Source organism: Molossus molossus, unplaced genomic scaffold, assembly GCF_014108415.1.
Source record: "Molossus molossus isolate mMolMol1 unplaced genomic scaffold, mMolMol1.p scaffold_m16_p_4, whole genome shotgun sequence".
Classification (NCBI taxonomy): Eukaryota; Metazoa; Chordata; class Mammalia; order Chiroptera; family Molossidae; genus Molossus; species Molossus molossus.
The window spans coordinates 67,744,689-67,881,657 of NW_023425377.1; the positions used below are offsets into that span (position 1 = coordinate 67,744,689).

The 136,969-nt window shown below is 50.6% G+C and overlaps 3 protein-coding genes across 3 annotated transcripts; 1 reads left to right on the top strand and 2 right to left on the bottom strand.

The window, feature by feature from the left end:
- Positions 1 to 7,636: 7,636 nt before the first annotated feature.
- On the top strand, positions 7,637 to 74,702 carry CPAMD8 (C3 and PZP like alpha-2-macroglobulin domain containing 8). The gene is made up of 42 exons (XM_036240652.1): positions 7,637 to 7,877; positions 12,269 to 12,420; positions 14,097 to 14,119; positions 16,468 to 16,633; positions 16,709 to 16,761; positions 20,143 to 20,160; positions 20,583 to 20,637; positions 21,659 to 21,772; positions 23,716 to 23,800; positions 24,919 to 25,027; positions 27,218 to 27,445; positions 30,101 to 30,271; positions 32,774 to 32,902; positions 37,205 to 37,388; positions 38,724 to 38,896; positions 39,450 to 39,599; positions 41,240 to 41,401; positions 42,919 to 43,061; positions 46,390 to 46,452; positions 49,847 to 50,078; positions 52,812 to 52,965; positions 53,348 to 53,478; positions 54,335 to 54,386; positions 55,954 to 56,252; positions 56,811 to 57,036; positions 57,935 to 58,111; positions 59,165 to 59,246; positions 63,062 to 63,218; positions 63,341 to 63,415; positions 64,255 to 64,420; positions 65,500 to 65,586; positions 65,677 to 65,813; positions 66,199 to 66,354; positions 66,443 to 66,505; positions 67,155 to 67,339; positions 68,855 to 68,942; positions 69,808 to 69,882; positions 70,623 to 70,728; positions 70,814 to 70,924; positions 71,489 to 71,698; positions 72,438 to 72,552; positions 74,681 to 74,702. Exons 1-42 carry the CDS (start codon positions 7,645 to 7,647, stop codon positions 74,700 to 74,702), a joined length of 5,517 nt encoding a protein of 1,838 aa, XP_036096545.1. The 5' UTR covers positions 7,637 to 7,644.
- A 2,019-nt stretch (positions 74,703 to 76,721) lies between these two features.
- F2RL3 (F2R like thrombin or trypsin receptor 3) lies at positions 76,722 to 79,664 on the bottom strand. The gene is made up of 4 exons (XM_036240654.1): positions 79,522 to 79,664; positions 79,104 to 79,167; positions 78,478 to 78,670; positions 76,722 to 78,212 (listed from the first exon to the last, which is right to left on the bottom strand). The coding sequence occupies exons 3-4, from the start codon at positions 78,584 to 78,586 to the stop codon at positions 77,140 to 77,142; spliced, it is 1,182 nt and encodes a 393-aa protein (XP_036096547.1). The 5' UTR covers positions 78,587 to 78,670; positions 79,104 to 79,167; positions 79,522 to 79,664; the 3' UTR covers positions 76,722 to 77,139.
- Positions 79,665 to 83,237: 3,573 nt separating this feature from the next.
- On the bottom strand, positions 83,238 to 126,866 carry SIN3B (SIN3 transcription regulator family member B). Its single transcript, XM_036240017.1, has 19 exons — positions 126,760 to 126,866; positions 126,399 to 126,505; positions 125,143 to 125,296; positions 118,215 to 118,415; positions 112,427 to 112,570; positions 103,078 to 103,200; positions 101,084 to 101,173; positions 100,494 to 100,612; positions 98,677 to 98,884; positions 97,724 to 97,840; positions 95,887 to 96,125; positions 94,759 to 94,942; positions 91,805 to 92,444; positions 91,121 to 91,290; positions 88,456 to 88,629; positions 88,013 to 88,105; positions 86,070 to 86,164; positions 85,219 to 85,423; positions 83,238 to 85,030 (listed from the first exon to the last, which is right to left on the bottom strand). Exons 1-19 carry the CDS (start codon positions 126,859 to 126,861, stop codon positions 84,800 to 84,802), a joined length of 3,396 nt encoding a protein of 1,131 aa, XP_036095910.1. The 5' UTR covers positions 126,862 to 126,866; the 3' UTR covers positions 83,238 to 84,799.
- Between the last annotated feature and the right edge of the window lie 10,103 nt (positions 126,867 to 136,969).

Consider the following 136,969-nt stretch of genomic DNA (forward strand, 5'->3'; position numbering starts at 1 on the left):
TACAAGGGACCCAGGCTGATCTTCATCGTTCCTCCCCCTTTGTGGTTCTTTCCCCCTCCCAGTGCTCAATTGCACGGTTATGGTGGGAAACTTCTGGGAAAGAGTCATTTAGTTTTCCTTTCACTTTTTTTTTTTCCTCACCCAAGGACATTTTTCCATTTTTGTTCAGGTTGAGTGGGAGGAAGAGAGAGAGAGAGAAACATCGACGTGAAAGGGACACATCCAGTGGCTACCTCCCGCATGACCCCAACCAGGGCCAGGGATGAATCTCAACAGAGGTACATGCTCTTGACCGGAATCAAACCTGTGCCTCATTGGTCCGCAGGCCGACGTTCTAACCGCTGAGCCAAACTGGCCAGGGCTCCTCTCACTTTTAACATTCCGGCAAAATAAGACTCTTCAAGAATGCTGCCTTCTCCCTGCAGGTAGTGTCTCCCTGTACAGCAGTGCTCCCCGCCTCCACCGTTCTGCTTTCCAAGGTTTCAATTTTCCCTGGCCAACCATGATCTGAAAACATTAAATGGAAAATTAGAAAATAAACAGTAAGTTTTCAATTGTATACCATTCTGAGTAGCGTGATGAAATCCTGTGTTATCCTGCTGCATCCGCCTAGGGTGTGAATCGCCCTGTTGTCTAGCGTCTCCAAGCTATATACGCTCCCTGACCATTAGTCATTTAACTGCCTCAGTTATCAGAAGGACCTTTAAATATTGTATTTGATGGGTCCTAAATGTAATGCCAAGTGTCCTTATCAGAGGGCAGCAGAGGGCAATTTCACAGAGAAGTCGTAGATGTGACAATGGAAACAGGAGTTTGGAGTGGTGCAGGAAGGAAGGGTTCATGAGCCAGGCGACTTAGGCAGCTTCAGACATTGGAAAAGGCAAGAACACAGATTCTCCCCTGGAGCCTCCAGAAAGAACTAGCTTTGCTGACACCTTGACTTTAGCCTGGTAACACTGATGTCAGATTTATGGCTTCCAGAAATGTAAGATAATAAATCTGTGTTGTTTTGAGCCCCCAGGTTTGTGGTGATTTGTTACAGTAGCCACAGGAAACACATACTAACTATTTTTGCAGCAGTTTCTTTCATATAAAACCTATTATATATCTTGCCATGTCAGCACATATGGCTCCTTTGCTTTTATTGTCAGCTGCCTGATATCTCATTTTGCAAAGGTTACCTTATTTACTTGGCCATTCTGATGAACGTTTCAGGCGTCTCCAAGGCTTCACAGTGGCCCAGCCTGATTTCTAAAAGTGCTCTGTCACAGCATGCTGTTAGAGCATTCATTAACTGCATTTGGTCTCTCTTCCTCTTTTTGATTGATTGAAAATGACTCATGTATGTTTCTGATGCAAAGGGCCTTATCCACCCCCACTCCACACCCCGCTCCCTCCATGACCTTGGCCCAGGCCCCTTTCCTAAACAGCTCATTCAGCAGATGCTTGATGATTTCAGAAGGCAAAAAGGTTGCAGGTCATGTCCATCAGCTTTCTGCTGAGCCCCCTAGGACTGCACCCGCCCTGTTGTTCAGCAAAGCCAATTGGGAGTGTTGCCAACATCATGACCACACGGGTTTCCATTTTACTGTCTCTTCAATGATTTCCACAGTGGGTTAGCTTAACTTACAAACCAAACACATATTTTCCTGTCAGCACCACACTTTCCCTCCCGAAGAGTTAGAAGCCTGTGGCCTCTGGGTCCAGAGCTGACCTGGCCGCGGGCCAGCGATTCATGCAGTCACATGGCAGCCCTCGCAGCAGCCTCCCAGAGCTGCCTCAAGGGACATCGGGAAAGGAGGCTGTTGGGAACACTGTCGGTAGGTTGGCGTCAGGGTGGAGGACGGATATGTGGAGTTCCAAAGGGGACCGGGAGGGGCCGAGCAAAAGCACTCTGCAAATATTCTGCAATTATGAACCAGAATATTTCTTAAAGCTTTCTAAAGACATTTTATGCAAAATAACTTGTGAAAAAACATGGTGTCCTCGAATAGAGAGATAAAAAGTGTTACATGCTGGAGGGAAGACACACTGGAGAGAAGCTATTTGGCATGCTTCATTCTGAGCTTTTTCCTGTAATTCTTCACCACCACCCCCAATGTCTTTTCATTCCACATCTCCCCACGTCTCATTTGACAGTGAGGCATCCAGGTGAGCCGTGAGCCCTGGGGCTGAAGACCCTATTTCCAACAAAGGTCACACTCACAGGTTCCAGGGCAGGGATTAAGGCTCAGACATAAATCTGGGGTTGGGGGAGGGACACACTTCAGCTCACGACAGAAGCCAACCTCCTTCCCCCCAATTTTAACAGCACTTGATTTTTTTTACTGACAAAATCTTTATAATAGCAAATTAACCGCAGTATTATAAAACAGATCATTTGTGGCTTATTAATGGTAAAGAAGAGTTTTTTTTTTTTAGAGATTTGATTCTTAATAGAAGGATTGTAGATTTAAATTGGGAACTTAGTTATACTACTCTGGCCTAACAGTCAGTGGATAACTTAAATTGCAACATGAAATGCAAAGTTTAGTTTGTACACTAATACTAATAGAAGATTTTTTTTTTTTTGGCATGTGCCCCTAGCTGGAACCAAACCCGGGACTCTCTGGTCCACAGGCTGACGCTCCAACCGCTAAGTCAAACCGGCCAGGGCTCAATAGAGGATTTTTGAAAAAGTTTAAAAATTAGTACATCAACCCTGGCCTGTTTGGCTCAGCAGTTAGAGCATAAGCCTGCGGACCAGAGTACTGAGTTCGGTTCCTGTTAAGGGCACGTACCTCAGCTACAGTTTGTCCCCGGCCCCGGTTGGGGTTTTGTGGGTAGCAACCACTCGAGATGTCCCTCTCACACCGATGTTTCTCTCTCTCTCTTCCCCCCTCCCTCCCGCTCTATCTGAAGATAAACGCAAAAATGTCCTTGGGTGAGGATAAAAAAAAATTAGTACATCAGACTGAAAAACAGTGCCTTGTTTATCTTTTTTATTTTTGGAAGTGGTGAGAACATTTAAGTTGGGGCCAAATTCTTTGCCTGGTGCCCAAACCCAAGGCTGCCATTTCGGGTAACAACCCCCTTCTCCACAGGCGCAGGGAGGCTGCCAGCCATTCCCCCCCCCCCTCGGAAGGAATGGGCAAAGCCAGGGGCAGAAGGGAGGCTGGTTGCTGGGTCTGTGGGCAAGGGAGGGTGGGGGGCAGTGAGATCACAGCTCTGTCTCTGGGTACCCAGTGAGTGTCCTGAGGACTGGGGACCACGGTCCTCACGCAAGGTAGTTATGAGAACAAAACAAAACAAAACACAGTTCATACCCAGTGCATGGTGTTCACCCCATAAAGGCCAACTGTTACTATTATTGACACTGTTGTTGGTCTTTTTCATGTCAGAGACTTTGAGGCCCTTCCCTGTCCTCAGCAGAAACATGGTTGGTTTTCTCCACTTAGTTTCACAGGCTGGGAAGAGCCTCGGGAACGGACCTCGGAAACATCACGTTGAGTGAGAGAAGCGAGTCCCCAAGCCCACATGATACATGAGTCCATCTATATGAAGTGTCCAGAAGAGACAGATGCATAGAGACTACAAGTGAATTAGTGGCTGCCAGGCGCTGGGGGAGGGGAATGGACAGTGACTACTCATGTGGACGGGATCTCCATTGGGGATTATAGAAATGTCCTAGAATTAGGTTATGGTGATGGTTGCAAAACTCTGTAAATATACTAAAAACTGTTGAATTGTACATTTTAAGTGGGTGAACTTTATGGGAAGTAAATTTTATCTCTATAAATCTTTTATTTTAATTTCTTTTATCCTCATCTGAGGACATTTTCCCATTTTTGTTCAGATAGAGTGGGAGCGAGAGAGAGAAAGAAACATAGACATGAAAGAGACACATTGAGTGGCTGCCTTCCGCACGACCCCAACCAGGGCCAGGGACGAATCGCAACTGAGGTACATGCCCTTGACTGGACTCAAACCCGCAACTCATTGGTCTGCCGACCGATGCTCTAACCGCTGAGCAAAACTGGTCAGGGCTATAAAGCTTTTAACAAAGAAGGAAAGAGTACCATGGTAGAGGAGGAAGGTGGCGAGGCCTGAGGTCTGCTCCCTGGAGCTAAAGCCCACGAGATGCCCCAAGTGACCAGGGATGGGCTGGAGGAGGTGGGAGTGGGCCCACCTGGCTCAAAGGGCAGTGGGAGACCCAGTGCCCAGGGTTGGGTGGGAAGTGGCCTAGGGAGTCAGGAGGGCGAGGGAGCCTTGAAAGGTTTGCACGAAGGAGCAGTGGAATGTCTTCTACAAAGCAGTGCGTGGGAACTGTCCCTCCCGCTTCCGGATGCCTGGCCCCAGAGCCACACCTGGGAAGTTCCCATGTTCACTACAGGAGGAGGTGCTCTATGTGACTATCAGCTACTCCCTGGGCTCAGGGCTGGTTTTACATCAGGTTCCGGTCCCCACTGGGGCCCTCTGATGTAAGTTCTATCATCAGAAGTTCCAGAACCCACCTGTTAGAACTGATTTTCCTAAACATTGTGAGCGGCTCGGGGCTAGGCACTCTGGTCCATCTTCAAACACCTGGTTCACCCGGTGGACGGTCCACAGACACGGATGAGAGAAGGAAACAAGGGGAGAACGTAGTCACCTCACCTCTGCGCTCTCTACACCAGTACACCTTACCTGGGGGCTGCCTACACCTGCCCACCCTACCTGGCATTCTGTATACATCTGCTCAGTTCATCTGGGGGCTGTCCATACCTGCACACCTTACCCAGGGGCTGTCTACACCTTTCCCCCTCATCTGGGGGCTGTCTACACCTGTCTACCTCACTTGGGGGCTGTCCACCTCATCTGGGTTGGACATGCAGTTGGCCAGACAGCCATCCCAGGCTCTGCCCCCTGCGAACCCACTCCCTGCAGGACCAGGTGAGTCCACCACGAAGAGCAGAGAGTGGGAGCCCCTCTCAGGCTCCCGTTGTATGTTTGAGCTGCTAGCAGCCTGGTGCCTCGTTAGTCCTTCCTGACCTAGGGCATGTCCAAAACATTTCTGGCACTGAGTTGGCATCTTCCCCCAGTATAGAATTGGCTGGTGGAGCTGAGGCAGGCCAGGGCATTCACTGTGGTGCTTTAATTTCTAGCCTGTTTGCCCAGAAGACATAAGTGGCCCGGGCTCCCATTTAGTGCTGAATTATCTGGGCTTCAGTTTTCTCATCAAACATCAGCAGTGGCCTAAGTGCTGTGAGAGGCTGGTCCCTGTTCTCATCTCATGGGAACCTCCAGTGAATAAATGGTGGGGCCCAGGTGGCAGCCTAAGAGACTAAGGAAGGTGCCTGGAGGTGTCTGACTCCAAGCTATGCTTGGGAGCTCTGGTGCTGGTAAGAAGGGCTGCAGATGGCACCTCCACCCTCTCCCTAGGACAGACACACATGCACTCATCCGGTGGTTCATGGCCCCCACGTGAAGCGAGCAGGTGCACACAGCCTCTAGGTAAAGTGGGCAGGTGCAGACAGCCTCCAGGTGAGGTGGACAGGTGTAGACAGTCCCCAGCTGTGATGGTTGGGTGCATGGCCCTTCAGGTGAGGTGGGTATGTATAGACCACACATTACAGGGACTCATTTGAGGCATAGTCATCCAGCTGAGGGAGCCCTCTGGGAGAGGCTTCACAATGACAAAGCCCTCAGGTGGGACCTAAAAGATGAGAACGGGCCATATGGGAGCACAGGGCAGATTAGTGAGTGACCGCTCCAATATTACATGGGACATATTTATGCTAAAATTTTTGTCATTTATCTGAGATTCAAATATAACTCTATTTTTATATGCTAACTCTTGCATCCCTACACTTAATGCATGCCCTTTCTCTGTTGAAAACATTGCTACTTAGCCCAATGCTTACTTACAGTCTGTCTTTTGGGTATATGCCCAAAAGTGGAATAACTAGATCATATAGTGATTCTATGCTCCACTTTCTGAGGAACTGCCAGACTATTTCCACAGAGGCTACACCATTTTACATCTCCACAAGCAGTGCACACAAATTCCAATTTCTTCACATCCTCAGCAACACTTGTTATTGTCTATCTAAAAAAAAATACCATTATGTAGGTATGAAGTGGTATCTTATGGTGATTTTGATTTGCATTTCCCTGCTGATTAGTAATGTTTCACGTGTTTGTTGGCCATTTGTGTGTCTTCTTGGGAGAAATGTCGGTTCAGAGCACTTGCCAATTGTTGAATTGGGTTACATGCTTTTTTGTTGTTGAATTGTGGGCACTCTTTATATATTCTGGATAGTAATCCCTCACCAGATATATTACTTGTAAATATTTTGTCCCATCCTGTGGGTTGTCTAAAGTCCTATTGTTTATACCAACAAATTTATGGTAATTTGTTACCGCAGGCGCAGGAAATTCATTCTGTGCTCTTCCTCCCATGCCTCTACCAGACAGGGAATGCGAGTATGGTGTGTACCATACTCTGCACCACCACTGCCCCTGCCTCATCTACTCCAGTTCCTGCACTGCCCCCTCCATCATCTGATTTGGCAGATCCTGTGCGTCCTGAAGTCCCCACTGCCTTCCCAGGGTTTGGTCCAAAGCCTGTGGGGAAAGCTGGTGGAAGTGGCTGCCCGGAGAGCCCACTGTGCCTGGCAGCAGAGAGGGTTCCGGAAGGAGTAGGAGTTGGGCAGGCACAGGAGGGTAGAGGGGCACAGTTTGAACAAGGACAGGCAGTGGGGTCAGCACAGGGTGCAGGAGGAACTAGGTTAAGGCTGGGCCATCAGGAGAGCCTCAGGGCAGCCCCAAGTTTGGACTTGATCTCAACAGACACTAAAGAGGCCTCAGGCCAGTTGTCAGGGGCGATACTGGAGGGAGTGGGGAGAGGACTTGAATATGACATGGAAAGGAGGTGCCCCCACCAGAGGAACCTACAACAGAGGGACCATCTTTGAGCTGGAGACACTGGGAGAGGCAGGAGGGAACACCTTGCCCTCAAGAGAGGAAGAAGGGGTAGCCCACCCCTGCTGTTTGCCAGAGGGGAAAAGAGGTTCAGAGAGGGAGGGGCCTGGCCAGGGGATTTGCAGATCCCTGGGGTGGGGAGAAGGCAGAGGTGAGGACAGGCAATCGGGGGCTTGGAGGCAGCTGCAGGCCTGGAAGGTTGGCACCCTAGCCAGCCTTAGCCTCTCCAAAGGACTTGCCTTGCACAACTCTCCAGGTTGTGGGGAGAGGGTGGAGTTGGGGAGGACACAGCGAGCCCTGCATGGTGGGAGGTGAAGAGGGCGCAGAGACGCAGCACTCCGGCGCAGGGGCAGGGACCCGCCCGTGTCCACGGAGGGGCCGTGGGTGGGCGGCTTGGGAGGCGGACCCGCAGGATGGATAGGGGGACAGTCCGGGGAGGAAGCGAGTTTGGGGAGGATATTGGGCCAGGTTGTGGGGGGCAAAGGAGACAGACCAGGTCGATGAAGGGAAGGGGATGGGCTGGGTCTCGGGGTGCATCCGGGCAGGGAGCGGGTCTCGCGAGGGAGTGGGGAGAGTTGGTGGAGGGGATGCGTTCAGGGGCGGGGCGGAGGCGGGGCCCGTGGGGCGGGTCCGGGGCCAAGGCGGTCCGGGTAGGGGGCTGGTCCCCGCTGCCCCAGCCTGGCCGGGCGCGGAGCAGGGCGCATGGCGCCGGGCGCAAGGCAAGGGGGCTGCGAACAAAGGACCCCCGACGGCGCAGCGGGGACAGAGGTACTCGGACCCCAGACCCGGCCCAACACGGCCCCAGCCCCCTCCCTGGGTGCGGCGTCTCCGTGGAGCGGGAAAATGTGGGGCGCCCTGCTTGGGCCGCTGCTCCGGCTCCTGCTGCTGCTGCTGTCGCCGAGGGACGGCGTGCACGCCGCGCAGCCCCAGGCCCCGTGAGTAGCCTCGGGCGACAGAGTTGGCTGGCCTCCTGGGGTGGGAGTCTCTGAGATTGGCTCAGAGAGGTGCAGCGACCCGTCCAAGGCCACACAGCCTCAGCACTGGGTGGAACCTAGATTCTTGTCCCCCAATCTTTACCGGTCGGACTGGGAAAAGGGGGCACACTGAGGCTTCAGAAGCGGCCCGCTGGAGGTACAGGGGCTCCCCAGAGCTCAGGCTGCGAGCCCACCTACCCCACCTCTCCCCCTTGGATGAGCAGGGCTGTCGTCTGAGGTGGTGATTTCAAGTTGTCCGTGGCATGAAGGTAAGAGGTTCGCGTTTTGGCTGAGAAATGGGAGAGTTCGTTTTCCTAGGAAGGGTGCGCTGTTGGTGGAGGGGAGGAAGTGTTTGTTTGGCTTCCACATTTTTCTTGGAGTTTGCTTACAGAGCTTCTGGTGGATTGACACAGTGAGGAGGTGAATTAACTAGCTGCTAAGGAGAATTTCCCATTAGCTGGCTTCACAGGGAATTTTTCCAGACCTGCCAAGTTCGGGTGAGCCCTGTAAGTCTGTGGGTTCAGGGGGCTGCCTGCAGCTGCCTAAGCTCAGCCGTTTTGTCCGGCTTGGCCTTTTTGAGGTGGCTGGTTCTTGTTTAGGAGTTACCAGAAAACAAATCACCAGTGAGACTGGGTGGGTGGTGGTGGCACCTCCAGCCCCACTACTCCTTTGGCATCACAATTTGAAAAGTAAGCCCTGGCCGGTACTGCTCAGTGGTTACAGCTTCGGCCCGTGGGCCGGAGTCGTGGGTTTGAATTTGTTCAAGGACATGAACCTTGGTAGTGGTTTGGTCCCTGGCCCTGGCTGGGGGTCCTGCTAAAGGCAACCAATCCATGTATTTCTCTCATGTTGATGTTTCTCTCTCTTCCTCTCCCACTCCACCTGAAAATCAGTGGAAAAATATCCTTGGGGGAGGATTAAAAAAAGAAAATTCAATAAGAAAAGTAAGGTACCACACTGAACTTGAGCAATGGGATTTTCCTCCCCTGGGCCTTGTGAAGTTGGAACCCAGCAAACTTTTGTGCTGATGGGACACCTTTTAGAATATCAGTTCTCAGCCAGGGAGCAATTTTTGTCCCTTTGGGGTCATTCAGTAATGTCCAGAGGCATTCTGGGGTTGTCACATCCAGGGGAGGCAATGCTGGTGGAATCTACTGGGTAGAGGCCAGGAATGCTGCTAAACATTCTGCCACGTACCGGTCAGCCCCCAACACACAACAGGACACAGCCCTAAATGAGAGACCCTGCCTTATAAGGACCAAGTCCAGAGTCCCTTTGTTGAAGAGTTTTATTTATTTATTTATTTACTTATTTACTTATTAAAAATCTTCACCCGAGGATATTTTTCCATTTCGGGGGACGGGAAAGAAAGAGAGAGACAGACATTGATTGGTTGCCTCCCATACCACCCCCACCAGGGCTAGGGACTGAACTGCAACCAAGGTACATGCCCTTGACTGGAATTGAACCCAAGACTCCTTGGTCCATGGGCAACACTCCAACTGCTGAGCCAAACCAGCTAGGATTGTTGAAGAGTTTTAAACAGTGTCCAACTAAATTAGCCCTGGGATCTTACCACTGTTGAGTGAAATGGAGCCCCCAGGCTGGGAGACACAATGATTGACTTGGAGTTTGAGATTAGCTGGCCTCAGCCTCAGTCCACCAGCCTGAAGGATCTCATTTTAGGAAAAGTTCTGGATTGTGCCCCATGTGGTTTTTTCATGAGAAATCCATGCTAGAAAACAGCATGGATTTGCACACTGTTGTTGAGACCAACGCTGTCTATTCTTTAATAAACACCACCTTTTCTGGGTCCAAAGGATAAGAAGCCAGTGTCAGCCCAAATGCCAGGGTTGACAGTGACTGGCTGGTGAGCATACTACTAGCTGCAGCTTCTGACCCACAGGGAAGTCATTTGGTTCCAGTGTTCCTCTGGACCTTTGGGTGAAGATGCTAACTTAGATCAGGATAAGGGCTCTAAAGATGACCAAGGAAAACAAACATGTGGATTCTGTATTCCCCAGGTGCTCTTCCACACTCAGCACATGGGAGCTGGATGGAAAGACTGTGTCCTAAATGAGGCCACATTCCAGTGCAATGGCAAGACAGGACACAGGAGCTCAGAGTCACTGTTTGCCTGGGTCAATGGTAACAGCACGTCCCTAGGGTGACTGTGTTCTCTGGACAGCACAGTACTCAGGATCAGTGCACACTCTGTGCACTGCTGAGGCCAGCACTGCACAAGGGAGCTCAGGGTCTTTGCACCCTCTTGTCGATGCTGGAGCTGGACACTACACATCACATATAAAGCAAGGGTCTTTCTATGCTCGAGATGGTACACATCCATTCCCAGCGTCACTACACACTCTGTTGGGTGCTGGAGTTGGACAGGACACATAAAATCCAGGGTCAGTACACATTCTGGTCAGTACTGGATCTGAACACCCATGAAACCCAGGGTCACTGCATGCTCCAGAAGGTATAGTTATATACCCAGGGTCAATGCATGCTCTGTGCATGGCTGGAACCAAACCCTGCACTCGGGAACCCAGTTGGCAGGCACTTGTGCTGGAGTTGGACAGAACATGGGATTCCATGGTCACTACTCATTCCAGTCATTGCTGGGTCTCGCCAGTTCACCTACAAAATAAGGGTCTTTGCCCACTCTCGTTAGTGCTGGAGTCATACAGTAGATGGTAGTCCCCGGATCTTTGCAGGCTCTGATTAGTCCTGCAGTAGGACCGCACACGTAGGAACCCAGAGTGCGTGAATTCCGGTCATTGCTCGAGCCAGACAGAGCACAGTGGGCTCCCAGTGTCAGTGCTGCAGCCAGCTACTCATGGGGACCATTGTGTCTTTTAAAATGCCAAACTTTTAATGAAGTCTAGTTTATCAGCGATTTCTTCAATTGATTGGAATCGTGTTTTTAGTGTCTTATTCATGAAATCTTTGCCTAACATAAGTTCACAAAACCTTTCTCCTATGTTTTCTTCTAGTGCTTTTATAGTTTTACATTTAGATCTCTGACCCACACTGAATTCATCTTAGTGTTCGATGTGCGGTAAGGACCTAAATTCATCTTTTTGCGTGTGGATGTCGGGCTGTTTCAGAAGGATTTTGAGAAATGAAAATCTCTGCTAATCTCAGTGCCTGGCGCAGAGTTTTCCCTTTTGCCTGTTTCCTTCTGGTGCCCGTAGTTCTGCACAGTTGGAATCGTGCTGCCTTTGCTGCTGGTACTTGTTGCATTGTGAGCAGGTCCTGTGGTTATGGATGAGCCTTTGTGATTTTCAGTGGAAAGCTGCAGAATATAAGAGGCAGGAACCCAAGTGAGAGGCCTGGGACTCAGACCAGGTGCCCTAAGGGCACCCACGGCCCTCTCTTGCCTGGCTGTGTGACCTGGTGCACATCCTTCTCCTTCTGCAAGGTCAGCTCTCCTGTCTGGAAAGCAGATATTGATACCTTTTTCCCAGAAGTGTCTTCATAGTCAAGCTGAAGATTTTTAGAAGGAGAGAGATGTTTTTACTCCATTGTTGACGGAGCTTTCCCCGTGTAGGTCATTTAGTTGTTTTCAGGATTTTAGTCTTAGAATTAATGCTGTGGGAAACTCCTTGATTCTTTCCACTGGTTTCCAGAGTCTGGCTGCCTGGGTTCAAATCCTGGTGTCCCATTGACTCAGGAACATACTTGGCTTCTCCAGGACTTTATTTCTGATTCTGTAAACGGAAGGTGTTCGCACTTCTCACAGAGTGGCTGTGAGGATGAAGTCGAGTCCTGCCTACAGGAAAGAGTATTTCAGACTGTGCATGCGGCACGTGCAAATGTCCAATGGCAGAGAAAAGGCCATAGGCCAGAATGCAGAGATCGAAGCGGGTGTGGTGCTGGGTAGATTCAGAGAGGCCAGATTCTTACCTAATGGCTTCAGAGTGAATAAGCCAGTCCGTGGTCTTCAGAGCTCACAGTTTGATGAAGAACACATATGCATAAAGTGACCATGCTTTCGTCTGGCCGGTGTGGCTCAGTGGTTGAGCGTGGACCCATGCAGCAAGAGGTAGCCGGTTTGATTCCCGGTCAGGACACATGCCCAGGTAGTGGGCCCAGTCCCTCGTGGGGAGCATGCAGGAGGCGGCCAATCGATGATCTCCCTCATCTATGTTTCTTTCTCTCTCTCCCTCTCACTTCCTCTCTTTCTAAAATCAATAAAGGTAAAAAAAAAAAGTGACCATGCTTTCAGGGTGTGGTCAGGCATAGGTTGGAGTCAGCCTGGGGTGCACCCTGGCCCTGCTAGCGTGGCAGTGAGGCCAGGGGTGGGTCAGATAACCCTCGGCCTTCACCTTGGTTCTCCTCTCCTGTAGGGGCTATTTGATCACTGCACCCTCCGTCTTCCGCTCGGGAGTGGAGGAAGTCATCAGTGTGACCATCTTTAACTCCCCAAGGGAAGTCATGGTTCAGGCGCAGTTGGTGGCCCAGGGCGAAGCAGTGGCATGGATCCAGGGAGCCATCCTGGGTAGGTCCCTGGGTGTGTGATGGGGGCTTCCTCTCCCTTTTCACAGTGGAGAAATTTTCTGGCTTTCAGGGCTTGGGCAGGGTGGGAACTGCTTTACTTCCTCCCATCCCATCTCCCCAGAACCCCAACAGGAGAGGGAGGGCAGGTTGGGTTCTTCCCATTTCACAGACGAAGAGAGTAAGGCTCAGGAGGGGTAGCTACTTCCCCAGAATGGGAAATCAGATTACTTTGTTCCTTGGCAGCCCAGGTCCTATGGATGCAGATATGGGTGGAGTCAGGACCCTTTCATGTCAGCTTTGGCTAGAGGTGGGATGAGGCCACATCAGACCTTTCATTGAGCTTTGATCCCTTTCTCCCCACCCCCTGTGTGGTGTAAGACCCAGACCCAGGCTCACAGCTGAGCTTAGGCCCCCAGCCAGCCTCTCCCACCATTTGCTTGGTAAACTGCAGATAACAATAGCGCTGGCCTCCTGGACAAAGGTGGTGAGAGCAGGACCCTGCCTCGGGGGCTCCCAGCCTGATAGGGCTGGTAACTCATTCTTCACATGGAGCGTGAGCATGATGCAGCCACAGTGACACAGAGATGATGTCAGGGCTCTAGTGGGGCAGCACCTGTCCTCTGGGTGGACATGGGGATGCTGGCCTGGAGTGGAAACTAGAAGAAGGGATTGGGGGGGGCAGGAAGAGTGGCCAGTCCTGAAACCCAACTCAGGTTAGTTTCAGCAACAGAGAGCTTTAGGGGCTCTCATAACTAGAAAAGTCCATGGACATTACTGGCCATCTCCTGCTCCCCCATCCCCAATCTGGATGGGCCTGTGTCTGCTCAAAGCTCCGAGATTCCCAAGATTTCGTCTGAGTGACCCATCTTGAGTCATATGCTCGACTCTGATCCAATCCCTGTGGCCAGGGGAAGGCCTATACTGATTGGTTTATGTTGGGTCATGTGTTCAACCCTGAACCAATCCCTGTGACCAGGGCAAGGCCTGTGCTGTTGGCCTTTCTTGGGTCATCATGTGCTCAACCCTGAGCCAATCACTGTGATCAGGGCAAAGGCCTATGTAGATGTGCACAGAGCCCCACCAAATGACATGGACTGGGACCTGGGCAGGTGGTTCCCACAAGGAAATCAGGGTTTGGCTAGTAAGAAATGGGGGAATTGATTCTGAGAGGCAGAAACAGTAGATGTCTAGATAAGGCCCAAAGCCAGAAAGCCCCAAGAGGTATCAGAATGGCAAATGACTCCATTTGGGTAGAAGAGAGAGACAATAAGAGACTATTCAGATCCACTTGAGCAAGATCCACTGGGGACTTCAGTCTCCTCTTCTTTCTCCTGTTCCTCTTCCCTGGAGTTTTCTCTTTGCTCCCCTCACAGCTTACCTTGGGCAGAGGCCAGGGGTGATGTGAATCAGCATGCAGGCCCGCCAGTTTCTCCTGAATAATTTGGCCTTGTCCATCCCCTCTGGCCTTTAGCTCTCACCAGTTTGGAGGAAACCTCTCACTTCTGCCCATCCCGCCCATCCCAGGCCAGACCAGTGTGACCCAGGGTATATGTTTGTCTACGGGAAATCCCTCTGGGTTGAAATTCCTGTTTGTAAGGCTGTAGCCCAGTCGGAGTGGAGGGGCAGGAAAACATAGCTTCTGATTTAACCGTTTTCATTTCTATTTTCATTTTTTAGATAAAGGGACAATCAAACTCAAGGTAAGCTATGAATTTTTTAAAATCATTAACCCTACCTTGGAAATAAAGAATTGAATTAAAATGAAACAAGAGATGTTTTATGTGTTTAGAGAAAAATCATTAACAGTAATGTAAACATGATTGATGAGGAAAAAAATTTAGAAAAGAAAAGTCACCCATATCCCCTTTGCCACACTTTTTATTTTTTCATGTTTCCTGGAAATCCTTGTCTACATGAGGACATTTTCTTTCATAGCTACAATCGAAGGGTACACACCATGGTGTTTCCTGCTGTTTTCTCTAAATACATAGTATAAACATACTTCCATGTTTCCAAGTCTCTATCATTGTATTTTCCATCCTATTGCACCCCTTTTGTAATACAGTTGCTCATTGAACAACGAGGGAGTTAACAGCACCAGTCACCCCATGCAGTCGAAAATCTATGACTTTTGACTACCCCAAAACTCAACTATAGTTGTTCCCTCGGTATTCAAAGAGAATTGGTTCCAAGACTCCCCGCAGGTACCAAAATCCATGGATGCTCAAGTTTTTGATATAAAATGACATAGAATAGCGCATACAGTCAGTCTTCTGAATCCATGCATTTCCAACCAGAGATCAAAAATTCTGTTTCCACTCAGCAGTTGGTTGAATCCTCAGATGCAAAACCCATGGATATGGAAGGCCAACAGTATTTATTGAAAAAAATCTGCAATTCAAGTTGTTCAAAGGTCAACTGTACTAATTTACTAAGCTCTCACCTTGTATGTGTTTAGATTTTTAAAAATTGTTTTCAGGGTTTTGATAATGTAAACCAAAAGCTGCAGGCGTCTTTGTGTGCAAAGCTATATCAACATTCTGGATGCTTGCCTTTGGCTAAACACTCTGAAAAAGAATGACCAGGTCAGGATCTAGGCCTCTACTTTGTTTTCTTCTATTTTATTTAAACAACTTATTTACTGATTGATTTTAGAGAGAGAGAAGAAGGGAGAGAGGGAAACATTGATTTGTTGTTCTACCCATTTATGCACTCATTGGTTGTTTCTTGTATGTGCCCTGACTGGGGATCCAACCTGCAACCTTTGTGCATCGGGATGATGCTCTAACCAGCTGGGCCACTGGCCAGGGTGGTCCTGCTTTGTTTTAGAAGACACAGCATTACCCGCCCACCGCACTGCCTGCCATACATTACAGACCAAATTTCCCGCGACCTTGTTGGCATTGAAAATTGTTATTTAAAAATTATTTTACATACCAAACTACACTGTAGGTAATTCTCTGACATGGATTTTTAAACTGGAGTCCTTGGATTTCTAGGGGTTTGTAAGTACTAAAATTGTAGGCATTTACTGAGTTAGCTAGTCCTTAACTTTTACCAGATGCTCAAAGGAGTCCCTGAATGAATGGGCTTAGTTGAGAATCATCCTTAATTATAATGTGCCCTCTGTCAGTGATCAGAATGAAGCCCGCGGTGCTTCCTCTTCTAGCGGTTGTGTCATTAGTGCCTAAGAGCTGTGGCACGGAGGTCAATTACAGATCCCTTTTCTGAAGGCAGTATTTCCCACCGGGAGGGTTGTTTATACCCTTCCCTCTGTGATATTCGACAATGTCTGGAGACATTTATGGGTGTCACAACAATAGTGGTGGGGTTGCTATTGGCATCTAGTGGGTAGAGACCAGGGCTGCTGCCCTGCAGTGCCCAGGACCTCCCCACCCCCGAGAACAAACCAGCTCTAGATGTCAGCAGTTGGGAAACCAAGAAATACCCCACAGCTGCCCTTGCCCGCGTCCTCTGAGCAGGTCTGCTTCCTTGTCCATCAGAAAGCAGGGCTGCCCTTTCTTGACCATCAGAAAGATTGTGTGCTGTCCCCGCCACCACACACAAGAAGGCACGCTCCCCAGGATAGATGCTGTGGGTTTGTACAGGAGACCAGTGAAGGTCTGTATAATTCTGGGAGAGGGGCCAGCGGGTCTTAACCCACTGGATGCCAGTAGCAGCCTCATCGTCAATTATGACTATTAGAAATGTCTGCAAACATTGCCAGGGTTCCCCAGGGGTGGGCGGAATCCTTCCCCACCCCTAACCCAAGTTGAGAACTGCTCATCCAGAGCCATTCTAAGAGCTAAGGATTTAAGCCCCTTTGGGAGTCTCTAGTCTGTTGAGCAGCATTCCTGGCCTCCACCCACTAGATGCCCTTCTTCTAGCTGTGACACCCAAAAACGTCTCTAGAAACTGCCAAGTGTTACCTGGGGGGCACAGACACCTCAGGTGAGCACACCACCGTAGGCCTCTACACTGCTTTCCCAACACGTAGGTCTCTTCCAGGGTGACACCCCATTTCCAATGCTCCATGCTCTGCCTGCAGGTGCCCATGGGTCTCAGGGGCCAGGCCCTCCTGAAGGTGTGGGGCCAAAGTCGGCGGGCAGGAGAGGGTCCCCTCTTCCACAACCAGACCTCAGTGACCGTGGATGGCCGGGGAGCCTCCGTGTTTATCCAGACCGACAAGCCAGTGTACAGGCCCCAGCACCGAGGTGGGCAGCGGAGCGGGCTGAGGGGAGGGCCGGCCAGGGCCTGGAGCTGCTACATGTCTCTCTCCTTTCTCCCAGTGCTCATAAACGTCTTCACCGTCACCCCAGACTTGAGGCCCATCAGTGAGAAGGTGAGATTTCCTTCTAAACCGTATGCCCGGAACACACCCTGGCCAGGGCCACCAATTTTTACCTCCAATTTTGGTTCCTTCCTGGGGCTCCATTTCTCCTGGGAGGCCCAGGGGCGGTCTGTGCAACAGAAGGAGGCAAGGACGCTGGGGGGTGCCCTGTTCCTCAATAAAGGACACCAGTGGCCGAGGAAGTGGCCAGTGTCCCTCGGTGCAGGCTTAGGAAGGATTTAAGTAGCTATGGATTATAATTTGAAATCCAAATAGCCCTGCATTAATTTAACATTTATTAGAAAGAAAACATAACTGTACATCAAACTCATCATTCCTCCTTTGAAATAAGCATATTCACATAAAGAAAGCATTCCTTTTCTTTTAACCTTCTATTTGGAAATAACTTCAAGCTTACAGAAAAGTTGGAAGAACTGCACAGAGAGATCCTGTGTGCCCTCCTTTCAGCCCAGGGATTGGCAGACTTTCTTTTTTTTTTTTTTATCCTCACCCGAGGACATTTTTTTTTGTTTTTTGTTTGTCAGATAGAGTGGGAGGGAGAGAGAGGAAGAGAGAGAGAGAGAGAAACACTGATGTGAAAGGGACACATTGAGTGGTTGCCACCCACACAATCCCACCAATCAGCAGTTAGAGCGCTGGCCTGCGGTCCAGAGAGACCCGGGTTCAGTTCCTGTTAAGGGCACGTACCTCGGTTGCAGTTTGTCCCCGGCCCTGGATGGGTTGTGCGGGTGGCAGCCACTCGATGTGTCCCTTTCATGTCGATGTTTCTCTCTCTTTCTCTTCCTCTCCCTCCCACTCTATCTGAACAAAAAATGGAAAAATGTCCTTGAGTGAGGATTAAAAAAAAAAAAAAATAGATGCTTACCTCTGGTTCTAGCTTTCATAGATGATTTCAAAATTTCGTGAAACAAGATTGGCTGTGATGACTGCAAGGCGGTGATTTTCCCAGCTCCATTATTTCCTCTGCACCTCCTAGCTGGCATTCTGCTGCAAGGAGGAGCTTTCAGGAAGGCACTGACTGTGAAGAACGAGATGGAAGTGGACTGCACACGTACATAGCAAAGATGCGAACATGGTCTGTGGGCGACTTCAGTTCAGGGAGCCCTGAGAGGATGTGGAAGGTGCATCTGTGCTCCCGACCTTGAGAGCTGAGTGCTTGGGGCACATCACTGAGCAGAGCAGAGCAGACCCCGTCCCCGTGCGGCTCATATTCTGGAAAATAATGCTGCAAAGTTCCTAGTGGGTGGTGAGCAGCCTAGAAGAGCAGTTCTGTGGGTACACACAGCTTTTCCTTAACTTCCATCACCTCCAGTTTCTGTGCTTTTTCATTGAATTATTTATTTTTTTAAAATGTTTTTATTGATTTTATTAGAGAGAGAGGGGAAAGGAGAGAGAGAGAGAAACATCGATGTGAGAAAGAAACATCAATCAGCTGCCTCCTGCATGACCCCCACTGGGGATCGAGCCTGAAACCTGGGCATGTGCCCTGACTGGGCACTGAACTGGGTCCTCTCAGTCCATGGATGACGCTCAGTCCCTGAGCCACACCGGCCGGGCTCCTGGAATATTTTAATGCACTTGCCTGGGTTTTGGAGCAGCCTTGTAAATTCACCTCAGTGCTTGAGTTCCTTTTGCCAAGGAAGGCTTCATACCTGACCACCCTTCCTGGAGGTCATTTGCTTGTTCCCAGGTTTCAGCCGTCGTCAGAAATGCTGCCAGAGTTGTCTTTATATGTGAACCTTCTTTTGCACTGGTGCGTCCTTCCTCAGGCTCAGCTGAACCCAGGACCAGGGTTCCCAGGTCCATGGTCAGGGCAGGGTTGAAGGCCCTGGGTGTGTATGTTTTTTGCTTTCTGAGTGGACAGTGATAAGTTCCTTATCCAGATGCCCGAGCGGGCGTGTGCCCACAGCTTTTCCTGAGGAGGGGCTGGGGCTCAGTCGCTTGAGATCAGCTCCTGCCCAGTGTGCAGTTATTGCCAGGAACAGCTGGACACACACAGTAGAAGGGAGAACCCTGGATGTGTGTGGCTGCCCGTTTCCCTCTGGAGGCTGTCAGTTAAGAGCTCTTGCTGGGTGAGGCCCAAGGATAAAAATCACTAGAAGTGAATCTGAAGTGCAAGGCATCCAACAGCCTCTGGGATCAACTGGGACACCCTTGGATCACAGGCAGCCCTGAGCTAATGGGAATACATCCATGTGCACGGGGTCAGCCACACGTGGAGATCAGGCAGGGCACACAGCCAGCGTGAGGAAGCACAGCAGGGCAAGCCGTGACCTCCACTGGAGAGTTCTGCATCTCGGTCAGAGTCAGCGTCAACTGTTCAGTTTTACGTGGCTGGCTCCAGGCTCCAGGCTCCAGGCTCCAGGCTCCAGGCAGGTGCTTCGGGGTTCAGACTTGAAAGCACGTGTTCTGGGTCTTCGAGGAACCTGGCAGGGGCTGTCTGAGAAAATACCTCATTGGTAGTCTGTGAGGGTACCTGGAAGAGCCATCCCTGGTTGGGGGCAGAAAAAAATCTGGAAAGGAGGTCAGGACCATGATGGGAAGCCCCTAAGACAGGGCTTGGCCATACCACCCTCATTGCTAATGGCAACTATATGAGTTTGCTAGGGCTGCTGTGACAAAGTACTGTGAAGTGGGTGACTTCATCACCAGAAGTTTGTTCTCTCCCAGTTCTGGAGGCTGGAAGTCCAAGATCAAGGTGTCGGCAGGGTTGGTTCCTTCTGAGGGCGGTGAGGGGAGCATCTGTTCCAGGCCTCTTGGCGTGGCTTGTAGTTGGCTGGCTTCTCCCTGTGTCTTCACATTGTCTTCCCTCGATGCCAGCAGTTTTCAACCCTTTCATCTCATGGCACACATAAACTAATTACTAAAATTCCGTGGCACATCAAAAAATATATTTTTTACCAATCTGACAATAAATAGGTAAAATTTTGATTAATTAACATGGAACGGCTATTGTTGTGTTGTCTATTGTCATTTTTAAATTTGACATTCTAAGGGAAAAGAGGTCATTGTCCCTGACTAAGCAGTCAGGTATTGCATGTTTAAAACATTTTTGTGGCACATCCGTTGAAAATTGCTGCTCTGTGCATATCTGTGTCCAAATTGCCCCTTCTTCTAAGGACACCAGTCCTATTTGATCAGGACTTATTCTAATGACTTTGTTTTAAGTTGATTATCTCTATAAAGAACCATCTCCAAATACAGGCACATTCTGCGGTACTAGGGGTTAGGATGTGAACATACCAAGTTGGTGGGGTGGGAGGAACACTTCAACCCATAACAGCGACTGTGGGTGTCCCAAGGAAACCAGGCCACACAGGGGTGGGGGGATTTCTGGGGCAGGGTTGCTCACTGCCTCTGTCTTTGTTGCAGCTGAAAGCCTACATCCTGGTGAGTGGCCTGCTGCCTCAGCTTTGTCTCAGCCTGGTCAGCCTGCTCTCAGCGAGACCTGGCCTGTCTCCGCCCACTGCCACTCACGCTCCCTGCCTGCTCAGTGCCTGAAAGGATGGAACTGGCTCATCCCGGTCCCTGGGTCTACTGTGGGCCAGGCCAACCATGTGTGTCTGTCTCTATGTAGTTTCCACACAGATTCCTAAATGGTGGTCCCTAAATGGTGAGACAGACCCAGCCCGGCTCCTTTCACCCTCTTGTCCTCAGACAAGTACCTTCTGTATCATGAGCCCTTGTTTGCTCCCATGTAAATGGCTAATACGGGGCCTGCCCTCCAACTTGTCCAGCCCTGGAGAGAAGGTCCGCACAAACGTGGGGCATATACCAGCTGCACTGAGTTCGCTGTGTGTGTTCCCCTGCAGGACCCCCGGGGCTCAAGGATGATGGAATGGAGACACTTGGAGCCCGTGTGCTGCGGTAATTTTCTTCCCAGCCTCTCCCCTTCTTCCTTCTGTGCTTGGGGGGCTGCACCTTAGGGTGGCAGATGCAATAAACCTTCAGGAAAATAGAATGTGCTCTCTCAGCGGACCCTCCACCTGTTTCCCTATGCCTGGGATCCGCTGGGTGACCTTCCCTTAACTGAGGACCTTTCTGGAACATTGGGGCTTCATTTTTCAGCACCCCAACCTTCCTCCCACTGGAGGTCTTCCACTACATCATCCCCTGCCCAGCACGAGATGTGTCTTTCCCAGCGAGGAGTCAGAAGCTCTGCTTTGGCTGAGAAGTTGGCATTTTTTTCTTCCTGTGTGACAATGAGGGCTGAGCTTTCCCCTTTAGCTTTGACCCTAAGGGGAGTGGAGCCCTGAGAAAGGGGACGTCATAGGTGGGATTTGGGGAAACTGAGGAAAGCTGTTTAGTCTCAGCTGGGAACATGTGACAGACCCAGAGTCCTTCTCAGGGGTTTCCGGGCTCCACGTGCCTCTGTGAGCCAGATGTGGAGGGCGGGGCCTCTGGCAGGTGTGCGGACCATGTGGTTTGTGCAGTGTTATGTCTTTGGGTCCCCTGGGCTGGCCTTGGCCCTTCCCCATTTCCACTCTTCTCTTCCGGATTCTGAGGGCTGCTGAGTGGGACAGGGCATGTGCAATCTCCCCAACCAAAGGAAAGACTCCGGCGGGGGCCAGAGTGGATGAGCTGGATGGCCTGTCTCCCTGGCTTATCCAGTTTATGGCCTGCACCCCACTTGGTGGCAGGGCTCTCCCAGGATCCCAAGAGGCAGTGTCTCCCTGCTCCCCCCTCCAGCCTGCAGGGGTGATTGTTCTGTACAGATCCCTCAGCCTTGGTGTGGTCTCCGGTTTCTCTGAGGGGCTGCTTGGTGGAGGGGTAGGCACAGGGTCCCCAGAGTGCCCCTCCCTGGACCTCACCGTTGCCGGACGCAGGGCCCAGTTAGCTCTCTGCACACGCACTTCCCCAGCTTGAGGGGGTGTCTCTGTTGACACAGGCATCATCAACATGACCTTCCCATTGTCTGACCAGCCGGTGCTGGGAGAATGGTTCATTTTTGTTGAAATGCAAGGCCACGTGTACAACAAGTCCTTTGAAGTTCAGAAGTATGGTAAGTTGGAGAATCTGGGGTCTTAGGATTGCAGATCTGGGAGAAACCACCCATCCAGGGATGACACAGATAATGAGGGGAAGGATGGCTGGAGCCGTACATAGAGGGCTCAGGACAGCCAAGCATGGTGTGGAGGGCTGGCCTTCGTTATGTCTTTTCTGAAAAAATGGTGGTAAGCCCAGCTGGTGTGGTTCAGTCGACCAAGAGGTCGCCGGCTCAATTCCCAGTCAGGGCACATGCCCAGGTTGTGGGCCCGATCCCCAGTGAGGGGCGTGCAGGAGGCGGCCAGTCGATGTTCTCTCTCTTCAGTGTTTCTATCTCTCCCTCTCCTTTCCTTTCTCTCTAAAATCAATAAAAATAAATAAAATGGTGGTAAAATATAAGTAACAGAAAATTACCACCTTAACCATTTCTTTTATTTAAAAAATTTTTTTATTCCTCACCTGAGTATATCTTTACATTAATCTTCAGATAGAGTTGGAGGAAGAGAGAGAGACAGAGACAGAGACAGAGAGAGAAACATCAGTGTGAGAGACCACACAACCCCAACTGGGGTCAGGGATGAACTGCAACCGAGGTACGTGCCCTTGGCCAGTATCCGGGACTCTCTGGTCTGTAGATGACACTTTTACTGCTGAGCCAACCCAGCCAGAGCACCACCTTAACCATTTCTAAGTGTCCAGTTCAGTGGCATTAAGAGCATTCACAGTGTTGTGCTACCACCACCACCGCTACCTCCAGAACTTTCATCTTCCCAAACTGAAACTCTGTCCCCATTAAACACTAACTCCTCATACCCCTTCCCCAGCCCTTAGTCCCACCATCTACTTTCTGTCTGTGAATCTGACTCCTCCAGGGACCTTATGTAAGTGGAATCACAGTATTTTTTCTGTTGTGACTGGCTTATTTTACTCAGCATAATGTCCTCAGGGTCCGTCTATGTTGTAGCAGGTGTCAGATGTCCTTCCCTTTTAAGTCCATCATTTCCATTTGTTCTCTCATCCTTGTTCTGTTCCTGTGAGGCATCTACATTTTACAGATGGGGAAACTGAGGCTGAGAGAGCCATGAAGGAAAGCGCTCAAGTAATGAGCTAGGGAGTGAAGCTGGCAGATTCAGTTACTCTGTTTCTGTGCTGAAGTCTCCTTATGTGGTCAAGGGCATCTCCTTTTAAGAGGAAGATCCTGGAGAGAAAAGCCGTAGAGGTCAGGGCATGGGTTGCAAACAACAGAAGCCCAGTGAAAATTCAGTGAGCAAAAGAAAAGGAGTTTATTGGCTTGTGTAACAGGCTGTCAGGATCAGGTTTCCTCCATGCTCCTCCCGGGTGTCAATCCCTCCTCCCCAAGTTGTGAGCTGCACAGGGTGACCAGATGGTCGGTCGGATGCTCCAGGACAGACCTGCAGCAACAAGAGACCCCTTTCGTCACAACACCCTCAGGAGGCCCCTAGTTGGTCCCAGAGCCACTGGCGCACCCCTGGGATAGATGAAATTTGCTACACTCAAAGTGAAATGGGGTGCTGGCCCCCCAAAATAGGAAATCAATGTGGCTGGCAAATCCCCAGAAAGCTGCCAGTGCTCAACAAAGGGTGGTATGGATTCTCACAGATGCCTCCAGTACTCTTCTGCCGCCAGCCCCATGGTGGAACCCACCTGCTGCCCTCCCCTCTGCCCTCCCACCCACCACCCTCCCCTCTGCCCTCCCCTCTGCCCTCCCACCTGCCACCCTCCCCCTCTGCCCTCCCCTCTGCCCTCCCACCCGCTGCCCTCCCCTCTGCCCTCCCCTCTGCCCTCCCACCCGCTGTCCTCCCCTCTGCCCTCCCCTCTGCCCTCCCCCCCGCTGCCCCCCCCGCTGCCCTCCCCTCTGCCCTCCCCTCTGCCCTCCCACCCGCTGCCCTCCCCTCTGCCCTCCCACCTGCCTCCCTCCCCTCTGCTCTCTCCCTTCAGTACTGCCGAAGTTCGAGCTCCTCATTGACCCACCCCGCTATATCCGGGACATGGATACCTGCGAAACTGGCACCGTGCAGGCCAGGTGACAAGGGGGGTCCCCTCCAAACCCCACCCCACAGGCATGTCCCTTCCACCATGGGCGTGCCCTCCCCCTATGGGTATGTTCCTCCCCTGATGCGATCCCCTCCCCCACAGGCATGCTCCTCCCTTTTAGGACAGGACCCCTTGAGGTGGCTCCTTCTCCAATTTGGGACCCTCCCCCTCGGGCGTTGCCCTCCCCCAGGCATGTCTCTTCCCCAAGGCTTCTGCTCCCTGCTTCCCCATAGGCAGCACCCGCACTTGTGGGATAGCCTAAGAGGGACTTGTAGAGGGCATTGCCCCCTTGATGGCCAGGCCTTCGACCAAGGCTGAAGTGTGGGGTCAACCAGAGTTCAAGAGACATTGTTCCTTTGTGGGGCTCCAGGAAGAGCCCTTCGAGGCCCCTGTCCCCACCTCACCTCTGCTGCCTGCTGGAGGCTGTAGCCTGGTTGAGGCTGCTTTCTGGCCCCCGTCTCCTCCAGCTGTGTGTGTGAAAATACAAGGATGTGCTGGATACGCACACGTTTTCTAGTTTAGAAAATACGGTTGAAGTGCCCAGTGTTATTTGTTATTCACTACAATCTCCGTGTCGCTCTGTGCCTCGTGAGCAGCTGTCCCCTCTGCCTCAGGCATGACACACATGCATGTAAATTTCACCAACATCCCTGAGATGATAATTTCATTCCCATTCTCTGGGTGGGATCACAGAAGCACAGAGAAGTCGAGTCCTATTCAAAGCTGAACTCATTAGGGCCCTTAGGACCAGGCCGCCCTCGTGCTTCAGTGGTGTCACCAGCCCCAGGGGTTGTCTCACCATCCTGGTTCAGAGATCCTCTCGGACCCTAGGTCTCTTTTTCTGTCAAACATGCGGTTTGGTACAGAGGATTGCAGGGCCCCAATGTCATCTGTCCTGACGCAGGGCTGCAGGGAGGGCTGTGAGGTTGGAATCCAGAATGGGGAAGGACATGATCTGTGTGAAGGACATGATCTTGGCACAGTTCCCTGAGCACTCCCTGGTAATAGTCACTAGGTAGCCTTGGAGGACACCACCCTCGACCAGCTGCTGTACCAGTGACCACACTTCTGCTTGTGAAATTAACTACCCTTGTCCTTTTGTTCCAGATATACCTTTGGGAAACCCGTCTCTGGAACCTTAATGATCAACATGACCGTGAATGGTGTGGGGTACTACAGCCAGGAGGTGGGGTGCCCCATCCTCCGAACCATGAAGGTAAGAAGCAGGAACCTCATGCTGTTCACCCAGTGCATCCCTTCCCACAGGGTCTGCCCTCAGCTTCAGCTCTGTTGTCATCCATTTTATTTTAATTTCTAAAACAGTATACATTAGGGATCTTCCTGATGATAAAATTCTTGTGTGCTGAACAGAGACTTTAGAAAATTTTTATAAAGGAAAATAAAGATGATTTGTTCTCTGACAGCCTGACATAACAACCACTATTGATATTTTGATGCATTTTCTTTCAGGATTTTGTATATAAAGTTAAAAATTTTTTTTTTAATGAGCCCTGGCTGGTGTGGCTCAATTGGTTGAGCATCATCCCACGCACCAAAGGGTTGCTGGTTTGATTCCTGGTCAGGGCACATACCCAGGTTGTGAGTTCGATCCCCCGTTGTGGTGTGTAAGGGAGGCAACCGATCAATATTTCTCTCACATCGATGTTTCTCTCTCTCCCTCCTTTCCTCTCTCTTTCTGTCTCTCTCAAATCAATTTTAAAAAAGAAAAATAATTTGATTGAGATATGATTCATGCGCCACACAATTCAAACACCTAAATAGTGTGTTTGATTCAGTGGTTTTTAGTGTAGTCACAGAGTTGTGCACACGTCACCACTATCTAGTTTTAGAATAGTTCCACCATCCCTCCCAATTCTATCATGTCCTTTTGCAGTTAATCCCTACTTCCATCTCCAGCCCCTGGCAACCACTACTCTACTCTCTCTGTCTATGGATTTGCCTGTTTGGGACATTTCATATAAATGCGATGATAGAGTGTGCGGCCTTTTGTGTCTGGCTTCTCTCATTCCACATCATTTTTTCAGGATTGATCCATGTTGCAGCACATCAGTGCTTCATTCCCTTTTAATGGCTGAATAATATTCCACTGTATGAATGGATCACATTGTGTTTATCCATTCATTGGCTGATGGACTCCACTTTTTGGTGATTGTAACTAGTGCTGCTCTGAACATTCATTTACAAGTTTTTGTGTGACCAGATGTTTTCATTTCTTCTGGGTGTGGCATTCCTGGGTCGAGTGGTGTGGAATTAAATGAAAACCACCTCCATAAGGACAAAGTTTGCTGTAGCAAGGGAATCAGCCATCGCTCGATGGCAGGCAGAGATGAGGGAAAGCTTTATAGTGAAAAAGAAGAGAAAGTGGCTTCAGGCGTGCCCCCCGGGGGCTGGTGCGTAAACGCTGTGGTCAGCAAAGCAGGCGTCTACTGGGTTAGGGACACACATTTGGCTTTCTCCAGTTGGTCCTAAGTTGGAAGTGAGGGCAAAAATCAGGCAAATTGTCCGTTTTTAACCAAGTCCTGGCTGTTAGGGGCCAAGTGTTACAGGTTACTGTTTAGTTGCTAGAGTAGGGGTCTGACTTCATGCAAATCTGATCTGTAAATGGTGGGTTGGCTTCTTGGGCTGGTAATTGCCTACTATGGGTCAGTGTTCTCTTTTTGTACATGATCTGGCTGTGGTCTATTTGGTCTCTCAATGGTGACTCTGTTTAGCCATGTAAGAAATTCCAGACTGTTTTTCAAAGCGGCTGCAAGATTCCACATTCCAGTGTATGTCAAGTTTTATAATCTGGTTTTATTTTTCTTTACATTGTGAGTGTGCTACAGTGTATCTCACACACATCCTGGAGATCCCATGCCTTTGTGCGGTCTTCCACCACTGAACCCTGTCCGTACCAGCTTCTCCCCACCCAAAGCTTCTCCCTGTCCTTTCTGTTATCCCTGGAGGCTGCCTGCTTGCTGTGACCTCTCTCTTAATTCTCTCATTTACTGAGTAATTTACTCCACAGATGTTTCTGGACGTGAATTGGCCAGGCCCTGATGGGTCCTAAGATAGGGATTGAATGGGGGGAGTTCTGTGCCCTGGGAGCAGGAGGGGAGTGAGTGTACCAGAGTGGGGCTGATCAGGTTCAAATCCCTGTCCTGCCATCTGGCTGGAGGGCAATTGTCTCACCTTCTGCCCACAGAGCAGACAGGGACATCATGCATATCTAGTAGGGATCCATCTCCACGCAGTGACCCACAGCATAGATTGGGTGTGTCACTGAGTGTCCCCCTGGCCCTACAGGTGGCTGGAGAGTCCCATACTTGAGATGTGTGTTTGCAGGTCCTCCCTCAAAGCCACTCCAAACCCAAGGGAGCACAGCCTGTTTATCTCCTGTCTCCAGATTCACGGCTCCCAGGACTTCAACATCTGCGCGAGGGACATGATCCCAGCTGACATCCCTGAGCACTTCCGGGGCAGAGTCAGCATCTGGGCCACGGTGACTACCATGGATGGGAGCCAGCAGGTGGCCTTTGATGATTCCACTCCTGTCCAGAAGCAGCTGGTGGACATCCGGTACTCCAAGGTCACCAGGAAGCAGTTCAAGCCTGGTCTGTCCTACGTGGGGATGGTAAGCGCTGGGGCGGGCGCCCAGCAGGGGCCATCTGAGGTCGAAGGCTCTTCACTGCCTGCACCCAGCTCCTGCCTGAGGGCCACTGAAAAACTACTACAGTAGGGTCCCAATTGCAGCAGGGGTAGGCAAAGCCAGCAGAGCCTGGTGTCACCTCAGGGGGAAGCTGGCCACACCCTTGACCTCTGCCTCCACCCACCATCCACACCTCTGTGCCCTCTTGCCTTCCGTGAGTCACCCACAGGATCATGGTGGTCTGTCCTCACACAGTGTCCGCCTCGTGCTCCAAATTGAGACCTCCCTTCTTTCTTTGTACCAGGATCTCGGCCACCATTGTCCCACACATGGAGACACAGCTCATGTGCCCCTTGATTTTAGGGTTGCAGCTGAAGTACCACATGCACAGTCAGAACATATATGTGGGGCTGTCAATTCAGTAAAAGGGGAACATTTCATGTACAGCTGAGAAATTACTCACCATCTGCATTAAAGAACAGAGTGAGCCCAGCTGGTGTGGCTCAGTGGTTGAGCATCGACCCATGCACTAAAGTCTTAGTAACTAAGAGGTCACAGGTTCAATTCCCGGTCGGGGCACATGCCCAGGTTGTGGGCCTAATTTCCAGTGGGGGGCATGCAGGAGGTGGCCAATTGATGTTCTCTCTCATTGATGTTTCTTTTTTTTTTTTAAATCCTCACCCGAGGATATTTTTACATTTATCTTCAGACAGAGTAGGAGGGAGAGAGAGAGAGAAACATCAATGTGAAAGAGACACATTGGTTGGTTAACACTCACATGACCCCAACCGGGGGGCCAGGGACAAACAGCAACCGAGGCACATGCCCTTGGCTGAAATTGAACCTGGGACTCTCTGGTCCACAGGCTGATGTTCTAACTGCTGAGCCAAACTGGCCAGGGCTCTCGTTGATGTTTCTATCTCCTTCTTCCTCTCCCTTCCTTTCTCTCTAAAATCAATAAAGGAAAAAAAATTTAAATAAAGAACAAAGCTATTGCCCTGGTTGGTTTGCTAAGTGGTTAGAGTGTTGGCCCAGGGATTGAAGGGTCTCAGGTTCGATTCCCATACCTGGGTTGCAGGTTTGATCCCTGGCCCTGGTTGGGGTCATTTGGGAGGCAACCAATCAATGTGTCTCTCTCACATTGATGTTTCTCTCTCTTTCTCTCTCTCCTTCCCTTCCTTCCACTCTATCTAAAAAAATCAATGGAAAAATATCCTTGGGTGAGAATAACAACAACAACAAAACGAACAGAGCTGTCAATGGGAATGACACCCGCTGAAGCCCCTGTCACCCCATCGCCAAATACCTGCACAGTTGAAGGGTTGCTCCAGAGTCCCTCAGGGCACACTGACCATGTTTCAGAACATCCATGTCATCTGAAACCCTCATTCTGACCTCATGTTTTACCCACTGAATGATTGATGTCTGAGAGTCACAAGGAACTGTCCATGGCATTGCCCACCCTGTTCGTACCCTGGCATGGCGTGAGGCTAACGGCCAGCATGTGTTGATTTGCACTGTGACTGCTTTGCCAAGTCCAAGGTCATGAGGTTTTTTTTCCTGTTTTCTTTATTTTTATTTTCTTTATTTATTTTTTATCCTCAACTGAGGACATTTTTCCATTTTTTTTATTCAGATAGAACAGGAGGGAGAGAGAGGAAGAGAGAGAGAAAGAGAGACATCGACGTGAAAGGGACACATTGAGCGGCTGCCACCTGCACGACCCAACCAGGGCCGGGGACAGACTGCAACCGAAGTACATGCCCTTAGCGGTAACCGAACCCGGGTCTCTCTGGTCCGCAGGCCGACGCTCTAACCGCTGAGCCAAACCGGCCAGGGCTTTCCTGTTTTCTTCTAAGTGTTTTATAGTTTTAGCTCTAATATTTAGGTCTGTGATCTATTTTGAGTTAACTTTTATAGAGGATGTGAGGTAGGGATCCAACTTCATTCTTTTACATGTGGAGATCCTCTGGTCCCAGCACCATTTGTTGAAGAAAGTATACTTTTCCCCACTGAACAGTCGTGGCACCCTTGGCAATGATCAGTTGGCTGTCGTAGATGTGTGGGTTTCTTTCTTTTTTTTTTTTTTTATCCTCACCCGAGGATATTTTTCCATTTTTTTGTACAGATAGAGTGGGAGGGAGAGAGAGGAAGGGAGAGAGAGACAGAAACATCGATGTGAAGGGACACATCGAGTGGCTGCCACCCGCACGACCAACCAGGGCCGGGGACAAACTGCAACCGAAGTACATGCCCTTAGCGGGAACCGAACCCGGGTCTCTCCAGACCGCAGGCCGACGCTCTAACCGCTGAGCCAAACCGGCCAGGGCTTTATTTCTAGACTCTCAGTTCTATCCCATTGGTCTCCATGTCTGTCTTTATGCCAGCATCCACTGTCTAGATTACTATAGCCTTGTAGTGACTTTTTAGTTGCAATGTGTGAATTCTCCTTTGTTCAAAGTTAGCTTTGGCTGCTTGGAGCCTCTTGCAATTCCTTGTAAATTCTAGCATCAACTTGTCTATCTTTGCAAAGAAGCTAGCTGGGATTCCAGTGGGAATCAGGTCAAGTCTAGATCATTTTGGGGAGTGTTGTCGCCCTAACCACCCTAACCAGATTGACTCTTTGGTGACCCCTTCCAGGTGGAGCTGTCCTACCCAGATGGCAGCCCGGCTGAGGGGGTGACTGTCCAGATCAAGGCAGAGCTGACACCAAAGGACAACATCTACACCACTGAATCTGTCTCCCGGGGAGGGCTTGTGGGGTTTGAAATCCCTTCCATCCCCACATCAGCCCAACATGTGTGGCTGGAGGTGGGTGAGTCACTTGGACCCTTGTCATTCAGCTAGCAATCATCAGCCTCAGTGGGCTGGGGACTCTCCCTTCCCCGAGTGAATTCATAGTCTGATGGGGAAACCCAACATGGGAATAGACAACTCAGCTGTCCCAGGGCAAGGCGGGAGGCTACTTCTGGGAGGGTGGAACAATGTATGCAGGGGCCCAGAGGACCACCATCATAGTGCATTTGGGTCCTGCAAGTACCCAGCAGGCTGAGCCATTTCAGAAAGGTATGGAGGAGGGAGTCAGCGGGCCTAACCCCTACCTCCCAAGGATGCTTGGGGTTTACTCAGAAGGTAGTGTCAGGGGACAGAGTGATTTGAATGTTAATACCCAGCAACTGCTCCAGTGGCTGTCGTGGGTCGGGGGAACCACAGGTGGGCACATAAGAGATGGTAATGAGGGGTCAACCAAGCCTGGAGCTGGTGAGGTAGAATCGCTAGGACTCAGTGTCCGACTGTTAGAGGAAGTAGGAGAAGGAGTGATTGAAGAGGGGTCCCGGCTCTGTGACAACCCCGTGGACACTGGGATGATGAGGACAGGTCCAGCTGAGAATAAACATGTAGGTGGGAGCTGAAGACACTTGTGGTCCCTGTCTCCTGTGGACAAAAACATGTCCTTAAAGATTTTTAACCACCAAAGCCGTAAGCTTGGGGGTCCCCAGGCCACTCACACTTTTTACCAACTGGCTACAAATCTGGGTGTTCCTGCTGCACCTCTACTTTACAAGTACAGGCTTTTGTTTTTTAACTATTGAAAGACATTTCTTTATTTCCATTAGTCTTCTAGCAACTAAGTAGGAGCAAAGTCCCCAAATGACTCAAATATCGGAATTAGCCAAATAATTTTCTTTCTCATAGATGTATGTCTAAAATTTAGCTTTTCCCAAAAAAAGTTACTTTAACAGAAAGATATTCTATTTCTATTATCTATTACTGTTATTCTATTTCTATTTCTATTATCAAATACTGCTTAAGAAAGAGTCTTTAATTCTTTTAAAAAGCAGAACCAATTTTAAACATTGTCTAATTATTTTTTATTGAGCTATCATTGACATATAACATTCTATTAGTTTCTGATGTGTAACAATGATTCAGTATGTGTACACGTTATGAAATGACCACTACAGCACGTCTAGTTAGCATCCATCACCGCACGTACTTTCAGTATTTTTTCTTGTGAAAAGAATTTTTAAGTTCTACTCTCTCAGCAACTTTTAAATACACAATACACGATTGTTGACTGTGGTCACCATGCTGCACATTATGTCCTCAGGACTTATTTAGTTTATAACTGGAAGTTTGTACTTTTTGCAATCACAGTTTATTATAGTAAAATAATGCAAATTAGAACAAAGCAAAGAGAGAGATGCACAATGTTGGGGGAGAGACATCTGTAATACTTTCAACAATAAAGATAACATTTAAAAGAGAGAGAGATGCCTCGGACGTGAGCTGGGAGGGTCCCAAATTTGAAGCTTCTGGTGCCATCCCCATGGAGTCGGGACCCTGGCTCATCAATGTGTAATGACAGACACAAAGAACTGCCAACCCGGGGCGCTCACTTATTCTTCGGTGTCCACAGATTTTATTGGGGTTTCATTACATAGGTGCCCCTGATTGAATCATGGGCCTTAAGACTGAACTGTCTCCAGCCACCTCCCTTCCCTGGAGGTTGGGCTGATACCATGTGGCTCAGATCCCCAGCCCCCTAATCACATGATTGATCTTTCTGGTGTGGCTGTTCCCTTCCTGATTCATCTCATTATCACATATTATCAGGAACCACCACGAATAACAAACGTGCTCTTACCGCTCTGAAATTCCAGGGCTTTAGAGGCTACCTCCGAGGAGCTGAGGAGCTGGACGAAGCCAGGCCAACATCTTTATTTTTTATTACACATAGATCTTAAATTCCCCCTCTGATATCTCACCTATGTTAACTGCATTCTTTTAGCAGCAAGTAAAGGTGACAGGTTCAAACTCCCAAAGAGCAAAGTGGGGTAACCACCAGGACCTGGGGTACGCAGGAGGAGGGCCGTGAGTTCCGGGGGGCTGGGTCAAGAGCCCCTGGGGTGCTGTCCTGAACATCCGCGCCCTCTCCTGACTGCTCTCCTCCGTTCACTTCCTATGCAGGCTGTTTCCTTAGGCCCCGGGCTGCTGGCCAGCCTGGGAGAGGGGAGAGGAGAGGTGTGCAGGGGCAGTTCCTAGGAGTGATGGAGCTGTCTCCCGGTGGCCAAGTAGGCAACCTGTCTCTCCCTAGCCGACCCTCAGCACCCTGTGGTCAGTCTTGGACACTTGGAAAGAACAGGCTAGCCACACTAAACCCTGTTGTCTGAGAATTGGGGCGGGGGTTCCCCAAAGGGAAATTGGAGCCTGAGAGGGTGTTGCTGCAGGGCTGGACAGGCAGAAACATCCCCAAGATTCCCTTCTTACTCCAGGCACCCAGGCCTTGACCAAGTACCCTCTCTTTTTCAGACCAAGGTGACGGCCCTCAATGGAAAGCCTGTGGGGACCCAGTACCTGCCCAGCTACCTGTCTCTCAGCAGCTGGTACTCCCCAAGCCAGTGCTACCTGCAGCTTCAGCCACCCTCCCAACCCCTCCAGGTAAGGCATCTAGGTGTGCTTGTTTCCAGGCAGGCGGGGCCCAGGGAGCAGGGGCCCAGGGAGCAGTGTGCATGTACCTCCAGGGGCCTGCATGTACCTCCAGGGGTCCTGCACGTGCCTCCAGGGGTCCTGCACGTGCCTCCAGGGGCCTGCACCTGCCTCCAGGGGGCCTGCACCTGCCTCCAGGGGGCCTGCACCTGCCTCCAGGGGCCTGCACCTGCCTCCAGGGGGCCTGCACCTGCCTCCAGGGGCCTGCACATGCCCCAGCAGGGCTGATGCTGATGCTGGAGCCCACATCCCTCCAGCAAGGGAGTCGTCCTCGGAATGAGTGCCTGCATTTTATTTGTGATGAACATTAAGGTCATGGCCCAGGATTACTGTGACAAACATGACTCCTGCCCTTAGGGTGCTGCTGCTCCCAGGCCTGAATGGGACCTCTGCTGTTGGTCCGGGTTCCTCCTGTCTGGAGGCTTCCACTTCTTGTGCAAAAGCACCAACAGTCCTCCCCAGACAGTTCCAGACAGACTGAGTGCAAGAGCTGGACTTGGAGCTGGTGGCACGTTAAGTTCTCTCTGAGTCTGTTATTATATGACCCCAGTTAAGACGAGTGGAGTGGTGAGTGGGGAGGTTCTGTAAGAATCAAGCAGAGGTTGGGAGAGCTGCGTGTCCTCCTGTCCCCTGCACTTTCCCCGATCAGTAGCACCTTGCATCAATGTGGCACGTCTGTTACAACGGATGAGCCACTATTGGTGCATTACCATAAACTCAAGTCCACAGTGTATGTTGGGGTTCTCTCCTGGGGTTGCACATTCTGTGGGTTTGGACAAATGTGCAGTGACATACATCCACCGTTACGGTATTATACAGAATGATTTTATTATCCTAGAAATCCTTTGTTCTCCACTTATTTATCCCTCTCCGATACCCCTGGCAACCACTGATCTCTTTGCTGTCTTTATGTGTTTGCCTTTTCCAGAAGGTTGCATAGTTAGAATTATAGCGTATGTAGACTTTTCAGTTTGGCTTCTTTCACTCGGCAACTTGCATCAAAGGCTCCTTCATGCCTTTTTCTTTTTTATTTCCTCCATGCCTTTTGTTGTTTTTGTTCATTCTCATCTGAGGATATTTATTCACTGATTTTTCGAGAGAGTGGAAAGGAGGGAGGAAGGGGGGGGAGAGAGAGAGAGATAGAAACTTTGATTTGAGGGAGACACATCTATTGGTTGTCTCCTGCACTTGCCCCAACTGGGGCCGGGGATCGAACGAACCTGCAACCCAGGCACATGCCCTTGACCGGGAATCGAACCCAAGACCCTTCATTCCCTGGGCTGATGCTCTAAGCGTTGAGCAACACTGGCCAAGGCTTTCTCTATGCCTTTTAATGATTTGAAAGCTCCTTTCATTTTAGTGGTGGATAATACTCCATCATGTGTCATGGATGAACTGTGATTTGTTTATTCCCCACCTACTGAGTGACATATAGCTGTGTGTTTTATGAAGCACTGGGTTAGTCCCTTTAACTAGAGCACTGAGCGCTGAGCTTGGTGCCATGGGTGGTGGCAGGCTCACCAGCACCGCTCCTAGTGCAAATCACTACCTCTGGCAGGCCTGCCCAGACCCGAGGTCGAAGGGGCCTTGGGATGCAGCTCAGAGGAATCGGTGCCGTATCTGTCTCCCAGGGTTGGTGACGCTCTGCGCGGTTTATGAGAACATGAAACTCAGACAGGAGCTTGGCCGAACACACTGTTCTTGTAATGCTGTTCAGCCAGTGGTGCGGTGTGGGGATGTTGGCGTTGACCACCTTCCCATGGGGGCAGGAAGGAGCCCTGTGCCCCCAGCTTACCAGCACTGCTGTTCCCAGTAGGTGAGGACTTGGCTGAGTCACTCAAACTTTCTTCTTGGAGGGACGTCTCCCTCCTGCCTGGGTCAAGTCAGTAGGCTCCAGCTCTCCTACACCCCCAGACTGTCATCAAGGGGTCCTGGGGGCAATCTCAGGGCATTGAGGCAAGAATGGCCGCGCTTAGTCAAGCCCAGGCTCTGTGTCGGGCCCTCCCCTTGCTCTGCAGTGAGTCACATGCAGGGAGGAGCTGCTCTGTATATGGGAATGTCACCTCAACCTTTTAGGATTGAAGTGACTCCACAGGGTTCGTGTAGGAGAAGAGAAAGCTTTGTGCTCTTTCCTTCTTTCTATCCAATATCTCGAACAGAAGGGGACTTTTATTTGGGTGTCTTTTTATAAGGGGGATATTTACAAATTTAGAGAAAAAAATTTAAGTGTAATTACCTTGATTTATGGAATAACATTTTGCCTCTATCCATTTCATCCACCCACCCACCCACCCACCTATCCATTTGCCTACCCACCCACCCACCCACCCATCCATCCATTTCCCTATACTTAATTTTGGCTGCAGCATTTGAAAGTAAGATACACTTATCATGATCTTTACTCTTAAATATTTGAGCATAATGTATCCTAAAAATAAGGACATTCTTCAACATGACCTCAATCAAGGCCATTGTCACATCTAAGAAAATTACGTTAACTCAGTCATATTGTTTAAATGTTTTTTTCTTTATTGATTTTAGAGAGAGAGGAAGGGAGAGAGAGAGATAGAAACATTGATGAGAGAGAACATTGATTGGCTGCCTCTTGCATGCCCCTCACTGGGGACTGGGCCCACAACTTGGGCGTGTGCCCAGGAATCAACTGGCAACCTCTTGGTGCATGGTCGATGCCCAACCACTGAGCCACACCGGCAGGGCCAATCGTAGGCAATATTCAGATTTTCAAAGGTGTTCTCAAGATGCAACTTATATCTAGTGTACACATGTGTACGTGTGCATATGCATGCATGTGCACATGTATACGTGTGACGAGTGTGTGTGTTTGCATTTGTGTATTTGTATGCACATTTTATTCAGGATCACTTTACATGTTCCTTTTGGCTTTTCTGTGTTTGTAGTCACTCCTGATCTGGACTGGTCCCCCCCCCCCTTTTATCACTATGACTTTGTGAAGAATACAGGCCTACGATTCCTGTATATTGTTTATCCAGCTTCTCCTCATGCTTTTACTTTTTAAAATGTTGTTTATCTTTTCATTGTTGAATCGTGAGAGTTCTTTATGTATTCTGGACACTGGGCCCTTATCAGATATATGATTTGCAAACATTTTCTCCTATTCTCTGGGTTATATTTTCACTTTCCTAGTTGTGTCCTTTGATGTACAAAAGTGTTTAATTTTGGTGAATTCCAATTTATCTAGTTTAGTGTTTTTTTTTTTTCTTTTGCTGCTTGTGTTTTGGTACCATTGCCTAATCCAAGATCATGAAGATTTACCCTTGTTTTCGTCTACGAGTTTTATAGTTTTAGCTCTTACATTTAAACTTTTAAACTGTTTCCAGTAGTTTTTGTATTTGTTGTGAGGAAGGGTCCAATTTCAGTCTTTTGCACCATCTGCTGAAAGGACTGTCCTTTTCCCATTGAATGGTCTTGGCACCTTCACTGAAAATCACTAGGCCGTAGCTGTATGGGTTTATTTCTGCACTCTCGGTTCTATCCCATTGATCTGTACATCTGTCCTTATGCCAGCACCACACCATCTTGATGACTGTAGCTCTACAGTAAGTTTTGAAATCAGCAAGCGTGTATCTTCCAATTGTGTTCTTTTTCAAGATTGTTTTAGTTGTCCTGGATCCTTTACTTTTCCATGTGAAATTTTTTTTTTTTAAATTCTCACATGAGGTCACTTTTGCATTCATCTTCAGATAGAGCAAGAGGGAGGGAGGGAGGAAAAGAGAGAGAAAAACATCAATGTGAGAGAGACCCATCGAGTGGTTGCCACCCACATAACCCCAACCGGGGCCGGGGACAAACTGCAACCAAGGTACGTGCCCTTAGCGGGAACCTAACTCGGGACTCTGAACCGTGGGCCAAGGTTCTAACCCCTGAGCCAAACCAGCTAGGGCTCCATGTGAATTTTAATAGCTTTTCCATTTTGGCAAAAAGGCCATTGGCTTTTCTTTGTTGTTGGTGGTGTTGTTATTCCTCACTTGAAGATATTTTTTCCATTGAATGTTAGAGAAAGAGAAAGGGAAAGGGAAGGAGGGAGAGAGAGAGAAACATCGATGTGAGAGAGAGACACATTGATTGGTTGCCTCCTGCATGACCCTGACCAGGGCCGGGGATCGAACCTGCAACCCAGGCCCCAGAGTGGCCATCTTCCTGGGGGGGGTGCTGTGGCATTGGTGCCAGTCTGTGGGTGCCAGGCAGGGCCCACCTACTATATGTTTCCCACAGGTCGGGAAAGAATCCCAGTTTTTCGTGAAGTCCACATGTCCCTGCAATTTCACTCTGTACTACGAGGTGGCTGCACGGGGCAACATCGTACTCTCAGGCCAGCAGCCTGCCCACGTCACCCAGCAGAGAAGCAGGCGGGCAGCCTTGGAGACACCGATTCGCTTTGCACACCTTTCTGAGACAGGTGAGCCAGGCCACAGGTTGGAGTTTCTATTCTTCCTTCTGAACCACTGAGACCGGGACAGGTGCCCCAGGAAGAAAAGGTAAGCTGGACACAGCCAAGAGGGGAACCTGCCTCAGGGCAGAGGACACGTGTCCCTGGTGAGACAGAGCTGGGGCCAGGATGGCAGGAGTGACCAGCTGCTCGAGGTGGACAGGTCCTCAAGACCGTCCTTCCTGTGTGTGCCGGGGCCAGGCAGGCCGGCAGTCGGCGGGGCCCCTGCACTGGCCACACTCTGCCGTGTTGCCTCCTGCCAGCCCCCGTCAGCCTTTGCCCACCTGGGAGGCCTTTCTTTCCCTCTCCTTGACTCCATGTGCTCCTCAGGAGACCCACTTCTGTCTCAGTGTCTTCCCCAGGCCTCTCCTCTTCGCAGCTCTTCTGCCTAAAGCAGAAGTGGGGACCATGGACACTTGAGGGGAGGTTGTCCTCTGTGGTGCCCTGTCCTGGTTATGGAGCAACATCCCTGGTCTCCACTTATCAGAAGCCAGTAACAACCCATTCACACAGCCTGGCAGCCTAAAAATCTCCAGACATCACCAGTGTCCCTAGGGGGAAAAGAAGTCACCTGGGTGAGAATTCCTGAGATGGATAGATGGATAGATTTATAGATAGATAGATAGATAGATAGATAGATAGATAGACAGATAGATAGATAGATAGATGAATAAATGGATGGATAGAAGGACAGATGGATGTATGGATAGAAGGAAGGAGGAAGGGAGGGAGGGTGGAAGAGAGAAGGATGGATGAACAGTCAGCTGGACAGATTGACTGACTCATGGATACATAGATTCATAGACAGATACATAGATTTATAGTTGGATAGATAGGTGGGTGGGTGGGTGGGTGGATAGATAGATAGATAGACAGACAGACAGACTCATGGTTAGATAGATATATGGATTCCTAGATAGACCCTTGGCATTGGTTTAGGGCCTATCATTTTCTGCGCTGTGCACTGCAGGGTTTGATCAGCATGCCAGCCCTCACCCACTAGATGCCAGTAGCACCTCCAAGTTGTGACAACCACAGATGCCCCTAGATGATGCTGAATGTCCCCTGGGGGGCAGCATCACCCTGGGTGAGAGCCACTGGCCTGAATGGGTCTTTGGGGGTTGTTCACCTACATACTCCGGGGCTTCGCTTCCCTTCCCTTCTGAGTGAGATGGTAGGGCTGTGAGTGTCCACGGAGCACTAGCCTTGCGCCAGCACCTCCCTGTGCTGTGCAGCCTGGGCCATTGGTGGTCTCACTGTGGGATGCTGGGTTCTCACTCCTCTCCCACCTTTGACTTGTCTTAGAGCCCCCTCAAGCTCCAGCAGCCGAGCTCAATGTATGTATGACCTCTCTCCAACTGGCTGTGACCCCCAGCATGGTTCCCCTCGGCCGCCTGCTGGTTTTCTACATCAGGGACAATGGAGAAGGGGTTGCCGACAGCCTCCAGTTCACTGTGGAGACCTCTTTTGAAAACCAGGTAGAACTTTGGGATCCCAACTGGGGGGAGAGAAGGGGGATGGGCAATCACCATCTAGGATTGGGAGCCCCAGGGAGTCAGTGCTGGGGTGGGCTGTGCTAGCTGCCACATTGTGGTGACAAGCAGGACTTGTAAGTGCTGCCTGACTTAGAACGTAAGTTGCATTTTAGCTGGAGCTTTTCCAAAATCACCCTGATGGGGATTGCATTCATCACACACAAGGAAAAATGGTCAGCTGTTCTCTGTCCCGACTGGGCTCCAGACCTAAGGGACACCGCTTATGTCCCCAACAGCAGGCTTTGAAACTGGCTGCAACATGCTCTGGGCCAGCGCCTGTCTCCCCACCTCTCCCCTCCCCTCCGCTGCACAGAATGTCCCAGTTGCACCAGCCTAGTTCCTGTCACTCTGCCTCCCACTTTTGTCCCCACTTGGATGGCAAGGTCAGGGTTCCGGCTGAGCTAGCGAGGACTGACTCTCCTTGGCAGCGGGAGAGGGTGGGTGGTTTGAGAGGGTTTAGCCAAGCTCCTGATTTCTCTGCTGTGTTTGAGTCTAGGTTTCACTGATATATTCAGTGAATGAGACCCAGCCTGGGGAGGTCATTGACCTGCGGGTCAAGGCTGCAAGGGGCAGCTGCGTGTGTGTTGCCTTGGTTGATAAGAGTGTCTACCTGCTGAGGTCTGGTTTTCGGCTGACTCCTGCCCAGGTGAGTGGGACCCTTGGGTGCCGGGTTCCAATACCTCCACAGGGGTCTCTTGCTTTTCAAGTGAAGAACCCAGTGTGAATCCAGATAATCTCTCTCCGTGGGTTCATTTCTCTCCGTGGGTTCATCTCTCTCTGTGGGTTCATTCCTTGTTGCTGCTTTGGTGCAGTTGAAAGATCTTGGAGTCAAATTCAGAAGACCTGTGCAGCATGACTTTGTCCAGATCCCACCTTTCCAATCTCAGTCTGCCCATCTTTAAAATGGGCTAATGCCACTACTAACCTAACTATAGAAGGGATTTCAAAGTGACAGGCAACAAGCATTTATTCTATATCAATAAGAATAGCTATTTGGGACACATTGATTTAGGTAGAAGCCCAAATAGTGTCTGGTAAGGAGACAAAGACATAGAGTATTTATGAGGAAGGGCAGAGGAACAACTACATCAATAGAAGGAATGCATTTCTGTTGGTGCAGGTAACATAACAGAGTGATGCTAATTCTAAACATTTAAAAAAAAATTTTTTTTATTCTCACCCGAGGACATTTTTTAATTTTTTGTTCAGATAGAGTGGGAGTTAGAGAGAGAGAGAGAGAGAGAGAGAGAGAAACATGGATGTGAAAGGGACACATCGAGTGGCTGCCTCCCGCACGACCAACCAGGGCCGGGGACAAACTGCAACCAAGGCACATGCCTTTAGTGGGAACCGAAACTGGGTCTCTCTCTACCACAGCCCAATGTTCTAACCGCTGAGCCAAACCAGCCAGGACAAATTTTTTTAGTCTAATAGTCATGAATCTGATAGTCATAACTGCTTTCGCCTGGCCGGTGTGGCTCAGTTGTTGAGCATTGACCCATGTACCAAAAGGTCACCGGTTTGATTTCCGGTCAGGGCACATGCTCAGGTTGTGGGCCTGATCCCTAGTGGGGGCCACGCAGGAGGTAGCCAATTGATGTTCTTGCTCATCGATGTTTCTATCTCTCCCTCGCCCTTCCTCTCTCTCAAAAATCAATAAAGAGCCCTGGCCGATTTGGCTCAGCGGTTAGAGTGTCCAGAGAGACCCGGGTTCAGTTCCCGCTAAGAGCACGTACCTTGGTTGTGGTTTGTCCCCGGCCCTGGTTGGGTTGTGTGAGAGGCAGCCACTTGATGTGTCCCTTTCACGTTGATGTCTCTCTCTCTCTGTCTCTTCCTCTCGCTCCCTCCCACTCTACCTGAACAAAAAATGGAAAAGTGTCCTCGGGTGAGGATTAAAAAAAAGGAAAAATGTGCTCGGGTGAGGATAAAAAAAAAAAAAAAAATCAATAAAGAAAATAATAATAATAACTGCTTCTTGTTATCTTCACAAACAGTTCTTTGGGGCACAATGTTGCTTTAGGCCCAGTCCAAAGGTTATTTGGCCCTGGTTTTATATTCCAAAGGTTGAGGCATGAAAGGCAATTCCTCTGGGTTGGCAGCTCCGGCTCCATTTTAAAGTGGTTCCGTTTATCTTAATGTTAATACCAGCAATGCCTGTCGCCTAAGGTGTCTCCCAGCGATGTATGTGAAAGGAGATTGAGATGAGAGCATGCCAGACTCACGAGAGCCTGTTTGGACTGAAAGAACCCCTTAGCTGACTGATCCCCACTTCTCCTTTGCCTATAGGTTTTCCAGGAATTGGAAGAGTACGATGTTGCTGATGCCTTCAGGGTGTCGTGGGAGGACGGACCCTTCTGGGGGGCTGGGCTGACGTCCCGACGACGCCGGCGCTCCTTCATCTTCCCATGGCTCTGGGGCGTCACCAAGGACTCCGGGTTTGCCTTCACCGTAAGGAGAGGTGGTCTGGGAGCCCACTGCCCACTTCTATGCTCCTCTCCTTTTGAAAACAAAGGGTTCTGAGTATACAGAAATGGGTGAGGGTGGAGGCTTCCGAACTCTTGTTACTGTAGAACTCAGTTGGGATTCTCCCCAGTGAAAGCTCATACACGGACCCTCCCAATGTGCAAGGCTGTTGAGAGTAGAATGGTTATCAGGTGGACTGACAACTTGAACTTGACAGGGAGCAATGATGTTCCAATGCTTTGCTGGAAGGAAAACCTTCACATTGGGAGCAGGTGGCCGTGTTCTGAGGTGGCAGGTTCACTTGCGATGACATTTGTAGCTCCTGTCCATCCCTCTTCCTGCCTACAAGGGCCGGGTGGTGCCGGCAGCTGCCATGTACACCGGTGTCGGTCTAGATCATGCTGGGAACTCGCCTTAGCATGCTGATGGGCTCCACTCGCATGCACAGCCCATCTGAAGGTGCTTTTCATCCCAGTTTTAAAGTCATTTAAAAGACCCCCCTCGCTGTTTTTACTATGGAATTTTTCATATATATGGAAAAGTTGAATAAGTTTATAAACACCTGTATACCTACCACCTAGATCTCAAACTTCCGCTGTATTAGCTAAAAAAGTATATATACATATATAAAACATATATAGTATATTTGAACAAATGGCTTATTTTTCTATATTAGCTAAAAATATATTTATTTTTCTATATTAGCTAAAAATATATTTATTACACATCTTATCTATATCTATATATCTATGTTGGAACAAATGACGTTTCAATGACATATTTGTTGAATGCCTATTGATTTGAACCCCTGGGTCCTGCCAGCTTTTGGAATTAGAGGTGCTGTTTCTGAGTCAAAGCAACTAGGTTTAGATTTCTATTCACAAAGCAGAGTCAGCTGGTCTAGGATGGGGCTTCTCAATCTCATTGTTCCCAATAATTAGCAGAGTGATCAGGATAATTATAACAGTAATAACTGCAGCTCACAGTCATTGGCCCTTGGTCTGGGTCAGTCACTGCAACAATTGATTTGTGTGTGTGTGAAATTCACACAACAGAAAACGAACTCATTTTAAACTGAACAATTCAGTGGCATTTAGTATATTTGCAATGTTGTGCAACCACCTCCTCTCTAGTTCCAAAACGTTTCATCACCCCAAAAGGAAACCCCATCCCCATTAGCAGTCACTTCCTATTTCCCATCCCACAGCCCCTAGCAACCACCAGTCTGCTTTGTCTATAGATTTGCCTGTGCTGGACATTTCATGTAAATGGAATCATACAACATGTGGTCTTTTGTGTCTTAGCCACAAATGTATTGGCCTTTCCTCTACTCTGCCCTTGATGGTCACTGGGTGCCATGACCCCCTCAATCCATGTCACCAAGCCTGCAGCAGGACCATGACACAGAAGCAATTTGGATCAGTGGCCTCAGGGTGATGAGAATTGTTGGGGACATCACATCCACTTCCCCACGGTGGGTCTGGATGTTGTCTGTTGCCTAGGAAACAGGACTGGTGGTGATGACTGACCTGGTGAGCCTGAACCACCGGCAGGATGGTGGCTTATACACCGATGAGGCTGTCCTCGCCTTCCAGCCCCACACAGGGAGTCTGGTGGCAGTACCATCCTCGAGGCAACCTGCCAGGTAATTGCCACTGCTTTGAGCAGGGTTTTCTAACTTTGCCCTGTTGACATCTAAGGCTGGTGCCAGATCATTCTCTGTGGTGAGGCTGTCCCATGTACTGTAGGATATTGAGTAGCATCCCTGGACTCCACCCATCAGATGCCAGTAGCACCAATTTCCCCCAGTTGTGACAAGTGAAAATGTCTTTAGCCGTCACCCAATGTCCCCTTGGGAACAAAAGCACCATTGCCCTAGTGGGCTGGAGCACTGAGCATTCAGCCCCACCCTCCCAGTTCTTGGTCCTGCCCCAGTGCATGGGTTGGGGAACAGAGAGAGGAAGGTCCATCAGGGGAGCACACCTGCCTAGGGACAGAAAGACCAGGTCAGGGAGGGCAGCTGGAGCTTGATCCTCTAGCTCCTAGAGACTCTGCTTAGAAAGTTTTATCAGCCTTTCTCTTTCTTCCTGCTTCTTTTTCTCTCTCTTCCTCCTTCTCCTCCAACTCTCTGCCTTCTCAAGTTGGACACCAAATACTTACTTTTCAGTCTTTCTTATTTTAACTTTAAATGTTTAAGCTTTTTGAAGGCTTTGGCTGCACCTGAGTTGTGCTGTGAAGTGTTTCCATGATAGCTCAGAATATTTCCTCTCTGAGCTGTGATTTGTCCAGAAGTGATTTAAATTTTCAAGTTATTTTTAAATGTGTTTTGTAAATTTGTTTCAAATGTGATCATATCCAATGAGCATGGTCTGTATGATAATCATCATCTGGTTTTTACTTTGGAGACTGACTATATTGCCAGTGTTTGTAAATGCTCATGTCTATTTGAATATCCAAACCCCCATCACTGGGTACAGGGCTCTCTACGCATACTTTTGGTCAAATCTACTGATAGTGGTACCCAGATTCTCTATATCCTTACTCATTTTTTGTTTGTTTACTAACTTACCAGTTACTGAAAGAGAGGAGTTCACATCTCTTCCTTAGGTTTGTGGCTTTGTCCCTGGAGTCACGGAAACCTTTGTTTCACAAGAAGTGATGTTTTCTCTTCTCTCCTGTTTCCCTCTTCGTTCCCTTCCTTCTGCTCCCCTATTGTGCACCTCTTCTTTCTTCCACCCCTTCCATTCCTCTGCCTCTGCCACTGGCTTCTCAGTCACAGGTCTCAGCCAGCCGGCTTGGGAGAGGGAAGGGTGCTCTGAAGGCGTTGCCTCTCCACTCTCTCCGGATATAAGGGCATGTGAGCTGGGACAGGCAGGGCAAGGCTCGGATGTCCTCTTTCCCACCTACTTCCCCGAGAGAGAGCACAGAACCAAGGGGCCAGGACTGGGGCCAGTGTAGTCAGCAGTCCCTCAGTATCTGGGTCTCTCCTTGCACCAGAGGTGGACCAGAGGGCCCTCCGCCTTGATAGGCCTGTCCATGAAAACCCTCTCCATCTTTCAAGCTTTCTCTTCGCAAACTGAGAGTCTTCTCAATCCCCCAGTTCCCTCTGCAGTGGTTCTTGAGTAGCTGGGTCCCCTGGGTTTTTTCTGCCTGGGCCACACACTTAGCAGGAGTGGGGCAGGCCCACAGGGGTCCTAGTTTCCACATCCAAATCAGGGCATGGGCAGACCAGGCTCCTCCTTTGGTAGTTTGGATGCACACAGAAGCATTCCTAGGATGGGGTTGGGTGAGGAAGGTGAATACTGGTCCCCCAGCCTCCACCAGTCAGCCACTGCCCAGGGGCCTCGAGAGCTTGGCCTGGAGTGGGTACAAAAGCAGCCTTCTGAAACCCAAAACCACAAAGGCAACTGAAAATTCCAGTGCAGCAAGGCACAAGAAATGCCTTAAAAAGCAGGTGTCTGGTCCTGGCCGGTTTGGCCCAGCGGTTGGAGTGTCGGCTTGCGGTCCAGAGAGACCCAGGTTCGGTTCCCACTGAGGGCATGTACCTCGGTTGCAGTTTGTTCCTGGCCCTGGTTGGGTCGTGTGGGTGGCAGCCACTCAATGTGCCCTTTTCACATCGATGTTTCTCTTTCTCTCTCTCCCTCCCACTCTATCTGAACAAAAAATGGAAAAAATGTCCTTGGGTGAGGATAAAAAAATTTAAAAAAAAAAGCAAAAAAGCAGGTGTCTATGACTTTTTGTAATTGGATCACATTCTTATTCCAAGGACAAGATGTTTTTCTTAACTGTGCATGTGGTTAAAATTTTTTCGAACAGTATGAAAGGTTATACAATGAAGTAGAAGTCTCCCACCTCCAGAGCCTCCATTCCCTTCTTAGAGACAACCATGGTCAATAATTTCTTAGCTATCTTTCTAGAAAATTCTTTGTGTATATATGAGGATTTTTACAAAAAGTAAATGGAGAAGACGATAATACTGTTTTGTACCTTTTTAAAAAAATTATTTTTCTTTCTTGATTTTTAGAGAGAGGAATGGAGAGGGAGAGATAGAAACATCCATGAGAGAGAACATCGATAGGCCGCCTCCTGCGTGCCCCCCACTGGGGATCAGGCCTGCAACCTGGGCATGTGCCCTGAACAGGAATCGAACTGGCGACCTCTTGGTGCATGGGTCGACGCTCAACCACTGAGTCACACTGGCCAGGCTGTACTTCCTTTTTGTTAAGTCAGCAATAAGTCTTGGAGATATTCCATATCAGTGCATACTGTATATGCTTACCTCACTCTTTTTCACTGATACATAATATTCCACCGAATGAATGTACTGTCTATGATTAACCAGTCCCCCTACTGATGGAGATTTCAGCTGTTTCTCACAGGGCTGCCATGACCTACTCCATCTGTCTGTCTTTGCACAGGTGATTTGGGGCATTTCCAGGGTCATTCCTGGGAGAGGTATTACAGGTTAAAAGAATGTGACTATTTTTAATTTAGAGAGGTTTTGCTAAATTTCGAGTTGGCCTTTATTATTTTTAAGTGAAGGAACAGCTCTCAGGGAAGATGGGTCTGAGGATGGACCAAGAACGAAAGGCACTCTTCAGGCAGTGGGAGGGGCTGGGGTGACGAAGAGCTCAATGCCATGGGCGGAAAGTCAGGGCACACCCAGGGAGGGAAAGAAGTAAAGGGGAGGATGTGAGGTGGTCCCTGCGGTTCTTCTTGCCTTCTAAATGCAGGAAATGAAGCACCACTGTTATTTTAAGGTGACTGCCGAGCCTGTGGTGCCTCACTTCTAGTCCTAATCAAGAAGAATGTTAACCCTGCCAAGTAAGAGAATTGACATTTTATATCCTGAGTAGAATGTTAACTGACACGTGAATTAACATATTATGTCCTAATTGAGTAGAATGCTAAGCTGCCAGGTAACAGAATTAAATTATGTGTATGAAACTTGAATCACTTCTTTTTCCCCATAGAGCAGAGAAGAGGAAAAGGACCTTCTTCCCAGAAACATGGCTTTGGCACTGTCTCAACGTCAGGTACAGCGGACTCCTTTCCTTTGCCGTCTTTGTGGGCTGACTCTGAGGTACATGTAAGTCCAGATGGTTCCCAGGGGATTTGCCTGCAGCTCTGCACCCACAGCTGAGTAAGATGTTGGGCGTCTTTTTCTGACACATAAACCCCAAAGCCATGAAGTCAGCTCTGAATCCTGCTGCAGCCTCCGACATCTGCCCATGAAATAGAAAATTCAAGGTCTCTGTGCCTCTTACGACTCCCTGTTGGGGTAACTCTATCCTCTCTGTTTGCATAACGACCTCATTAAAAACGATTGCAGTTCCCTGGAACATGAACTCGGCCTCACCTACCTCCTCCTCACTCCTCAGGGACTTGGACTCCTGCCCAAAACACAGGCTGCTTCTCTGAACACATTTCTTTCCCCCACTTTTTCTCCTTTTAGTTCTCCTTGGAGCAGCAGTGCTCTGCCAAATTCCTGCCGGATGCAATTGGCTTTTTTCTCTCTATGCTCAGTATGAGAACACCGATGGCGCCAGTAGAAGGCGGTGGTGGCCTGCCCTGGCAAACCAGGGGGGCATGAAAGTGCAGCCCCCTGGGCCCTCGGGTGGGCCCACTCCTGACCAGGGCCCCCTTCTAGGCCCGAGGCGCCAAAGGCACACGGCATGTGCTCCACACATAACTGAGCACACCCCTGGGAGTTCCTCACAGCCGTGTGTGTCCCCATTATGGGAAGGCTTACCTCCTGGTCAGAATAGATCCAGATTACTACATTTTGCTCTGGGACCGCAGATGTAAGATGGGTTCTCTGGCTATCGTCATTCAAATGTACCTGCTTTTTAGGTGCCGGGTGGTTTTTGGTGCCAGGAACAGTGTCTTGAACAAGGTGGGCAGGGTCCCCTTACTTACAGAATTTAAAATGTGTGCCCTAAGAGGCTTCATGCTTTAGTAGGGCCGTGTTCTCATGGTGGGCTGGGCACAGGGCTCGAGAGCAGAAGAGGAACTCTGGAGAAGCTGGAGAGGCGCCCAGGGCAGGTGGAGACCATGCTGAGTCCCACAAGATGGATAAACAAGGAAGGGAAGGGTGTCCAGGTGGAAGGACAGCATGGGCAAGAGCTGGAGGTGGGAGAGGCTGGTGGATTTCCACAGGTTGGAGTGAGCTGGGAGGGCTGAGAGGAGGGTGTGAAGGCCGCATGGGCCGGGGAGCGCTGCAGAGGGTTGCAGCCAGGGATTTGAGATTTGTGATGTTTCCTCTCCCTCTGTTGGCTGTGACCATAGAAAGCCATGAAAGTTCTGCCAAATGGGAAGAGGCTGAACTTGAGTTGTGGAGGGGGCGGCAGAGTGACCCTCGCAGAGGGGCCAGTAGATACCACAGGCACTGCAGGGCCTGACGGGCAGTCTGGGCTGCATGCTGCAGGCGGGGGAGGCTGGCTGCCCGGTGAGGCCCACCCAGGCAGGCTCCTGGAAGTGGACAGAGGTGGACGGGTGGGTGAGGAGCAGCAGCCTGGCCAGGGACGATTCTGGCTTCAATTCTTGAGCTTCTCCTTGGGTTGTAGGTTTTATTTTTCACTGAGCACTTTTGCACCAAATGTTAAGACAAATCTCAAAAGGACATCCTGAAAATGCAAAGGAGACAATAGAGTTAGTCCCCAGAGCCATCCCAGAGTGAGCAATGTGCCATTGGTGGGGGTAGGGGGACTCTGGCGTGTTTCTCGAGCAGCGCTGTCCGATATGTGATTTCAGATTTCCTAGTGCCATGTCAAAAAGGGTAAAAAGAAACAGGGGGCGTTCATTTGAAGGATGTATTTTATATATGTACAAAATATTGTTTCCTGTAATCAATTGAAAAATTATTCATAGCCCTGGCCGGTTTGGCTCAGCGGTTGGAGCGTCGGCCCGCGGACCAGAGAGACCCGGGTTCGGTTCCCGCTAAGGGCGAGTACCTCGGTTGCAGTTTGTCCCCGGCCCTGGATGGGGCCATGTGGGTGGCAACCACTTGATGTGTCTCTCTCACATTGAAATTTCTCTCTTTTTCTTCCCCCCTCTCTCCCTCCTGCTCTGTCTGAGGATAAATGCAGAAAGGTCCTCCGGCGAGGATAAAAAAAAATTATTCATAAGACTTTTTATGTTCTTTCTTTCTTTTTTTTGGGTGGGTATTATATCAGTATCCTGGGTCTGCAGTAACTAATGATCACAAACTAGGGGACTTAAAACAATAGAAATTTATTCTCTCATGGTTCTAGGGGCCAGAAGTCCGAAATGAAGGTGTCAACAAGGCTGAGCTTCCTCCAAAGGTTCTAGAGGAGGATCCTTCATTGTCTTTTCCAGCTTTTGGGGGGCTCTAGGCATCCCTTGGCTTGTGGCAGCATCACCCCAATCTCTGCCTCTCTCTTCCCATGGCTCTCTGCCTGTGTGTCTGTCTTACCTTCACATGGCCTTTTGCCCTCTGTATCAGAATGTTCCTCTTCTTATAAGGACACCTGTTATTGGATTAGGGACCACGCTACTCCAGCATGATCTCATGCTAACCAGTTCTTCCTACAAAGCTCTGTTTCCACATTCACAGGTACCTGCGGTCAGGACGTGGACATACCTTTCTGGGATTCACGAGCATGCCCTAAGTGACTAGTCCCCTCGATTGAGCATCTTTCCCCCCTAAACTGGGCAGAGCACGTACTGCTAAAGTTTGTACCTCTGTATTTTGGGGCCTGTGTCTGTAGTTGCCCTGAGAGCCACTCATGTTTCTGATTACATTGAAGCAGGGCAAAGGAAGGGCTTTCTGCTGTCACATGCTTAAAAAGACTACTTCACCCTGGCCAGTTTGGCTCAGCGGTTAGAGCGTTGGCCTGCGGTCCAGAGAGACCCGGGTTTGGTTCCCACTAAGGGCGTGTACCTCGGTTGCAGTTTGTCCCCGGCCCTGGTTGGTTGTGTGGGTGGCAACCACTTGATGTGTCCCTTTCACGTCAATGTTTCTCTCTCTCTCTCTTCCTCTCTCTTCCTCCCACTCTATCTGAACAAAAAAATGGAAAAATGTCTTCAGGTGAGGATAAAAAAAAAAAAAGAAGAAGTTTTTTTCTTTATTGAATTTAGAGAGAGAGGAAGGGAGAGGGAGAGAGATAGAAACATCGATGAGAGAGAACATCGATTGGCCGCCTCCCGCATGCCCCCCACTGGGGATCAAGCCCACAACCTGGGCATGTATCCTGACTGGGAATCGAACTGGTGACCTCTCGATGCATGGGTCGACGCTCAACCACTGAGCCACACAAGCTGGACTTAAAAAAACCCTTAAATGATCATTTCCAAGGTGCAGGGGGCACCTCCCTGGGCCCCAAGGCCATGTGGCTAGAGTCATCTGTTCCTACCTAGCCACTGCAGCATGGCCCTGGGAGGGCCCACGGCTTGTCCATCTTTCTGCAGTGACCCGTCTGGCGAGGAGACATTCAGTGTGCAGGTCCCCGACTCTATCACCAGCTGGGTGGGCGAGGCTGTGGGTCTGTCCTCTGCGTGGGGCCTGGGCATCGCCAAGCCCTCCCTGCTGAAGACCTTCAAGCCCTTCTTTGTGGACTTCACACTGCCCTCCCATGTGGTCCGTGGGGAGCAGGTCAAGATCCCGCTCAGCATCTACAACTACATGGGCACCTGCACTGAGGTACTGAGCCTGTAACCCCACACAGCCTTTCCTGTGGCAGGGCAGCACCCATGATGTCAGGAGTTGGGGGGATGAGGTCTTCCAGGGGGCCATGGGGATAGCATCTTTGGTATTGGGGAAGCAGGGTGGGGGGACTGCAGGGGGCAGCATCTGTGTTATTGAGGACACAGAGGCAGGATGAGATCAGCTTCTAATTTACCAGCCATCTAAGCTTGGGCGGGGCTGGGGTGGGCATGTGTGCATGGTGCGTTGGGGGTCCCGGGTGTGATGGCGCCGCCATCCCTGACTCCTGGCCTGCAGGTATCACATGTGATGGCATGGAGCGGGGTCGGCACGCTTCTCTGCAAAGGGCCAGATAGCAAACATTCCGTCTCCTCTGTAGTAGCAGGAAAGCCATTGTGGAGGACATGTACTTGGATGGGCCCACACATCTTTATTTCTGGACACTGAAATTTGAATTTCATATAATTTTCATGTGTCACAGAATATCATTCTTCTACTGCCTCTGAGGAAATGGAAAAGGCTTCTGTATCCATTTCTGTAGCAGCTGTGACAGAGGAGCACAAACTGGGTGGCTTAAAACAGTAGAAACGACCCTGGCCGGTTTTGCTCTGCGGTTAGACCACCTGCCCCTGGACCAATGAGTCGCGGGTTCGATTCCAGTCAAGGGCACGTACCTCCGTTGTGGTTTGGTCACCAGCCCGGGTCGGGTCGTGTGGGAGGCAACCAATCGATGTTTCTCTCTCTCCCTCTTTCCCACTCTCTCTGCCTCCTACTCTATCTGATGGTAAATGGAAAAATATCCTTGGGTGAGAATTAAAAACAAAACAAAACAGTAGAAGTGTATTCTCTCTCAGTTCCGGAGGCCAGAGTCCAAGGTCAAGGTGAGGGTGGAGTCGGCTCCTCCTAGGGACTCTGAGGAGCGTCTGCACCGTGGCTCTCCCATTTCTGGTGGCCGCTGGCAGCCCTGGGTGTTCCTTGTGTGTGGCTGCATCGCTCCCATCTCGGTCTTCACATGGCCACCTTCCCTCTGTAAATGGCTGTGTCCAAGTTTTCTCTTATAAGGAAGGACCCCAGTCATATTGGATTAGGGTCCACCCTAAGACCTCATTATAACTTGATGACCCTATTTCCAAATAAACTCACATTTACAGGCAATGGGGGTTAGGACTTCAACATATCTTTTTGGGGACACAGTTCAACCCACAACAGCTCCCCTAGAGGAGGCTGACCTTGGAGGCTGGGAGGATTTCAGAAGGTAGTGACGAAGAGGAATGGCAGGTAGGTGGGGGACCCGTGAAGACCAAGATCAGGTGGGGGCGCAGTGGGGAGGGGGTGCTTGGGGGGCTGTGTTTTGGTGCAGCTTGGAGAGACCAGGGGCACCGGCCCTCCCTGACTTCTGTCATCTTTGAGCACTAGCTCAGCCTGGGTGTCAGCTGGTGGGTGAGAGGAAGGGAGGGGAGAAGGCAGCTCTCAGGGGCAGGGATTGTAAACTGAGGCTGGGGCAGAGAGGAATGTGGGGCACAGGGTCAGGGTCCAGCTAGGAGCCAGCCTGCTGCTCTCTGCAGAGTGACCCAGAGCTCCAGCTGCAGGATTCAGCCTCGCCCCGCCCCGCTGGGCACTGGGGATGCGCTTGTCTTTCTCCTGTCCCTGCCCATGTGCACAGGAACCCCAGGGCCTCTGGCCCGCTTCATGTCGACAACAGAAGATGTGAGCTGTGGCTCAAACCAGAGACACTGTGGAAACCAAGAGACTTTACCCCTCCAAACAGATTTCTGGCTTTTCCTGGAAAATGACACTTGTCAAGGGAGTGGTTGGAATTTGTGACCTGAAGGGCGCTGGGGGTCGGGATGTGGTCTCAACACATCCATGTCTCACTGTCCTCAGAAGACCCTATGGGCTTTAGCCTGGCTGAATTACCGGCTCATTTTGCCTCAGTTTTCCGATCTATAAACTAGGCGTGAGAGCTCAACTTGGCCCTACTCACTACCACAGGCTCAGTGTTTATTCACTTCTGTTTGTTTATTTATTTATTATTTTTTAGTAATCCTCACTGGAGGATATTTATTCCATTGATTTTTAGAGAAAGTGGAAGGAAAGGAGGGAGGGAGGGAGATAGGTAGGTAGGTAGATAGATAGATAGATAGATAGATAGGGAAACATTGATTGATTGACTCCCACACATATCCTGACGGGCCAGGGATCGAATCAGCAACCCAGGTATGTGCCCTTGACCGGAATTGAACCTGCGACCCTTCAGTGTGTGGGCTGATGCTCTAACCACTGTGCAACACTGGCCAGGGCCAGTTCTGTTTCTTTAGCTCCTTGCAGGGCCTCTGCACCCACTAGGTACTTCATATGTGCTGGCTGGACAAACGTGGAGAAAGCTTGTTCTAGGTTGGGGTTATAAAGACACGTGGACACGGAGACACACGGGCACACACAGAGCTGTTGTGATGCTGTGGACCTCAGTGGTTGGAGAGAGGGTCAGAGGAGGTCTTGGTCCTGAGGGGAACTGGACCTGTGGGATGTGGGGAGCTGAGGGAGGAAGGAGGCTCCCAGCAGGACAGTGGTGAGTATTGGTTCTGGTTAGAACTGGAAGGAGGGCTTTGTAAGGAGGGCATAGCCTTTGGAGAGGCTGACAAGGCCGGCGGTGGGGGTGGGCGCTGGGCGGTGGGGTGTGCTGGGAGGCACGCAGATCCAGGCACCGTGAGTGCACACCACCCCCTACAGGTGTATGTGAAGATCTCCGTTCCCAAGGGCACCCAGTTTGTCGGGCATCCCGGCAAACGTCATCTGACCAAGAAGATGTGCGTGGCCTCTGGGGAGACTGAGCCCATCTGGGTGGTTCTGTCCTTCAGCAACCTGGGGCTCAGCAACATCACAGGTGAGAGCCCTGTTCTTTGGGCACCCCCTCCAGGCCACCAAGGGGCCCAGGCACTGACCACAGGCATGGGAGAGGGGTGGGTGGGGCAGCAGGTGAGATGAGGACCCTCTTGAAAGACGGGGCAGAGCTGGAGAAGCAGGCCAGAGGGAATGGTCAGGAGACAGAAGAGGTGGTCCCTGAGGGTGGGGCCTGCGGCCTTACCTGCTAGAGCCAGGTTCTTAAGGTACCAAACCAGTGTAACACACGTGTGTTACACAACATGCAACGTTCACACATGCATGCACACGTGCATTCATACATGTGCACACGTGCATGCCTGGTACAAGGGGGGCAGGACAGCCCCCTGCTCTGCGAGCAGCACTGAGCACGCTGATCTCTGCAGCTAAAGTCCTAGCTTACGGAGAAACAAGCTGCTGCCGGGATGGGAAGTCTGTCAAACACACAGAGGAGAATTACGCTGACAGAAGGGTCCCCATTGGGAGGGACCACCTCAGGCGCTGCGTGATTGTGGAGGTAAGCCCCGGCACTTGGTCAGGGCTCAGTTCCCTATGGAATTCCCTGGGTTTCTGACCCGGCCTGAGTATGTGGCCCCTGCCCAAGCCAGGGCCCGGGCAGGCCTCACGGGTCCCTCTGGGGCTTGAGGCAGGTGAGGGGGCTTCCTTGTCATTAGACCACAGCATCCAGCCCCTCCCCGTGGTGCAGAGCAGGAGGCGGTGAATCGGCCTGGGATTCTCTAGGACAGCAGGGTGGTGTAGCCCCAACTTACTGGTTTGGTGATATAAAAGAAGTACTGAAAGTTGAGAGCTCCACGGGGCTGTGCTGGTCACACTAACTCTGAGAAGCATAGTGGGTTCAATTCTGGGCACCTCCTTTTAAGAGAACAAGCCAGCTGCTTTCTGTTACTTGGAGGATGTCTGTGGAAGGGGCCGAAGCCGGAGCGCGGCAGAGACAGGAGACAAGGGATGCTTGGGACAGGCAGTGGGATGGAGAACCTGTCCTTGGCAGACCCAGGCACCCCCTTCTTGGTGCTAGATGGGACCTTAGGTCATGTCCTAGCGTTCCCTGCCCAGAGAGGAAGTCAGGCTGGGAGCCCGGAGGAAGAGGGTGACCAGGAGGGCAGGTGGGGGTGTGGGGAGCATGACAAGTCCAGGAGTGGTTGGTGAGTTCATTTGACTGGAGCCCAGGGAAGGGGGAGGGAGCCTCAGTTTCCCCACTGTGGCCTGGGAGGTGGCCACAGTCCTCTTCTGTGTACCTGTGAAGTTGGCATTACCCTGTAGTGTCCAGCGCCAGTGCCACTGCTGTGGGAGGTCAGCCACGCCCTGTGCTGACTGCCTCCCAACACTTAGTTTTCCTCATTTCTCCATTTCAGCCCGAAGGAGCCCCCCGCACGTACACCTACAGTGCTTTCTTCTGTCCCAATGGTGAGTCCCCAGGCCCACCCCACCACAGGCTTTGGCCCTTACCCCTGCACTGTTGCAGCTCTCCAGCTGCTAAGTGGACACCCACCCTGCCTGGGGGCTGAGGACCCAACAGCAGAGAGCTGAGATGTCCTTCCTGGAGACAACCATAGCCAGAGTGAGGGCTGGGCATCTGTCACACAGGAAGTGAGTGCACATGACTGCAAACTGTGGGCGCCAACGAGAAAAGAGACTGTGGTCAGGAGTAGAGCTGTCCTCAGGGCCTGGGAGTAAGGGGCCCAGGGTCCAAGGAAGGGAGGTATTAGAGTGACATCAGGGGAACGAGGTAGAACGAGAACCCTGGTGCAGCAGAGGAGGACATGGGAAATTAAAGTGAGTTCCAGAAGGCGTGGGATCTGGAGTTTACCTAGACACACCCCTCTTAAATTAGCTTGTACCTGCACATAGTCTATGAATAGGAAATGGGTACAGAGAGTGCCCAGGGAGTGGAGTGGCCAGAGAAAGGCCTCCACACTTCTGCCTTGGTGGGGTCGGGGAAATGCTGGGTGGAATATAAGCCGGGGCTCCCTATGGGCAGTCTGTCCCTTCCCTGTCCAGATCCTGCCCGAGAAACTGTCCAGCTTGGAGCTCGGGCCAGGCTGGGCACCGGGCAGTCACCGGGGGCTTTGCCAAGAGGCAGAGCTGAATATCTGGAGTCCTTGGGTGAATGACCTCCCCATTGCCAAGGCATTTGGCATAAATATTTGGCATGAATATGTATTCTTAATACTAGTTCTTTTTTCTTCTTTTTTTTTATTTTTTATTGATTTTAGAGGGAGAGGGAGAGAGATAGAAACATCGATGGGAGAGAACATTGATTGGCTGCCTCCTGCATATCCCCCACTGGGGATCGGGCATGTGCCCTGACCGGGAATCGAACTGGTGACATCTTGGTGCCTGGGTCGATGCTTAACCAGTGAGCCACACTGGCCAGGCACCAGCACCATTCCTTGAAAAGACTTTTCTTTCTCTGAGGAATTGTCTTCTCAGCTTTGTTGAAACTCAGTTGTTCATACATGTGAGGGTCCATTTCTGGACTCCCTGTTCCGTTCCACTGAGTATTTGCCTATGTTGACACGAAAACTACACTGTTATGATTCCTGTAGCTTTAGAGTAAGGCTCAGTGTCAGCTGGGGTGAGGCCTCCAACTCAATTCTTTCTTATCAAAGTTGTTTTGCTTCTTCTAAGTCTTTTGCATTTCCATGTAAATTCTAGAATCAGCTTTGCAGTTTCTCCAAAGACCCTTATGGGATTCTGTTGGGATGTATCACATCCATAGATTAATATCTTGGCAATATGGTCTTCACTCCCACGCACGGTCTGGCTCTCCACTTATCCCTGTGAGCATTTTGTCTTTTCTGTGCTGTTGGAGAGCCGCCGCCAAGCTGGCAGCCGTGCCTCCTGCAGCTGCCGGCTGAGCCACAGTGAGGCCCACCCCCAGCTGCCCCAGTTCTCAGCTCCAGGAACAGACACAGGGAGGCAGGTGCCTTCAGGTGCCCCACAATGCCCCCTCTTCCTCTCCTCCTTCCAGAGAGAGTCCATATCTCTACGCCCAACAAGTATGAGTTCCAGTACGTGCAGCGGCCACAGCGCCTCACTCATTTCGACCTGGCGGTGAGAGCCCACAACGACGCCCGAGTGGCCTTGTCCCCCGGGCCCCAAGACACAGCGGAGATGATTGAGATAGTCCTGGGGGGACACCAGAACTCCAGGTCCTGGATCTCCACCAGTAAGATGGGCGAGCCTGTGGTCAGCACACACACGGCCAAGATCCTCTCCTGGGATGAGTTCAGAACGTTCTGGATCAGCTGGCACAGGGGGCTCATCCAGGTACGGCTGGGCTGGCCTGGGTGGGCATGGGAACCACATGGTTCTCTGCCGTCTGCTGCTTCCTGTTCTGTGTCTGTCTCTGACGAGGGATGGGAAGAGGGAGGGCAAACATGGGGCACCGCCTCAAGTTGCTGACAGTTTTCCTGGAGTTGCTTATAAAAACATGGAAGAACTCCGGCAGAGGAAACCCCTGGGGTGGTGGACGGTTAGGGAGAAAGAAAGTGGATATGAACAGGTAAAATGGGGGCCAGGGCCACTTTTTGAGCCAAGCAGAGGGGACATAGAAAAGGAACAACTAACACAGCTTCCTAGAGGAGGGACATAGCCAAACAGGGCAAACCAGAGCGAAGGATGTTCCAGGCAGAGGGAACAGTATGTGCAAAGGCCCAGAGGTTCCAGGGAACCTGGTCACTTTGGAACCTGTAGATGCCATGCTTATGTCTCTGTTGGCCGTTTAATGGACAGGGTGGCGTCTGGTTTCTCTTAACTTGGTCCTGTAGTCAGCGCCACTGCATGCTTCCTTCCGGCTTCCAGTAGCCACTGCCTCATTTTTTTCAGGTTGGCTATGGTTCAGAGCCATCCAGTGAGTCTGCCATCATGACCTGGACCCTCCCCAAGGCACCAGAGGTCCAGTTCATTGGCTTCTCCACTGGCTGGGGCTCCATGGGCGAGTTCCGCATCTGGAGGAAGATGGAGGTGGATGAAAGCTACAGCGAGGCCTTCACCCTGGGCGTCCCACACAGCGCCATCCCTGGGTCTGAGAGGGCGGCCGCTTCCATCATAGGTGTGTCTGCTCCACCGCTTGGCTCGGGAGGACAGGGGCAAGAGCCGAGGGGGCAAGGTGGCTGCTTCAGGCTCAGTCTCACACTGGGCTTTGCTGGGAACCTGTGCCCCTGGGGTCTCCAGCCACACACCCACTCACCTGACAAGTGGTTTCTAGTGCCTTCTCCGTGCTGGGCTCTGGGGGCAATCCCAGCGATGATCCCAACCCTGCCCTTGAGGAGCTCCTTGTCTGGCGGAGAAGGCAGGTCCACACTTACCCAGTCTGGCTGTGTAGCTCTGGTTAGAGCGTTGTCCCCATACACCAAGGTTGTGGGTTTGATGCCTGCTCAGGGCACACAGAACAATCAACCAATGAATGTATAAATCAGTGGGACAACAAATCGGTGTTTCTTTCTCTCTCTCTCTCCCCCTCCGTTCCCCTCTCTCTCTAAAGTCAATTTAAAAAATAATAAAAAATCGAAATATTCATGGTTAAGAAGAAAATCACATTTTGTATTAGAAGTTTGAAAAAATATTTAGAATGATTTAGCATACAATGGCTGTATTAATAAATTGACACTTGTGAGATGCAGCAAAGTCATATTTAGAGGGAAATTTATAGCCTTGAATATACCTGTTTAAAAAGCCAGAAAGGAAAAAACATTCAGCATAATGAAAAGTTAGAGAAAGAGCACCCGAGTGAAAACTAAAGACACAGAGGGAGGCGTGCAGAGCTGGGAGACCAGGTGGGCTGAGTGGATGGGGGGTGCAGTTTCAGGGGGCAGCACTAGCAGTCAGAGGTGGGGTGGTCAGTGTTAGGACACAGGTGGGCTCCCACCTCTGTGGAAAGCTGTCCCTAAGATAGCCAGGACACTGGGCAAGGCCGACCCCCAGCCCAGCCCTCTCTTCCTTCTCACCAGGAGATGTCATGGGGCCCACGCTGAGCCACCTCAGCAACCTCCTGCGGCTGCCCTTTGGCTGTGGAGAGCAAAACATGATCCACTTTGCGCCCAACGTCTTTGTCCTGAAGTATCTTCAGAAAACCCGGCAGCTCAGCCCCGAGGTGGAGAGGGAGACCACTGATTACCTGGTACAAGGTACCGGGGGAACTGTCTAGGTTGAGGGTGTGGGAGGAAGGCAGCCATGACTGCCGAGGGCGGCCCACACGCCAGGCACAGTGGGTGGGGTGAAGGGAAGGAAGTGGGTGAACGAGGCCACTCTTGGTGGCCAGATCTGGTCACTGTCAGCAGGAGCCCGGTGTCCACACTTGTTAGGACTCTGAGTGCTGGTAATCAGTCATGGGGAAAGGAACAGCATCTTTTAAAAATGTAATTTTTTTTCCTTTACAACAAGAGCAATATAACATTCTAAAAAACATTTAGAATAGAAAAAAAAAAATCCCAAACGCCCCGTTGGAGCTGGATGCGTGTGTGCTTTCCTGCCCTCAGCAGCGCAGATTAGCTCCGCTCCGGGCGCGGAGGGTGCCCCGGCCTCACCGTGCCCCTCCGCGCCGGCGGGCCGTGGTCCTCTCGCCTCCCGTTCCTGTGGAGGGACCAGATCAGTGTCTGCTGACGGGCACTGAGCAGTCTCCACTCCAGGACTTTCAGAATGGTACTGCTGAGAATTGCCCCATTCCTGGGCTAGGTAAAGACATCTGAATGTCACCGGAGTGGGATTTCTGGGTCTCAGATGTTCAGTTTGTAATCACTTTCGAGGCTCACCCAGCCCATGTCCACTGCTGCCCTCACAGTACGATGCCCAGCTCGGAGGCCCCAGTAGTTGCCTAACTTCCCAGCCTCCCTCTGTCCCCTGTGGCTCCCTGGTGCCTTCTATTCTAGCACACCAGAGCCCTGGCTCCATTGGGGAGCAGCCCCAACCCTTGGGGATAGAGGGCGCCTCGAGATGGTTCCTTTCGGTGACGACCAGGCATGACTGAGGGCCAGCTCTGTGACCAGGAGTCACAGAGGGGTGGAGTCAGGAAAACAGAGCGACAAAGCAGAGGTTTTAGCCACCCACCCCTGATGTGACATGGGGCAGTTTCAAGGATCCCAGATGTAGCTGTGGCATTGTCTGTGTGCCCCCGGCTAGGACGTTGGCCAGTCCAGGCTGGGCCATTCAGCAGGACACTGTCACCTCCGCCCATCCCACAGGCTACCAGCGGCAGCTGACCTATAAACACCAGGATGGCTCCTACAGTGCGTTCGGGGACCGGGATGCGTCGGGAAGCATGTGGTGAGTTCCCACTCCCAGCACTGCCACAGAGGCTCCTCAGGCGGCAGCTGTGGCCTCCTGTCCAGCACAGTAAGGCCAGGACTCAGGGCTTGATCCCCAGGGTGATGAGGATTTGCCTGGGAAAGGGAGACAGCGTGGTCCCAGTCCCAGGGTTCAGAGGGATGATCACAGAAGGCTCTGCCTGGCCCTGGGTGCGGTGGGGTATGGTGACAGTTCCTGTTACTCTCTCTGCTGTTGCTGTAGCTGCAGCCCCTGGGAACCGAGCCCCTGTTCTCCAGCCTCTTGGGAATAGGTCCTGGGCACACTGGGCCTTCTCAGAGCCCTCTGGACCTGAGAATGGGGATAACCCCGAGCAGGAAGGGATGGGCTGGGAGAGGCCTGGGTTAGGGTATTCAGGAGGAGTGGCCCAGCACCCGGTTTCCCTTACAAGTGGCTCCCTCTGACTTTAGCGTGACCAAGGCAGGGAGAGGCCAGTGGGGGGCTGGGCACACCTGGGTCTTATTCCCTGGGATCCTCGGACCATCTCAGTTCATGGCATCATTGTGGATTTGCCTCAGCCACTTTGGGGCTTACAGAGACTGTAGGGCACCCCCAACTGCCTGCAGGGACCTCCTTCTCCCAAAGCACCAACCTGGCGGCACCTGCAGCAGCTCTGGGTGTGGAGACCGAGCCAACAGTGTGCACTGCACAACCGCAGTGCCTTGGACCAGGGGAGTGAGGACACACCTGGCTGAGCCCTGCGGGGCAGGGTTGCTCACTTGGTTCCAGAAGAGCCCAAGCTTGGTGACCTCCCTTGTCTGACCTCCCAGCAGTCTATCTATTGTCCCAGTTTTGGCCCCAGGGCCCCGCCTTGCTGACAGCTACGGTGCAAGGCCACAGTACCACCCTGGAAAGCAGAGGCTCCCTCCTGCCCCTGGATGGCCAAAGCCATTGCCTCATTCTTCAAAAGCTGGCCAAGTCCCAGCATCCCCCAGAGCCTCTGCTGGTCAGAAATAGTGACTCATACACCTTCCCACTGTGGACACGCACACAGTGTGAGCAAGACTGGTTCCACTGTGGTTATGGAGAGGTGACAACCAGAAGGTTCTCCCTCCGCCTCCCCATGAAAGTTCCCTTTAGGATGAGGTTCACGAAACACAGGCAGTGGCAGCAGCATCCACCCTGGAGCTAGGAAAACAAGACTGTGTCTCTCGTGAGCTGTGTGGCCTTAGACCAGATGCCCAACTTCTCTGAGCCTGTTTCCTCAGTATACATCCCTCTCAGGACCGGGATCCAAGAAGCAATGAGATAAGGATGTGGGTGTGCTCAGTACGGTGCCAGGTATTTATCGGGGTGGACAACCTCTTAGTGCCTCTCCCTAAATTTTTGGCTGGAAGGATCTAGTCTTGAAGCTAGATCCGTTACAGATGGTTTCCTGTGCATCCAGTGTTCATTCATTCGTTCATTTGTTCATTCCATGAGTGCTGCTGTGTGCCTGGCCATGTTCTCAGTTTTATAATTGACGGATCAATATTGCTACATCATAGTTAACTAAAGTTCATAGTTCACATTTTGGTTTGTTCTTGGCTTTGTGCATTCTATGGGTTTGGACAAATGTACAATGTCATGTATCCGCTGTTACACTATCTTTTTGTTTATTTATTTATTTATTATTTTTTTTTATCCTCACCCGAGGACATTTTCGCATTCATCTTCAGATAGAGAGAGAGAGGGAGAGAGGGAGGAAGAGAGAGAGAGAAACATGGACATGAGAGAGACACATTGACTGGTTGCCACCCGCATGACCCCAACCAGGGCCGGGAACAAACTGCAACCGAGGTACGTGCCCTTGGTGGGAACCGAACCCAGGCCTCTCCTGTCCGTGAGCCGATGCTCTAACCACTGAGCAACTGGCCAGGGGTTGCTTTTACATTGTCATACAGAGCACTTCCACCGCCCTAAAAGTCCCCTGTGCTCTGCCTTCTGCTTGTTCATCCTTCCTTCCCCTCCACCATGACAGCTGCTGATCTTTTGACTGTCTCCATAGTTTTGTCTTTTCCAGGATGTCATAGATTGAAATCAGACAAGCTGGTTGTTTTTGCTTAGCAATATGTGTTTTATGTTCCTCCACATCATATCACAGTTTGATAGCTCATTTATATATGTTCCATTATAGAAAAGTATCAGTTTGTTTATCCCTGTTTGTGTTTTATTTTTATATTTTAAATCCTCACACAAGGATATTTTTTGCTATTTATCTTTAGAGAGAGTAGGAGAGAGACACATACACACACATCGACCAGCTGCCTCCCACATGACCCTGACCAGGGCCGGGGACCAAGTCATGTGCCCTTGACCAGAATCAAACCCACGACTCTTTGGTCCATGGGCTAACACTCCACTGCTGGGCTAGACCGACCAGGGCATCCCTGTTTGTGTTTTAAAAATGGAAAAGTAAAGCCCTGGCCGGTTTGGCTCAGCGGTTAGAGCATCAGCCTGCGGTCCAGAGAGACCGGGTTCGGTTCCCGCTAAGGGCATGTACCTCGGTTGCAGTACATGCAGTACCTGGTTGGGTCGTGCGGGTGGCAGCCACTCGATATGTCCTTTCACGTTGATGTTTCTCTCTCTCTCTCTCTCTTCCTCTCTCTCCCTCCCACTCTATCTAAACAAAACAAAACGAAAAATGTCCTCCAGTGAGGAGTGGATTAAAAAAAAAAGGAAAAGTAAAGAGAACCACGTAGCATGTGGGAATCCCATGGCTCTCAGCACACGAGTGACTGAATTCCCTCTTCGCCCCATGTCCCAGCCACTCCCACGGGGTTTGGAGTTTCCCTCTGGTGGCTGCGTGCAGGGTGATCCATGGGGCAGGGCGGGCCTGGGAGATGGAGCCGGGGTGGCCTGGAGCCAAGGATGGACAACAGTAACAGAGGCCGGGTTACGGAGGGTCCAGAGACAGCCATCCCAGAGTGGGGGTATCTGGGAGGCTTCCTCTGAGGAGAGACAAGTGGGACCTCATGCTGTGAAGAAGGGAGAGGGAATACATGATGTGTCCAGGGCTTGGATGGAGTCACTGAAGCTACCGCATTGGTGGGATGGTGTCACCTGCAAGCCACAGGAAACTGGCTGAAAGGCGATTCTGAGTGTCAGTTTACACCTCAGCACTGAGGAGACTCTGAGCTTGGCCGTTTCGACAGCCCCACAATGCACTGGGGCCCCTGATTTTATCTTAGGTCCTTGCGGACCCCTTCAGCGTGGCGGCTGCTTCCCTTGTGGTGGCACAATGGCTGTAGCTGCTCCCAGCATCGCCTTGTGCGCCTGTTCCTAAACCATCAGCAGGCTTGGGGACTGGAGTGTCCATAACCATGGCTGACTACTTGTCCAGTGTCCAAGGCACCTGGCTGCCAGTTTCCAAGCAAGCAAGACCTGGGTTCTCTTGGCGACACTGGGGATCTCTTGGGGAAAGTTTGTGGAGGAGCGACAAGGAAGGTCTCCTGCACATGGCGGGGGAAGGTGGGGAGGGACCAGTTTATAGAAAGGCTGAGTGCCAGGCAAGGAGCAGACCGAGGCGCTGCTGGGGCGGGAGGGCCCGGCGAGGAGGCTGGGCTCCATCACTGGGCCAGCTGATGCCTGCACTGAGTGCTCTCAACAACCCTGGAAGGGCGACTGGACCCCCCACCCCCCCCACCTCCCCATCCCCCACTCCCACCCCCACCCCCGTCTAACAGATGAGGAAGTGGAGGCTCAGGGTGATTCGGGGAGTGTGCCACAGTCCCTCAGGGGGTACATGGCAGGTGACCCTGTTCTGCAACCCCCAGCCCCTCCTGGTCCTGTTTCAGGCTCACCGCCTTTGTCCTGAAGTCCTTTGCCCAGGCGCGAAGCTTCATCTTCATCGACCCACAGGAGCTGGCAGCCACCAAGGGCTGGCTCGTTCGGCAGCAGCAGGTGGACGGCTCCTTTCCAGCCATAGGCAGGATTCTGAACAAGGACATCCAGGTGAGCGGCCCCCTGGGCCTCCTTTCGGGGCTTTGGCTCTGCCCTTCCTGGTGCTGCCTGGGGCCCTTGAGGTGGGGGCTGTCCCCTCTGGCTCAGGGTGAACCCCGAGAAACCTCTTACAGGGTGGGATCCATGGCACAGTCCCGCTGACGGCCTACGTGGTGGCTGCACTTCTGGAGACGGATGTGGCCTCGGAGGTGAGCACATGGGGCCTGAGAGCTCAGGCCGGAGGAATGAGCCAGCGGATGCCCCTGCTGGCCATGTAGGGGCCGGGCCTGGGGTTCAGTTCCCCTGCTGTGGCATCCCTGGCACATGCTCCAGGAGGCACATGGCACATCCTGCCATTACACCTTTGCAGCGGTTGCCATGCTGTGTCCTGGTGGAAAGGTGGAAAGCTGTGGCGGAGCCTGCTTTCTGCGGGCTTCACAACACCACAGCAGGGTCACCTGAACTCCTTGGCTTCACCGGCGCCCGCAGGAGCACCACTGCTCTTTGCTGAATTCATGAATGCTTCTAGCCACTCATTTTTCCATTTAACCATTATTGTTGGGCAGTTTCCCTGAACCTGGCCCGTCACTAGACAGTAACCTGGGTTTCTGTCTTCCAGCAGCTCACGTGGCGGGGGTGGGGGTGGTGAGTGTTATCAGGACTGGTGGACTTTCTGGAGGAGGCAACAATTGATTCGAAGACTTGAAGCTGAGAAAAACCTGAGCAGTGGGTCTTAGAAGCCAGCTTGGTGATGAAGTGGGGTTCGGTTGGGTGGCCAGGGCCCTGCCTGTTTTCCCCAGAGCTTCTCTGGGGTGATCCACTGTGCTCAGACTTCATTTGGGAAAAGCTGGCACCAGCATAAAAGAAAGGGGACGGGATTTTGAAAACGGGCTGCAGCCAATGGGAGCCCCAGAAGGATGCAAAACGAGGGGCTGTAAGCCTCCAGCATTCTCTCCCGGGGTGTGGGAACCTGCAGGTGGGAGTGGTGGGTGGGTCGGGGGCAGAGTGGCCTCCCAGGACTCCACTTTTCACACACCCCCCCCCCCAGGAGGAGAAGGCTGCCATTGCCAGAGCGCAGCACTTCCTGGAGTCTAGCGTAGCCCTGGCCTCGGACCCGTACATCAGTGCCCTGACTGCCTACGCGCTGACCCTGCTCCGCAGCCCAGCAGCCCCCATGGCCCTGCGGAAGCTCCGCAACCTGGCCATCACGCAGGGTAGGTGTCCCCTACCTGCCACGCCGGTGGCCACAGTGTGGGGCCCACCGACTATGGCACCAGGAAAGAGTTCATGAACACATGCATGGAGTAAGGAGGAATCTTTTGCTCACTTTATTTTGTTTACTCTGTTATTCACTCATTACTGCATCTCCTTGTGGCTTCATTTGATGATGTGGTTTGAGCTGAGCATCACTTTCTTCCCTCATGAAATAGGGAACACTGAACACCCACCCACCCAGGGAGGACACTGCTCAGGGATCCCCAGCAGAGGATCCCCCAGGCTTCCTTAAATCATCCCTGGCAGGGTGCTGGGAGGGAGGGAAGGCTGCTACTGGTCCTCACCCTGTCCTCATCAGTGGGTGAGCTTCAGGCAGCCTTTCTGTCTCCAGGGTGTCAGTCTCCCCAACTACAAAATGACTATCTGTTGTGTTCAGGGATCAGCAGTCACTGAGCTGTGAGTGCCCCGAGTGCCCCCACACTGAGTTCCCCGCCCCCCACCCCCTCCCACTTCCCCACATTCCCAGCAGCTGCACTGGGGCTGGGCTTCCATTCCAGCTTTCCTGCTTAAGACATCACCTGAAAAGTTGTTTTCATGACTTAAGGGAAAAAGGTTACAAATCAAAACTCTGAAAACAACCAGCTGGATGTTGGTGTCTATTTGTGACTAAATGCTCAAGGTGGGGAGTGGGGGTGGCTGGTTCTCTTTGTTTGAGGGTCTTTTACAGCTCACATGAGCCTTTGCAAGTGGGGAGTGACTTCATGGGTGCTGAGTGGGGACACATCAGGGCTTCGCCAGGAGGGAGGCCTTTGATTAGTGATGTCTGCTAAGGGTGCAAGAAGGCAGTCATTGATTAGTGATGTCTGCCAGGGGTATAGGAAGGACTGGGTGTGTCACATGGTTGCAGATCTGAGACAGCCAAGGCCCTTCCTGTCTCAGCCATCTCCACCTGGCACCCTCCTCCCCCTGGGATCCAGTCTTTGGGTGTCTTCTTGAGACCATGTGCTCCCATGCACACCATGGGCTGCCAGGCTGAACATAATGGGGTGTGGCCCCTCAACCTGTCCTGGTCTTGCAGATGGTGTCACCCACTGGAGCCTAACGGGTTCCCAGGACAGGGACAAGGACACCATCCTGAGCTTCAGTGACGGGGTCTCACAGGCAGGTACTGCCAGCCCCTCCCCCACTGCCTGCCTTTGGCACTGGGTTTTGGGTTCTGGTGTCAAAAGGGCCTCAGCCACCTCTTCTGTTGCAGTGGTCTCAGCGGAAGTGGAAATGACAGCCTATGCCTTGCTGACCTACACCCTCCTGGGTGACATGGCCTCTGCCCTGCCCGTGGTGAAGTGGCTGTCCCAGCAGCGGAACGCACTCGGGGGCTTCTCCTCCACGCAGGCAAGGGGGCAGGGCCAGAGGGCGGGGCTCAGGTCTAGGCAGGGTCACTCTGTCCAGGCTCAGGGCTCAGAGCTGGCCAGGAAGCTTCACATCCCAGGAAGGCTCCTTGCCTGCAGCTCCTAGGGACTTGGAGCCCAAGAGAAGGCCTGAGGGACAAATGTACTTGGCTCTGAGACCAGGGACCAGTCTCCTTGGAGATGTCTGCCTGCTGTCTGGGGCCCCAGCTCCATGGGTGCCTGCGTCAGATCCAGCGTGTGGGTCCCTGGCCTCCAGAGAGGGTCCATGGAGCCCTTGATTTGAGCCAGACCTCCTGGGAAGGGGGCACGGAGGGACTACTGGCCAACCTGGTCCTGGCACTGAGGGCAGCCTCCCCTTCTGTCCCCAGGACACCTGTGTGGCTCTGCAGGCCTTGGCAGAGTATGCCATCTTGTCCTATGCTGGCGGCGTCAACCTCACTGTTTCACTGGCCTCCACCAACCTGGACTATCAGGAGACCTTCGAGCTGCACAGGGCCAACCAGAAGGTTCTGCACACAGCAGTGGTGAGTGTTACCAGGGCTGGGGGGCGGGGGCAGCTGCCTGCTCGCCCATGTGTGTCTGCGGGGGGATCATGGTGTCTTCTCTCCCCAGATCCCCAGCCTCCCCACAGGGCTATTTGTGAGTGCCAAGGGTGAAGGCTGCTGCCTGATGCAGGTGAGGCTGCAGGGAGAGCTGGAGCTCCCAGTGACATCTGGAACCTGGGACCCGGGGAGGGCTGGGGTGGGCGGGGGCTCTGCGCTCAGCATGCGGGTGGATATGTGTGCTTGAGAGACCCCAGGACAGACTGTCAGCACCCCATATGCAGCCCACCCTGCCCAAGACAGGACCCAGTGCAGGTGACCACGTGTCCCCTTGGGTGTGGGGTCCCTCCAGGAAGATCCATTTGACTGGCTTCCTCCTGGCCCTCCTTATAGCCCCTCTGTCACCAGGTACTGAGGTTTAGCTGAACTCGGCCGAGGCAGGACGGCCTCATGGGCTCTGGAGAGTGATGAGAGGGCAAGTCTGCCTGGAGACCTTTGCAGCCTCAGCCTTCCCATCTCTAAAATGGGAGCCCAGATGGCACGGTGGGTAGGAGAGAGTCCTGGAGGCAAACAGACCTGGGCTTGAGATGTGTAAAAATGGGATGATGGTCTATCTAAACAGCTTTGGCCATTTCAAGGCTAAATGGAATAACAGTGGTCCCTGGAACTGTTGTTGATGTCACTGTCACCGTCATTCTGGCTGGCTTCCACCTGCCCCTGTCTTGCCTTCCCCAACTCACACTCCTGGAGCCCCTAAGACTCGGTCCTCCCACACACCTCAGATTGACGTCACCTACAATGTGCCAGACCCAGTGGCCAAGCCATCCTTCCAGCTGTTCGTGAGTCTCCAGGAGCCCGAGGCGGATCGGCCCCGGCACCCAGCACCAGCCTCCTCAGCCAATGATGACGACCCAGCAGCTGACCTGCATCACCAGGAGTACCAGGTGACCCTGGAGGTGTGCACCAGGTAAGGCCATCTGCCCTGTGCTTGTGTCAGTTCCAGACTATTGATAGTGATGGTATTGGCTACAAACACCTGGGATGCTCACCCGGGCCCCCATCCACTTACTGCCAGCCTCATAAACTTTCCCTCTGACAGGTGCCAATGCTGTGGTTACACCGGCCCTGTGGTTCTCTCTGTGATTGCAAGGTGCACCTCAGGGAACATAAAACAAGGTTCATTGCTCACAGGTTCTGGAAGGTACACAGCGTGCCAAGGGCCACACCGGAGAATTTTGGGTAGAGAGAAAGAAAGCACGAACCTGCGGCTCCACCTTTGTTGGGGTCTGAGGGTGGAGTTTCTAGGGTTTTGTGGGTTCACTCTTTATTGGTGAATTTAAAATTTAGGAGTGGTACCCTGGCTGGTTTGGCTCAGCGGTTAGAGCGTCGGCCCACGGACCAATGAGTTGTGGGTTCGATTCTGGTCAGGGGCATGTACCTCGGTTGTGGTTCATCCCAGACCCATGTACCAAGAGATCGCCATGTACCAAGAGATCGCTGGTTAGGGCATATACCCAGGCTGCAGTCTATCGATGTTCTCTCTAATTCATGTTTCTGTCTCTCTCTCCCTCTTCCTTCCTTTCTCTTTAAAAATCAACAAAGAAAAAAAATTTTTTTAATATAAATTTAAGAGTGGGAATTAGGGTGCAAGAAGGGAGAATTGGGGTCACTCAAGCAGTCAGTTATCTGGATCACCCAGAGCTTTTGAGAAGGGGACCTTTTTGGGTGGGAGCAGTTGGTTTCTTTCCTAGTTGTGTATCTAGCAGCTGCCATACAGCTGGCAAATGTCTCTGAAATAGATGCCCCCACAATCAAAAGCTTAATGTCAGCCTCTTACATCACAATCAAAAAGCTTAATGTCACACTGGCTGTTGTGGTTGCCATGATGACCACAGCCCTTCCAAACACCTGCCTTGACCTTGGCCCTCAGCCTGCTGGTATTAGAAAGAATCCACTGTGTGTGCCATCTGGGTATGGGCTTGCTCAGGCCTCAACCCTCAGGAAGCCTCCCCTGACCATCCCAGGGGCTGTGGCCACCCTGTCCCCTTGGACCCACAGTCTGCAGGTTTCTCTTTGAATGTCAACCTCCCTCCCATCACCAACACCCAGCACAAGGGGGGCCTGGCACATAGCAGGTCCCAGAGCCAATTACCATACCTCAAGTCTAAGATGGGGAAACTGAGGTCTGGCATTGGGGAGTGACTGGGTTTTCCTCGTCACCTGGCCTCCAATGCTGGGGCACAGTATGGCATTCAGGACAAACACAGCCCAGAATCCATAGAACCCTCAGCAAGGCCCTCTTCTTATGGCCTCAGTGTCTCAGCTGTGAAATGGGCTTGCTGGTGACCCAGCAAACTGTGTGTACAGATGGCCTGCCAGTCAGGCCCAGGGCAGGATGTCAGCCATGGGGGGTGGGGCAGAGGAGGCCGTGAATTCCAGTCGTGGGGTTTGAATTTGAGGCCTGTTCTTCTCTTATCGGAAGGTGGCTGCATGCAGGGTCCTCCAACATGGCTGTCCTGGAGGTGCCCTTGCTGTCGGGTTTCCGGGCGGACATGGAGAGCCTGGAGCAGGTAAGGCAGCGGCTGGCAGGCAGAGGCCAGGCAGGGTCTCTAGTTGGTGGTCCTACCCAGATTGCAAATTCTCAGCACTTTCTAAAATAGGGTGGTTGGGGGTTGTTTGGTGTTCTTTTTCCCTGTCTTTGCAAAGTTGCTGCTTTGGGCTGGCTGCCTGCGGAGGGGCTGGGGGGGGAGGGGGAGGGGGCGGGGCTCTCCCATCAGATGAATCTCTCGCTGGGCCATCCAGGCAGTGGAGGGCTTCAGAAGACTTGCTTTAAGAGAGACCAATTTCATGTCCCCTTTTGTGGGGGAGGGAGGAGGTGCACAAAGTAGGGAGCTGTCTTGCCTGGGCCCAAGGAGGCCTACAGTGTGAAGCGGGGGTGGTCAAGGGGGCTGGAAGGAGAACCAGGCGAAGGAGGAGAGCAGCACAGAGACTCTGGGGCAGGAGTGAGGTTTTGTGTCAAAAACTAAAGAGGTCCCTGGGGGAGGAGGGGTGTTGAATGGTACAGGAGAGGCAGGAGCTGGTGACAGGGCTCAGCCTGAGACCCTGGGGGACCACAGGGAGGCCTAACCTGGGGCTATAACTGGATTAGAGGAGGCCGCAGGAAGAGGAGGGGAGGTGACCCTAGGGACAAGGGCAGCCTTGTGCCCTTTTCTGGGCTGGGGAGCTGGCAGGGCCTGGGGAGTGCTGATTGTCATCCCCTGGACCCTGCCCATGGGGACTTGTTGATGACAGTGGGCAAACCCCCACAGCCTCTGGGGCCTTGGCTTCCCCAGGCCTACCTACCATTGAGCAGTGTGAATCCCAAAGAGATTGGGGAGGAAGAAGCATTGCAGGCAGAGGGGCTGGGGGAACCCTGACCTCTGGCTTCCTCACCAGCTGCTCCTTGACCAGCATATGGCACTGAAGAGGTACGAGGTGGCTGGACACAGAGTTTTCTTCTACTTTGATGAGGTACTGCCAGCCAGGGCGGTGGGCAGAGGCCTCCTCAGCACCCACACTGGTGAGGGAACAGCATCATTGCCCAGTGTGGTTCCTCCAAATATCTCATGCCACGAAAAAGACACTAGGAGAGTAAACTCAGGCATAGCGGGTGTGACTGATGGCGGTGTGCCCCAGCCAGCTGGTTTTGGTGGAAAACATTGGGAAGGGGGTGGAATATTACTCAGCCATGAAAAGGAGTGAAGCACCGACATACACTACAACGTGAATGAACCTCAAAAAGGTGCTGAGAGAGGTCAGACACAAAAGACCACATAGTATGTGATCCCATTTATATGAAATGTCCAGAACTGGCAAATCCATACAGACAGAAAGATTAGTGGTTGCCAGGGGATGGGGAGGGGGAGAGGGAAGGGGGGGATGGGGAATGACTGCTAATGGGGACAGGGTGTCCTTTAGAATGTTCTGGAACTACATAGAGGTGATGGTTACACAACATTGTGAATGAACTAAATGTCACACACAGAGTGAAGGAGGGACCCGGCTACAGGACTAGGGGGCTTGAAAGGCCAGCTGACACTTATTTCCAGATGGGACAAAAGGGCCCACAGAACTGAAATGGGAGCAGGTTTCCGTGTTTCACCCCCCCCCGGGTACCCCAAAATCAGCAAGTCTGGGCCCACCAAAGTTTTGGGGCACCAAAGAGCCCTGGCCTAGTGGACCCAGCTCAGACAGCGTCTGCTGCCCTGCAGATTTCTGGCCGGTGCCTGACTTGTGTGCAGTTCCGGGCGCTCCGCGAGCACGTGGTGGGCAGGACGTCTGCGCTGCCCATCTCAGTGTACGACTACTATGAGCCTGGTAGGCCCGCGCCACCCTCCCGCACCCCAGCTCGGCCCCTCACCCTGCCCCTATTACATGGTCACCGGTCCCCCTCGCCCCGCAGCCTTCGAGGCCACGCGCTTCTACAATGTCAGCGCACGCAGCCCGCTTGCCCGGGAGCTGTGCGCAGGCCCCGCGTGCAACGAAGTCGAGCGCTCCGCGGCCCAAGGCCCTGGTGAGTGCGGAGGGGACAGTCTGCTTGGGGCTGAGATCAGAGCGGGGAAGGGGGCTGGCCGGGCGGCGAAGGGGTCAGCGTTGTACGGCAGGACCTGGCGTGGTCAAAGGTGCGCGTTTTGTGCTGAGGGCGTGGGGCTGAGCCGCAGGCCTGAGTGCGGGCGGGCTGTCTGAGACCCCGGCTCCGAGGAGAGCCCCTGCCTTTCCCTCCCCCCAATCCTGAGGGGGTGGGGACAGCGGGTGCTCCCCCTGAGCTCAGAGTAGCCGCAATAAAGGTCGGGGGGAGGGGGGGCGTCCCCGGGGACTTTTCCAAACTTCTTGAAATGCTTTTAATTTAAACTTTTTTAAATTAAAAATTTATTTTAGTATTATGCAAATACGTGAAACAAATTACACCATGTCAAGGCTCAGAGCCTCCCAGTCACGGTAGCGCAACAAACCCCACACTTGGGCAGCGAAGTTCCGGGGCCCCCAGGGACCTGTCCCGATCCAGGCATGGTGGGAGACGCAGGCCAGGTGGGGAGTGGGGTCCCCTGGGCTTTGCCGACTTTGTCTCGCTCCCCAGGCTGGTCCCCTGGCGAGCGGGGCCCTGCGGCTGACCCGGAGGAAGGGGCAGCAGTCACACGCTGCGACTGCGCCCGAGACTGTGGCGCCCGTGGGGACCCGGTGTGCGGCTCCGACGGCGTGGTCTACACCAGTGCTTGCCACCTGCAGGAGGCCGCTTGCCACGGCGGCGTGAGGTTGGAGCCCGCGCCCCCTGGCCGCTGCTCCCTTGGTGAGGACCCACAGGCGCCCGGCCTCGGGAACCTCCCTCGCCTTGGTGTGCCTACCTCATCTTCCCTATCACACTCTCCGCTCCATCCCCTCCAGCCCAGCACCTCCCCTTCTCCCCATCACCTCAGCCGCCCTGTCCTGCATCACCCCCTCCTATTCTCTGCCCTCCCCTCCTGGTCACCTTCTTCCACGTGCCTTGGCAAGGGCCTCCCTTTCCCAACTCCTGGTTCCTGCTTGTGTGTGTGTGTGTGTGGGGGGGGGGAGGTGTCTCTCAACCCCCCACCAAAACGCACACATCTCTCCTCCCACTTATTTTTTACTCTCTCCCTCCATTTTGCTGCTCCCAGCTGTGTCCTTCGCCTCCCACCCTTCCCCCACCGCATGGGTCTGTGCCTCTTCCCCTTGCTGAACCAGGTTCCCTCTGTCTGTCGCCACTCCCTTCAGCTTTCCCCCTTATTTGTGGCCCCATCTCGCCCCCAGTCTCCATTTCTCTGTTCCTTTGACTTCCTATCCTCCCTCTGGGTCTCTTGGCATCTCCTTGCCTGTCTTGCTAAGTCTCCTCCCACCCCCACACCAACTTTGAGCCTCTCTGCATCTCCCCATCTCTGACCTCTGCGACTCTTCCCCTCTCTCAGGACCTCTTATCTCCTGTCTGTTGCTCTAGGATGTACATATCCTCTCCTGGGTTCCTCTGGGCTGTCTCCAGCAACCTTTACCTACTAAGTCCCCCTTCTTTCCAGAGCAGCCAACCCCAGCCTCTGCTTATAATTACAACTATGACCCAGTCCCCCTGGACCCTGGGCACCTGTCAGTCAGCCATGAGGCCATGGACTTGGAGGGGGAGGCGGAGGACAGGTGAGAGCTGAGTCTGTCCCCACCCTTCTCCACTAGCCAGGCAGAGAGTAGGAGTGACAAGGTGGGGGATCCCATCTCCCCCACCCACATTCATCCAACACACATCAGAGAACAGCCTGTCTGCGCAGGGTATGGCTAGACCCCAGGACAGACCTGTCCCTGGGACCCACTGGGCTCAGGACCACTGTTCAAGAAAATGTTCATGACACAGGAATGCTCTGTTCAGGGGGTTATTGAGATAGGTAGAGGGAGTCTTGCAGTGGGGAGAGATTGGACCCAACTCCGAATACAAGAAGAAGTGGGGATTTGTAGCCGGTGGGTGCAGGGGCGGGGCAGTGGATGGAAAATTACTAAAAGGAAACATCAGGGGTAAGGGGGACTCTGGCTAAACCAACCGGACAGGACTCTTGCTGAAGGCAGGCTGGGTGATCAGACATTATCCCCTGGGGGGTTGAAGGGGGTGGGGGAGGAACCTGATAGGTATAAGGGCGATCAAATATGGAAGGTGGGGATTCTGGCTAAACTGACTTAGTGGATTCTTGCAATGGGACAGTACGAAAGGAACACAGCAGTCCAAAACTGGAGACTTAGTTGAAAAAGAGCACAGAGGAGCCTGAGTGGAGTTTGGTCAGGGAGAGAGACTTTGTCACTCCAATGGAAGTGGTCAGAGAACCCTACCGGGTGAGGCTGGGAGGGGGCTTCTGAGCAGACTTCCTGGAGGAGGCCTATCTTTTGAGTGTAAGTTACAACAAACTCAATTCAAGAAGTTATAGCAACAGGTTGATCTATCAGCTCCGTTATGTGTCAGGTCCTTGGGGCTGGCTGCACCATTAGGCCTCAGGCTGTGTCCTCTGAGCCCTGACTTCCTTGAAGAGGGTCTTAGCCACCCCATACCAGCTGCTTCTAACCCCAATTCAGCAAACCCAGCCAGAATGCTTTTCCATCAGCACCCACCGAAGTCCCAGAGCTTCAGGGTACATCATTCCACATGTGTTTACTAGAATTATTGGTAAAGCTGGGTTAAGGCTACTGTTGGAGTATTTTTGTCTTGTCCCATCTGTTCCTCCCTTCATGCTCTCTTTTGGATTAATTGAGTATTTTTTTAGAATTTTTTAAAATTTAGCTAGTGTCCTTTTAGCCCAATTTTGTTAGTGGTAGCTCTGGGGACTATAGTATATATCCTTAAACTTTCTGGTCTACTGGGGATGAATATTGTACCACATTACCCCAAACGTACCACCCTTGAAGTCACGAGTCTCCGTTTTTGTCCTCACTGGTCCTTCCTGCTGCTCTGTCATCTGTACAGCTTTCAACTCTCCCAAGTGGTGCTGCCCCTTTGGCATCTGCCAGCTCTCTCCAGTGCCTTCGGAGGTGTCTGCTTTTGTTTTTGTTTTGGAGGGGGGATTTTTGTTAATGTTTTTATTGATTTTTAGAGAGAGAGGAAGGGAGAGGGAGAGAAACATCGATCAGTTGCCTCTTGCATCCACCCCAGTTAGGGTATGTGCCCTGACCGGGAATCAAACCTGCAACCTTTTGGTGTATGAACACCACTCCAACCAACCGAGCCACCCAGCCAGGGCCAGTCCACCATCTTAAACCTATGTCACCACTTTCACATGCGCTCATTTGCAATTGAGTCTGGCAAGTTTTCAGCAGGTGTAGATTAGTGTAACCAGGACCCATTCAAGACACAGAACAAACAGCTCGACAACTCAAGGATCCCTGTTGCTGCCGTTTTATAGCCCCCGCCCCCAACCGCTCATTGGTTCTCCCTCTGCAATTTTGTATTTCAGGAATGCTATGTAAATAGAACTGTAGAGTATGCAACCTTTGGAGATTGGATTTCTCACTCAGCAGAGTTCCCTGTTGATCCATCCTGTGGTTTTGTGTATCAATAGTTCTTCCTTTTTCACAGCTGAGTTGAGGTCCTCAGATAGTTTTCAGTTTGGTTAGTGGTTCCACGTAGGCTGCTCAGCTCTTTGTGGCCCAGTAGGGGTGGGCGGGGGCATGAGGGGCTCTGCTGTCTCAGGGGCACGGCAGCTGGGCTGAGCACGTGGGGGCAGGGCCAGGGAGAGCACAGGGCCCAAGACCTGGCAGCCACAGCGTCTGTCTCCTTCTTTCCCATCAGTCAGAGTGGCTTCTCTTCCTAGTGCTCAGAGCAGAACTGGCTCTGGCTGCTTCCTGTTCCTGTCTGCTCCACGAGAAGGAGGCCGCTGACTGCAGAGCTCCCTGATTGCCTGCTGGGCTGGTGGACCCTGCCCCAGGTGACCCCCGGCTCCGCATGAACCCTGTAAACCAAACCACAGAGACCTGACCAGCCCTGATGGATGACTGACCTCCTGGGGGACCAGCCCTTCCCTCCCATGGAGGGTGGAGGTGGCTGGAGGCCCATCGCCACCCCCCAACTCTTCAGCTGCAGCTGGAGCTCTAGGCACCCCAGTCTCCATTCTGGGGCTGAGTGTCCCCTTTCTGTGGCCCAGAGCAGCTCCTTCAGCCAGACATTCTGCCCTGGGAAGGAGGATGTTTTTGGAAAGAATTCATGGTCTATGGGCTATTTCCGAGAGGACACAACTCTGGACACCTCAAGGATCACATCATTCCCTCACCAGCAACTTTGAAATGAAACTGGCCACCTTTCTCCCGAATGCAAAGCCCTGGCCTCCCTTTGGGGAGCCTGGGCCACTGAGAGCCTCCCCAGATCCAGAGCTGTACCAGGACTGTCACAGTCCCCACACTCCGCCCAGTCTCGCCCCAGGCGTGCCTGAATGTCTAGTCTCGGGCAGTTGCACCTGGATCTTACTGCTGTCAAGGCCTCACGCTCTGAACCCCAGGTCCTCCAGCACCCCGCCTAGAGGACCATCCCCCTCCACACCCCAGGGGTTGCCCAGCTCTGCCACCCGCTGAACCGCATGCCCAGACCTGCTCTCCTGCCAGGACTCTCCAGCTACGGTCTGATTCCTTTTTGTGACCCTCTCACATCGGCCTGCCTCCCCACCCTCACTCGCATGTGGTATTTATTTCAGAACAACAGTCAGAGCTGCACAAAGACCCCTCCAGGACCTGAGGTGGCTGCCCCGACCCCTGAGGTCCCTGGGGTGCAGCGCCAGCAGTTTCCCGTGCCCCTGACCCCTGCCTGTCTCTGAGGGGAAGCTCCTTGGCCCAAACCCCATTTTTCAATCCCTGGAAGCTGCTGGTATAATAAAAGCTCGTTTCCACAGAGTCACTGCCAGGCTTTGGCCTTGGGGGGCCAGCCCCAAAGCTAGAGCCCCACTTCCCATCTGGCCCCAGGCCTCTGTTCCTTCATCAACAGCGCAACTTCCAGAGCAGGGTGGAGAGGAGGATGTCACACACGTGCACCCCAAGATAACCACATTCCCGTGCATTTGTAAGAAATCACACCCAGATTCTTCCAATGGTAACATCTTAGAAAGTAATACACCATCACACCAGGCTACCGACGTCGCAACACTCTGCTGATCTTACCCCTCCCCAGGAGCGTGTGTGTCCCTGGGCTGCCCCTCGCCAGCTCAGTCTTCCCCAGACCAGAGACAGGGCCAGTGTGAATCCAGGAATGACCCACTCCCTCCGCCTTAGGAGGCTTGCTGACTGCACAGTCGATGCCCCAGCGGCTCTTGACAACACGGAGTGGAGGGGTGGCAGCTGCCTTTCCACACGGGGTCCCGTCCCACTCGGTTCAGAACAGGCTGTAAACAGCTGGGGGTGGGGTCAGAGACTGAATCCCCTGCCAGGCACACAGCATTCCCCCTTTAGTTTCCTTCCCCCTGGTCCTGGAGGGGGGGGAGTTAACATCAAATGAGAAGAGAAATCAGAGGTCAGGTAAACAGGAAGAGATGACATCTTGCAGTCAGGGGACAGAGGGGACTGAGCCCAATGGCTCCCACGGGGTTTTAGGGAGCAGAGTGGGGTTTCCACAGTGATTACCCAAACCCTGGGACCAGGAGCTGAACTTCTGAGAACAAGAACCGCTAAGCAGGTTCCCGCTGCCTGGGCCACCAGGGGATGGGAGGGCCTGAGCCGCCTCCTGGGCAGGGTTCTCCAGCAGGTCCAGGAACATCAGCCTTGTCTCATCCCCACCTTGGCCTGGGAATCTATGTTTAACCCCTGTCTTGGTTTCCTGGGGCTGCTGTAACCAAGTACCACAAGCCAGGTGACTTAAAACAACAAATTTATTGTCTCAATTCTGGAAGCCAGAAGTCTAATATCAGGGTATCAGCAAGGTTGGGTCCCCTGGAGGACCTGGTGGGGAGTCCCTCCCAGGCCGCTGTCCAGGCTCCTGGCGGCCGCCAGCAGTCCTTGGTGTTCTTAGCTCGTGGCCAAGATCGCTAACTCCATGGTCACGTGGCCTTCTTCCCTGTGTTTCTGCCTTCTTATAAGGACATTAGTCATATAAACTTTAGGGCTGACCCTACCCCTGTGTGACCTCATCTTCACTAATTACATCCATTTCCAAACGAAGACCCTATTTCCAGACAAGCTCATTAGAGGTTCCTGGTGGACATGAATTTAGGGGGAGAACCTATTCAATCCAGTACAACCCCTTTTTGTTGCCTGTCTCCTGAGGGGCTGTCACACAAGTGATGAGAGCTTGGTGCCCGTTCCTGGGCTGCCCTGCTCCCTGGAGGCTGTGGTGGAACTCAGCACCCAGCGCAGCATCACCTCCCGCACTTTGTCCATGAATTCGGTCGACACATAGTAGTAGACAAAGGGGTCCACGCAGCTGTTGAGGGTGCTGAGTGCCAGGCTGGGCACGTAGGCAGCATACAGGTTCCCCCAGGCCTCCGGGCCTGGATCCGAGTAGTGCAGCAGCAGCAGCACGTTGCTGGGGGTGAAGAAGACCAGGGCCGAGGCCAGCACCAGCGCAGTCAACCTCAGCGCGTGGCTGTAACGCTGGCCCCCAGAGGCCAGTGAACACAGGGCGGCCCCATAGCAGAGGATCATGGCCAGCAGGGGCAGGAGGCAGCCGAACACAGCCAGGCAGATGAAGGTGGGTCGCCAGTAGGAGCCCTGGATACCCATGGGCAGTACGTCATGGCAGAGCACATGGTCTGAGTGTGACAGCCGGAAGGTCTGCTGCTGCAGCCCCAGGGGCAGTGCCAGGGTAGCTGCCACCAGCCAGGCCACGGTGCAAAGCCCCATGGCCAGGTGCGGGCCTCGCAGGGCGAGGGCCCGCAGTGGGTGTACCACAGCCAGGTAGCGGTCCAGGCTGATGGCAGCCAGCAGTAGCACGGAGCAGTACATGTGGCCATAGAGTGCGGCTGTGTCTAGGCGACAGGCGACCTCACCAAAGGGCCAGCGCTGGCCCCGAAGATGGTAGACGATGCGGGGTGGCAAGGCCAGAGCTAGCAGCAGGTCAGCAGCTGCCAGGTTCATGAGCAGCACCGTGGATGGCAGCCGAGGCACTCGCGTGGCCAGTACCCATAGTGCCAGGCCGTTGGCGGGCAGCCCCACCACTAGGACCAGCCCATAGAGAGCGGGCACCAGCCTTGTGGGCACCCAGCCCAGCAGCAGTGCCCGAGAGTTGTCCCAAAGCTCCAGAGTGTTGCTGTTGTTGGCACAGAGCCAGCCTGGGAAGCTGCGTGGGCCCTGTGGTGGGCAAAGTGTCGCCCCCCGGGGCATGGTCCAAGATCCCAGGGGACCATCTGGAGGAGGAAAGGGAAGGAGGCACTGAGAACCCAGGCGTCATCCCCGCCCTTCGACCAGTCCCTCCTGCTGGATGGTTCCCCCAACCCAGGGCTGCAGTCCAGGCCCCAGCTCTCAGGAGTCCCCAGGTTGGTGGGACAGAGTTAGACATAGAAACTGCCACCCTGTGGGCTCAGAGCTGGCCTGGAGGTCCCCCAGTCCCCTGTGCCCTCCTGCCCATTTATGATGCCCCCCAGCCCCAAGGTAGCACCTGGAGTCACTTACCATCTCCTCCGCTGGTGCTTCCGCCTTCATCGTAGACACTGGGGGTCTGGGTGCTACCCTCAAGGCTGAGTCCCAGTGCCAGGGGCCACAGCAGCAGGAGCGCCCACATGCTATCGGGGCTAGGCACCGCTGCTCTGGGCTTCAGCCAACTGGCTTTGGGCTTTCTATCTGCTGGACCTGCACCCCCAGCTTCCTGAGTGCAGACAGAGGAGCAGACAGGGCCCAGTGAGATAAACCAGCCCCTGCCTCCAGCCAGCCCATGGGAGGCCCACAGATGACCGAAGGCGGCCTGGTGACTGGGGCCACTCTGTCTGGCAGAGGTGCTTCACAGAGTCCAAGTGCTGGGCCAGTAAGATGGGGGAGGAAGTCCCTGCCTGCAGCACCCCCACCAGCCCCTGTCTAGCCCAGGAAGGTCTGTGCGCCAAGTGGTCCCTTCCTGCTGACCCGTCACAGCTCCGGTTCTCATAGCAGCCCAGTCCTCCAGGACACCTCCCCCATCAGGAGCTCTTGGCCCTTCCTGGAGCACTCCTATCTTTTGTCTCATTCTGGCAGGCAAGACTAGAGTCCTGCTTTCCAGGTCAGAGGTCAAAGCAGGTGAACCCCCCCCAGCACACACATGCACTTACCCAAGCTCCCGGGTCCTCTGTGAGGGCTGCCTCCTCGCTTCCTCACCTGTGCCCCAGCCGACCCCTGGGTGGGTGAAAAGTGAGGTGCTGAGAGGGGAAGGCACCTTGTGAGTTGGGTCTCCTGGGGATAGCTGAGGAAGTACGAGCCTTAGCCAGCGCCTCCGACACTGCCCACCCGCTGCCCGAGTGTCTGAGGGGCGCCTGGTACAGCCTCCTCTGAGAGGTTTCTGGCCTCGGTTCTTAAAGCACCTTCTGCTCTTGCCTTGGCCCCACCTCAGCCTGGGGACCCAGGTGTGATCGGAGAGATGGTCACATCCATGTCTGAGCCCAAGGGAGGCAGCCAGGCCAGCCCAGGTCAGAAGGTCACCTGAACCACCTGCCAGGGGCCCTCCTTCCTCTGGCCCCTCCACATTCCTACATTCTGATGGGGGTCCACTGTGCAGATGAAGAAACTGAGGCTCAGAGGGGAGGGTACTCTTCTCTCCAGCATACAACCTCCCATTCCCCTCCAGGGCATAGAGAAACTTCCAGTAGTCCTGCCCCAGAGAGCCTCGCTCTGGGGGTCTGGCCCCTGTGTGGTCAGTGCTGGGTCATGGTGGGAGGGGCGGCCTGTGTCTGGGAGCAGGGGGACTTCAGGGGGTGGTGGGGGGTCAAGGAAGAAGAAATGAACTAGGATTGGAAGAGGGGGTCAGATGTGGTGTGTCTTGGCACAGCAAGCCCTAATCTAGTCACACTCAGGGACACAGGGAGCAGCAGGAAGTGACCGAGCAGTTTGGACAGTGTGGCCAGAGGCTGAGATGCTGAGGCCCTTTTTTCCCCAACCCTGGGGTGAGCGGACTGAGGCTTAGAGCATGCCCACTCGGGACAGGGTCTCCGCCCGGAGCCTGCCTCCCATTTCTGAGCAGTTTCCACCAGTGACAAATTCAGCCCATACCTACACACAACCGATGATGCCCTCAGCACAGGAAAACTGGGATAGGGACCCCCTGCCACCCTCCAGGAAACTGTGCAGGGGAAGCTGGGGGATGGTGACATGGGCCCGGGGAAGGCTGGAGCCCCCAGGAGGGCGGTCTGACTCAGGAGTTCCGTGTCTGGAAACTTAGGACAGACACGCACATGCAGGAAGGCATCTGTACAGGGGATATTACTGGCACATTGTCATGCAGCTGTCACGCCATCCTCTCCAGAACTTTCTCATCTTCCCAGACAGAAACCCATCAAACACTGACTCCCATACCCATCCCAGCCTCTGGCAGGGACCCCTCTGCCCATGTGCACCCCCGGACATATGCTGCCCCTGGCAGTGCCCACCTCCCCCTACAGAGTGCCAGGGGTAGCAGAGAACTTGGAGAAGGAGGCAACGCAGGGCAGGGGGTGCCCATCACAGCTCCACCATGCCATGGAGACGACCGTGCCAGCAGAACGGAAGGACCCCGGACTGGGCAGGCAGAGGTGCAGGCTGCTGTCCTGTCCCAGCTGGGTGACAAGCTGTGAAGAGATACCTCCCCTGAAGACTCTGGGCGAGAGACTTGGGCCCCTACTTTTCTCTGTGTGCTTCTTTGTACTACTGGAGTTTTCTGTCATGTGTCACTTTCCATAAAAGCTTATGTTTTTAAAAAAGCACAAAGGTAGTTTCAAAAAGGAAGGACATTCTGACACATGCTACATGGATGAACCTTGAGGACATTATGCTGAGTGAAATAAGCCAGACACAGAAAGGTCAAATACTGTGTGATTCCATTTATATGAGGTTGCGCAGAGTCGTCAGATCCAGAGAGACAGGAGGCAGGTGGTGGGTGCCAGGGGCTGGGATGGGTATGGGAGTCAGTGTTTGATGGGTTTCTGTCCGGGAAGATGAGAAAGTTCTGGAGATGGATGGCGTGATAGCTGCGTGACAATGGGAATGTCCTTACTGCCACTGACCTGTGCATTTAAAATGGTTACTGTGGTAAATTTTATGGGTATTTTACCACAATTTAAAACTTCTTAAATGATGGAAAAAATGGCAAACAGGCCCAACGCAGTCGCTAGTCCTGGATTTTTTACCTTCCAGCTCTGCCAGGAACCCTGGAAGCCGATTCTCCCCACCGCCCCTCCCTCACCTCGCTGCCTGCAGAGGAAGAGGCAGGTCTGCACATCCTTCCAGAGCAAGCTGCTCGGGGTGGTCGTCTTTGTGGAAGTTGTTTTCTTTATGTTGTATTTTGAAGCCAGATGGGCACTCATGTGTGTCTACACCTGCCCACATCCGGGGCTGGGCCTTGGCCTGTGAGCAGGGACATTAACCCCCTGGAGCGGCCCGAGAAGAGGGGATTGTGACCTATGTTGCTGGGCACCAGGGTTTGAAGTCTGGCCTTCCCAACCTCAGATGCCCTGGGCATCCTTCCCAGGACCCTGCATCGTCATCTGCTCAACTGTACCATGGCCTGGAGCTCCCACACTCAGGGCCATAGTGCTGGAGAATCTAAAGTGGGGTGTAGTTTGGATTCCTCAGGCCACTGCTCATGGAGACCTCATCCCACACCCCAGTCCCTGCAGGCTCCTACCAGGCAGTTCCCATCCCGGCCTGTCCTACCCCAACCAGGGGCCTCCTGACACTAACTCTAGGTAAACTTGCTTTTTAGAACAATCAGCCTCATTCTCAGCCAGGGCATCAGGTGTAAAGTGCTAGTTGTACCTCACAAACAGCCAGCAAGACAAACACCCCTGTAATGACAGAGTTCATTGGGTCCCACGTGAACCCCTATCACCTCCCAGGCATCACACACGGCTCTCTCTACCACACTGGGGAGGGGAGGGCGGCTCTGGTTCCACACTTGAAGGGGATCCAGGGGAGGTCCAGGGGAGGCCGAGGGTAGTGAGGAGAGAGGGCTGCCGTATGGATTTGGGCTGACCTTTCACGGTGGCCTAAGCCACTGCCAGGAACACAGTGGACTGGAACAATAGGCCCTTATGATCTGGTGTTTCCTGGGTGAGTCCAGGCAGCAGGCTGGTCCTCTGCTCAGAGCCTCACCAGACTGTAGTCCCCGGGCTCGGTCCTCAACCCAACACAGAGCCGCCGTCTTCCAGGCCAGCAGGAGACCCTTGCGCTAATGTCCAGGAATCTCATCCCAGTCACAGGCCACTTGAGGACAAGGACTGGGGGTGTCGATGGGGGTGTGAATCCTAGGGCCATCTCAGAGTTCTGCCCACTACAATGTGACCCGCTCCAGTCTGCTCTCATAGGACCTGGTACTGCAGCACCAGTTTATATGCCGAGGCCTCTCCACCCAGCACTTCAGACTGAGGAAGTCCAGCTGTGGGCACAGAGGGGCCCTGGGCACCCCTGACTCGGGCTCCAGACCAGGAGGCATCTAAGATAGTTCAAGCCTCCTTCTCCAAGTTCCCTGCTACCCCTGGCACTCTGTAGGGGGAGGTGGGCACTGTCAGGGGCAGCACACGTCCAGGGGGTGGGATGCACATGGCAGAGGGGTCCCTGGGAGGCAGCAACAGCCACTCTGGGAGGTCAGGGCAACTCATGGGAGAGGACTGGCCAGGACAGTAGCAAATGAGCTCAGGAACCTGACACGTGAGGCCTGGTGGTGGACAATGGGCAGGGGAGGGGCAGAAGGGCGCAGCCAGTCCCTTCGTGGAAGCACAAGAGGTGCCAGCTAGAAGGCCCCTGAGCAGAGGGGTGGATCTCCAGTTCCTTGGGGGGGGGGGGGGTGGGAGCAGGTCAGGTGGAAGGGGGTCCTAGAGATGTTCAGAGGACACAGTAATGGGAAAGAAACAGGAGGTGGAAAGGGGTGAACCTCCTGACCTGGCATCAGGAGCACAAAGGCAAACTCAAAGACCAGGTCCTGAAATGGGGTGTTGCAAACACAGCACTAGAAGGAAACACTGCATTTCCACTGAATATGAACAATAAATTGGGAATGAATGTTCTAGAAATGCTCTGGTAAGACAATGGAGCACTACCCCATGGGACACCTCACTGCAGGGTCTGGGAACTGCTGGGTGCACAGGCACAGACACTCGCTGTGGGTCCCGCCGCCTGTCGCTGGGCAGGAGAAACTGCCCTGGGATTTGCTCACAGGAAGTCATGGGTGGAATCTCACAGCTTCAGCTCAATATTTAACTTTTAACTTTAATGTGCAAATAAATAGAAAAGGAAACTACATTCAAAACAGCTGCAAAGGAAGTCCAAGCCCCAGAAGAGAAATTCTTCAAAAATAAAAGAGCTCCTTAGAAGCATGCAGGGTAGGGGTTCAGGGGTTTGGCAAACACCCCAGGCCCCCACTGAGGCACAGAGGGCTGCCTGAAGGGGCTGGTTCAGGAACTCTGATAAGTTCCCTTCTTACAAAACAAGGATTCAAAGTGCCTGGGTTACACTTGAGAAAACAGGGGAAGGTGATGGCCTCGGCCCGAGAGTTAAAGGCTCCGCAAACCTTGAGTTCCACAGGTAACTTCTATAAACAAGTCTCCACGGGTGTTTGGCACAGCTCAGCTGCAGGAGGGCGAGGGCTGTGGATGGCAGAGGCTGCACCAGGCTTGTTTCAGGCCCACCTGTCAGCGGACCCCACTCTCAGCATGATGTTGCGAGGGGCCCAGCCAGGGCTTCTTGCGGTGCAGTAAGTTTAAAGAGCTGGTCCCCAGCCTGAATTGCTTGGCGTTTCTAGCAGAAAGCCTTGGATGCCTCTGTGGAACAGTCGCCTCAGCCCCTCACACACATGCCCTCCCCAGGGGGCAACCGCAGGAACAGTGGTGTCCAGGTGGGTAGGAAGAGGGCTCTCACTCCCCAAGAAACCATGGGACTTAGTTGTTGAAAAAGATAACCACCACTGAGAGTGTAAAGGAATAAATATGTGTGTGCATCTATGTATTTCTAGAATATCCATCTTAGGTATACAATCCTGCCACAGGGCCCTCCCAACATGGGCCACTCCAACTTTGAGGGAGTGCCGGGCTGAGCCCTGTCCCTCACAGACCCAGAGTCCGGCTGCTGGATCAACACAGGGTTTGGCGTATTTTTCCAGAGTGGGGCCTTCCAGGCCATTCTGGTGCCCCCTGCCCATCCACACCTAACAGTTTGGCTGAAAGGGCTCTTACTACTTATAAAATGACAAGGATCCAAGTACCAACCGGGTCAAGTGGATGTCCACACTGTCAGATACAGGTGCTGCCCAGCTTGAGAAATGTTGCTGGAAACACTTAAAACCACTCGGGAAGGACATACTTTTCAAGCAAGTCCCTGGCCCAACGCTTATGCTGGGGGCTCTGGAATGCTGACCCCTCCCAAACGTGTGCCCTCACACGGCTTGTCACTGCCTCCTCCAGATGCCCTGTGCACAAAGTGACCAGTGCGGCCCCACCCAGAGATTTGGCACGTGATGTAAGAAGTGCCTGGCAGGTGTGTGAACATAACTGCTGTTCCTCAGGCAGTGTGAGGATCCTCTCTTTTCTGTTGGGGACTGAGCCCCGAGTTCAAGTGCAGGGGGTTCAGGTTTGGCACAGGAGTGGCTCAAAGGAAGCCGGGGAGCTGAGAGTGATGGCAGCGTGGGGCCGCAATCTGACACAATCCTCTCTGGAGCGGGCAGCCTGTAGCAGCAAGGCTAGGGGAAGTGCTCCTTCCCTCAGGTGTTCATGAAAAGGCCCTTGACTGCCACCTAGGCCGAGGAAGCAACCACACCAAACTGCGCTGTGATGGCTGCTCAGGTGCATCAGGGGGAGGCAGGGCGGCGGCTGTACTGCACGCGGTAGCGGGTCACAGGCAGGCCGTGCACATGGGCCGTCTCACAGAGTGTCTTGCAGGGCACCATGTCCTCATCCTCTTCACCCATCAGCCAGTCTTGCACCAGGCTGGCTGCCTCCACGGTCACGTTGTCCTCCAACCAGCGGCCATGCCACTCCTCAAAGTGCTGGTGGTGCCGCAGCAGGACCAGGGGCTGTACCTGCAGGGGATGGGTGAGATGGAGAGTCAAGAGACAGGGCACACCCAGCTGGCTGTGGGTTGGGCCCGGATCCCCAAGATGGGAGCCCAGGCACCCCTAGATGGCCATGGACTAGATCTCAGGGTCCCAGGCACCCCCAGCTGGCCATGCGGTAGACCCAGGGTCTCAGGACAGGGCGGGAGGGGCACCTGCTTGGCCCGGCAGAGAGTCCCCCGGCGGTACATGTAGTCCTCGGAGTTCACAATGAACATCATCTTGTGGGAGCTGAGCTTGAAGCGGCAGTCCACGTTGCAGGCGCTCTCCACTCCCACCAGCCGCTTCCAGGAGCTCTTGGCCTCACCACGCAGGGCCCGCACCTGCTCACATTGCCACCTGCGGAATTTCTTGAGGTTCCTGGAGGTCAGAGGAGGATTTGCAGACCAGAAAATCCTTGGCTGGATTTCCCAGTGGTGAGGGAGATGCAAACTAGGCAAAACACTACCACCCAAACACTTCAATCCAGTGAAAATCAACCCAGTCACACACCAGGACTGGCAACCCTGGGAGGGGTCGCCTGGCCTGCCTTGCGGGCTCCTCTCACTTGCTTCTGTCCCACATCCCTCCACCAGGGGAGCCCCCTCATCCAGGATCCCCTCTACTCTACCAGATCCAGTCCCATTTCCCTCCTATCAGAGGGCCTGAGACCCCACTCAAATCTAAACATCCACCAATAGTCCCCACTGATCTTAAGGTCCCCTGTCTCAACTTGGCTTGAGATCTGGCCCTGCCTGGCCCCAGGTCCAGGGTCTGATGGGACTACCTCTGGCCTGATGGCTGCCATTTCCAGTAGCTTCTCCTTCCTCCCAGTCCTTCTGCTCCCGCAGGCAAGGCAGCCCCCTTTAAGTTCCCTGTCCTGGGATTACTGCTCTGCTCACCACAGACCTCAGGAGGGCAGGGCCACACCTCGAACACATCAGACACCCAATAAGTGTTCCCAGACAAAGGAAACTACCATTCAGCCTCAATTAAAGACACAGGGTCTCCTTGCGGCTCCTCTCACCTCTGCAGGAACACGGGCTTCAGGAGGAAGCCCTCAGTGGGTGAGCTGGACGTACCCTCAGGCCCCACATACTGCTCCACGTACCGAGCCAGGTGCTGGGGGACAGAGGGAGACATGGCTGTGACTCCCCGTATAATAGACCTCAGCCAGGACCCTGAGCTCAGGGCTCCCGGGGATGTTGTCCTCGCCCTACCCAGACCTTTAGGAGGATGGTAGCTGCTGAAGACCCTGATATATGATGAAAACCACTGGACTGCAGCTAGAGAAGGACATGCACACCGGGTACAATTAGACAACTTACGGCATTTCATAAGTGGAGAAACCCCTGCTGTGCAACAACCTATTCATTGTGTGGTTAGGTTCAAACAGGGAACAGGAACCCCCTTCTGGAGGAGAGTGGGGTGCCCAGGAATGGACATCAGGATACGAACAGCAGCAGAAAGAGGGAAATACCAGGTCACAGGTGGGAGTGAACAAAGATGGGGCTGACAGGGGCCACCCAGGTCTGGGGGCACTTAGCTGGTAGTGTCCAATGACCCTGCATTCGCTCATCACCCTGTTAACGTCAGAGGTTCCTCCAGACATGAGCTTAACCAAACCACATTTCCTGGAAACTTCCTGAAGATGCAGGGTGTGCAGGTCTCCACCCTCACTGATCTTGGAAAGTTTCCTTAGTAGGTAAGGAGGGATGCTGGGAGGGCGCCCCTGTGGCTGTGGCGAGTGTCGGGTGGCCCTGCTCTGCAAAGGAAGCCCTGTTCCCAGTGGTGTGAGGGCACCAGGTGCCACTGCAGCTTCCCACTTCTCCAGACAAAGCTCCTGAACAGACATGATGCTCCAGAGCTCCTGGTCCACGAATACTGGCTGTATGACTCAAGGTCAAAAAGGCAGCAATAGCCCTGGCCAGTTTGGCTTTGCAGTTATGGCGTCGGTCCATGGACCAAAAAGTCTCAGGTTCGATTCTGGTCACGTACCTCAGTTGCAATTTGGTCCCCGACCCTGACCAGGGTCATGCGGGAGGCAGCCAACTGATGTGTCTCTCTTGCATTGATGTTTCTCTCTCTCTCTCAACCTCCCACTCTGTCTGAAGATAAATGGAAGAATATCCTCAGGTAAGGATTAAAAAAAAAAAAATTAAAATGGCAGCAACAGAAATCATGTATTTTTTTTTTATGTCTGTACTTATTTGGTTACACACTGCTTGATTCCAGAAAGGGCTCTGACACAGCTAAATGTCAGAACAATTGCCATGATTTGTCTGACCATGAGGAATTTCTGGAATGTGGAACTTTTGGTGATAAAATCGGGAATGTCCTAAGTAAATTGGCACAAGCTGTACACTATTATGGGTTGAATTGTGCTCCCAAAAAAGTAATGTTTAAGTCCTAACCCCTGGTACCTGTTAATGTAACCTCATTTGGAAATAGTCTTTGAAGATGTATTTAAGTTAAGATGAAATCACACTAGAGTAAGGTGGGCCCTAAATCCAACGACTGATGTCCTTATAAGAACAGAAAAAAAGACACAGGATAAAACATCTAGTCCAGTGGAGTATGTGACTCAGAGCGTGGGCCAGGTGGCTATCCTCCTGGGATTAAGGCTGGGGACCTGGAGCCCTTGCTTTGTGCACAGAAGTGCAGAGGTCACAGCTCAGGGTGAGTGACCACGCCAGCCACAGGCTCAACTGGGATGTCTCAGTGTCTACAGCAGGTGGGAGTGAGGAGCCAGGGTTTGGGGGAGGGTAGCCTGGCCTTCCTGGCCTGGGACATACCCTGGGCTCCTGAGGGCTTGTCTGCACTCTGACCCCTGCTTGGGCTTCCATATCAAGAGCATGTGGCCTGTGCTTGTGCATTCGGCTTCCTGGGGTGGGAGCTCCACATTGCTGACCCATGCTCCCTGGCCCCACAGTGTGCACAAGACACAGAACTCAAGGTCGTGATCCTCACCTGGACCTCCACAGGGTCCTCAGACTGGGCTTCCTCGGTGTCCAGAAGCTCAATGGTCATAATCACCTGCCCTTTGCGCTGAAGGAACATCACCTGGGGAAGGTAGGGGACAGAGCCTGAAGCCAAGGGCACAGTCCAAGCAGATACAGGAGGAGGTCAAAAGGTTATCAAATGACACACCTTCACCAGCCTCTGGGCCTAGATCCTTCCTCCAGGGATCATGTGCTGGGCACCCACCTCATGGGCCCTGTGGTGCCCTCTGAGGCCAGGGGCAGCATCCAGAGGCCCAGTCAAGGAAGTGCACGTTATTGGACCGGCTGCAACAGTCATGGTTCAGTCCATCCTGCCACCCAAGCCCAAGCAGAGTGGCCAGCCCCCTCCTGTTTTGGGCATTCCCCTCACATCGCCAGCCTCCACGGGGCTGAGCAAGGCTAGCCTCTCACCTTGAAGCAGTTCTCGTCAGCCATGCACCGCTCAGCCTTCCACTGGTAGCTGGTCTCCCTGGCGGCTCGGACACAGCGGGAGGACAGGTTCCCACCGGCGGCGCCCCGCTTCTTCTCGTTCAGGTAAAGCTCCACCACCTTCAGACAGATGTCATCACTCACGAGGTGGTGCAGCTGGTGGGGAGGAGGGAGAGCTGGTGGGTGCCTGGGGCATGTGCCCCTCAGGAGGGTGAGCAACTGCTGAGCACACCTGCTGGAGTCCCTGCTTCACCCAAAGAAGACATGGTGGAGTCCAAGATACGGGGATGAAGGCCAGGATCAGATGGGCCACGCAGAATGAGCACCTCAGCACAGGGTGCAGAGCAGATCAGAGCAGGGAAAATGAGCCAAAATCAGACTACAGCAGACAAAAGCACACCAGTCCAGAGCACACCAGTTGAAACTAGACCAGACCAGCAAACACTGCTTAGGTTTGAGAAAAGTACAGAGTAAATTCAAAAGAAAATGTTCCAAAATGGGGGTGGTAATTATCTGAAACTGGGGTGGAGGAAGGTTATTTTCCCTAAATTTTTACCTATAAACACAATAAATCCCTTTAATTCCTACAAACATATAAAACCTAAGGTTTTAGAAGAAATGAGTAACAGACAGAGCTGAGGTGCAGGATCAGATGGTGTGAGTCAGCCCTGCCACCAGTAGCTGTAGCAGGACAGGCTACTAGACTCAGGGCCCTGGGTTCGTCCCCGAGTGTTGCATCGTTGAATACAGTAACACGTGGATCGCATACGGTGCCTGGCCCATGGCAGTTTCCCCAAAGCGGTGGCTGCTGTTACTGAAAACAAGAAATGCTAATAGTAAAAAAAAACAGGCAAAGGGTGGGAATATGATGCTTCCAAGATAGGTTACAGACATCGGCATGGAGGAGCCCTGTGCGCATCTGGCCCAGGGCATTTCCAGTGGGGTATGATGGAGCCACAGCTGTCCCCAGAGTTGTAGTCCATTGGGGGCAGACTCAACCCCCAGCCCTGGGGTGTAGTGCTCTGCCCCGTGGTGTCGCCTGAGTCGTTGCCTCCTGGAGCTGTGTATATGCTTCCCTATCAGTGGACATCTAAATGGCCACAGAGGAATGATAAAGTACCAACCTCATGAGCTATGAGGGTAATGCAATATAAACCATAATGAGATCTCCTTGACCTCTCGGCCTAGGAGAGATGAGAGGCCACCAATCCCCAGCTCTGGGCAGGGCAGAGTACCCACTGGGAAACCAGAAGCTTCTACCACGACTGGCGGGCTTGCCTATGTCCCACCTGGGGAGTGGAGGAAACTCACAGATAGCTACCAGACGCACAGCACTGCTCCAAGGGCCCAAATGGGAGCTTGTTACCTGGAACAGGCCAGAATGAAGGAGCCATGGGCATCTCAACAATAGGGAAATGTCGCAGAATCACACTGCTTGACACAGCCAGACAGGTGGTATACTTCCATTTACATGCAGTTCAAGACCAGGGACTCTATCTCAGCATCAAAAATCATGGTGAGTGGCTGGGGCGGGTTCTGGATGGAGGTATATATATATGAGGACCCACCGAGCCACACTCTTAGAATTTAGGCACTTTTCTGTATGTTCTACTTCAATAAGTAGTTTTTCAAACCTAGAAGGAAATGGCTTTTCTAGAATGTTATCAATGACTGTGTCTGGGTGGGAAAGTAATAACACTATTCTTTTCCTGGATTCTCTTTCACTTTAAGTGAATAGCCTTAGCTGATAATCAGGAAACAAAAGTCAAGCTGACACACCACCAGCGGGACACATGTCCCAGGACCATACCCGACCTGTCTGGGGCTTTGTTGTTTATATTTATGTGACTAGTTTCCTCTCCTTGACATTTGGCTGTGGGCAGTGTTTTGCTACTATAAATGGTACTGACTGCTGAGGAATAGTCACTGATATCCACCCCCCACCCCCCAGAAGAGGGCTAAGATTCTTTACACATTGCCAAATTACCCTCACAAAAGGTTTGTCAGCAAGGACTCAAATCCATGTTCACAGCAGCATTACTCACAATGGCCAAAAGGTGGCAGCAACTCAGGTGTCCATCCATGGAAGAATGGATGAACACAATGTGGTCCATCCATACAATGGAATATTACTCAGCCGTAAAGAGGAATGAAGCACTGACATAACGTGGATGAACCTTGAAAATGTTATGCTGAGTGAGAGAAGTCAGACAGAAAAGACCACATGTTGTATGATTCCATGTATATGGAATGTGCAAAACAGGTAAACCACAGACAAAAAGTAGATCAGTGGTTGTCAGGGGCTGGGGGAGGGGAATGGAGAGTGACTGCTAATGGGGACAGGATCTCTTTCTGGAGTGATAGAAATGTTCTAGAACTAGATAGAGATAATGGTTGTATAATACTAAACACCACTGAATTATTCACTTTACAATGGTTAACATAATGGTTATGTTATGTGAATTCTACTTTGATTAAAAAAAAAGAGAGAGAAAAGATGCTGACATGAGGCCAATCACAAAGCATGAGTGATGGAAGGGCTGGTTTTCAAAGCTGGGAACTTGGCAGGGAGTCTTGGGGAGGTATTGTTGCCCCACGTGTCTGGCCTCCTGACATCCTGCTGGCTGCCCATCCCGCGCCTGCTCACCTGGCGTGCGATGCTCTGCACCAGCTTGTCCATGGTGAAGCCAACATAGGCATGGATGGTGAACATCTCACGCAGAGTGTCCTCATACTGCGTGGGGTCGATGCTGCCATCCAGCAGGCTGCGCACCATATCCAGGAAGGCCGGGTAGTACTCCTCCAGCTCCACCTCACCTGAGGGCGGGTGGAGACCAGGTCACCCAGGGCTATGCCCACAAGGCCCCCACCGGGGTAAATCAGGAATCTCCATAGAACAGAGCAGCTCGCGTCCCCCACCTCCCACCATGGGCTTCCTAATGTTGGCCCATGACTCCAGGATGGAGGCTTGTCTGGGCAGTAGTTCCACGTGTCCCAGCTTGGGGAGAAAGCACCAGAGCTTTGCGCCTGGGGAGGCCAAGCAAGAAGCGGTATGGCTTTGGCCTGGCAATGCCAGTTTCCCGGCCCAACTACTACAGCCAGAAGTGGGGCTACTGCTCGGGGAGACTGGGGAAGGTTGTTCAAGACTCCACTATTTTTGTGACTCCTCATTTGCAATTTCTCATCTGAGCAAATGTAATTATTTCAAAATAAAAAGTCAGAAAAAAACTCAAGGGGACATTTCTGATCATAATGTCCCTGTTTGGGCCACTGCCCAGCTCCCAGCACCCGCACATCATCTGTGGGCTCTGACAGTGTCTGGGGAACTCACTAGGCTGCTTCAGCCGCAGCTCCATGGCGGGGTCATTGCCCTTTTCCCGACGGCCCTCGCAGAGCAGCTTCTCCCTCTCCTTCTCGGTCCGATACTCCAGGAGCTGCTTCTGAGCCTGGCGGTAGATCTTCAGGAGCCGGGAGCACAGGGTCTGGTGGAGACGCAGGAAAAAGTACCAGTTGTTGTTGGCAAAGAAGAGGCTGTAGACATCATCCATGGGCTTGTGTGGTGGTGGGGGTGGCGGTGGCGGTGGCAGCAGTGGTGATGGCAGCTGTTGCTCAGGAGCGGAACCCTCGCCGGAGGCCCCCTTCTCTACTGGGGGGCTGCTCTGTGGCCCAGGTGCTGGCTTCTTCCGGTCACCAGGGTCCACACTCTGCCCCTGGGGGCTCCCCCGGCTCTCATCAGCAGAGTCCTCAGATGCCCCTAGGTCCAATTGCTGGGAGAAGAAGAGACTGGGCACAAACTGGTGCACCAGCTGGTGGATGGTGCCCTGGTCCTCCTTCTGGATGGCTGGCTGCCGTTTCACGTAGTAGCTGATGAGTGCGGCCGCATCTTCCAGGATCTGCTTGTCCTCATACACGAAGATAAGGTGTGGCTCACTGGTGGGGGCGCTGCGGCCCTCTGAGTGCTGCTCCTGGTGCTGGGGACAGGGTAAATGTCAGGCAGGATGCAACTGCTAGGAGAACCCAAGACATGGACCCAGGGCCAAGAGGCTTTAATGGTGTCACACTGCCCAGTGACAGGACCAGAACAGGGACAACCTCCCTCCTACCACCAATGCCTGCAGTAGTGCCTAGAGGCCAGGGGACATGAGGAAGCAGTGCCTAGGTCATCAAATTCCAGCTGCCCTGAGCTGCCCAGTCCAAACTCTCCATGGGGATGTGGAAGGCTCAGGGTGGATCCTGGACCTTTCTGCCCACCATCATTCATTCATGAATGCTCAGCTAGACTCTGAAGACCTGGGACTGCTTACATGTTAACCCTCTCCTTCCTCAGCCCTTTACACCCGTTTCTGTTCCCCTCCCAACCACCACCAGCCCTTTCAGTCCTCCTACCACCTTGCACAGGATTCCCATTGGCCTGATCCCATTCACCTGCTCACTCCAACCATTCTCCTCACCGAGTCTAGAGCAATTTGACTGACAGGAGCACAGCCAACTCTATCACCCCCACCAGGCCCTCCCACACTGCTCAGCAGAGGACTCCAGCCCCTGGCATGCTACGCTGCAGCCTCCCCAGCCTCACAGCCCACTGCTCCTCCTCTGACGCTTTAGGGGCACTGAGCTCTGTCCTGCTGTGTGCAGGATCTTTGCACGAGTCTGTTTACTCTTTCTCCCTGGAGAACCATGTCCCTGGATTCACCCCTCCACTCAGTCTTTAGTTAATCAGCTTTCTTCCAGAAAATCTGAAGACAATGATTATTTCCTCTGGAGCACAGAGGGAGACACCCAGCCTCTCGAGAAAAGTATGTGTGGATGCCATCCCTGTAGGTAGGACCTCCTGAGGGCAGGGCAGGGGTAAGGGAATACTGTTCCTCAAATAGAACTAGTGACTGGAAGGAAATAGGGTTGGAGCCTCCCACTCTGCCCTGCCACTCATCAGCCAAACACTCCTTTCCACTCTGCTTCCAGGAGAAGAGTCGAGCCCTGGACAGTTTGGCTCAGCAGTTAGAGCGTCGGCCTGTGGTCCAGAGAGACCCGGGTTCGGTTCCTGCTAAGGGCACATACCTTGGTTGCAGTCTGTCCCCAGCCCTGGATGGGTTGTGCGGGTGGCAGCCACTCGATGTGTCCCTTTCACATCAATATTTCTCTCACACTCTCTCTTCCTCTCTCTCCCTCCCACTCTATCTGAACAAAAAATGGAAAATTGTCCTCGGGTGAGGATTAAAAAAAAAGAGAGAGAAGAGTCGAGGACTCAGTGGTCAGTGGTGGGTCTGTTGGGCTATATCATCACCCCCAATTTGACAATGTCCCAGATTTATGGGGTGGGGGGGAGGTTCCAGGCTTCGAGCCCCACCTGAAGACTCAAGTGAGGAGGTTAGACAGGCTGAAAGGTAGGGCTGGGGGCCAAGGGGTGAGCCCTGTAGTGGTTAGGGTACCCCAGGGAGAGGGAGGCTGAAGGGAAAGGTGTCAGGGCCGCAGCCCTAAGTGCTCTCCACAGTTATGCAAAAGAGTATGCACTCTGGGCAAAACACCTCGCAGTGGCCTGGCTTCTCTGCCTCCAATCTCTGTACTGTAAGAGGAGGTATGACCTTGCTGCTTACGTGAAGAATAAAAGTGACCCTGCCCAGGCAAGTGCTCAGTCATGGATGTTGCTCTGTCTCCTGGTCACAGCCTGGGGCAGCGCCCCTCCTTGGTGCTCTGCCACTCCAGTGGCTTCCATCTTGCTGCCAGGCCTTCTCCTGCATGCATTTTTCAAAGGTCCAGATTCTCAGAGTCTGAGAGCCCAGCCCTTCCTCAGTTATGTGGTTCAGGGCCCATGAGCCTAAATGTTCCAAGACTGGCATGAGGGCACGGTGCAGCTGCTGGAGGTGAAACCCTAGGGTCCAGAGCTCTGGTCTCCTGTGACTGGCCTTGGCAAGCTGCCAGCTCTTGTGACTCAGTTTCCTCATTGCTAAAATTTGGGTAATGGTACTGCACAGGATGGTCTGTGAGCAGGGTTATATGGGACGTTCCTTCTTGGGGTTATGATGCTGCCTGGCACACACTGGCAGTGGAGAAAGGAAAGCTGTTAGGCATCTGAAAGAAGGTCCATCGAAGCCCACAGAGGGAGAGGGGGGGAGGGGAAGAGCACCAGCTGACAACAGCAGAGCTGCTGCCGTCCTCACCCGAGCAGCCCTAGTCTGTGTGCTACAGAAACATCCATCCTCACCCCTACACGGCCCTGTGAGGGCAATGCCACCAACCCCATCTAACCACTGGGAAATGGAGACCTAGTGCAGAGGAGGATCTCACCTCATCATAGACACTCTCAATCTCATTGAGCAAGCTCTTGGAGCGAAGGGCCTTGGTGTCATTCTGCTTGAAGTTCACGGCCTGGTGGTCCAGAGACTTGAGGTATGCCTTCTCATACTGCTCCCGCCAAATCTTGTTGAAGCCCTGCTGGGCCTCCCGCCACTCCTCCTCCTTGGCCTTCAGCCTGCAGGGGCCACAGGGGCTCAGCACAGACAGTGTGGGAACAGACTGGGACACCCACCTGAGTCATCCCTGCATTAGGACTAGCCCGTCTTCCACCCACAGACTAGCTATTATAATGCAAACTGTGACAGCCAGCTCCAGGCCTGTGTTGAATAAAGGAGGGAAGGAGGAAGCCACGGTCCTAGAGGACCAATGTGGCCAGTTTTATGGTTTCTCAAACATTGCTGCCATGGAACCAACCTTCTGCCTGTCTTGGCTCCTACCACTGACTATATTGTGTGGCTGTTGGCTCAACTGTGAACCCCACGATGGAAGGGATTGTGGGCCTTGCTCAGCTCTGCAACCCCAGGGCCAAGCACAGCACCCAACTGTGGACAACCACTTAATTAATACCTGTTCACTATCATGGAAAAACTCCTAAAACATAGTACTAAATAAAAGGCAAAGTGTGGCCCTGGCCGGTTTGGCTCAGCGGTTAGAGCATCGGCCTGCGGTCCCGAGACCCGGGTTCGGTTCCCGCTAAGGGCATGTACCTTGGTTGCAGTTTGACCCCGGCCCTTGTTGGTGGTGCGGGTGGCAGCCACTCGATGTGTCCCTTTCACATCGATGCTTCTCTTTCTCTCTCTCTCTCTCTCTCCCTCCCTCCTACTCTACCTGAACAAAAAAATGGAAAAAATGTCCTCGGGTGAGGATAAAAAAAAAAAAAGGCAAAGCATGGTATAGGTTCCACTCTTAATACTTTGATCTAATTTTGGTGGCCAAAGGGCTCGAAAGACTGTTAACTGTGCTCTACTTTTGAGAGGGGAATAGGAAGATGAAGGAAGATTGAAAAACCCAGCAAGCCAGCTTGAAGCCCCAGTGACACCCCCTCCCTGCTCCCCTGCCTTGGGATGACACCTGTGACCAACACTAATGAGCTCCCAGGGGGCCAGAAGCCAAGGAAACCTTTTGAGGACGACAGGGACAGCGGTGACAGGGTTTTTCTTGAGGCTCTCGATGATCTCAGGAGCCTTGTCACCATAGATGCGATGGATGGCACGGCGTTGGATCACTTCTGACGTGCCCCCAAGACAGTCGTCCAGCCGGAACTTATCCTGGTCTTCTGGTGCCATCCGGGAGAGTTTCTTCTGCACGCTTTCCAACACTCGAATCGTGGCCAGGTTGGTCTCCAGGACAACGTCTAACTATGGAGAAGAAGGCAGGAAGGGGTCAATGGGACCCCGGGGAGGGGCCTGGGCTGGCAGAAGGGATGCTTGGACAAAGCTAACAAAGTCCACATCTGAGAGGGTATGACAGGCATTAGTAGGTGGGGCCCCAAGTAAGTGTGCCTGATTACTGGGCTGAGGGTCCAGCCAAGGGGAGCACAAATGCAGGACTCAGTGCTGAAGGACTGAGAGCCATCGGCCGCTCACTGCTGGCTGACCCTCTTCACGGGCATAAAGAGCAGGAATTTTTTTTGCTTGGCAAAAAATGGGGAAGGGCCCTCGATGGTTTGGCTCAGCGGTTAGATCGTTGGCCTGTGGTCCAGAGAGACCTGGGTTCGGTTCCTAAGGGCACGTATCTCGGTTGCAGTCTGTCCCTGGCCCTGGTTGGGTTGTGCGGGTGGCAGCCACTCGATGTGTACCTTTCACGTCAATGTTTCTCTCTCTCTCTTCCTCCCACTCTATCTGAACAAAAAATGGGAAAAAAAATGTCCTCGGGTGAGGATAAAAAAAAAAAAAAAGGAAGGGACCCGTGGTACACTTGGCCCCTGGATGAATCTCAGGGCATGTGCAGAGGAGAGCCAATTCTCAAAGGGTATACACCATGTGATTCCACTTATGTCACAGTGAGAGAGATGAAGGAACAAGTCAGTACTGCCCAGTCAGGGCAAGGAGGGGCAGGGAGGAAGGTGTTCAGATACAAAGGACAGAAAGAGGATCCTAGTGGTAAGGAGCCATTTAGCATCTTGGCTGTGGTGGCAGATACAAGAACCACCCAAGGTGGAAAAACTGCACAGAGATGAATACATGCGCATGCGCAATACAACACATGCATATGCCACATACGCATACACACGCAAACATAGGTGTGCACATGCAAATACAGTCCAACTGGGCAGATGTGCCAATGTCACTGACCCAGCGGTGATACTGTGACAGGGATTTATAAGCTGTTACCACTGAGAGAAGGGAACCTGGATTGCTGTGTTATTTCTTATATTGCATGGGAATCTACAATGATCTCAGCAAAATTATCAAAAAATTAACTTAAGCTAACCTAATTTTTAAAAATATGTACTTATTGATTTTTTAAGAGAGAGAGAAAAGGAGAGAGAGATAGAAATATCAACGTGAGAGAGATACATCTACTGGTTGCCTCTTGCATGCTCCCCACTGGGGATCGAGCCCGCAATTCGGGCATGTGCCCTGACCAGGAATCTAACCAGGACCTCTCAGTCCATGCAATGACACTCAATACATCGAGCCACACCAGCCGGGTGAGGCTAATCTAACTTTAATTAAGGTAATTACATTCAAATACATTGCCTAGCCAGCCCAAAGGAAAGCAAAGCAGAGAAGAGACCCATAAAGAGCTGCCCCTATTGGAAAGTGCTGGCATCTCTGATACTCAAGAGGAGACTAGGGGGTTGAGGGTCAGGATACATCCCAGAACGAAAAGGAAAATGAGCAGGGGAGAGTGAGAGGGCAGTGCCATGGAGGATGGGGGACAGGCACACACTCCAGGTCTCCGCCATCCTGGCCAGGGCCACCAGTGGGCCTTGCAGCACCCGCATACGCACCTCAAAACGCTCGTCCTCACAGCGGTGCAGCTGCTCCTCATAGGGCGTCTTCTTGGAGCTGACGAAGGTAGAGTCCTCGGACCAGGAAGGGAAGGAGACCCAGGTGTCATTCAGCACCTGCACCAAGAGAAAATGCTGTTACCCAGGTGCCAAGCTCTGGTGACCAGAACTGTTTACTGTATTATCCAGTGTAGAATATACAAGAAGTAATATTCCCTTATCATACAAGCAGTAAACTTTAGTGTTAAGAAACATGACTTTGATCAAGTGAACAAATCATACTATTTCAGGTGTCAGCAAACTTTCTCTGTAAAAAGCCAGATATTAAGTATTTCAGGTTTTGCGAGCCATGCAGTCTGTTGGGACTATTCAACTCTGCCTTAGTCTTAGTAAAGCAGCCACAGGTAATATGTAAACCAATGAGCATGGCTGTGTGCTAAAAAATCTTTACTAACAAACACAACCAGTGGACCAGCTCTGGCCTGGGATCTGGTCCACAGGCTGTTCCTTGCTGATCCCTGGACTACATTCTGGAATCCAGCAGGCACTCTTGAATTCTGGATATTCAGTTAACAGCCTGCCCTCTAACCCTGAAAAAGTGTTCAAATGTCAGCCTAAATGGAAATACAGAGGATAGTGAGCCTGGACAGAGCAGGTTCACAGCAGAAATGAATCTAAGTCAAAATAATGGAGGAATGTGCCAAACCCTATGTTGGCGCCATGGGCTCTATGGCTTACCAAAACTGCCAGTAGGGTAAGAAACTGTCACCTCTGCTCAGGTATTTGGCTTTGCCACATCCCAGCACATCCTTTATTCAACATTCAGGGGGTTGACATCCAGTCTTTCATCTGATATACAGGGCAAATGGGTGTTTGTGTGTGTGTGGCGGGGGGGCAGGGGGGGTAGGCAGGCAATGCATCACAGAAGCCAACGTTAAGTCCTGGGGAGCTACCTCTTTGCAGATGGCCGTCCTCCCACTGCACTTGGGCTGCTGGTAAGTTTTGGGGAGCGCCCGGTAGCTGGATCCGATGCGCTTGCAAGATGAGTAGTCGATTTCCCGGCTTATTCCATCCCCAGATCTGTCGCTCATGGGTGGAGCAAATGACAGCTCTTTCACCCCCAGGAAGGACTTGAATTGTGCAAAGAGTTCTGGAAATTTCCTTCAGAAATAAAGACAGATGGTAAGTTGATCCCCCCTAGGGCTTTCTGGGAATGATCTAGAAATTTCAGGATGGCTCCAGATAGATGCCTGTGGTTAAAGGTGGTCAGAATGCAAGGTCAGAAAGGAGAGGCAGAACCTAGCATCAGATGTGCATCAAGTCCCAACTTGGGAGTAAATCTGCCCCTCAAAACTCTGTCACCAGTCAGGCCCCATCAGTTGCAGGATGGCCTTGAAACACATTGGAAAAGACAACCTAGACTGGCAGAAGCTGGATCAGCAATGTTCCTTGACTTCTGGAAGAGGCCAGGGTTGGCCAAACTGCCTACACCTGTCTTTGTAAATAAAGTTTTATGAGCACAGTGATGTCCTTTCCTGACACATTGCTTGTGGCTTCTTTTGTACAATGCCTGAGGTGGGTAGTTCTAGCCCTTGGCCCTTGCCAAGCTCTGCTCCAGAGTCTTCCTCCCCCATGGTGGAGATCCTCACCTGCAATGCTGGGTCCTGGCCAACCCCCTTTCCCAAAGCTCACTGTGCATTAACCATGTGTGTGAGCTTACCTCCTAGAACATCCCCACCTCCCCAGCGGCTGCCCTAGCCTGGGGTCTGCCCACACACTGCAGCCCATACACTGCAGCAGGATGTGCTGGAACATGGTTGCTAACAGGGTTACTCTTTGGGTGGCTGGGATGCTCCAGTCTTGCATTCTTCCTGTAATTTCTGGTTGTTAGAATTTTATTTTATTTAATTAATTAATTTACTTTATCCTCACCTGAGGACATTTTTCCATTTTTTTTGTTCAGACAGAGCGGGAGGGAGAGGGGGAGAGAGAGAGAGAAACATCGACCTGAAAGGGACACATCGAGTGGCTGCCCCCCGCATGATTCAACCAGGGCCGGGACAAACTGCAACCAAGGCACGTGCCCTTAGTGGGAACTGAACCCGTGCCTTTCTGGACCGCAGGCCAACACTCTAACCGCTGAGCAAAACCGGCCAGGGCTGGTTGTTAGAATTTTAAAAGTCTACATTAAGAGAATCTCCAGGGTTTCATGCTGGGTGGAAAAAACTGATCCCAAAAGGTTATCATATGATTCCATTTATATAACACTTTTGTCATGTAAGTGTTAGAGATGGAGAACAGAGATGGCTGCCAGGGGCTTGGGGCAGGGACCAGAGCAGGAAAAGGGAGGGACAAAGGCTTAGGTATCAAAGGTCAGTACAAGGATCCTTGAGTACCTTGATTGTGGTGGGACAAACGCCCCTTCCCAGTGATAGAGCTATAGAGCTGTATGTAAACACACACACACACACACACACACACACACACACACACACACGTAACAAGGAAACCTGCAAAAATGGGTGGGTTGCCTAAGTGTCACCATTCTGGTTGTGGTGCTGAATTCAGATGTTACCACGGGGGGGGGGGGGGGGGCGCGGTCTGTGTTCTTTCTTACTACTGCCGGTGAATTATGACAATCTCCACAATTTCCATAAAGACAGTATCAAAAAAAGCACCTATCATTTTTCAAAAACAATAGCCCAAAGAAGAGTGGACAGAGTTTACAGAAACAGAACTCATATGAAGAGCCTAGGGCAGTGTTGCTCACCCTAAAAACGGGCTGACGAGCTGGAGGAGCTCAGAGCCAGACACGAGCTCCTGGTTGAAGAGTGCGATGCAGCGAAGAAAGTTCTCATAGACCTCCTGGCTCTTCAGGACCCTGCGCACCTGCAGGGAGAGCAAGTCAGGAGGCTTTGTAGGTTGGGCCCAAGCCTGGCTCCTGTGCCTATTTGGTTTAGACATCAGTAGATACATAGTCACCAACACGGGCTTGCTCTAAAGTGACTGGCTGTGGTCTGCAGGGCAATGCTCTCCTTGTAGTAATTTCCAGTTCAGACAGCATGGGCTGTCTTGCTGGCTCAGCCCACTAATCCTGGGTGGGAGTACCAGAATGATCCCTACTTTAGAAAAATCACACAGCTGGGGAGTGGCAGACGTGTGTCCTCAAATCTGGCTCGGACCCTGAGCTCTGCCTCCTCCTGCCCACTACCTGCCATCTGTTTAATGATGGTCCACACTCCCTTCCACTGTGAAAGCTGGTGCCAGCCCCTCCTCCCAGACCCACTTAAGAGCTCCCCTCTCCCTACATGCTCCCTTCCCAGGAGCTCCTGCCCTGCACATCTGAGCCCCACCAGTCACCTTGTCAAAGAATGAGAACTCTTGCAGAGTCCCATACTTCCCCACGGCAGCGATAGACAGGTCTTTGGTACCACGCAGTTTCATTTTTTTCTGTGGAGAGAAATTCGTGCTGTAAGTGCTCTGTGCATCCCATGGGCAGCCCCTCTGTCTATTTATGTCAGAGTCAACATGGCCAGCACTGAGTTCTGACAGAATCTGTCATTGGGTGCTGGATAAGGTCTGCCTAGGATCCCTGTGGATGAACATCTCAGAACCACCCAACTCCACGACCTAGTGAAGGGTGAAGGTCACACTACTGCCCCGCCCATAATGTGGGAGCTAAATCTAGACAGTTTAGGGCTTTTGATAACAGGTGGGAGAATCATAAAGTTGGAATAGCAAGAGAGCTGTGCCCCTAGATACAATATCAGAAACCTCTTCCCTGCCTGAGTTGTGACTGTGATGGGAGGGGGACAGGAAAGGGACAGGAAGAGGACAGCATTGGTGGGATCCTGAAGAAGCCCAGGTTTTAAATCTCTGTAAAGATTTTTGTTGCTAAAATGGACTAGGACTTGAACTTGGTTGTACTCCTAATGATACCATTGTAATTAACCCAGTTATTCATAACTGGAAAGGAGCAAAGGGAAGGCCAAATATTACGGGAATGCCATTTGTGCAACTTTGCTGGGAAGCTATAGTTTAACAGGAAGCCATCAGTTTATTCCCTGCAGGGGAAGGGACTGGACAGGGAGAGAACAGACGCATGCCTAATAAAGTTCTGGGTGACATAGGGAAGATACTTATCATTCACACCTGGGAGCGGGTCATTGGGACGCATGCCCAATAAAGTTCTGGGTGACATAGGGAAGATACCTATCATTCACACCTGGGAGCGGGTCATTGGCCAGAGTAGGCATGGCCACTGCAAACGCAGGAATATTTGAGATATTTAATCCGCTAAATAAAAGAGTTCACTCTCTTGCTCTCATGTTTTCGGGTCGGTTAGGACTCTTGTTGCAGGACACACTCTCTCGGCTCCCTGGCATTCACTCACATGGCTCATGGCCACGTGGACCCCACACAATGAACTAATGGACTGCAATTAGCCTGATCTGTGCCGGACCCAATTCCTACATGGAATGAAATCTCTGGATACTGGCTTTGCTCCTAGCTTTGTTGAGTCCCTAGCTGCACATCTTCCAGGATTGGATTAAGGGAAATGAGACTCTGAAAACCCAGAGATGTAATTCTACACAAATAAAAAATCACTCAACCTCCTGTACAAGTCTCAGAAAATTATTTTTCTTGAGATAATGTATGAACCCACTCCCACTAGCAACAAAGAAAGACCATCCACACTCTTCTCCTATAACACAGAGGCTACAAAACCATCTCCCAAGTGCCTGAAGAATGATGGCGATGTATTAAGAGGACACAGAAGCCAACCCAAAAGGGTCCCACTGGCCAACTTTGGGACAATTTGGGCATCAAGATAAACTAATAGTTACTGATTATAACTCCGAGTCCATATTGACATAGATAACTAAATAAATACGGATAAAGAGAACGCCCTTCTTAAGTCACCTAGTATATGAACAAAGAATGATGGAATGAGAAAAATCACTATCACGGGTGATGAGTGCAACAGGAGGTAGATCTCAGCCCCTCTCAGCCCTCAGCAGGGCAATGCCATGCACCGTACACAGGGCCCATGAAAGAGTCGTGATGGTGAAAAGGTGCAGATGGAGCATTACATGTGTCTCTCGAGGAGGAGGTAACACTCCTCACCACAACCTTGTGAGCCAGGGGAACAGATGAACAGCACCCTTAGAGGTGAGCTGACTTCCCAAGGTCCCACAGCCAGTGCATTTCAAGCCAGACCAGAGTCCAGACTCTGCCCCCTGCCCCAGGACTACTGTTTGGGGCCTGCAAATGTTGCTCCCTAGGTCATCTACAGAGAAGGCCAGGCTGCTGGGTATCCACACACGTCCATCTACACACATGTTGATGGTTACCTTGGCAGGTGCTGACACAGGACGGAGGAGTGAGGGCCGGGAGCGCTTTTTGCTGTGTTCCAGGTTCTTCTCGTGCTCACTCTTCTGGACACTGTTCATTTCACAGGGTCCATTTCCTGTGAACTAAAGACACAAACACAGGAGGTGGTTAGCATTGGAGAGATACGACCAGGCCCATCAGTGCTGGTTCTCCTTTTGTCTAAGTGCACGAAACTGCCTTCAGCTTGGCCACCAGCCCGAAAGAGCACTGTCTGCCATGGGCCAGGGGCTCTGTCAACATGTGAGATGACCACAGCTTTTGCGATGCTCACATTTACTGGGTGAAAGAACTGTGTACCCAGATCATGACAGTATAATAAATACCACGAGGCTGGAAGAATGGTCATGAAAGGCCATGATGGAGGATGGGTTATGATAGGCGAAGGAAGCCTCAGGGTGAAACACTGGAATTGGGCTGTGGTGTGTAGGGATTACCTAGTAAACCACTGATAGTAAGGGTCTGGTGTTCAAGTAAACCACAGAAGAGAAAAGCATTTGAGATGAGGGGACTGGCATGCACAAAGCCCCAGCAGCAAGATGAAGCAGTTGACAACTACCAGGTCACTTGGTAGGAGAGGGGCTTCCAGCCAAGTTTGTATTCTTTTCTATGAATGAGCAGTGTCATCACTCAGTGGAGACTCATCGCTGGTACTCTCAGGCTCTACACCAGTCATCTATTAACAGGTTAGGAATGCTTCTCCCAAGTAGGGTACCTATTGAGTGTCAGCAACATTTACAAAAAATGGTTCTGGAAGAATCTAGTCAGAATTTGCATCTATGTGAATGGGTCAGAAAGCTGGAGCAGGTGGAGGAAGGTGGGACAGACTGCAGCTTTCCTGCAGGATGTGGGCAGGGCCAGGGAGGCACCCCGAAATCGCCCCACCATATTGCCAGTTCCCAACCCCACAATGGAACCTGGACATGGAGACATCACATAAAAGTCGTGCTATAGGCCCAAGATGTGGGTTGGGTGAGCAAGTCATATTGCACCCAAACAAAACAGTAGCATCTATCAGGTAAGAGTGAGCTCTGCGTCTGTGTTTCACTGCTAGGGTACAGGTGTACCTGGTACCTTGTTAGGTAAAACAAAACAAAACAAACTAGAAACAGAACAGACAGGATGCCATTTTGTAAAAAAATGGACAAACATCTGTTTACACATGCAGTGGAAATTTCTAAGAGACATGATAGAAGAGACTGTGGGTGCTTAATTCTGAGGACAATGACTGGGAAACTGAGATGAAGGGAAATTTATTTTTCATACTTGATATTCTTTTTTTTTTTCTATCCTCACCCGAGGACATTTTTCCATTTTTTGTTCAGGTAGAGTGGGAGGGAGAGAGAGGAACAGAGAGAGAGAGAGAAACATCGATGTGAAAGGAACACATCGAGTGGCTGCCACCCGCAAAACCGACCAGGGCCGGGGACAAACTGCAACCGAGGTACATGCCCTTAGCGGGAACCGAACCCGGGTCTCTCAGGACCGCAGGCGGACTCTCTAACCGCTGAGCCAAACAGGCCAGGGCCATACTTGATATTCTTATTGATAATTTTTTTCATGAACACCTACTACTTTATAATAATTATAACAAGAATAATAAATTCCTATCATTAACTACAGGCCAAACTTTTCCCTTAGGGTATAAACTTCTTTGGAGAATAGTTACCTAAAAATGCAGTTACTCCAAGAACTTTAAGTGGAAAATTCTTTCTCATCTTTTTATAGATGCCAGAATAGGTGCAAACACCAATTTGTAAAGGAGGAGCTGCATGACATTACGACATGCACAGAGTGGGATGAGGTTGGGGCTAAGGGGAAACCCACTGCTCACCCAGCCAAGCCTGCCCAGCTGAAAGGGCAATATCAGTTAACAACATTAGTTAACAGTTCCAATTTGTGAACACTTGAGCTAGATGGACCCCAAGGCCCATTTGCCTGGGGGCTGGCATATTCACCATGCTTGGCCTGTTTCTGTAAATAAAGTTTTATTGGCACAGAGACACACCCACTCGACATATAATCCAAGGTTGCTTTTCTGACAGGATGGCTGAACTGAGTCTTTTCGAGAGAGGTTGCCTGGCTTGCAAATCCCAAGATACTATCTGGTCCTTCACAGGAAAACATCTGCCAACTCTAATCTAGGTCAGTCAAGTTTAATTAGGACAATATCAAATTTCATCTCATTTCTTTTTTTTCTTTTTTTTTTAATCCTCACCCGAGGACATTTTTCCATTTTTTGTGCAGATAGAGCGGGAGGGAGAGAGAGGAAGAGAGAGAGAGAGAAACATCGACGTGAAGGGACACATCGAGTGGCTGCCACCCGCACGACCAACCAGGGCCGGGGACAAACTGCAACCGAAGTACGTGCCCTTAGCGGGAACCGAACCCGGGTCTCTCCGACCGCAGGCCGACGCTCTAACCGCTGAGCCAAACTGGCCAGGGCTCATCTCATTTCTTTTTTCTGAAGTTTTAATAGAATCCAAAAATTAATATAAAGGATCATAATATAAAGATCACTTTATATAACAAATTATATATGGTGTTTTTAATAATTTAAAAACTGATTCAATCTTTCTAAATATATAAGGCAGCTCTAATCATCCAATATACACTAAAAAACTTTGCTGAATTAATAACAAATGCCATTTAAAGAAACTTTGTGGGCAGGCAGTTTTCTGAGGTAAATGCTTATTTTTTTATGGCAGGCTTTTTAGCTTATGTCCCATTTTGTAATTCCCAGTCATGCCCATCAGGGGGCACTGCAACCACAGCCATCAGAGATACAAGAGGTTCCACCCACCCAGTGTTGAAGAATCAACACCAAGATGAAATTTCATTAGAACTAAGACCACCCTTACCAAAAAATTGCTAAGAGTTGAAACTAGTGTGGACTGACAGTTTTACCAATTACCTAGTGTTGTGTAAAATCCCACCTTAACCCCAATGGACAGGACTCTCCACTCACTATACCCACCCCCAGGGTGGTTTAGTAGCAAAGCCCCAGGCTCACCCTGGCCAGGCACTTCCCTAAGGAATCTTCCGACTGACCTAGGGGGAGAGGACCCCATCACCACTTCCTAGATGAAGGAGCTAAGGCTTGTGAAAGTGACCTGCCAGGTACCTGCAGCAAGGAAGTGACAAAATGAGACTAGAACTAGATGTGCAATCATGACCTTGTTGCTCCAGGTGCTGCATCCACTATCTGGTCAAAGTAGGGCTGTTCTCTCAAGCCTACCTGAGGTGCAAAGAAAGGACATATAACTAGCCCTTTCACCTCTGCCAGAGTAGCAAAAGTTGGCTGGGGACTCGGCCAGGCCTTTTTTCCCATGAAGGTGAACTGCTCCTGAACCACTCGATGCTGATGGTTGGCTCTGGAAAAGCCAGCCAGGGACATCACTGTGTATCCATCTCCCTGCAAAGACGGAGTTCAAGGAAAGAGCTGCCAAGGCCGAGGTCAGAACTGAGATGCGAGACCCAGATCCAAGAGGATGAGACCTAAGGACAATCTATCAAGCATATAAGGGGGCAAGACAAGGCTTTACAGAGTGTGACAGGATGCAGCTGGAGCTACCAGGGATGCAGAAGGAGGCGGAGAGACATTTGCCGAGTAGAGGAGGAAGATGAAACACTGAGCACGTGCCCTGCAGAAGGCACTTGAAGAGCAACAGTTTGCCGAGTCCCCATCTGAGCAGGAGGGCAGTTAATCTGTGCAAGAGAAGGAAATGAGGCCCAGGAGGTGATGCAGCTGGCTCAAGCCCACCTACAGCACCCAAGGAGGCTGAGTGAGTGCCACAGCCCAGGCTGTGTGTTCACAGGGCTCTGCCTAGCCCCTCAACCCCAGAGGATGCCCGGGGCTCCAGGCAGGTTGAAAGGATGAGTTCCAGCTCCAGCACTTAATGTCAGCCCCACTGGAGTCAGGAAGTGTTTCCTGGTGGCATCCCTGTTTAGGGATAGCACTAAGTGTCCTGGAGACAATGACACGAGTTGGGGGTGGGGAGTGCAGGACAAGCCCAAGCCCATGTACTAGAAGTCTGCCTGACTGGACAAAGAGTCTTCCAAACACAGACTCCTATTCTCCTCCCTTTGAGACCACCTCCACAGCATCAGCATCTTCATTCAGAAGGAGAAACCAGGAGAGGTGGTGATGACACGTGAAGTGGGACGGGCTGGGGGGGGGGGGCACTTTTCTTGCACACTCCAAGTCATCATCAAGGGCAGAGAGGAAGAACAAAAAGAGGAAATGGGAGTTAACAAACTGGGCAGAGAAGAGAGCTTCCTCAATCCAATAAAGGGCATTTATGAAAAATCCACAGCTCATGGCACACTCAGTGGTGAAAGACTTAAACCTTTTCCACTAAGATCAGAACAAGACAAGGATGCCTGCTCCCACCAGAGAACTGGAGGTTCTACCAGGGCAATTAGGACAAAAAAAAAAAAGAAAGGACATAAAAATTGGAAAGGAAGACGGGAAACTATATTTGCAGATGACATAATCTGATATACAGAAAATCCTAGCAAAAGCACAAAAACAAAGCTAATAAATAAATTCAGCAAAATTGCAGATTACAAAATCAACACACAGCAGTGGCATTTCTATATGCTAGCAATGAATGATCAAAAATGCAATTAAGAAAACAATTTCATTTTCAATAGCATCAAAAAAATTAATACTTAGGAATAAATTTAACCAGGGCAGTGTATGTACACTGAAAACTATAAAACATTGCTGAAAGAAATTTAAGAAGATTTAAATAGAAAGATGGTCCAAGTGCATGGATTAGAAGGCTTAATATTGTTACAATGGCAATACCTCAGCAGCAGTTGAAAGATTCAATGTAATCCCTATCAAGATCCCAAAGGCAACTTCTGGTCAAGATGGTGGCGTAGGTAAACATGGTATTGCGTCCTCCCACAACCACATCAAAGTTACAACTAAACTACAGAACAACCATCATTCAAAGCTGCCTGACATCAAGCTGAATGGAAGTCCTACAACTATGGAACTAAAGAAGAAGCTGCATGGAGACTGGTAGGACAGGTGGAGGCAAACGGGCTGGTCCCACACCCACGTGTGGCAGATAAAAATTAGGATACCTCAGCTGGGAAGGTCCTCCCTGAGGACTGAGGGATCCCTGTCCCACACCAGGCGCCCTGCTCAGGGTTCCAGTGCCAGGAAGAGAATCCCCATAACTTCTGGCTGAAAAAACCAGCGGGAACTGAGGCTCAGGGAGGCGGAGGCAGCTGGAGCCCAGGCAGCTCCTCTTAAAGGGCCCGCACATGGACTTATTGGACTTGTTCCCTCTAGGCTCAGAGGGGAAGCAGTTTGAGGGGCGCCAGAGACATACAGGGAAGAACTGAGCTGTTTGGCATTGGAGCGAGGGATGGAGAGGGGGCTTTCTCCGGGACACATGTGCTGTCAGAGGCCTTTGTTCCTTTGGTGAGCCCTTTCCTTTGGTGAGCCCTTCCCTGCGGCGGCAGACAGTCTCCATATCTGGGACTCCAGCAACCTGGCTCACACTGTTTGCTCCCCCCTCCATGATTCCCTGAGGCCCCGCCCCACCCAACTTTCAGGCCCACCCAAGTTGTTGCCAGTTGCTTTATCATAGGATTGGCCTGTCTTGGATCCTGCTTCAGGTTTTCCTAAATTCTTTCCAACAAGCGGCATCTGGTCTCAGCTAGCCCCATACCTCTTGTAAAGTAATACGTAGAAACAAACACAGGGAGGCAGCCAAAATGAGGAGACAAAGAAACAGGTCCCAAGTGAAAGAACAGAACAAAACTCCAGGAAAAGAACTGAGTGAAATGGAGATAAGCAACCTAATAGATGCTAAGTTCAAAACACTGCTTATAAGGAAGCTCAATGAACTTAATAAGAACCTCAGCGAACTTAGTGAGGGCCTCAAGAGCATAAAAAAGGACCAGTCAGAAATGAAGGAGGCACCAACTGAAATAAAGAATAATTTACACAAATTCAATAGTAGAGTAGGTAAAGCCAAGAAGCAAATCATTGACTTGGAATATAAGGAAGCAAAAAACACCCAATCAGAACAGCAAAAAGAAAAAAGAATCCAAAAAAATGAGGATAGTGTAAGGAGCCTCTGGGACAACTTCAAGCATGCCAACATTCGCATCTTGGGGGTGCCAGGAGAAGAGAGAGAACAAGAATTAGAAAACCTATTTGAAACAATAATGGCAGAAAACTTCCCTAACTTGGTGAAGGAAACAGACATACAAGTCCAGGAAGCACAGAGAGTCCCAAATAAGATGAATAAGAGGCCCACACCAAGACACATCATCATCAAAATGCAAAAGGTTCAAGACAGAGAGAGAATCTTAAAAGCAGCAAGAGAAAAGCAGTTAGTTACCTACAAGGGAGTTCCCATTAGACTGTCAGCTGATTTCTCAAAAGAACCTTTGCAGGCCAGAAGGGAGTGGCAAGAAATATTCAGAGTGATAAAAAGCAAGAACCTACAACCAAGATTACTCTATCCTGCAAAGCTGTCATTTAGAATCAATGGCCATATAAAGTTTCCCAGACAAGGAAAAGCTAAAGGAGTTCATCACCACCAAACCATTATTATATGAAATATTGAAGGGTCTTCTTGAAGAAAAAGATAAAAAAATATAAACAAACAAAATGGCAATGAACACATATCTATTGACAATTGAATCTACAAACAAAATGAACAAGCAGAACAGAAACATTCTCATAGATACAGAGAACATTTTGTTGGTTGCCAGACGGGAGGGGGTTGGGGGAATGAGTGAAAGAGGTGAAGAGATTAAGAAGTACAAATTGGTTGCTAGACTGACAAACCTCAAAGGGAAGGGAGGTTGGGGGATGGGAAGAAATAAACCAAAGAACTTATATGCATATATGCATAACAAATAGACACAGACAACAGTGTAGGGAAAGGCAGGAGGGGGGCAGAAGGGGGACAGGAGAGGGGAGGAGGGTGTCAATGGGGGAAAATGAGCAACATCTGTAATACATTCAACATTAAAGATAAGTTTAAAAAAAAAAGATCCCAATGGCTTTTTTCACAGAAATGGAAATACTGACCTTCAAATTTATACGAAATCGCATGGGATCCTGAACAACAAAAACATTCTTAGAAAAGAACAAAGTTGGAGGAGTCACACTTCCGGCTTTGACTTACTACAAAGATACAGTAAACAGGACAGTGTGGTGCTGGCATAAGGGCAGACATTGAGATTAATGGATTAGAATGGAAAGTTCAGAAATAAACTCATATCATGATGACCTACTGGTTTTCAACAAGGATGCCAAGATCATTCAATGGTAACAGAACAGTTTCTTCAACAAATAGTGCTTGGATGACTGGATCTCCACATGCAAAGGAATGAAGTTGGACCCTTACCTCATACTACATATAAATACTAACTCAAAAGGGATCGACCACCTAAATATAAGAGCTAATACTATAAAACTATTAGAAGAAAACACAAGAACACAGGGAGAAACCTTCCTGACTTCAGAAGATTTGGCAGTGGATTCTTAGATTTGACACTAAAAGCATGAGCCAACAAAAGAAAAAATAAGTAACTGGACTTGATCAAAATTTAAACTTATATGCAAAGGACACTAACAATAAAATAAAAAGACAACCTGCAGAACGAAAGAAAATATCTGATAAGGATCTAGTGTTCAGAATATATAAAGAACCCTTGCAACTCAACAACAAAGAGACAAACTAAAATATGGGCAAAGGACTTGAATACATATTTCTCCAAAGAAGATACACAAATGGTCAATAAGTACATGAAAACATGTTCAAAATTATTAGCCATCAGGGAAATACAAATCAAAACCACAAGGAGATACTACTTCACATCAACCATGAAGGCCATAAATTTTTTTAAAAAAGGAAAATACCAAGTGTTGGTGATAGGGAGAAATTGCTAGTGAGAACATAAAATGGTGCAGCTGCTTACAGAAAACAGTTTGGCAGTTCCTCAAAAACTTAAACACAGAGTTGCAATATGACTCAGCAATTCTACTCCTAGGAATAGGCCCCAAGGAATTGAAAACAGGCACTCAAACAAATCCTTGTATACACATGTCCACACTAGCACTACTCAAAATCGTTAAAAAGTGGAAATGGCCCTGGCCGGTTTTGCTCAGTGGTTAGAGCATCGGCCAATGGACCAGAGTCTAGGGTTTGATTCTGGTCAAGGGCTTTACCTCTGTTGCAGTTCAGTCCCAGCCCTGGTTGGGGTTGTTTGGGAGGCAACCAAGTGATGTCTCTCTCTCACATCGATGTTTCTCTCTCTCTTTCTCTCTTCCTCCCTCCTTCTCTCCCTCCCTCCCTCCCACTCTAACTGAAGATAAATGGAAAAATATCCTCAGGTGAGGGTTAAAAAAAAAGTGGAAATGACTCAGGTGTCCACTAACACATAAATAGAATACAGTCCATCCACACATGAACTATTACTCAGCCATAAAAAGGAATAATGCACTGACACATGCTATAATGTGGATGAACCTTGAAAACATGCTGAGGGAGAAAAGCCAGACACAAAGACCACATGCTGTATAATTCCATTTATATGAAATGTTCAGAACAGGCAAATCCATAGACAGAAAGTCGATTGGTGGTTGTCAGGAGCTGGGGGAGGGGAATGAGGAATAACTGCTAAGGGGGACAGGGTCTCCTTTTGGGGTGATGGAAATGTTCCAGAACTAGATAAGAGGTAATGATTGCACAACATGTGAATGCATTAAATGCCACTAAATTGTACACTTTAAAATGGTGAATTTTACTCCAACTAAATTTTTAAAAAGCACCTTATGTTCCTGGAAAAGAAAAGGAAAAGAGGGACTGGAAAGGGCAGCCTAGCAAACCTCAGGCCACAAAAGGGGGAGAAAAATTGATAGTGCAGTCTGCACCCTCACAGTCCCTGTTCTAGGTCCCTCCTCTGCTCTCTGGCCCCCGATCACTGCCAAGCCTCAGCCTACCCCACCCATCCCTCCAGAGGTGGAGGTGGTGGGCCCACCTCTCCTGCACCTGCCCACAGGGCCGTGGTACAAGGCAGGTGGCTCTGCAGTCCTGGGCTGCAGGTCAGGAGGAATACAAGGTTCTCTCCCATCTCCACCTACCAAGCCAGCCCTCGCCATCTGGCACTGTCCTCTTCAGAATCTACTTCAGCTTGACACGGAGGTGGAGACTGTGATGGGAGCCTGCACTAGGGCCCCCTGGGTGTTTGTATCCTGTGTGGCTCCTGGGGGAACCCAGTAGTCCTGGCTAAGAAGGTGGCCCCCGGACTGGGTGGGTGCTCCGTACTCACGAGGGACCGCTTGGCTTCGGGCAGGAACTGTCCAAACTCTGAGAGCAGGTCCTCCTGGCCCCGAAAAAGGTTTGCCACCTCGGTGAACACCTCCTCTTCAGACATGCCTCGGAAGGGTCGGCCCTTCGTGCTCAGCTGCTCTTTCTACAGATTGTCAGGAAAGAGAAAATGAGTTGTTAGCCAAGGAACTAGGTACCTAGGCTTTGACATTCAGGCATCCCACTGTGGAGGAGACAGGACAGCACTGGGAGAGAGGGGCCCAGCCTGACACCCTGGGGTGTCCCATGCCGGCTCCCTTGTCTGGAAAGTTCTGTGTGCTTGTGTTTGAATCCTGTTCCACAACATAACATGAACCCTGGCCTTGGAAAGGGCCTGTGCTAGGAGTGGGAGGGAATGTGGACAGGGGCACGGTCATGGAGGGACATGCTCCCAGGCCTCTCAAGGGCAAAGGAGCATCTTTTGCTGGGCAGGGCAGTGTGGAGCTAGTGTTGGGCTTCAAAGGAAAGGGGGTAAAGAGGAATAGAAGACACTTCCCCGCCAACAAAACTATTTACCCAGAGTCACCAACACCTGAGGGTTGAAAAAAGATGGCCTGATCTGGAGTTCAAAGCAACTACATGAAGACTGGAGGGGACCTGGTTTGGGAGGGCAAGAAGCCGTGAGCAGAACTCAAGTTGGACATTAAAAATAAATCCCTGTCAACTTTACCCCTGAGAATGTGCCCAAGCAAGAGGCATCAGGGCCAGGGCCCTCCCAGAGTGCAGGACATTCCCACTCAATATGGCTACTCCACAGCTACAAAGAGGAACGAGCTAACATCTTCCCCCTTCCTGGTCTCAATGGCGCTACCATTTTTAGTAGGTGTTGCTGAGTTTCCCAGTGTTGTGCCCTAATCCTGTTTTCCCATAAGCCCCATGACTGGTGCAAATTTCCAGAGCAAGGTCACTTTTAGAAATGTCACATATCACATCAGGGCAGAACGGCTTGTGCTCATCCAAGTACACATGGGACATATGTACAAAGTTGGATAATGGGGACCAGTCCCCACAGCTGACCCAAGGCAAGCACTGTGTATAAATCAATGACCTTAGTTAAGTGTATCCAACCCAGGGGTCAAAACCACCTGTGTTACAGCCATTTTACATCAGAACCTGAGGTTTAGTGGGGTGAAGGAAAGGGCTCTCAAGGGGCAGGTGGCAGAGCTAAGATCTGAACTGAGGCCCAACAGAGATAGAAACCCTGTAACACATGGCTAAATTTACCCAAAGCTGCTTGCTTTGGGCCTCATGGTGCTTTAAAAAATCTAAGCCAATGTTTTAAGGTCAAGATAAGTCACACAAAAACACAAAGACTTCTAGTCTTGAAGAAAAAAATGGCCTGAGGTCTGGGTCATCAGGAGGCTTGTTTAAAATGCAGATGCTAAGAACAGGTATACAGACCAGTGGAACAGAACAGAGAACCCAGAAATGGACCCAAGACATTATGCTCAATTAATATTTGACAAAGAAGGCAAGAGCATACAATGGAGTAAAGACAGCCTCTTTAACAAATGGTGCTGGAAAAATTGAACAGCTACATGCAAAAAAATGAAACTAGACCATCAACTTACACCATACACAAAAATAAACTCAAAATGGATAAAAGACTTAAATGTGACCCGTGAATCCATAAAAATTCTATAAGAAAATGTAGGCAACAAAATTTCAGACATCATACATAGCAGAATTTTCACTGATATATCACCTAAGGCAACAGAAACAAAGGAAAAAATGAACACATGAGACTACATCAAACTAAAAAGCTTCTGCACAGCAAAAGATAGAACCATCAAAATGGAAAGGCAACCCATTGTATGGGAGAGCATTATTGCCAATGATACATCAGATAAGGGGTTAATTTCCAAAATATATAGCGTGCCCATACAACTAAACAAAAGGAAGACAAAGAACCCAATTAAAAAATGGGCAGAGGAGCTGAATAGACACCTCTCCAAACAGGACATACAAATGGTCAAAAGACATATGAAGAAATGCTCAATATCACTAATCATCAGAGAGATGCAAATTAAAACAACAATGAGGTATCACCTCACACTGTCAGAATGGCCGACATCAACAAATCATCAAACAAGTGTTGGTGAGGGTGTGGAGAAAAGGGGACTCTAGTACACTGCTGGTGGGAATGCAGACTGGTGCAGCCACTGTGGAAAACAATATGGTGTTACCTCAAAAAATTAAAAATTGAACTGCTGTTTGATTGACCCAGTGATCCCACTTCTAGGAATATACCCTAAGAAGCCTGAAACACCAATCAGAAAGAATATATGTACCCCCATGTTCATAGCAGCACTATTTACAATAGCTGCTGGAAACAGCCCAAGTGTCCATCAGTAGACGAATGGATAAAAAAGCTGTGATACATATATACAATGGAGTACTATGCAGCTGTAAGAAAGAAAGATCTCTTGTCCTTTGAGATGACATGGAGGCACCTGGAAAGTATCATCCTAAGCAAAACAAGCCAAGCAGAAAAAGACAAATACCACATGATCTCACTTATTTGTGGAATATAATGAACATAACAATCTGAGGAATAGGGTAGACCTAGAGACATGGAAGTAGGGTACAGACTGACAACCATCAGAAGAGGGGGTGGTGGGGGGAGGGAAGAGATAAACCACAGAACTTATATGCATGTACACATAACCAATGGACATGGACAACAGAGCCAGGGACGGGGTAGGGAAATGGGGAGGAGGATGTCTATGGGGAGAAACATTTGTAACAAAAATAAAATTAAAAATAGTCTGTAGAAAAATAAATAAATAAATAAATAAATAAATAAATAAATAAAATGCTTAGCTACAAAACAAAAAATAAATAAAATGCAAATGCTGGGCCGGATGTGAGGAATGAGTCCCAGGCACCTGCATTTCCAACCAACTCTCAGTGGCTCTGGCTGGAGGACACTGAGCTGTACCCTTCCAGTGGAGTCTTTTCTGAATGAGTCTGTAGGTCATTGATATGACCTTAGATAAATAAGTCTAACTTCTCTGCCTCCCTATTACCATTAATAGAACAGACACCTCCCAGCCTTCTCTCTAATGATCCTTCCAGCCCCTAAACTGTAATGACCCCATGAAATATGTGAAGGATCCATAAACTCCTATGACCCCAAACCTCACTGTCCCTGCCCCCAGATCAAATGTCCACAGCTGCCACTGCAATTGCTCATGTGTGAGAAGCAAGTTCTTACTGCTGTACAAGCACAATATACACATAGACATGAGTCTGATGGGGCCATGCACACCGCCAGCACCACTGATGGCACAAGTTTGTTGCATCAAAACAGCTCTTTGGCCCTGGCTGGTTTGGCTCAGCGGTTAGAGCGTCAGCCTGCGGTTCAGAGAGACCCGGGTTCCCACTAAGGGCACGTACCTCGGTTGCAGTTTGTCCCTGGCCCTGGTTGGGTCGTGTGGGTGGCAGCCACTCGGTGTGTCCCTTTCATGTCGATGTTTCTCTCTCTCTCGCTTTTCCTCTCTCTCCCTCCCACTCTATCTGAACAAAAAATGGAAAAATGTCCTCGGGTGAGGATAAAAAAACAAAAATAAAAAAAAACAGCTCTTTGCCCTGGTTGGTTTGGCTCAGCAGTTAAAGCGTTGCCCCGCAGAACAATGAGTCACAGGTTCGATTCTGGTCAAGAGCACGTACCTCGGTTGTGGTCCCCAGCCCTGGTTGGGGTCATGTGGGAGGCAGCCACTCGATGTGTCCCTTTCACGTCGATGTTTCTCTCTCTCTCTCCCCTTCCCACTCTATCTGAACAAAAAATGGAGAAATGTCCTCGGATGAGGATTAAAAAAAAAAACCCAGCTCTACTGGTTTTACAGGGAGCAAATGTTATCAATCTGACCTTACACACTTATGCTAAAGAGAATCCCACTTCTTTATTTCACTTATCAAGGTTGTGCAGGAGATTTCATTTTTTAAAGTGTGGTCTGCTCTTAGAAAAAGGTGTCAGAAACTCCATGTCTGGAAGAGAATGATGTCCAAGCTACTTGTATGATACAGACGTCCCTCGCCACTGGCTTGCCTGCACTTCCTATCAAGTCCCCTTCTGACCTCTGGGCCTTTGCACAGGCTGTTCCCAACACCATGAGTCCCCATCCTTTATTTGTACTTGTCTACCTGATGGTTCTGACCCATTTATCAAGATTCAACCCAACTCTCTTCTCTCTGATCCCTACACTATTGGCAACCATTAACCCTGGCATACTTCTTTGCATTTCCCTTCTTTTCCACCCCAATCATTTCTGAGTTTCTCCCACCTCTAAACTGAACTCCTAAGCAGCAGCAATCATTCATCTCTGTTGCCCCAGCACCTACAAAGGGCCTAGTTGTAATCAGCTGAAATGAAGGAAGCTGTGTGGTCTAAACAATAATGAAGTCATCTTATAGAAACTTCTTAGGTTCTCCCCCCGCCCCCCGCCCCTTATTGATTTGAGAGAGAGAGGAAGGGAGAGGGAGAAATAGAAACATCGATGAGAGAGAACATTGATTGGCCACCTCCTGCATGCCCCCCACTGGGGATCGGGGCCACAACCTGGGCATGTGTCCTGACTGGAAATGGAACTAGCAACCTCAACCGCTGAGCCACACCAGCCTGATCTTAGGTTCTTTTTTAATCCCTCTGATGTATGTGTCCTTGGGTGCAGAGCTGCCTCAAGGAGCATATTAAAATCAAAACTAAACAGAACTCCAATAGGTATTGTACACCCATGTTCACAGCAGCCAAAATGTGGAAGTAACTCAGGTGTCCATCAACAGAATGGAGTATTATTCAGCCTTAAAAAGGATATTCTGATACATGCTACAACATGTGCTGAGTGAAATAAGCCAGTCACAAAAGGACAAATACTGTATGATTCCACTTATGTGAGGTCCCTAGAGGAGTAAAAAAATTCACTGAGACAGAAAGTAAAATGGTGGGTGCCAGTGGCTGGCAGAGGGGAATAGAGTTAGTGTTTAATGGGGACAGAGTTTCAGTTTTGCAAGATGAAAGAGTTTTGGAGCTGGATGGTAGTGATGGCTGCACAACAGTTTGAACATGCTTAATGCCACTGAACACTTAAAAATGCTTAAGCCCTGGACAGTTTAGCTCAACAGTTATAGCGTCGGCCTGAGGACTGAAGGGTTTCAAGTTCAATTACAGTCAAGGGAGCATATCTGGGTTGCAGGTTCAATCCCTGGGGTCTTGCAGGAGGCAACCAATCAATATGTCTCTCTCACATTGGTGTTTCTCTCTCCCTATCCCTCCCTTCCACTTTCTCTAAAATTAAACATACTTGGGTAAGAATTAAAAAAAAAAGGTCAGTCCTGGCCAGTTTGCCTCAGCAGTTAAAGAGTCGGCCCGCAGACCAATGAGTCGCAGGTTCCTTGCAGTTCGTCCCTGGACCTGGTCAGGGTCGTGTGGGAGGCAACCAGTTGATGTGTCCCTCTCACGATGATGTTTCTCTCTCTCTCCCTTTCTCTCCTTCCTACTCTAGCTGAAGATAAGAAGAAAAATATCCTCGGGTGAGGATAAAAAAAATTTTTTTTAATTAAAAAAAAAAGGTTAAAATGCTAAGTTCTGTATTACCTGTATTTTACCACAGTAAAAAAAAATAATGGAAAGAAAAAGAGCTTATCAAATATTTACTGGATTCTATGAATTCAGACAAGAAAATGCTTCCAAGGCCTCTGACATTGGATTGTGCCATAGTCACAGAGAAGTGTGACCTGAGGTCACTTACCTGGTAAGTATGCAGTATCTCTAGGAATGACCTGTAGATCTCAGGGTGGTCCAGAAAGCGGGTCTTAATCTTGTTCACATAGCTAATGGCGTTGTTGAACTCCACAGAATCTGACTCCAAGGGTACCTGGGGTTTGTCCTCCTTGTACAGCAGCTGTTGTTTAAAGTTTTCAGCACAGTCACTGTGGTTGTGCGAATTCTCCTGACAATAACATGACAGTAAGTTACTGTCGGCCCAACACCAGGAACAGATTGTGACAAATGCCAGACCAAGCCACTCTCTGTATGAAAAAAGGCAAAACCTAGCACAAAGCCAAGTGTTTTAATTAGATGCAGAAAAAAGGTTACTTCTGCAGGCCCAAAGGGAGGAATGCAGATGGGGGACCCACAGAACATGCAGATGCAGATAGCTCCTCCTGGGCCTTCTGTGGGTCTGTGCGCTCCTGCGAAAGTCTCATGAACTCAACTCTGCCTGATCATTCCCAACTGATTCAGAGAATACAAAGGTTTGAGAAATACTCTATAGTTGAAAAAATCAGCATTTGTGAGAAATGTACAAAGTGTGGATTGTTTAATCCTTTTCAGAGTGGAGTTTTGACCTCTTTATAAAAGAAGTCTTTCCACACTTTTTGCCAGCCCATTTCAGCAAGGATTGTTTTCAGTTGTTTAAGCACCTGCTCTTAGCAGGTATAAAACTGGGACCCTGCAGGACTGTGGGACTTAGGGTACTAAGCCCAGGGCAAGTCACTTGAGAGAAAAGATGAACCCTGGCCAGTCGTCAAGCATGCCCTTCATTTGTGTACTTTTCCATCAATACAAATAAAAACACAGACATACACACGTCTCTCTCCTATGCACTCAAAATCCTAATTCTTTGTGGGATAGGACACCCCCCAAGGTGATAGTTATGTTTCTAAACTGGAATTTTGCATGTGGTTCTGATGATAGCTTCCCTCTGCCACCGACAGCAGCTGGGCCATCAAGAGTGACCCCTGGCATCCTGTATATCCCCAGCAATCAGGGGCTGTTTTTCAAGTAGTCTTCTGGAACCATCCTGTGCCAAACTAAAATGATCCTGTCTCCCAGGGCTCTGAGACTCTTTTGTGCTGTTTTTCTTATACATATAACATATTGCACTTATTTTGTTGTCTGTCCACGCTGACCAGATGGCAAACACCATGAGGACAGATATTCTACTTTGTTCACAGCTATATCCTCAGTCCCTGGAACAGAGCTTGGGACAGACCAGGGTTCCTCCACTGCCAAGGAATGAATGATCAGATGAACAGATGAAGGAACAAACTGAGTCTACTGTTTTAATCACCCAGGCACCCTGCCTGCACCAACCATTGACCAAAAAGGTTCTGGCGGGATGGGGACTGCTGGGCACACTGGTCATCATCTGGATGGGTGTGCTAATCTGCTTGGGATGCCATAACAAAAGACTGGGCAGCTTCAATAACAGAAACTATTGCTGCTCTGGAGGCCGGTTTGTCCTGAGGCCTCTTGGCTTGCAGATGGCCACCTTCTTGTGGTGTCCTCACATGGCTGTCCCTCTGTGTGCACACATTCCTGGGTGTCTCTGTCCAAATTTTCTCAGGACATGTTAGACTGGATTAGGGCTTACCCAAAAGGCCTTATTATACTTCTGCAAAAACACTATCTCCAAATATAGTCATAGTCTAATATACTGAGGACTCAGTGTAAGAAGTGGGGGGGAGGGGAGAAGGACACAGTTCAGACCGTAACAGTGGATGTAGAGGCAACTCTAGAGAGTCTGAGCTGAAGAAAACAGAGACACAACAGATCCAGAGCAGTCACAATTCTAAACACCACTTCTCCCAGGAGTGGAATTCATTCCAAAACACTCTGGGGATGCTCTTGCTGATTACCTCGAGGTAGAAGAAGGAAGGAGCAGGAAGAGGGAGCAGCATTGGGGCTGGGGTTTGCTTCACAGAAGGTTGTATGCTCCCTAGAAGCTCCCCACCACTCTGAAGGGGCATTTTCAAGTGCTACATTCCCCTTTCAAACCCCTAGAGTGAGTCACTGTGACAAAATAGAGAACCATCTCCAGAGACCAGGACTCCACAAAATGAGACAGACAGTAATGGTGCAGTGGCTATAGCAAACAGTCTGGCGTTTCTTTAATAAGTTAAACATAGTTACCACATGACCCAGCAATTCCACTCTCAGGTATCACCCCAAAAGAACTGGAAACAGTTGTTCAAACAAATCCTCAAAAATGCAGGTTCAGAGTGGCACTAGTCACAATCACCAATAGATGGAAACAACCCACGTATCCATCAGTTAATTGGATGAACAAAATGTGGTTCCCATCTATACAGTGGAATATTATTCAGTCATAAAAAGGAATGAAACTCTCCGTCATGAACGTTCTAATACAATGTGGATGAACCTTGAAAACACCATGACGAGTGAAGGAAGACAGATGCAAAAGGGTATATAGTGTATGATCCCATTTATATGAAATGTCCAGAACAGGCAAATCTATATAGACAGAAAAGTGGATTACTGGCTGCCAGGGGAGAATTGGGAGGTATAGGATCTTTTCGGAGTGATAGAAATCTTTAGGAATTGGTGGTGGTTACATGATATTGTGAATATACTAAAAACTACTGGACACTTTAAAATGGTTATAATGGTGAATTTTGTTATCTAAACATTACCAAAATAAAAAATATTTTTAAAATGCAAGCTTCAGAAAATGTAAAAACCACTGGCCATACAAAAAAAACAAACTGGCTTTGGCCCATGAGCCACAGTTGGCCAATTCCAGGTCTGACCTTTCTAGAACTATCCAGTCTTCTCTTCTCTGCCAGCTGGGGGTGGCCTGGTCTAAGCATATGAAATGGCATAGCAGCCACAGTGGCCTTTCCTGATTCCTCCGCCAACTTCCCATACTCCTGTTTCTCTATTCCACCCTCTACCCATCATACCCCAATCCCATGGGGTTCCTGGCTATTTCTAAAACACACCCACTTGTTCCTACCTCAGGCCTTTACCCCCACCACTAGGAAGACTCCCATCCCCCACCCCAGCAAAGGCATAGTTCCTGTTACCCTCCTCCAGCCCTGCCCCTGCCATCTTTCCCCTGCAGTGCTGAACTCCCTCACATATTTCATATCTGTCCACCTATATCTCATGAGTTTCCACCCTGACTGTGCAAGCACCTCAAGGACTTCCAATAAAACCCAGGGCCTGACGCAGAGGAGATGGTCTACACTCCCTCTGTGGGTGACTTAGGCAGAGACGACCTGCCAGGAACTGACTAAACTTCCAAATGAGCCTCCCTAGACAGTAGACAGAGGCCTCCCTCTGAATGCAATGGGGCCATTTATATTATAAGCTACACCTAAAGGTTTATCTTTTCATCTCCAAGCTGGCTATTGTGCCAGCCAAGCATACAAAAACCAGCTCCCAGATGGCAGAATCTGCCTTCAAGGGGACCCAAAGGCATCCAGTTTCCTGCCCTGACAACATGTGCCAAAAGGGGGACACAGTCTTGCCTGATCAGGAGGACTCCCAGTTTTCCAGGAAAGGCAAATCAAGAAGAACCACTGGATTTTTAATTTTCCCCCTGACTTTGCTACTCTGAAATATACAAAAAGGTGTGGTGGGAGAATGACTTGGAGGTGATAGTAGGGGGCTCTCTGCAGAGGTGAGGTAACAACTGAGGTCCAGATGACCAGATCCAAAATGGTGCCAACTCAGGAGGCTGTGGCCCCAGCAAGGGAACCTTCTTTCCCATGGTCCCCTGGCCCTCCTTTGGCCATGCTGCCCTCATCAAAGCAAATGTCTATCAGTGTTCCTCTTTAGTGTTTTCAGTTGGGATGATTCTGCCACACAGGGAACAATTGGCAGTGTCTGGAGACATTTTTATTTTTATTTTTCATCCTCACTCGAGGACATTTTTCCATTTTTTATTCAGATAGAGCAGTAGGGAGAGAGAGAGGAAGAGAGAGAGAGAGAGAGAAACATCGACATGAAAGGGACACATTGAGTGGCTGCCACCGCACGACCCAACCAGGGCCGGGGACAAACTGCAACGGATGTACATGCCCTTAGCAGGAACTCAACCCGGGCCTCTCCGGACCGCAGGCCGACACACTAACAGCTGAGCCAAACCAGCCAGGGCTAGAGACATTTTTAAGTTGTCATACTGGAGGAGGGAGTGTTACTGCTATCAAGTGGGTGGAAAAGAGATGCTGTTCAGTGCCTTACAGTGCACAGGATGTCCCCACAAGAAAGAATGATCCAGCCCCAATGGCAATGGTGCCAAGGCTGAGAAACCCTGCACGAAGGGCTCCCCAAAGGCTGGGACACCCTTATTTCTCTTCCTCAGCACCTAGGACAGGGGTGGGGAATGTCAGGCCCGCGGGCGTTGAACGCCCACAAAATCTGTACCAGCTAACCTCACACACCTCACCAAAGAGAAACAGTTCCATACAGCACATTAGGAGTGAGTTAATTGTTTGACCAAATATAGCAGGCTAACTTTTCTAGTATTTTTAAAAACTGTTTTTATTGATTTTTTTAGAGGAAGAGAAAGGGAGAGACAGAAACATCTGTGTGAGAGAAAAACATGAATCAGCTGCCTCCTGCATGCCCCCCACTGGGGATTGAGCCCACAACTGAGGCATGTGCCCTGACCGGGAATTGAACCAGGACCTCTCAGTCCATGGGACTCAACCCACTGAGCCACACCGGCCAGGCAGCAGGCTAATTTTTAAGTTGACAATTTGTGTAGCCCCCAAATGATGTTATAAATATCCAAAAGGCCCTTGGCAGAATAAAGGTTCCCCACCCCGACCTAGGAGCTACTCACTCCTTGTGTGTAGTTGACAGGATTCGTGACAAGGTGAAAAATGGGAAGAATAGAGTTGTATTTCAAAACAGCGAGGCTAAAAAAACCTATTTAAAGAAAGTCACCAGGGCACTGATATATGGGGACCCCTGTAAAGATCTCCAGCTATTCTGGCCTCTCAAAGAACTCTGGGAAGCCAAGACATCTCATTTGTGCCTGGCGTTGAGGACTACTGACAACGAGGTTGAAAACCCTGCTGGTCCTTAGTGTTGACTGAAGCTAAGTGGGCTGGTATGTTCCTGAATGCACCTCTCCCCAGCTGAGGCAGGAGTCCCTGCATGTGGCTTCTTCTGGCTGTAGCAAGACTATAAAGCCCCGTTAAGTGACTGTTAACTAAGTTCTCTCATGCTTTTCTTCAAGTTAATGGACCTTCATCACCTAAGCCAGCCAGGGGGAGACAAGACTGACCTGGTCTGTTATCTCTACAAAGAGCCCCCTCTGGAGTGTGGAACCACAGGGGTTCTGTGGCTATTTGGGGCAGGGCCACCACTATGCAGTTGACGTGAAGATCCAGCACCACAGCAGAGTGACTCCCACAGTCAGGGACTGAGAAAGGCCAGGTCAATACAGGAAGCACAGTTCAGATCCTGGATCCTGTTTTTTTTCAGCAAGTGATGGTAATGACACCCTGAGTTTATAGGGAGCTTCAGATTCACAAAGTGCTCCATGCACACTGCTGCCAATGAGCTTGGTTTCCTCCCCTGGCAATGACTGTTTTGAAGGTTAATACTGCCAAGGCTTTTACTGTCTGGAGGCATGAACCCCACATCTGGATCCTGGAGCTCCACTGAAATGGAAGCTCTTTGGAATTCAGCAGCCAAAGGCTTCCAAGTTCCTTTTTAAAACTAAAATGTGCTCCTCAGATTTAGTAAGACAACACACTAAAGGTGGAGCTTGCCTTACATAGGCCTCTCACTGTTCTCCTTCCAAATCTGACTCCAACATTTGATAAGACACTCCTTCATCAGAGAAGAAACCTGTGAAATGCTTCCCTACAGTAGATTTTTGAAAGAGCAGGTTCAGTTAGACCAGTGGTTCTCATCAGGGGCGATTTTACTCCTGGGAGACACTTGGAAAGGTCTGGTGACATTTTTTTTTTTTTATCCTCACCCGAGGACATTTTTCCATTTTTTGTTCAGATAGAGCGGGAGGGAGAGAGAGGAAGAGAGAGAGAAACATCGATGTGAAGGGACACATCGAGTGGCTGCCACCCGCACAACCAACCAGGGCCGGGGACAAACTGCAACCAAGGTACGTGCCCTTAGCGGGAACCGAACCCGGGTCTCTCTGTACCGCAGGCCGACGCTCCAACCGCTGAGCCAAACCGGCCAGGGCCTGGTGACATTTTTGATTGTCTCCCCTGGGTGAGGGCGTATGGGTAGAGTCAGGGACACCACTATACACTCCTCAATGCTCTGTACAACCCCCCAACCACAGCAAAACCTTATCTTAAATGGCAACAGGACCGAGGTGGAGAAAAACAATAATGACCTTATTAAAGTAAGACTCAAATAAGTTTTCTGATTGCAGATAGAGGCAGCAAGCGAAGAGACCAAAGCCACAAGCCAGAGCTAAGCCAATGACCCTGCTGGTGATTATAAAAATGGCCATTCACATCCACCCACCAAATGCTTCATTTTGTGGGTGGCACCAAGGGTGATCAGAGTGACCACATGCCCAAGTATAAGCGCAGCCTCCCTAGTGCGCTCACAGGAAAGGCCCCAGGCCAAGATCTCCGCCACCAAGGATGCAGTTATTTTGACCGGACATAAAACTATGTTAGCAGAATGCCTCCCTGACATGCACTCTTGATTTAAATCCTCCAAACGGATTGATTTGGGAAGCAGAGTAGAGGCTGCCTGTATAGGTGTTTTGATCTATTTTGATTTGGGTTAGGAGCTAATTAGCACATCTAGAAAAAGATTGGATCGTCACTGGCTTTCCAGTAATGCAATAGCTGAGACACATTGTCCGACCTAAGTGCCTGAAAACCAGTGCAAGCTGTGCTAAGGCCAAGATCACTAAAACCACTGTAGCAGCATACCTGGCTGGACAGAGGTGACTGTATGTTTAACTTGCCATTCTTGGGAATGTCGATTCTGTACCCAAGGGGAAGGAAAGCGTTGAATCCAACAATGAGGTCAGGGTGTTCATGGAAGAGCTGTGAGACTCGTCGGATGACTCCAGGAGTATCGATGCTGGAATAAAAAGCATGAGTGGGCAAAAGCGTCTCGGGGAACAAATTAAAGTGAAATATATTCCAGACTCCCACGACAGTACCATGTAACCAGTTTCTCACTGACAACAAAGCACCCTAAGATGTGACTGGGGTGATTCTGCCGATGGTGCTCTACTTTCAGAGCAGCCAGGCCTGAGCTCCCTGTGCCCCTGGAGAACCACACAATAGTCACATGGCACAGCTCCCCAAAACACTCCAAGCATGTGTACTCAGTGCTGAAAATGTCAGAAGAGCAACTGCAAGACATGGCAGGAGGCCAAAGCCCTCTAAATGATGAGATGAGATAGATTCCCTAATTTTATATGAATTAGGGATCTACTATGATACAGGAGTTGATCCCAATAACTGATTATAACACAAAATACCAAAGGCCCTACAAGTATACACTGCTTAAGAATTCAAGGGGAGGGAGGGGATCTGCCTCATGGCTGTAATCAGAATTGTGCTTGTGGAAGGAAACCAGGCCGTGCCATATTTCCTCAGAGGCAGAAGCAGCATGGTAAGGATGTGATAGTCAAGAATCTAAGACTCAGAGGACCAAAGTTCTAGTCCTGACTCTGTCCCCTAAGCCTCAGTGAGCCTCCTGTCACACAAGGGCATGATTGTGAGGTCCCCTATGGATCTCTAACCCTTCTGATTCTGTGCCTACAAAAACAGCTAATGTGTTTTAAATGCCAGGCCCCTTACTAAGCATTTTATGTGCATAACTTCCTAGCAGGCCTGGGACTAGGGTTAGGCCAGTGAGGCACTCACCTTGGAGACAAGATTTAAGGCGAAGAGGGCGCCAAAACATTCAACAATCAAGTAACATTTTAGTGCAGTGCTTAAAAAATTAATTTTATTAAGTCCTGGATGAACAAAATTCGCCTCTCACCTCATCCCCATACCTGTCCTCCTTCCAGGAATCACCAAAACAGTTCTACAAGGGACTCCCGTTTCTTTAGAGGAAGGAACTGAGGCTTCCAGATATTGGAAGACCTGTGCAAGGTCACCAGCTGGGGGACTTCCACCTCGCTCTGCCCGAAGGCGGCCCCCCGGGGTGGGGAGAGGCCCCACGGTACCTCTGGCTTTTGAACTCCTTCATAATCTCCAGGAAGCCGTTGTAAGTGGCAGGGTCGCTGCCGAAGCGGATTTTCACCTGGTCCAGGTAGGTGAGGGCGTCTTCCACCTGCGGGAAAGGGGAGGAAAAGGGGGAGGATCCCGATGGGCCGGGGTCAGCGGAGGGAACTAGGGGCGGGGGTCTTGGGAGGGGAGGGGGACGGGCCGGCCTCCGAGGGGCCCGAGATGAGAGGTCAGGAATCTGGGGTCCCGGGACGTGCGAAGGAGAGTCCGAGGTGGGGCCGGGCGGGGCCCAGGTTGGGGGCGCAGGCCTGTGGGGGCCGTACGACAGGGTCCCCGAGGGAGGGCTGGGGCGCCACTCACGTGCACCGGCAGCTTCTCGTGGCCCGCGGAGCCCGAGCGACCCCAGCGGGCGCCACTCAGCCCCCGGCCCCCCGGGCCGCCGCCGCCGCCAGCGTGCGCCATGTTGGAAGTCGGAGCTGCGGTCCACCGCGCCCCCGCCCGCTGGCTGGACGCGCATGCGCCGGCTCCGCCCTGGGGGCGCGGCCTGATGACGTCAGGGGGCGGCCTCCTTGAGGGCCTTGCTGTATAAGTTCTTACCCCTGAAACTGTGGTACTAAGTAACACCTTTTATAGCCCCTGTGGGTAAACCAAGCCCTGCCTCCTGCTTTTGCCTGACTTTACAAGCAAGTTCAGAATGGTTTTTACATTTTGTAAAAGTTGGAAAAAGTCCAAAAGAGAAGACTATTTCGTGACACATGAAAATTCTGAAATTCATATTTCAATATCTGTAAAGTTTTATTGGAAACACATGCACGCCCACCCCTTACCTATCACCTCTGGCTGCTTTTGCACTACAGCAGAAGGGTGAGTAGGTGAGACAGATCCTGAAGTCTGCAGAGCCTGATATATTTACTGAAAAAATGTTGGTGGACCCCTGCTTTCTAGGGTTGATGGGACAATGTGACACAGCAGCCTAACTAAGGGCCTTGGCTAAATGGCTTTTGCCATAGTCCCTCTCCTCCTACTTTCATTTCCCTAGTTCTGACTACATCACTTCCCCACTGGACCAGTTCAGGAGCCACTTAACCAGTTTTTCCAGCCCTGGTGCTATCAAGAACTGGGATCATTCCACAGCTGCTTCCAAACTTTCAGTCTTCTTATTTTTTGTGAGTTGAATTCTAAGCATCTACACTCCACATTGAAGGCCATCAAAACCTGGCCCTTATAAACCTTTTCTTGAAGAATTTTCCACCCACCCTCTATCTGTGCAGAACTTCCTGCCAATGCCTGCCCAGCCTGGCTGCTTCCTAACCCTAACCCTTTCCCTTGACAGAAGCTCTGTTCTATCTCTTCATTACCCAGGAAATACCTATACATCCTTCAGAGCACAACCGAACTGATCTTCCTCTGTCCTCCCACAGTCCCTTGTACATCATCTTTTCGTGCTTCATCACAAATTCCTGACACAGAGCCCCATCAGTGAATATTTATCAAATGAATGAACATACAATCAATGACCAAATGACATCTCTTTCTGTAGGTGAGGCAGTGTGGGAAAGCTGAAAATACACTGGCAGTAGGTGCCTCATTTACTAGGCACTGTGCTAGGTGTCAGGAATACAATAGTGAACAAAACTGACAAGGTTTTTGCCCTCCTAGAGCTTTTAGTCTTTCAAGAAGGATAGGAATCAAATAATAACACACACACATACACACACACACACAAATGTGAAGTTTCAACTATAACAGATACTTCAAAGAGAAGATACAAATATAACAGTTACTATATTCCAGTTACTGTGGCTGTGTAACAAACCACCCCAAGAGTTAGAGATTCAGAATGACATTAATTTTGTTCTTTAATATGCAATTTGGGCAGGCTTGGCAGAAATAACTCGTCTATGGACCCTTCGTGTCAGGTAGGTAGCTGGAATGCTGGGTTTGGAATCCTTTGAAGATTTACCCACTCACTTGTTTGTCAGTTGCTGCTGGCTATAAGATGAGACCCATGCTGGGGCTGCCACCAGGAGCACCTACATGTGGTCTCTTCATGCATCTGGAGCTCCCTCACATGGCACCTGGGTTCCAGGCACAACTGTTCTGAGAGGAGCAACTGAGCCAGGTGGAAGCCATATATCGCCTTCTCTGATCCAGCATGTCAAGTTACATGGAATCAATTCCATTGCAGTCTTTCCACTGTGGCTATGACAAAGTCCCTCCCAAATTCAAGAGGACAACAAATAGACTCTAGAAGCTGGGGAGTGGCCAGGGTCTGGAATAGCATGGGGCTACAGGAAACATTGCCATGACCATTTAGGGAAAATATCCCCTGCCACAGCAGGGACTTAACCCAGTCTAATGGGGATAAAGAAGGTTTCCTAGAGGAAGTGTCATGCTAGCTGAGTTCTAAAGGATATGTAGGCGTTCGTTCACCATGAAGGTCAGAGGGAACAGCGGGAAGTGTGACAAATTTGAACTAAAAAAAGAATAAGACCAGTGTTTTTGGACTGCAGGATAAGTGTGGAGAGGCCAGTGGGGGCAGACCACTCATCTCGTGGGATGATTTAAGAATTTTGGTCTTGGCATTTCACACTGGCAGAAATTGCACCTGGGTTTTAAGCAAGGAGGTGCTTGAGCAGCTTTGAATTTGGAAGCAGTCAACTCTGGCTGCTCTGCAGGGAAAGGATTGGAGGGGACCCACGGGTGAGTGCAGGGAGGCTGTTTCATCCTTTAGGCAAAGGGCAATGGTAGCTTAGACCAGGATGGGAGCAGTGAAGGTAGAGAGGAAGGGGTGGAAGGGAGCAATATTTAGAAGGTAAAACAGAGAGGATATGGCTGGGTGGAAGTTGAGGTGAGGGCGAAGGAAGCAGTGAGGATTCATGGCTCCTAGCCCAGAAAGGAATTCTGCTTGGTTTCAGCACATTCCTGTAGGAACAGCAGCAAGGCAGACCGAGGCCACGGATGTCTGGACAGTCTTCACACCAGTGCTGCCTGGCAATCTATTAGTCACTTTCCTGGAGAACCAACAGTGTGTGTAGGCTTCTGTCACTTGGACAGAGTCCTCACTCAATACCGCCTGCCTCCAAGGAGTGCAGTTCTATTCAAATTTTAAGGATCAGTTTTAGTTTTACATTCTTTTCATAGATCTCATGGTCAGAGGAAGCCCTTACTCATTTGGAGAAAAAGCAATCGTAACTGTGTGTGTGTGTGTGTGTGTGTGTGTGTGTGTGTGTGTGTTAGTGCATACATGCATTCTTCAGAATTCAGCCAGAATGCCACCTCCTCCAAAAAACTTTTCTCAACCCCTGCTAGACTAGGTTAAGTGCCCTGGGTGGCAGGAGGTATTTTCACACAATAGTCACAGTAGTATTTCCTGTTCCCCATGCTATTCCAGACCCTGTATATGTATGTTTATGTTCATGTATCAACATGTGGACAATGGTACACATGTATCTTGTCATTCTTATTTTTATAAAGCATAAACAGTTTCTAAGCTAAATATTTTTCTTTACTATTTTCATCTACACAGATTAAGTTGAAAACCTTAGAGTTGACAGTTTAGATAGACCAGGTTTGGAACACAAATTTCCTTACCATTTGTCAAATTTAGCATTAAGATAAGATTCTTAAGTAGGTCTTTTGTTGGACAGTATTTTGGCAAGGTTAAGAAGGTAAGATCAGCCCTGGCCATTTTAGCTCAGCGGTTAGAGTGTTGGCCTGCGGTCCAGAGAAACCTGGGTTTGGTTCCCGCTAAGGTCATTTACCTTGGTTGCAGTTTGTCCCCCGCCCTGGTTGGGTCGTGCAGGAGGCAGCCACTCGATGTGTCCCTTTCACGTTGATGTTTCTCTCTCTCTCTCTCTCTCTCTCTCTCTCTCTCTTTCTCTCTCTCCCTCCCGCTCTATCTGAACAAAAAATGGAAAAATGTCCTCGGGTGAGGATAAAAAATAAAAAAGAAGAAGACAAGATCAAAAGATCTTGTTTTAATCTAAGTCTTCCCAGGTGGCAGACTTTATGACCAAAATCTTTAAAGTCCAGAATCATGTGTTGTGGCAGAATTCCAAGATGAACACCAAGATCCTTATCCCTGGTGTGTGCACCCTGGTCCCCTGTCTAATCCCCATCCTGGAATGTGGTTGGGACCTGGGAGTATAATGCATGTAAGGCCTGAGATTAGGTTATGCCACGTGGCAAAGGTGAAAGGATTTTGTAGGTGTATTTATTGTCTCAAATGAATTGATGTTGAGTTCATCAAAAGGGAGATCATACTGGGTGGGCCTGACTTTATCAGGGGCACCCTTTAAAGGACAGTCTGGAGATCAGTCTTAAAGCAGTAAACAGATGAGATCCTGCTGGCCTTGAAGGAGAAACCAGCCTTGTTATGAACTGCTTGGGGAAAGGGGCAGCCAGCATCTAGGAGCTGAGGTCCCCAGTCCTACAGCTACAAGGAGTTCAATGCTGCCAACAACCGGAATGAGTGTGGAAGAGGGCTCTGGGCTTCTCAATGAGCTCCCAGCTGGCTGCCACCTTGTGAAACCCTACACAGAGAATCCAGCCACAGTGCGCCCAGATTCCTGACCCATAGAAACCGGGAGAAAATAAATGGCTGTTATTTTCAGCTGCCAAATTTGTGGTAATTTGTTATGCAGCAATAGGTAACAAATTCTTCTGTAAAGTAGCCTTGTCAAAAATGTTTACCCTGCCCTGGCCTGTTTGGCTCAGCAGATAGAGCATCAGCCTGCGGTCCGGAGAGACCCGGGTTCGGTTCCCGCTAAGGGCACGTACTTCGGTTGCAGTTTGTCCCCGGCCCTGGTTGGTTGTGCGGGTGGCAGCCACTCGATGTGTCCCTTTCGCATCGATGTTTCTCTCTCTCTCTCTCTCTTCCTCTCTCTCCCTCCCACTCTATCTGTACAAAAAGTGGAGAAATGTCCTTGGGGAGGATTTAAAAAAAAAAAAAATGTTTACCCTGTGATAATGATGTGTCAATGTAGGTTCATCAATTGTCACAAATGTATCACTTTGGTGAGAGATGTTGATAATGGGGGAAAATTATGCATGTATGGGGGCAGGAACACATGGGAAATCTCTATACCTTACAGTCAATTTTGCTGTGAACCTAAAACTACTCTAAAAGAAAAAGTCTATTTTAAAAATGTTTACCCTGAATCTAATCAAGCCTAAGACCAGGCTTGGCACACACTTTCCCGTAAAGGTCCAGGTGGCAGATATTTTTGGCTTTGGGGTCATATGTTTTCTGTCACCATAGCATAAAAGTTGCCACAGGCAATATGTAAATAATGGACATAGCCATGTTCCAATAAAACCTTATTTACAAAAACAGGCAGCAGGCTCACAGGCTATGGTTTTGCTGACTCCAGCTCTAGAATATAAGAGACTAAAGAGACAAAACAATTAAATACAATGCATGAACTAATCTCGATTGGGTCCCAGTTGGAAAGGAACAGCTATGAAAAATGTTTTAGGCCCAGCCAGTGTGGCTCAGTGGTTGAGCATCAACCCATGCACCAAGAGGTTCCCAGTTCGATTCCCGATCAGGACACATGCCCAGGTCGTGGGCCAAATCCCCAGTGGGGGGCGTGCAGGAGGCAGTCAACTGATGTTCTCTCTCTTTGATGTTTCTATCTCTCTCCCTCTTCCTTCCTTTCTCTCTAAAATCAATAAAGAAAAAAAAATGTTTTAGGGCTAATTAGGAAAATTAGGGATGCCTATTCAAAGATATTAAATAACAATTGTTAGTTTTCATAGGTGTGTGTGGTTATGTAGGAGAACGATCTTATTCCTAAGAGATTTGTCCTGGAGTATTGTGGAAAAAAGGGGCCACATGCTAACCTGAAAAGCCCAGGGAAGCCTGCATGGCAGCCTTGCAAACTCACAGACTTAAAGCAGAGGTGGGGAACAGAGATTCTGGCTAAGGGAGGCCAAGGCTGGGAAGAGGCCACAGCTTTGCTCGTGGGTCAGGGCCCACGGGGCCAGAGCCATCTCACTGGGAGACGGAGCAGAGTGACTGGGGACCTAGGGGGGAACCCCAGGGGAGTCAGAGACCCACACCTGGAGAAGAGTGTAACCACAAAGGATGGTGTAAAATGAAAACATTTTAACTAAGAACAGTTTATGGCAGGCAGTCATGTCCTAGGCAGGCATTTTCCCTGACAAAGGTCAATCTTTACCTTAGCTGAGCCTGTCTATTGTCTTTTTGCATCTATGATAACATAACTTTAGAATGTCAAAGTAATTTTCCTTATTCCAGACCCCTCAAAGCACAGGCACTGCTCTGTGGAGACCACAAATCCCCTCATTGTTATGGAGTTAATTGTTGACTGTACCACCAATGGAAAAGAAGCATGTTTCTATCAGTTTACTTCTCATCCAGTCCCAGAGGTCCCCCACCCCCACTTTACTTTCTCCCGCCTCACTAATCAATTACCTACAGATTTCATGTAACCCACTGATGTCTTTTTTATTTAAAAAATTTTTATTATTATTAAAAAATTTTTTCTTGTATTGATTTGAGAGAGAGAGAGAAAGGGAGAGGCAGAAAGAGATAGAAACATCGATGAGAGAGAACATCGATTGGCTGCTTCCTGCATGCCCCCACTGGGGATTGGGCCCACAACCTAGGCATGTGCCCTGACCAGGAATCGAACTGGCGACCTCTTGGTCCATGGGTCAACGGTCAACCACTGAGCCACACCAACTGGGCACGTCTTCTTTTTTTATTGTAATGTATAAAATATGGTGCAAAACTGCCATTCTCTGGAGCATTATCTTAATTGGTTGAGATCTTGTTTCCCGGCAATTGTGGACAGTGTTGGCTCAAATAAACTCACAAAAATTCTTCACAAGTTTTAATGTTTCTTACGTTGACAAGATTTATTTATTTATTTTAAAAATTTATTTATTTTTTTAATCCTCACCCGAGGATATTTTTCCATTTATTTTCAGACAGAGTGGGAGGTAGAAAGAGAGAGAAAGAGAAACATCGATGTGAGAAAGACAAGCCCACTAGCTGCCTCCCGCACGACCCCAACCGGGGCCGGGGACTGAACTGCAACCAAGGTGCGTGCGCTTGACTGAAATCAAACCCGCAACTCTTTGGTCTGTGGGCCGGCGCTCTAAACTCTGAGCCAAACCAGTCAGGGCCATTGACAGTATTTATAGGTAAGGTGTCTTGATATCACCAAGGCTGGACTTAGGGTGACGCAAGCGAGGTGAGTCTGTGAAAGTGCAGGGTCAAATTCCTCTTTTTTTTAGAGAGAGAGAGGAAGAGGGAGAGAGAGACAGAAATATTGATGAGAGAGAACATCTATTGGTCGCCTCCTGCATGCCCCCCACTGGGGATCAGGCCCACAACCTGGGCATGTGCCCTGACCGGGAATCTAACTGGCAACCTCTTGGTACATGGGTCGATGCTCAACCACTGAGCCAAACTGGCTGGGCGGGTCACATTCCATTTTTTTATTTAAAATACTGGTATTTTGTTAGTCATGCATTTTTTAATTATTTTGATTTTTTAAATGTGGTAGTAAAATATTATTTATCCTGATTACTGAGTTTCTTTCATGTCACCTTAAACTTTGTGTCTCAGGCGAGTGCCTCACTCTCCTCACCCCAGTCCCAGCCCTGACTTTGCAATAGTTTTAGCAGAAGACAGAATGATAGGGCAATCACCAAATCTCAAATGGTGAGTAAATGTATTCTCTGCGTATTACAACTCTGCTGTGAGTCTGAAAATTTTCAAGTTGAGATAAGCCAATAGTTTTTAGACTTTTAAAATAAAGTAAATTTTAAAATAAATTTTAAAAATAATAAACTCATAAAACAGGGAACAGAGTAGTGGTTGCCAAAGGTGGAGGGTTGAGGGGTGGGTGAAATCGGTAAATATGGTCATAAGCTTCCAGTTATAAAATAAGTTCTGGGGTTGTAATGTCCAACCTGATGACTATAGTTAACAACATTGTATTGTATATTTGAAAGTCGCTAAAGAGAATAGATCTTAAAATTTCTCATCATAAGAAAAATATTTTTGTAACTTTTTTGTGGTAATAGATGTAATCTAGACTTGTGGTGATAATTTTGCAATATATACAAATATCAAATCATTATGTTGTACACCTAAAACTAACGTAATGTTATAGGTTAGTTATACCTCAGTAAACGAAACAAACCAAAACAAAACAATTAAGCCCTGGCCAGGGTGGTTCAGTAGTTAGAACATTGGCCTGTTGACCAAAGGGTCTCGGGTTTGATTCCTGGTCAAAGGCATGTACCTGGGTTGAAGGTTCAACCCCTTGCCCCAGATGGGGCATGTGTGGGAGGCAACCAATTGTATCTCTCTCACATTGATGTTTCTCTCTTTCTCTCCTCTTCCTCCCCCCTCTCTCTCTGCCCTTTCCACTCTCTCTAAAGATCAATGGAAAAAATACTCTCAGATGAGGATCAACAGAAAACAAACAAACAAAACAAAAACATCCATTTTTACCATCAAAAAGTATCCCTTGCCCTGGCTGGTTTGGCTCAGTGGTTAGAGTGTCTCTTAGTGAAAGACCCAGGTTCAGTTCCCACTAAGGGCACATACCTCAGTTGCAGTTAGTCCCCGGCCCTGGTTGGGGTCGTGTGTGTGGCAACCACTCGATGTGTCTCTCTCACTCGATGTTTCTCTCTCTCTCTTCCTCCCTCTCTCCTTCCCACTCTATCTGAAGATAAATGCAAAAATGTCCTCGGGTGAGGATAAAAAACAAAGTGTCCCTGTTTGGATGATACGTTACAGGGTCCTACTTTAGCATAAGAGAGCCAGGTGAGGATGTTGATGATCACACTCTCATCCTGGCTCCTCCACAGCTTCGGTAAGTTACTTCTCCAAGTACAGGGCTTGTCAAACATTTATACCAACCAAACTCTTTCTCAAGTGAAAACTCACTGCAAAGCCTCCAAAATAAGCAACAATTCGGAGTAGCATTTTATTAGTAAAAATTCCTTTCATATGTTCAATTTAGTGTTTAGCCACAAAGCAATTGATTCTCACTGAGGCTAAAATGGACACACATTTTAAACCAGAAGTCTTACTTTGTCATAACATCCACTTTGTTCCCTGACTCTCAGAGAACTGGTGGCAGAGAGTAACTATTTTTTCAAGGGCTCCCCTTGCAATCTAAGTTACATGGAGATGGAGGGGGATCCTAAGTTAGCTATCTGCAAAACCTTAAAACTTGCTGCCCAATAAGGTCACATCCAGCTCAAAAGCTTCTGGTTTTCTAAGGTTACTTTTTCTGAAACTCTGAATATCACGAAAGGGAGAATAACACCTTGAAGATTTGGACTCTCCTATCTTTCAACAAAAGCCCTAGAAGCAAGTGGGGCTTTGAGAAGACTACAGGCAAAGAAGCAAGATACACTTGAGTGGAATGGAAACAGATGGACTGTTGAATTTGCACAGGGCCGAGATTGTCCAAAAGCATGTCAGGAAGATGTCAGCAGCTCTTTCCATCTGCTACCAAAAGCCTCTGGTTTTTAAGATTAAAAAAAAAAAAAGCATCTTTATCTTCCAAGTTTGGGAGCCAGAGAGTAGAAATGGAAGAACTCTAACAAGTTTATTGTTTTAACACCAGCTTGGTTCATAAAGTCATCTTATGAGCTAGAGACACACAGGCCAAATGTGTCTGAAGCTGTAAGTTTGAGCCAATCACCGACATTCAAAATTGGGACTATTGCCCTGGCCGGTGTGGATCAGTGTTTAGAGCATCAGCCAATGCACCAAAGGGCTTCAGGCTCCATTACCAGCCAAGGGCATGTACCTGGGTTGCAGGTTCAAGCCCCGCTCCTGTCAGAGCGCATGTGGGAGACAACCAATCAATGTGTCTTTCACCTCTCTCTCTCTCTCTCTCTCTCTCTCACTCGTGCACACGCGCTAGCTCCCTCCCTGCTCCTCCCTTTCACTCTCTCTAAAAAAAAAAAAAAAACAAAGGAAAAAATATCCTCAAGTGAGGATTAACAAAAAATATATAACAGTGGGAATATTTTGCCTAGAAATCTAGATTACTGGCTTTGCCAACAACAGAAAGCTCTGGCAAAAGTGGGCTGCTTTCCTCACAGAGATTCTGGGGTAGAGTCAAGGTGCCCAGGCCCACCCTAGACAGAGCATATGTCCTCCATGTTCCCATTGTCTCCGTCACTCTCGGTTCCTCACCTGGGTGCACGACAGTCATCTAGATTTTTCACTGGCCCCTGTGGGCATTTGAGTGTGCCACCTGTGGAATAATAGATAGCTGTGCTTGTGAGACTAAAATTGGAGTGAGGTGGTGCAAGGATTGGGACAGGAAGGCTCCTGGTTGTTTCTCAGAACTCTTGACCTAGGGCTGTGACCTTGAGCAAGTCACAGCTACCTCTGCAAGGCTCAGTTACTTTGCCTGTAAAGTGATGCAGAAACTCCTGCCCTTCCTGTGATAAGGATCAGACCATAGCACCTGGTGCTTTATAAACTGTAAAGCTTTATAATCCACATCTGTGGGTTGGTCAGTTTCACATCCATCCATCCTCACTTCACTGGTACCAGCAC

Bases quoted from the DNA above. Each gene is read 5' to 3' on its own strand.
- SIN3B (XM_036240017.1), bottom strand. From the start codon at position 126,861: ATGGCGCACGCTGGCGGCGGCGGCGGCCCGGGGGGCCGGGGGCTGAGT. The intron at 94,943-95,886 runs GTTTCCTTGGCT...TGGCCCCTGCAG, and splicing joins GTCCCTGTCGTCCTCAAAAG to GCTGAAGGCCAAGGAGGAGG. The intron at 88,106-88,455 runs GTGAGAGGCTAG...TACCTTCCCCAG, and splicing joins CTGACGAGAACTGCTTCAAG to GTGATGTTCCTTCAGCGCAA.
- CPAMD8 (XM_036240652.1), top strand. From the start codon at position 7,645: ATGGCGCCGGGCGCAAGGCAAGGGGGCTGCGAACAAAGGACCCCCGAC. The intron at 70,729-70,813 runs GTAGGCCCGCGC...CTCGCCCCGCAG, and splicing joins GTACGACTACTATGAGCCTG to CCTTCGAGGCCACGCGCTTC. The intron at 71,699-72,437 runs GTGAGGACCCAC...CCTTCTTTCCAG, and splicing joins CCCTGGCCGCTGCTCCCTTG to AGCAGCCAACCCCAGCCTCT.
- F2RL3 (XM_036240654.1), bottom strand. From the start codon at position 78,586: ATGTGGGCGCTCCTGCTGCTGTGGCCCCTGGCACTGGGACTCAGCCTT. The intron at 78,213-78,477 runs GTAAGTGACTCC...TTCCTCCTCCAG, and splicing joins AAGCACCAGCGGAGGAGATG to ATGGTCCCCTGGGATCTTGG.